Here is a 144179-nt window from a genome sequence, read left to right as displayed (position 1 = left end):
TATTGAACAAGACTGGCCCTAAAACAGAGCCCTGGGGAACACCGCTCGTGACCGGCTGCCAACTGGACTTAACACCATTTACCACAACTCTCTGGGCTCGGCCACACAACCAGGTCTTTACCCAGCGAAGAGTATGCCTGTCCAAGCCATGAGCTGCCAGCTTCCCGAGGAGGATATTATGTGAGACTGTGTCAAAAGCTTTGCTAAAGTCCAGGTAGATAACATCCACAGCCTTTCCATCATCTACCAGGTGGGTCACCAGGTCATAGAAGGAGATCAGGTTGGTCAAGCAGGACCTGCCTTTCGTGAACCCATGCTGGCTGGGTCTGATCCCCTGGTTGACCTGTACTTGCCTGTGGAGTTCACTCAAGATGAACCTCTCCATAATCTTCCCCGGCACCAAGGTCAGGCTGACAGGCCTGTAGTTCCCTGGGTCCTCCTTCCGGCCCTTCTTGTAGATGGGCGTCACATTGGCAAGCCTCCAGTCATCAGGGACCTCCCCTGTTAACTGGGACTGCTCATAGATGATGGAGAGTGGCTTGGCGAGCTCCTCTGCCAGCTCCCTCAGTACTCTCGGGTGGATCCCATCCGGCCCCATAGACTTGTGAGCGTCCAGGTGGCGTAGCAGGTCATTAACTGCTTCCTCCTGGACTATGTGGGCTCCATTCTGGTCCCCATCCCTACCCTCTAGCTCAGGGGCCTGAGTACCCTGGGGATGACTGGTCTGGCTGTTAAACACAGAGGCAAAGAATGCGTTAAGTACTTCAGCCTTTTCCTTGTCCTTGGTGACAATGTTCCCCCCCACATCCAGCAAAGAATTGAGATCCTCCTTGGTTCTCCTTTTATTGCTGATGTACTTATAAAAGCATTTTTTATTGTCTTTTACAGCACTGGCCAGATTGAGTTCTAGCTGGGCTTTTGCATGTTTATAATATTTTCTTCTTATAAAGTGCCCTGCTACTCCTCTGTTAAATGCTGCATCAACCATTTGGTGGAGAAAAGCACTGAGAATAAAGAGAACTGTCACTCAGTACCACATTTCCGAAAGCAAACCCATACATGATTGATTCTTACTTAGCACTGCCACCAGGTTTGCGTGAAAGGAGTGCCCATCCCAGGCAGAGCTTTGTGGGATGTGCCACATGAAGAGATCAAAACCCCTGAGACCCTGGGTCCTGTCACACTGCATAGAGCACTGACAGCCCTGGCAAGGATGAAGTGGGGGAGATGTCCCTCCTTGCAAAAATCATGGGAAGCCTGGGATGTTAAAGAACTCACAAAAGCATGCAGGACCAGGCCAGAAAAAGGCTGGTGTGTGAGGTTCTCCTCCAGTGAGCAGCCAGCTGGCAGGAGCAGTGGAAGTGCTCAGACACATCAGTATGCTTTGGGTACCTTGCACAAACAGCACCTTGGAGTGCATGGGCCTCACCACAGCTCGTGAATGAGCACTGTTTTTCAGAGCAGCAGTGCTATCCAGCAGGTTCGTGGGAGAGAAGCTAGAGCATTTCTTAGTGTTTACTCTGCATTCATGGACAGGGCTTGCTTTGAATGTTTCTGGCTCCCTCTGAGCACAGGCAGTGCCTCTACTCCTGCCTGCCCACCATCCCTGCATGCTGATGCTGCTTCTCCTCACCTCCACAGCCCCTCCTGCCCTGCCCACCAGGCAAGCACCAGCAATGGAAGCAGCACCTGCATGAGCACCTAGGCAGACTTCTGGTGCTCACATCAAAAAGTGCTATTTGAAAAAAAAAACCAAAACCAAAGACCCCATGAAATGGCTGCCTCATGTTGACAGCACCTAAACTCCCTGAGTGTGAGAGGAGCTGGACTGAAGCTGGGCTGAGGGGGATGCCCAGGTCCTGCAGTATGTCAGTAACATGGCATCCCTAACACCGACCCACCCAGCTCTGCAGTGAGCAGCCCACGGTGCCATGCCCATCTCCCCAGGTGAGGCAAGGGAGAAAAGCCCTGGCTGACCTGATGGGAGTGAGGGCTGGATGTCTCCAGGAGAAGCACATGTGTCCCTCAGACATTAATTAAACATCACCTCCTGTACTGTGTGCCACGGATAATTTGCCTTAATTTCACATATTTATGCAAAGTGGAAGTAATAACACCAGTGCCAGTGTTACCTGCCAAGAGCCTCATTACTGTCGCGGGATGCGGCCCCGCATGTTGATCAAGGAGCGAGGGCAGGCAACAAGGCCTGTGGTGCAGCATGGCGGTACACCCTGAAGGGCCGCCAGGGCAGGGAAGATGGCCCCTGCACTACACACCCTCCCCTTTCCCCATGGCTGTTGGGGGTCTGTGGGGACCAACCAGTGTCAAATCACCCCCACAGGGGGAGTCTGATGTCCAGCAGCCCTGGAAAGAAGGCAAAGCTTTGCCACCAGGCCTCTGCCTGGAGCCAGCAGTGCAGGAGCAGGCCATGTTTTCAGGCAGCAAGCAGAGGACTTTCTCCGAAGCATCAAAACTGAACCACCTTTGATGGTGTAGGAAAGAGTGCTGTAGGACATCCCTTCCAAGAATGCATGCCAAATGCACGGGAAAAGGGCTCCACACATTTCTTCGCAGTGCTGAAGATGTACAAGCATACACAGTGGCCTCCTTATCTCACCTGAATGCAAACACCATACAGCCATGAATCTAAGAGATTAGTACTGCTCCACACACCTTGTTTCCTCTGGGTCCAGCATAAGAGGTATAGGGTTTTACGCACCCCAGCACATATGGAGATGACAGGAATTCAGATTACCCACAGTTCTTAAGCCCTTTTCTCCATCTGTTACTCACCTTTTACACCCAACCATCTTCTCCATCCTACTAGACATTCCTGTTGATCCCTCCACAACAGCTCCATGCTCTCTTCCAATTCTTACCCCAAGTTCTTTGCCTGTTAATCTGCTTTCTGTTCCCTCACCTTCTCATCCCTGACAGTTTAGGTCATGACAGACATGAATAAAATGTGTGAACCTTGAATTATGCTCTGGCCATCAGAATGGACCAGCAAACAGGAAGCCAGAAATGTTTCACAGGTACTTTTCTCAAGCCTAGTTTCTCTGCCTAAGCTAGAACGACCAGCCATTACTATATTCCTGTCTGTCCTGAATGATATCTCCACTGAGGAGAGGCTACACACGATCACATCCTGCTTTCCTGTGACCTCAGTCTACCTAAGACTTCCCCAGCCCTTAAGAAAATGGCCTGCGCTGGAGGAAAACTACTGAGCAAGACTGAATATATGTTTCTTGATGGTGAACACTAACATCCCATAATATTTCAGCGTATGTAGAGTTCACCCAACAGCAGTGTGGATATAAACAGATGCATTTTCCTAATTTTGCTGTGAATACTGAAGGGGTTACACACACTTATTTTCCAAATTAAATTTCTGTAGTTTCACTCTTGATGACTTCATTGAACTAAATCTCCCTGGGGCTTTACAGGTCTTTTCCCTTGCTTCCTGGCTCTTACAGGACATCTACCTCTAGACTAATTAAAATAACCATACCAAAAAAAAACATAAAAACACTCTTACCATGCCCAGTTAAAGCTCTGTCTTGCCTGGTGTCCTCCTCCTACGGTATTCAATAGACAATGGTTAGGGAACGGCAAAAAACAGAGCAAGCATGCAGCAATCCTTCCCTGGAGACTGCCTTATTACCCTCTTGTCTCTGATGGCTCAGGAATTACCTGAGCCAAAGGTGGTTTCTTTGTGGTAGAACTCAGCTACCAAGGAGGTAGTTGTACTGAGTCTTGTTTCTTCCATTAATTACTCTGCACTTTGAGTAGAACAGACATTTCAGCTCCATTTTAGTTTTTTAACTGTGTTCCAAAGAATGTGTTGATTTCAGTAAGTTAACATTTTCAGAGATTTGTCCTCTTTACTTGACCTTGGTTACACTTTCAGGTATGTATCTTTTTTGGAGAAATGTAGAATCATAGAATCATTTAGGTTGGAAAAGACCTTTAAGGTCATCCAGTCCAACCATTAACCTGCCAAGTCCACCACTAAACCAATTAAGCATAGACTAATAATCTCATGTTTCCTGGCTTGGTGGCCGGATTATTTCTTAATGAAAGTAAAACTAGAATAGAATCATTAAGGTTGGAAAGGACCTCTAAGATCATCAGCCCAACCATCAACCCAACACCACCATGCCCACTAAACCATGTCCCAAAGTGCCACTTCTACACGTTTTTTGAATGCCTCCAGGGATGGTGACTCCACCACCTCTCTGGGCAGCCTGTTCCAATGCTTGACCACTCTTTCCGTGAAGAAATTTTCCCTAATATCCAATCTAAACCTCCCCTGGCACAGCTTGAGGCCATTTCTTCTCTTCCTTTTGCTAACTACTTGTGAGAAGAAACCAATACTTTTGTAGCTTTAGATCAACTGGAATATTTAGCAAATTTACATCAACTGGAGTTAACTGTTTTATCAAAACCAGTGTATAATTAATTGCTGATACAGACAGTCTCTAGGTGGGGCCTGATCTAGTTGCTCTGCAGAGCATACATAGCTCTATTGACATCATACAGCTGAGGGTATGTGAACCACACCTGAGCAGGATTAACAGGCAATAAGCAGGGGATATGGCCCTCTTCACAAGTCCTGTGGTACCTACCACCCTGCAGCACAGTCTACAGGAACCACTGTATGATGTACAGGCACACAGTCACTACTTTTGTCATATGTGAGCATTGCCAAGTGTTCGATGCTTGATATTCCTGCTCGGGAATTTAAAACAAGTAAGATTCTTTCACATTGCTAATATGCCTAACAGTATGACTGATTAAAAGAAAAGATCGGTAACAGATGGGTCAGCCTGAGTAAAGTGCTGTCATGCAGAGAATACATTTTCACTGTATTGGGTGACTCAGTTTTTCTGGTTGATCATGATCATTAGTGACATTACTCTCTGAACTTGATGTTTCCCATTCTATATAGGGAGGCATCTTTTTACAAGAGGTATATCTGTTGTTCTTTCCAATGTTAAAATAATTTTTCACCAGTTGAAAACTGTGATGTTTTGCTGCAAGCTGGCTGAAAAAGACTACTTATTGAAAGGACATGTCAAAGTTTCTATATAATTTTCAAAAAATATTTGTGTATGGTGGTGCATGCTCTGGACTTAGAGGACTTGGCAGTCATTAGGTCTTCTTATTGTTAATGTTGAGTCTGGATAAGAGCACTTCTAAGCTGTGGAGAATAGTTCTCTGCTGTCTCTGACAACCTTAAGATTATCTCTGGTAACAAGCGAATAAAGCATTATCTCATTACTTTTAGTTCAATGACTGCCACTTATTTGCTAAGGCTGTGAGAGAGTGGTCAAAGAGGTTGAAAATAAGGTGAAAGTACTCTTTAATATGATTTTTTTATTATCTTTTGTCTGAAGGTGTATCTTATTATGTGTGTTAGGAGATAATTGGGTCTTACCTCCCATGAATAACAGGACAAAAAACTCAATCACAAGGTGAAATAATGCACTGAAATTGGCAACCAGTCATATTCACTACAGAAGGGATCCCGTATTGCAATATCTGGACAAAGAATTGGGATCTTTATGTAGCCCCTGTTTACAGCTCAGCCCAACAAGTTGCTGAGATCTGTGGCTCCGATTCAGCAAAGCACATGTTTAACTCTAAGCATGTGAGTAATCCCATTCACTTCATTTGTACTACTTACACACTTCAAGATAAACAAATATTTGTGTGACTTGTTGGATGTGGCTCTTACTGAGCCAGAAGGGAAGAAAGATAGGTGATTATGCAGTTCCAGGGGGAAGAATGTTTGGAGGTTTGGGGTTTTGGGTTTTTGTTTTTTTTTTCTTGTTCCTTCCAAAGGATGCTGTATGAATGACAACCCCCAACTTAGTGTTTGTGGATACTGCCACTGAATCTCTTTTGGCTGGTAGTGACTGGAGGCTTTAGGGATTGTCTCATCTGTTTGCAGGGTTGTGTTTCGTTTAGTTTAATAGATATCAAGACTGGAAGAAGTTTTCGTGGGTGCTTTTCATGGTGCTCTGTCGCTCTTATAATTAAGCAAGCCCTTCTTATGCCTTGTAAGAGTATGCTGAGCTTGTTCTTATAAAATGAGGAATTTATTTTCCATTGATATAGGTGCCTGTGTCCACATGCAATACAGCTGTAGCTGATGTGTGTGTGTGTTTATGCACATAGGTATTTTGAGCAGGGAGAAGCCTCTGTTGACTGCACACTTAATCTCCCCACTAAAATGAATGATATGAGGTGCTGTAAGCCACATTATTCCCATTTTTGAAGCAGGGTGAGCTTGCCAACATTCACATTACAAGGAGACCACTTGACCCATCTCTACTTACAATGTGCACACAAAATACATTTCATGTTTTTACTACAGAGTATATGACTGCCTCCATGGGTCAACCTATCATCTTTCATAAATTCCAAAAAGAACAACACCTTCTGGGCAGCAGCCAAAATAAGGACTGCTGAGGAATCTGATACTTGTTTCATGTTTATATCAGGAGGAGTCAAGCAGTGATAGATCTTCTATCACTTCACTCAAGTTTCTCACTCTGGGTTATGGGATGAGATGTCAGTTGCTCCAAGCAAAACTGTGTAAACCTGTAGAAGACAGTGAAGTTAGAACATACCACAATATAAAACTATTAGAAATCTCCTCCTGCAATTGGTCTTTCTGCTTAAAGCTGAATACTCTCTCTTTTACTTATCTTTTACTTATCAAAACAAAAATATATAAACCCAGATTTTAATATTTTTGTATTCACTTCTGTGTGATAGAGTTCATTGCATAGGCTTGTTGGGAATCTCCTGACTTCTATGTTTCTTTGGGAAAGTTTCTTTACACTTCGCGATTTGCAATTTACTTTTTCTCCATAGATACACCATGTTTCAGTGTTTGCCCTAAAGACTAAGGAAGAGTGCAAGACAGCTATATCCTGATAATAGCTTTGCTATCTACTGCAGCTGCAGCTAACATAATAAGAAGTGATTTCTTTTGGACTATATAATATATTTTTTCTCCAAGAGTTCAGTGATGTACAATTAAACTCATGGTTTAATGAGACAGAGAAGGTGGTAAGAAATGTCATATCATTCCCATGAATTAAAAAGGTATAAAGCATTTCCCAATAGGCCAAGTCAAACTTATCAGATTTTAAATTAACCATCATTATACTGCAGAACTTACCATGGATTGTCCTTCCAAGACCTCTATACTAAGATTTAAAAGATTGCATAAATAATATCATGTGCAGAGTTTTAACCCCCAAATTTTAGGCCAATAGAAGGCCTCAGACGAAGTCTAATTAGGCACATGGGCCACAAGTGAAATGCAAAACCACAATCATTTTCAATGGAGCCAAAATCCCAGTTAGAAACTCTGACACTTTGGTCCTTATTACAAAATTCTCATTTCAATCACAAATTTTCTTCAATTATTCATGCTCCAGTCTAACTGGACCATATGACCTGGACAATTCTCTTACTCAAACATGTCTAATTATCTTAATCATGCCAAGTTCTCGATTCAAGGATGTCTGGTACAGTAAGTACCACAGGCCAATCATATAGTGCATGAAAAATGTTTTTACCAACTTGAAACATCTGATCAAACAAAATCTTGCTTATAAAATGTCTTCTGTGTTAATTTTAAAATGTTTGACTGTCTACATAGAAAGCATAATTGACATGCTAACTGCTAAAGTGGGTAAGAAGAATGGTCATAACAGGGGTTTTTTGTTATTTCATAGAAATTTGTTTGCATTACTCATACTTCAGCTTCCTTTTCATTTCTTCTAACAACTCTATTAATCTATCATTAGTCTTCAGATCTCTTAAACACTCTTTGTAATGCTTTTGTTCAAAGGCAGCCCTACATCAGTCAGTATAATTCAGTTCACCCTAACCATTACCAACAACTCTGTGGACAATATTCACTTTCAGGTCTTTTCATAGCTGGATAGATATTATCATCATCTTGCAGATGGAAAAAATAAGTCTGTTATTTCTCTTTGTCTGTTTTGCTTTGCTTTAATCTACTATGTTTTCACATGTACAATCTGGGTTTTAACTGCCAAAACCATAATTATTTCAGGAACAGTGAGAGTTAAATAGTGAGTACTATAAGGGGAAATTTAACATAGAGCCTTCTTCCTTGACATCCCACCAGCCTCTGCTCCTCACATGAACTGCTGCTTCTCTCCTATTATCCCATCATTACTCATGTCTGACCTGTTCCCCATCCTAGACTCCTTCAGCAAGTAGTTTCCACCACGACTTGGGCAATTTGTGGACTATGAAACCACCCCATGAAGGAGAGAGTGAGTCACCCAAGAAGTATCTCAGGGAAAATTAATTTTCAAGATATGTTACTTTTAAAAGGATAGATATGGGTTATCTGAATCATAGGTTATACATATAAAAATATGGCATCAAAGAAGCTCCCTTAACAAACATTCTCTCCACCTCTGCTTGAACCCTTTATCTGACTGAGAAGTACATCAAGTTGCAGCAGCAGGAACAAGCAGGAGAGCTGTTAGTACAACACTGAGCATCTCTGAATCATGATGAGCTGAAACCCCTGAGGACCACTGCAGTGTAAATGCTCTACAGCAACAGTAAAAATTCCAGATCAGATATGCTGTGTTTCCCCTTTCAGAGTCTACATATGAGATTGTCCTGGTTTTGGCTGGGATAGAGTTAATTTTCTTCCTAGTAGCAGGCATAGTGCTGTGTTTTGGATTTAGTAGGAGAAGAATGCTGATAACACACTGATGTTTTTAGTTGTTGCTAAGTACTGTTTATGCTAGTCAAGGACTTTTCAGCTTCCCATGCTCTGCCAGGTACACAAGAAACTGGGAGGGGGCGCAGCCAGAATAGTTGATCCAAACTGACCAAAGGGCTATACCATACCATATGACGTCATGCTCAGTATATAAACTGGGGCGGGGGGGGGGAGGGGGCGTTGGCCGGGGAGCAGCGATCGCTGCTCAGGAACTGTCTGGGTATCGGTCAGCCGGTGGTGAGCAATTGCATTGTGCATCACTTGCTCTGCATATTATTATATTGTTACTATTATCATTCCTATTTTACTTTATTTCAATTATTAAAATGTTCTTATCTCAACCCAGGAGTGCATTTTTTTCACTCTTACTCCTCCGATTCTCTCCCCCATTCCATCGGGGTAGGGGGAGTGAGCGAGTGGCTGCGTGGTGCTTAGTTGCTGGCTGGGGCTAAACCACGACAGAGATCTTCAACAGTCTCTTAAGATCTCTGGGCTAACAAATTCTCTGGACCAGATCTGTAGTCAGTGTAATGTGGATCAGCTTTCCTCATGTCAATGGAGATTAGGCACACAGGAATAATCAGGCCTCCTATGTTACTTATTCCATTTCCTTGCAATTGCTAGTAACCTTGCCATCCAATCACTGATATAAGCTTATCACAATCCATTTAAAAAGTACTTACCTCATTTGGGAGAATATACCAATACTTTAAAGAAACTGGATTTTTTTTTTTTTCTTTTCTTTTATAAATTTCCACTCTCTCAATTCTTCCCTTTTGAGAGATACCGTACATGAAGATTATGGTTTCTTAAAATGTTTTCCAACTAGTTTCCTTTTTTTTTTTTAACTTAGGAAACATTATCCTTAGCCCTTTAATTAACCACACTGCCCATCTGCTCCAAGCTCTCATCAAATAACACCATTCTCGCGGCTGTGCTCTTTGTCTAGTATTCAGAGCTATCACACTATCTGGCCTCCACGATAGCCAACCTTCTGTTCCAGGCTAAGGAATCATCTCTGCTTCCATTCCCATGACTGTGTTACTCACAGGCGCTTTGCTATTAAAAGCCTGCTTTCTATATCAAATCATTATTTTGATCATTAGCACAGTCAGGTTGCAGCCTGGTTTTGAGGACTCTCTTAAGAAGCAGGGGCAGGCAATATCAATGTAATAATTTCTGTGAGTCAGTAGATGGCTCTATTACAAGCCATTGCAACAGTTTTTGCATCTCGGGGCGGGGGGGCGGGCGCGAGATCTTGCAGTCCTGTATCTTCCTGTCTGGAAACCAGGTTCATACCCAAATCAGTTTCTCCTCTGCATGTGTTAGCTGTAGATAAACAGTCCAAAGAATAGAGCCCATCAAATCCAAAACAAATCAAATATGTCAAAACATGATAATCCCCATATACTTTTAAGTCAAATGCTAAGAGAAAGTGCTGTGCTCTGTGTGTGTGTGTGTGTGCTGTGTTCATTATTTGGTCATCAGGATGACAAGATTAAAATTAATTACCTCCATCTTCCCACAGTTTGTCCTTGCTGATGTTGCCTAGAGTTTGAAGGTGTTCAGAGAGGCCACAGTTTTTAGTATCAAACTGAAGCCACTGATTTGTCTTTGTTGCATAATAATGTTTAATTGCACTTAACCATAAGAATGGCCATACTGGATTAGATCCACAGTCCATATAGTCCAGTATACTGTTTCCAACAGTGACCAACAGTGAATGCTAAGGACTATAGGAACATGACAAGTAACTATGAAATCTCCCAGATATCCCAGCCCTCAGCCACTCACAGTTCAGGGATATTCTAAATTGAGGTAGTCTGTACATATTCAGTAATCTTCAACAGATTTCTCTTGCATGACCTTGTGCAGCTTCATCTTGCACCCATTTAAGGCTTTCACGCCAACAACATCCCATATCAAGAAGTTCCATAGCTTGTCTACACAGTCTCAGGTGTGCCTCTTCATTTGTTCAGAACCTTTCCATGCCATCTTTGTATGACATCCCTAGGTCTTGGTTTAGAAGAGTGAGTGAAGAGGAAGGCTCTGCTCCCCTTCTTTCTGTGGCTCATCATTTAAGAGACATCTGTTGCATTTTCTTCAGTCCATGTACTCTGTCCCTGTCCATGTTGCAGGTTCGGTATTATGGCTAGACATATACCCTGGCCAGGCAATTCACATTGCCATGCACCTTGCTCACTTCACGCAGCTCAGTAATCAGGATATGCTACGGATTTGCCAAGAGGCTAAAGGGAACTGTGGTGCAGTTCATGACGTCTTATGCACCCATTTCCACCAGCACTACTGCACTGTCTAGCCCTAATAATGAGGTTTTCTTATTTTCTGTCTCAAGCGCTCATTCAATTTAATTTTGGCTCATCAGCAAGAGGAGCTTTCACCGCAAGCTGGAACCAGGTCTTAGACTATATTTCTTTTTAGGCCCAAATGACATTTAATGCCATTAAAAGGAAATGGTAGTTCAGGGAGTTCCCGCTGAGTAATCACGGGCATCAGGCACTCAGCTGTCTCTTGTACCTTTGGAAATGTCTCACTAATAGTAACATGGGGAAGGAAGGGTGTTCCCTGCAGACCCTGACGCATCGCTAATTCAAGTACCATTAAGTCTGCCTGTCCATCAGAGCCTTGTTCCCTGCACTGTGCCCTTCTCACGCCTGTGGCTTTGCCTGCTCCTTTCTTTCTTCAGGTTTGTGCCTGACTCTGCTCCTGGCTATGGTTCTGAACTTTGAGACATATGCATCTTTCCTAACTCAAGCCCTCTGGATTTCTTTCCATGGTGTATTGATAAATTACCCAGCCACTATCCTAGATCTGTCTTTAGCAAGAGAAATAGTTAAGTCTCTGGAGTTAATCTTCTGCATGGTAAAGACCATATCCAGAAAGATACGGTTACTTCAAAATCACTCTGTGAAGTGGTCAAACTTAAATATCTGGAAGGAGGGTACAGTGGCACTGGGTACATTGCAGGTGTTTCAGTTCTTGTCATTGATATGGGAAACATGCAAAAGCTGGCAAGAGACCTTTATTAAAAAGTGGTTCAGCTCCTCCGGCTGTATTATTATGCGGACAGGACCTCTAAGGCTTTGTGTTGAACTGCAATAAACAGGAAGCATTAACAATAGCTCTGAGACAAGAAGGCTCCCCTGAAAGTCTGTGGCCCAGATATTTGGCTGGTGCTAATCAGAGTCATTCAACTGGATTTCAGGGAACAGTATTGATTACATCAAAACTAGTCCCAACTCACATCTTTCTCATGGAAAGAACAAGTGACAGCAATAGAAGATGGTGGGGAAGCATTTTGTGGTCCAGCCGAATGTTTCTCATAGGTGAAAAAAGAGCTCATGCTCCAATGTCTTTTCAATCGATACAATAAATATCCCCTGTTTCGTTGGCATTTTTGGATCACCCAGAGGAGATGCTAGCCTGGTGCATCCTCTGAAAGGCTGGATCACCCCAATAATCATTTCACCACAGGAAAACTATTCTCATCTGTGATAGTTCCCAAGCAATATGCAATTCATAGTCTGCAAAACAAACCAAAGTAGCCTGGTACCCATGGACAGCTTTGGACAGGAGTACGAGTGCAAAACTGCAAGGCAGAAAAAACCCTAATCACTAAAGTAAGTAAATAAATACACATTTCCACTTTGCATGTGTCACCTTGCTCAGCCCAGCCACCACTTGTCCCCACATCTTTGTTTTATCCTCCATCTACTTGTCTTAGAGGCAAGGGATTTTTTTTTTCTTTAGGTAAATGTTGGTACCTATCACAGACAGACTCAGGCTCTTGGCTGCCCTTAGGTGCCGCTAGAGCACAAATAAATACATCTGGGTTTAGCTTGGTCTCCCTCGTGTGAAACCTAGCTTTGCACAAGCTGTCTTGCATGTTAGAGTTATCGGTGAAAAGCACTGAGTTCATCACAAGTACACCAGAGTCATAAAACTCTCACAGCTCCCCACGGAACAGGCTGCTGTTTTGGGGTTCCAAACTGTTAAATTCAAGTGCCTCCATATTCCTGAGTCTGATCATTCCCAAACTATTTCTTTACTAGGTGCTTCTTCCATACTTTACAAATTTTGATCATCTCTCCTTCCTAGAAATGGGTGCTCACCATTCAGCTGTCCTGTTCCTTGTGCAGACAGCCTCATAGACATCCTGTTACTTGATAAAACACTTCCCTACCTCCAGCCTTGCAAGCGCAACTCTTCCCTACCTCCAGCTTTTCAGGTGCTGTAGATTTTAGCTTACTCCTTCAGATAAGTGCCAAAGTGCAGAATACTACAGACTTTACAAAGGGTGTTAAATGTAGTCATCCTTCACTTTCACTGGTGCAGGAAACACACTTCAAGGCAAAATGATAAAAGAGCAGTAGGGAGCTCCATGCCGAAGTTCACCATTCTTGAGCTTTCTATAGGTTTTGGTCCATGATCCCAAGATGGCCCTCACTGCAGCTCATGGCTTCTCTCACGTATCAGGGGATCTCACTTTCTCCATCCTATGCAGCCAGCTTCTCTGATCCTCAGCTGTGAAAATAGCTCCTTTGCTATAAAAGCTTGCCCTCCTGTTTCTCTCTTGTGCCCCAGTTTCCTCTCCCTCTTTACATTTTTTAAGGTGAGAACATCCTGGTTTCTTTGTTTCCCCATCTGAGGATTCTCCCTTTCTCTTCAGACCACAGAGTTTCGATTCCAGGCCAGATTCATCCTCTGAAATTCTGGCATTGAAGCAGAGCCCAAAATAACAGCTTAGTTTCCTTGCATTTCACAGTGATATGGGCAGGAAGAGTGAAAGTGTCTCAAGGATACTTCCAGGCTGCAACAGGCTCAACTGCAACATTCAGTGATGCATCAATTTCATGAAAATAACCCAAATTCACCAGTTATGCAGAGCCTCTCCACACAGCACTCCAGTGACTAAATTAATGAGGTTAAACCAGAACAAAACTCCATCCCTGGGATAGGTAGTGACTTGCCCACAGCACCGGAAAGAACAGAGCTAGATTTGTTTTGTGCCCAAGGATATACAATTTCTGCCCTTGAAATCATTTCCTAGAAGGAAAGAGATAAATTAGAGGCCCTGTTTTCCTCTCACTATGGGAAAAATTCTGTTTTGGTTGAGGCATGCTTGTGAGCTAAGGTCACAATCATTTATGTGGGCATCTCCTGCTCACCTGCAGAAGCACTCCAGATCGTAGGTGCTGCCAGCCAGGACTGGAACAGGGGACAACCTAGGCAGCAGCAGTGGCCAGGCCCAGACACATCAGTACCTAAGACCATGCCAGACATGTATGGCAGAAACTGATCCTAGGTAGTGCTTTTTTCTACGTGTTCAGGTTTTTTTCTACGTGTTTAACCCCACGCAACTGATGCCAGAAATCAGGTAATGGGACCTGTGGGTGTGGAAGGAGCCTTTCTAGGGATCCAAGTACGAAGTCTTGGTGCCTAATGTTGTGCATCCAACTCTGTAAACTGTGGCCAAAGTATTTTAACTAGGCTGGGTAAGGGCTTGCTTCTCATATTGCTTCCTGTGCTTTTGTGCATTGTTACTTCTAAAGTTATTCAAAACATCTAAAGGAGGCTGAAGCAATTACATTGCAACTAAAATAAAGTCCTAATTTTGTAATCCACTTCCCCCCTCACCCACACAGAAAAAAATCCACAATGAAATATAGTGCATGAGAAAATACAGAATATTCCACCCACCCTTCAACAGTGCATGTATGAGCACAGCCCTATCACAGCCAGCACCAGGCTAGAGTGCTTTTCATTAACTCAGAATATGTATGGGCAGAAGCTTGATAAGCAAATAGCAGTGTTCCCAGCACACCAGCCAAGCCCTATGAAAACTAAAAACAATAAATTTATTGAAAGCTTTTTTAAAATAGGAGGAAATTATTACTCATTTGAATTCTGTTCATGTTAAGGTCAATGGTCTTTTTTTCAGATTCTGATTGTTGATATTAGATGAAAGGACATTTCCTTTACATTGTATTTATGAACTCTAATGGCACAAGGAGGGTAACAGCCACATACATTGCACACCAGAAACATTTCAGAATTTTGCATTGTTTAAGAATTAGTTCATTACTCATTTTCCTTTGACCTTTAAGTTAAAGCCAGGGTTATTTAAATACCTCGGGTCTGATTTTGGTTTGGGTTGCAAAGAGAAATGATACTTTATTTTTACCTTCTAGAAGTTTGGGGGGCGGGGGGGGGGGGGGGGGGGGCGTGCAGAATACATGGTTTCTATTCAGTCAATGTGTCCTTAGACTATTCGCATGGATAAGAATACAGTTTGAAAAACATTAGTCTGAGGGGATTCAGTTCTCTCACAGTCTGTATGATGGAGACAAAATTTCCAAGAGGTTGTAGGATGGGGCCAGAGCTTCAGTATCTTCTGTTCACTTTAACAGAACAATCCCTGTTTATGCCCCTGAGGTTGAGCACCACAGCATTCAGCTGAATGTGCCTAGCTTTGCATGCTAAAAACCAGCTGCGTTACATAATTTTGTGGGTATTCAGAAGTAAATTTTTGATCGCTCAGGTGTGTGCTTTCAAAATGTTGCATGAGCGCAAAATTATGGTCTTAGATTTGCTGTGGCTTTCTGCTAACACCAAACATAATTTGACAACTGAAAGTATCCCCAGAGCCTTTTGTGTGATCTATATTATGGAGCAACTATCCACAAAACAATATACTCCTGGGTGACATTTCCATTGCCCAAGAAATTGCCACCTTTCACTCTGCTGGTGTTACTGTCATTTCATATCCTCATCAATGAGAGTCAAAAGTTTTCTGTTCTTGTGGAGGAAAAAAGAAGCAAAACCCTCAGATTTGCCTGTGTCTACATACTGGATATTGCTCAAAATCCATTATTGCACTAGGTGATTGCTAACAGGGACCAAAGGGTTTTAAATGGTCTTAAACCTTCACTCAGCTATGGAGTCATTTCAGATTTACCCTGGTGTCTGTGAGAAAAGGGCTTGGCTGTGGGTATTCCCAAATGCTCCCTCCCTTTGCACCAGCTGCCAAAGCTGTATCTTTGTCAGTGAGATAATCCAACTGTGTGCTTCGCTCCAGCATTGCCGTCAGCTCTGCGACTTCCACAAAACACCTGTGAGCTGGTAGCTTCCTACACGAGGTTGTGCCCATCTTTCCTTGGGAGTGCAGCACACCCTCTCCTCACCAGGGAACGGTAGAGTGGTGGCCAAGGCCTTGGGGCTAGCAGCCCCTGCTTCAGCCCCTCACTGGTTCTTATCTCTGCCCTCCACCCCATCCTCATGGCTGGTGCCTGACTGCAGTTGCACTGTTTGCTCCAGCAGCGGTTGTACCTCTTTGTCAGGCTGCTGAGACATTGCTCTCATTTTTCTGCTGAGAGTGATACCAGAGTATATCCTCTTCCTCCTGAAGGCACAAAAGCCTGCAAGCAGCATGGCTGCAACTCTATAAAATGGGAGTCCAACTTCTTGGCCCTCTGCCTTTGCCTTTTCTTGTAATGACAGGATAAACTGTGGCCTTCTCTTGCCAGGCAAGATACAGCCTGGCAGCACATTCTCATGTGCACACACCTCCATCAGAGCCTTTGTGCTTCTGATGAAAATGGACAGTATTTTGACATTTGTGAGTGGTTTGGAAAGATTTAAAAGTTTCAGAACCATACTCCACCATAACTGATATCAACACAGTAGCAGTTCCGCTTATATCCTCCTGCAGTACTTGTCAAAGGCTTCTAGAAAAAACATGAAATTAGTAAAGGCATTTTCTGGTTTGATTCAAAAAACTTTTCTGTTCTCAGATTCAGAGTTCAGCAATAAACTGTATGTTCAGGTATCACTGAGAAATCTTAAAATATGAAAAAATAAATTTATCAGCACTCTAACAGAATGAGACAGACAGCCTTGTCCTTTCACTTTCTAATCCCCTCTGCTCACACGTGATGTACAACAGTAAAGTCACACAGCAGTTTTTTGAACAATTCTAGTTTGTGAAGAACTCCACTAAAGTTTTATTCTCAAGTAAAGTTTTAGGACCTCATTCAGATTTCAGAGTTTTGGACTAAAGAAAACATGGGCTGATACATTATTAGTAATGATCTGGACACCCACAGCTCATTTCAAACTAGCAATACTATAGCCTTTGTGGTAAACAGTCATAGATGTTGTTTATGTTCAAATTTGCAGAAAAGGCATTGGGGGATGCTTTGCAGCCTTTTGAAACAGGGCAAACAACAGTATTTTTCCCATTAGCCTTCCAAACTCACATATCTAAGGGCAGCTTAAAGTGAAAGACATAGTGAGGGTGTCACAAGGCCGCCCCCGCTCCAAAATAATAATAATATACAAATAGTTCAGCTATTGAATAGGATTGGGTAATCCTTTGTACTTTCAGTATTTCACCATCTGCCATGTCTAAAAAGAAGTACATGTAGCCAGGAGCACTGTGAAAGATAGGCAGGCGAGGGATCATGACCCCTGCTTTTGACCTTGATGCTGAGAACTCACATCTCAAAAGAGATCTAGGACTACAAACCTGTCACTAGTCCTGCCCTTCAGAGGTACACAATTGGCAGGGCACAGATTCAACTCTGTAAAAATAGGAAACTGTTGTGGGGGGCTTAAGGGGGTGGATGAAGAACACCAGAGAACAACTACTGCATTTTGAAGTACCCAAATTATTCCTTTCAACCCTCCTATCAGCATTTCCCTTCTCTCATTTCCATACCGAAGGCAGATATAAAGCTGTGAAAGATGTTCAAGATGTGGCATCCATTTGGAAACTTCCCAGGCAGTTGTACTAACATGTTTTTAAAGACTGCCTGTAGGTCTTTCATCTGGATTAGCTGCACATTCTTTCCTTGACTCTTTTTTTTTGTACTGAAGAGCTCACTCGCTTTTATCCGCTGCAGGACAAAGTTCCCCTTAAATCCCCACCTTAGAACTAGTTAATTTACACAATAGAAGAGGCTTGCTTACCACCACTTTTGCATCTGTATTTACACACGAAGGGCACCTGGATCCAAGTGAAGCTTCTTTTGGGGATTGACTTCCCTTTGCAAACCAGGAGTACATTCCAGAGCTTCACTCACTTTAAGTTCACACCAAACATGCAAGTTCAGCTGGCTTATTCATGGGAGTAAGGCAAGCAAGAGCTGGCCTCCTACTTGACTTCACATATGAGCAAGGTCTGTCTTTTCCTTTTTCTTTTTTTTTTCTTTTCCCTTTTTAAATGCTAGAACAAGTAAGCAGAGGTTTCTGCTTTCAAAGAAAGGACTGGTGGATACATCACACCAATCTTCTTGTCCTGGGCTACTTGTCTTTCATTAGGTTGTTTTTTATTATTGAAGAGGAAAATAGCATAGATGAAAAAAATTCAGGAAGATCTATGCCAGACACATAAAGCTGAGGTGTTCGTGTTTTGCAAATTGTTTCTTCTCCTGTCTGCTTGTTGATAATGGAGTTTTTGACACTGAGCCACAGAAAAATAAAAAAAACCCTTTGCCTGCCTTGGCCAATCTATTGAAACAAATCATCTCCTCTTTCCAGTCTGTTTCCAGTCCCCTCATTAATCCTTCTTTCCTGCCCAGCTTAACTCTCCCATCCTGTTATCTTTACTCTATCATGTTTCACCGAAGACAAGGGTGATGCCTACCATAATAAATTCCTCGAACAGACCTGGCAAAAAGAGAACATGACAAGAATCTGCAGGTAGACAGAAATCTGAATGGCTGGCCTTAAGCAATATTGATATTTCTGTAGTGATATATAAAGGAACTGCAATAAAAAGTTAGATCTTTGGCTCAGTAGGGCCAGCTACTTGTTTTTAGATGTGGCTGCTAATTAGTCATTCAAAGGAAGATGAAAAGTCGCTGTAGTACACTGAGCCACAGTGTAATGCTACACAGAGGAAATTTTTCCTCAGCTTTACAAAATCAGCAAGATATGTCATGATTATTCTGGTATTGTCTTAATCCAGATACCTACAAATGTTATCAATCATCAAATAACTGAGTCCTACTCAAAATCCAGGTCAACAAATCTGTGTATGAGACTATGTAATTGTGTCATTTGTCATGATATGTTGTCCTTTAAATATTTTAATTTCCCTTCATTTTGGAAAGGTTGAAATAAATGATCTGATTGTCTTTGACCCAGCAAAGGGAAATGAAATAAGAACAGCTGGGTAGGTCAAGAAGGAGATGAGTCATGTTACAGTCAACTCATCAGGAAGGGCCAGAGATCTGGACTAGGAATTAAGACAGCTGAGTGGGAGTAAAGCAATTGCAAGTGTATTAGATGCTTATCCAAATCCCTTAAAATGGGCTTTGGTTCTCAAAAAGACAGGGCCAAATAGAAGTCAGCAGAAAACTGATAATATTTTGTTGGACATATGTGACAAAAGTGAAAAGAAATTGCTTTTAACACAATGTTCAGTGGAAAATGTCAATGCTTTATTTGAAAATACGGGCTGCTGTCTGAAAACCTGGAATGTTTTAGCAAAAGAATTGTTGCAGCAAAATCCAAACTAATTTAGGTGAAATCAACAATCTATCAGAAATCTTGTTAAAAGATTTCTTACCCTGATGTGATGCAAACTTTTTGGATTTTTTATTCCTGAAGTATATTATATAGACCTAAATCAATACACTGAAATACTGGCAAGCACTACAAACAATACATATGCTTTCACTTAACTATTAATGGTTAAGTGAAATGCTAGAAAGAGCAAACTGTGCTCTTTTACATGTATCTGATTGCTTCCACTTACAAACATGGATTTGCTTTAATAGTGATCATAGAATCACAGAATCATAGAATCGTAGAATGCTTTGGGTTGGAAGGGACCTTTAGAGGTCATCTAGCCCAGCCCCCCTGCAGTGAGCAGGGACAGCTTTAACCAGATCAGGTTGCTGAGAGCCCCATCCAACCTGACCTTGAAGGTTTCCAGGGATGGGACCTCCACTACCTGTCTGGGCAACCTGTTCCAGTGCTTCACCACCCTCACTGTAAAAAATTTCTTTCTTATGTCTAGTCTAAATCTATTCTTCTTTAGTTTAAATACATTATTCCTTGTCCTGTCACAACAGGCCTTGCTAAAAAGATTGTCCCCATCTTTCCTGTAGGTCTCCTTTAAGTACTGGAAGGTCACAATAAGGTCTCCTCGCAGCCTTCTCTTCTCTAGGCTGAACAACCCCAACTCTCTTTTAGAACAGGACACACTTTCCCCCCATTAAATCATGTGTAAACTCCTTCCCCTGGCCAAAATCATCTCTCTGTAACACTGTTCCTGATCACTTCCACCATTTCTGCTTCTTATCTACTCACTTGATGCTACAGTGTCCACAATAATGTCCTAGTGATGTCTCAAATCAAAGCAAAACAAAGCAATTGTGGATGACTGAAAAAAGCTCTGAATCCACAGGACCTCAGATAACGCTCTAAATACAAATGTGCAGCATGCCAGTGGAATAGCTGAAAACTCTCTTCAGGTCAATGAAGATCAGGTAAAATTGGAGGCAAGCAAAGGCAGGCAAAGAGTCTTTGGATTAAGCACATGGGGTTTTTTTTCTCTGTGATTTTGCCTCAGGTTCATTTTGAAGTTTATAAGGTTTTTTAATTATAGCTCTAGTGTTTGAGGTTTTATTGGGACTTTTGGGGTTTCTTTTTTTTCTGGGTAAAAAGAATATCGAAATATGATAAATGCTCAGACAAACTGGCAGGAAATATTTCCTGAAACCAAGAGAAACAAAGATGAATATGAAAGTACCAGCAACTCACATTGCCCTTACTAGTCACTCCAGTGCTGAGGGTAATTGGTTTTTCATGACGTACAAGAAGGAACGCATGTGCAACAGCAACATCTCCGAAGGACCAAGGACTAGCACTCTGTTGCCCAGTACATGAACTCCCATTATCTCACTGCTAAATAGCTGCATGGTGGGATGTATTTAAGTATCACACAGCTTCAAGAGAGCAATGAGTGCTTCAGATCATTGACTGTTGTGGAGTCTCCATCCTTGGAGATACTCCAGACTCAGCTGGATATGACCCTGAGCAACCTGATCTAACTTTGAAGTTGCATCTGACTTTGAAGTTGGCTATGCTGTGAGTGGGCGTTGGACCAGGTGACCCCGAGAGGTCCCTTCCAGCCTAAGTTGTTCCATGATTCTCTCTAAAGCTGCTCAGATTAGTTACTGTATAGCTAGAGTGACATACAGACCGTGATAATGCTTTAGTACAGGAGCTATAGGCAGCAACATGAGTAAAGTCTCTCTTTCCAAAGGTGAAGACAAGATGTGAGAGTAGCTAAAGTCATGATGATCTAACGATATAAACAAGGCAGTTGTTTGGAAGGTAAGATAGTATCTTTTTTTTAAGCCAACTGATAAGGGTGTAAAAACAAAGATAAGTTTGGGGTATGTAAGCTTTTTTCAGGTCTGCTTTTTTCATGTCAGGTCATCTTCAACTGATCTTGTAAATAATCATAATTACTGCAGTGCTAAACTATGGAGAGATGGTGACTCTATGCATATAATTACTCAAGAAAATGAAGAATGTGAGATTAAGCTTTAAAATGTGTATTAAGGAGATGTACAGCCTGAAGCAAAAGGAGCATTGAGTTTGTTTTGAAATAAAATACAGAGTAAAGGTAAATTCTACAAGTTGGATTTCAAAAGTATTTTAATTTACAGGTTTGTGTTTAATTTCCTTGGGATACTCTGGTTTTCACAGACTGTAAAACTACTGTTCAATTCACTGGAAATGGTGTCTGCTGAAGAGAAGCCCCTGTCTGGGACAGCAAAGGACATTTCAGGTCAGAAGTAACAAAGTTCCTTAGTTCTTTGCTAGCAGTGATGGCCTTCAAAGAGCTTCCTAGAGCTGTGCTTACCTTGTCCCAGCCCTGTGAGTCACTCTTTTACACAAGCAATAAATGTATCCAGATTATATATACTTAAAGCAAGAAGCCAGACTTTTTACCTTGTTTTTTTAGAGAGTCTTATTTCTTCAACTGTTCAACATGAAGACATCTCCCAAGTGCTGTGTGGCAGCTGTGTATATACTGCATTCAGAGAGCTGTCTGACCGTGTCAGGGTTGGTCTGTAGCTTGGACAAATCCTAACCTCCTATATTTTTGCCCTTAGATTACCCTCTAGATTATTTGTTAAAAAGTCCCTGCCATTCAGCAGCAGAATGAGTTGTTTAGAGTCTGAGGGGAACCCCAAAGCCTCCTTTCCTCTGTTTTCTGACTGTCTCCAACTCCACGCAGTTCAGCACTCCTCTTCTGCTGCCTCTCACTCTGCATGTATTAACTAAGGGTGAAGTTTTCTTGGTAGGGGATGTGGGGGGGGGCTCTTGGGACTTGTTTCCAAGTGCTGGTATTTTTAAAGAACCCAAGGTTATTTGAGAATTGGATTATACATGTGCAAAATAAGGTAGCAATTCTGAGAAAAGTCACAATTTGCTGGTTGGAAAAGGCACAAAGGACCCACATCCAAAGCTCACTGGATCAATGGAAGGATGTGCAACAACCTAATCTGATGAAGCATGGGGCAATGAGACGCTCAGAAACTGAAGCCTTTGATACATGAGCCCTGTAGCAAAGATTCCCTGGATGCCATAAAGGTGAACTGAGGTTAGCAGGGAGTAGATAAACACAGGAGGGTGCAGACTTCCATCCACCTGATGAGGGAGCACAGTTTGCTTTCATCTAAGTGGGGCCCCGTGTTTTCTAAACATTTCAGATGCTGCGTTCTTGTTTTGGTTTGGTTTTCTTTATTAAAAACGCAGCAAATGAAACTCCCAGAAAAGAAGCGGGAGGGAGAGCTGCTCCCACATTTTCACCTCTAGGTGGATTGCTTGACCCTGCCCACAGCCCCACCTCAAGTGACTAACAAAAACATAAATCCCTGTGGGACACGGGAAGATACTGTTTTTATGTACCAGCAGAGCATGCCTCAGGAAAAGGTATGAAATCATCACCAAGGAATCTCAGCATTTGTATGCAGCTCCAAAGTAATCACCGTCTTCTGTTTATTGCCTGGGTAAAACCCTTTATTTCTTGGGTGCTGCATATTTGAGTTCCTAGCTATCACACACAAACCAGACATTTTTCTTCTTGCAGCTGCATCCTGTATACTCAGAGGTGCCCCATGCTCTCTCAGATTTTGCCTGCTTTTCTCTTCATTGGTATCGTCTTCCTCATTGAAGAACTATAGCAACATTTTATTTGCTCAGGAAATGATGACATATACCAGAGCTACCATGAACATCCTGTTATCTGTAAGCAACACTCCTTATGCTTATTTTTCACAAAGAATATTTCAAAATTTCCAGACCAAAATGGCTTGAAAATTCATTAGTTAACGTGAGGCTGTCCAGTCTTTATCAGGCCTGATATTTCTCTAAGTATGATAGGGCTCTGAAACCCATCCTCAGTGAATTATGTCTACAGGGCATCAAGGGCCCTGCAGGGAGGGAGGCAAGTTCCCCATAACTTGCAGCTCATGATTTAGGTGCCCTGCCTGGAGAGCAGAGGCCAGTTAGGCAGCGTAAACCACTCCATTCCTTGTGTACATCTATTACATGCATAGTTTGTTTCAGTGATGCACCAGGTTCAGCACATGTTTTCTGCAAAGAAACAGCTGATGGAGAACACCCTTTTGACACCTACACAGACTCCAAATCTTCAAAAACATGGTATTTTCAGTATGAGATGAGAAACAGCATCTTAACTGATGTATGACTTGTGCCTAGTTCTTGTGACTATTAGTCCTTGGGTGCCAAGGCAAAATGCACGCAGGTTAGGAAGACATGTCCGTGTCCAGCCCCTACAGACACCCTCAGTCTGGGCAATGGCATATTAACTGAGTTGAGGACATTACAGGGAGAATATGTGTTCCTCAGAGCTACCCACGGCAGACCTGAGCAGTGATCAGCACAAAACACAGCTGACCTGAGAGGTTTACTTGAGCAACAAACCCTAGTCTTTTTTATTACAAGCAAGTTTTGCCCCAGACAGTGCTTTAAAAAAATCAGAACCATCTATGTGGTGAATGCCTCCTGAACAGCCTAGGTATAGTCCATCCACACATGGGCTTATGCACACCATTGTCATGACTCAAGCTGTCCAAGATGTCTGTCGATGAATTTCTGCATGCCAACTAATAACAAGCCACTGGCTGGGTGCAGATGATGGGTGCATTTCCTCAGACTATAGCACTCAGAGGGTGACTCAGATCACCCTTTCAGCAGTGTGCTATGATGGGAATACTGTAAAACACTTTGGCAAGTATGAGTGCACACAGTGTGAATGTTACAACTGCCAAATGTGTTCTGGGTCCCTGTGACTAGCCAGAGCTCTAAGATTTCAGCAGGGGCTGAATTTTGTAGCATGTCCCAGGGAAATGTGGGAAAGTCATCTTTGGTATAATTCCTTAGACAATGGGGAGACATGAGGCCTGTGTAAGTATTAATCCCAGGTAATTATTCTATAGGATTTTGCTAGAAGAAGGTACAAAGATTTGATACTTGAGCACTCTAGGACTAAGGAGAACTGGGTTTAATGCCCAGTCTTTCACAGCCCCTGTCTCATGGGTCACATAGACTGGCTGAGGACTGCTGGGTGACAGACACTGTCTCTTTGGTTATACCCTAGTAGACTGGCAGGAATTACATGGCATCCCCTGTCTGCTGTCCCTTTACTCTTCTCCATCCTCCACCTTTCCAGGCCAGTGCTTGCTGTCTGTAGCTGGCAGTCCCAGGAGCTGTGGCACAGCCCACATACTTTATGGCTGTACTCCTGGACATGGTCCTGCTTTTTAGGTGGCGTGACTGCAAAATGCTGCTCTACCAAATTCATGTCACTTGCAGTCTCCCTCTCTGGGTGTGCCTTTTCCAAGGCACAAAGATAGGTTTGTTAACACTGCGCTAGCTACCATGATTTTAAAAAATCACACCCTTTGCCTTGTGCTGGGAAATCTGTAGGCGTTGGAGCAAGAGAGAGAGATATATATACACACATACACACATATGTCTTTGTGTATGTATGTTATATATATTCTGCATATCTATGTATATATATACGTATCTACTTACATATATGTGTATAAGGATAGCTTAAGCCTTATCTGTAGAAGCAGGCTAATACACCCTTTTTTTTGAAAAACAAACATTTATTGCTGACTTGTCAGGCATATTCCTTTTTGTTTTGTTTTTCTTTTTTTTAACTTGGCCAGTTCTTAGAGTACAATAGTACATTGGCCATCTGTGCAGAGGAGAAGAGGGGTTTAATGAATAGACAAAGCAGGGAATGATTGACTGATTGGGACTGTTTCCCAGTCTCATTCATACCAGCCATACAATGGAATCACTCCCCATTTACACCGCCAGAAGTGAAAGGAGAATCACGTCTGTTTTGAGTTCATTCCTCAGAAGCTCAGATCATCCTCCTGGGCAAAAGACTTTAAAGCACGTGCTGCTGAAACCAGGCTATCTAGTTTATTCAGAACATGCACAAGCCTTTTATACATGCTAGTATAATTAGCTTCTCCTCGGCCCCTCTGATGGTGTCACGCAGCAGACGTGGCCTTTGTATAGGGCTAGGACAGTTTGTGTCCGGACAAACTTGTTTATGCAACCCAGTATGCCCCTTCCTTTTTTTGTCCCCATGTATAATGACAAAGTTCTAGGCACGTGGGCAGATCACTTTCTTTCCCCTTTTGTCAGAGTACAAATTTACAACAGCCTGTTTGCATACCGTGCACTGGATTTTAATCAAGTTCACTGTAAGGAGAGATAATAAAAATGAGAACCATGATTACTTCACAGTTGATTTCATTTGAATAAAGAGCCGCTCAAGGACAGATGGTTTCTAGAGCTGCTCTATATGTGAGCTGCCATGATGTTGAATAGTAAGAAGCATAAGAAAGTATGCTGCTGTGGTCTTTGGGTCCTTACTTTGTCTTATCTATATTCATGTTTTATTCAGAAAGGAAATTAGATTCCACACCATTTTTTATTCAGAAGAGAAGGTTGGAAAGGGATAATACACAGTATGCAAACCTGCCAGCTTCTCTCAGATCAGGTCCACATCCCTCTACTCTGCCAATACAACTTTAACAGTATTCTCCACCAGCAAAACGCCTTATTGTGAATGTAGCTTATACCAGGAAAGCTGTGCTTTTGGCAGTGTGACTTGTTTCACCTCCACCCTCAGCCCAGAGGCAAATGTGTTATCCCAGAAAAGCAAAGCAAGGGTTTCTTTTTGTAAGACCTGTGTGAGGAAGGGACATCTCTATGCAGTGCCTGATGCAGCTACACCAGCAACTCTTTGCAGTGCAGACATGAGCTGTGAGTCTGTTTCCGCTGTCTTTGCATTTGGTTACTTCTGTTGGTTAGTTTTGCCATATCTATATACTACAGTATTACACAAAATTGTTGAGGACTTTCTTTTCAGAGTTTTATTCTGTGGCAGCAATGTCCCTCTGGCATATATTGAGGGAGTATATGACCTGTCCAAAACAGGAAGACTGATGTTTGCAAACTCTTCCTTACCTGCAAAACCAGCAGTCTGCTGGCCACAACTATCATTTCTTACCTCATCTTGCAACATCTTGGTGACATATTCTTGTTGAAATGAGTGGGTTTTCATCAGCAACCTAGAGTAATTTTTTTCTTCTTAAACAGAGTATTGTTTGTCCTCCCCCACCTTTTCTGATCTCTCCCTGATTGCACGGTTACCTGATCCCAGCTGCATTATTCTGATTGACTCTCTTCTGAGCTGGAATAGAAAATCATTGATTTGATGAGTTAAAATGCTAGGCTTGCTTTGCATTTGGAACAGGTTTACCAGAAAAGGAGAAAAACTGCAATTTCTGAACATCCAATTAATAGTTAGGAAGGTCAAAATTTGTAGGGAAAGGGAACAGCTTTTATTAGACCAGCTATTGTTCTTGGAAGGGTTACACAAGTTTTTAAGCACACCACCGAACTTCAGTTCAGAAAGTACCAATCTTCAAAACTAGGAACATGTTGGAAACTATTGCTTTGAGTTCAATTAATCATCAGGAAGCAATATTGCTTGAGATGAAAAGTAGATGGTGCCTGTGGCTTGTTGGTGTCAGAAGGGATTGCTAGTAAAAATGGAGTCCAGAAGGGCATTAGTCCATGCGGTTCAGAGGGAAAGAGACAGGCAATTTATCACCTGAGGAACACAGAGGTATTTGCTGAAAATAGTTAATGAGGGATTAGAACGTGCCATAAAACCACTATCTTTATTGCATCCACAAATTTTGTATCCAATAATGATTAAAACCAAGAGGTAAATACTTCAGCTCCTCAGGCCTCATTAATGGGAGTCTTCCCAATAGCTTTAAAATGCTTTGAATCGTGCTCGCATAGAGTACATTCATCTTGTAATCTTTTGGACTAAACTTTTTTGGCTGTTGAATCATGGGTTCAGCTAGTGACCACCTGTGACTCTTGAGAGCACTGTGATTATTAGCTTAGGCAAATGCTCTTGTCTTCCATTCCTCCTTCCTGTCTCCGTTTATCCTACCAGGGTATTCACCTGTTGTGTATTGTCTAAATCCTTGATTAGGAGGTCTCCAGGTCAGGGCTTTCTTTGTGTCCTTTGTTAGATCTCTTCAATATCAATCCCTTTCACATTGGCAGTATATGAAAGGTGGATTCCTCACAAATTCTTATTAAGTACCCAATTAATAACAGCAAGAGCGTGTTAAGAGCACAGCACAGAGACAATGCTCCATTCAGATGCTGCATAAAATCTTGATGCTGATACTGTCATTTGAGTGACGTCTGTCTAGGGCTGGGGATGAATCCCATTATGAGCACTAGGAGAGGATTATTATAGAAACATAGAATCATAGAATTGTTTAGGTTGGAAAAGACCTTTAAGATCATCCGGTCCAACCCTTAGCCTAACACTACCAAGTCCCCCACTAAACCAATTAAGGGTAGAGTAAAAATTAATTTCATGATTCCTGGCTTGGTGGCTGCATTATTTTTAAATGAAAGTAAAACTAGAATAGAATCATTAAGGTTGGAAAGGTTCTCTAAGATCATCAGCCCAACCATCAACCCAACACCACCATGCCCACTAAACCATGTCCCAAAGTGCCATGTCTACACTTTTTTTTAACTCCTCCAGGGATGGTGACTCCCCCACCTCTCTGGGCAGCCTGTTCCAATGCTTGACCACCCCTTCCGTGAAGAAATTTCTCCTAATATCCAATCTAAACCTCCCCTGGCACAGCTTGAGCCCATTTCCTCTCATCCTATCACTTGTTACTTGGGAGAAGAGACCAACACCCACCTCGCTACAACCTCCTTCCAGGTAGTTGTAGAGAGCGATAAGGTCTCCCCTCAGCCTTCTCTTCTCCAGACTAAACAATCCCAGTTCCCTCAGCCACTCCTCGTAAGACTTGTTCTCTAGACCCTTCAACAGCTTCATTGCCCTTCTTTGGACATGGTCCGGCAACTAACAGAGCAATTAACAGAGTTGGACATTCTTTATTTATTTATTTATTTATTTGGAATTCAGTGTATATATGATGAAATAAAAGTAACAAGTGATCCCTTTGTTTTCAACTGTGCACCATTTATACAGATTTTATTTTAGAAATTCAGACATAACTTGATCCTGGGAAAAAAAGATAAATTGCCCTAACCATTAGCCCCCAAACCTGAGCATAATCAGGGGCTTCATTCTGCTTTACACCTTCTCTAGAAGCATACCACAACACAGAGCATTTTATGGCCATTTGGAGGAACAAGTACATCTAGCATCCTCTCCTGGGGTATCTCTGTCTTTCTAAGGGACTCATCAGTTCCCATGTGCCAAAGGATTAATGAAGTTCAGACAATGTCAGACCCAAAATCTGAGTAGACCAGAATGCCTCAGAGCATCAGCAAGGAACCTTGTGACAGATAGGCACTGAATAAAAAGTGGGTTGTATTAGACTGAGAGGAGGTTTGGGAGTGAGATGACTCTTTGGTATCAGTGACAAGGGATTGGCAAAGGCCAGCTGACTACAAGGGCAAGCAAGATGAAGGGAAAGGTTCTGGCAGGCCTCCCTGGGGCTGCAGGTTGAGAGAAAACCCTGAGGTTTACCTGAAACATCAAACTATATAAGGTGCCAAGCTACAATATTCGCTTTTAGAATAGGTGGCTCCAAATTTGTGGAAGAAGGCTCACATCTGAGGTTTCCAGTGTGTCCATACTGAGAGGTCTCAAGCTGTGAAGCCTGGTTCTGCTTCCAGGCTCCTTCCCCTTGCAGGAGTTCAGACTTCTTTCTTCCCTCACTCAAGTCCCCTCAAATATGAATGTCAGAAAGCACAGGCGTGTATGGAGCGCCTTGAGTTTCTGACTCTACCATAGCAATGCCTCGAAAAAATATTCCCACGGTGCACCTCCAGCTGTGGATGAGAGGTGATAAAGGCAGGCCTCTGTGCACTCCCAAAGATTCTGGGTGCTCGTTTTGCCATTCATTGCCCTATAGAGCAGCCTTTAGGCTGCTCTGAATGGTAACAGGTGCTTCTGGCCCCATTGTGCCGTCCCAGCTGTCAAGGATTTCTGGGGAGTGAGATTGTGTAGGAGTTGCTTTAGTGGCTCTTTGCCATTCAGGAATTCTTTTGCGCCAAGGGAATCCTCCAACAGCTGTTTGGGCTGGCTTGGTGACAGCTTTGTGCTGCCGGAACTGGGCAAAGCAGCCCCAGCTGGGCCAAGGATCTGGCTTCTTGCATGTAACTTGCTTATTTAGGCCTGCCGCCCTGTTTTGTAGGTAATCTCTGCTACTGTTAGTGAATGCAGCAAGCTGCTGAAGTTGGTGGCCTTTGCCAAAGAGCAAAATACCGACTGATGTAATTGGAATGTGAGATCTGCAACGCTTGAAAATTCTGCCAGAAACTAGTTAAATGGAGATGGCATCTCATTAAAGGGAAGAATGGGGTCTCTGTGCATGTTTTCTGTCCTTAGTCTGGGCAATGGATCTCCAGCAAGTTTCCTCTGCAAAAGATAAGCATTTGAAAGACAGGATGTAGAAAAGCTGGATCTGTGGGTGAAACATGTAGGTGCAGGCCTACTGTATTCAAGGATGCGGCCTCCAGGTGCAACAAATGAAGATGTGGCTGAAGGCTACATGTCCCTCATAAAGAAAGATACCCTTTGCCATGCCATACTTTTGGTTTGTGCATGTGCCCTGAATGTCTTTCCTCATCCCTTTGTGCTATTGCCTATTCAATAGCCACGAGGAGCATATCATAAGGCCAGCTAGCGACAGTGTCTCCATATCTACTGAGTCACGACTGGCAATGCACGCTTCGAGGATCAGCTGTTTGATTATCCAGAGAGCGTGTGGCTTTACTCAGCTGCTCCAAGCAAAAAAAGCCAAGAAGGACAACTGACTGATTGTCGAGAAGCATGGACAATGAGGCAGGAGGGGGAATCCATGTGACTGTTTTCTGAGTATGGTCCTTTAGTATCCAGTCAAAATAGAATTGGCTTGAGCTATCCGATGACCTGCATATGTAAAAATATTTGTCCTTATTCAGAAGGGAGTGGGACACCATATACTGTGAATGGAACAATGCATGCAAGCATTTGGAAATCCAAGATGTGCCTTGTAGCTAAGTCATGAAATGACATATCTCCCCCAGTGCATTGTTGATGGGCAGTCAGGGCCCAACAATGCTGTGAGGAAAATAAAAGTGGCACAAAACAAACTCCTTGCTAGTGAACAGGCCCATTATTTGTCTGCTGCTAAATATGTATATACTGAAACAGGTTAAGCAACTGTAGCTTAGAAAGAGACATTTTTCTGTTCTTTTTCCTGTATTTTGTAGCCTAATGGATTAAAATGCAAAGCTGACAGGCCTGCTTTAAAGAGATGTTCCTTGTGGGTCACTAAAAAGTCTTCATACATGTCGTGGTTTAGCCCCAGCCAGCAACTCAGCACCACGCAGCCACTCGCTCACTCCCCCTGCCCCGGTGGGATAGGGGAGAGAATCAGAGGAGTAAGAGTGAGAAACACTCCTGGGTTGAGATAAGAACAGTTTAATAATTGAAATAAAGTAAAACAGTAATGATAATAATAACAACATAATAATGATAATAATAATAATAATAACATACAAAGCAAGTGATGCACAATGCAATTGCTCACCACCCACCGACCGATACCCAGACAGTTCCCGAGCAGCAATCGCTGCTCCCCGGCCAACCCCCCCCCAGTTTATATACTGGGCATGACGTCATATGGTATGGAATAGCCCTTTGGTCAGTTTGGATCAACTATTCTGGCTGTGCCCCCTCCCAGTTTCTTGTGCGCCTGGCAGAAGCTGCAAAGTCCTTGACTAGCATAAGCAGTACTTAGCAACAACTAAAAACATCAGCATGTTATCAACATTCTTCTCCTACTAAATCCAAAACACAGCACTATGCCTGCTACTAGGAAGAAAATTAACTCTATCCCAGCCAAAACCAGGACAATACACTACCCTAGACAAAACAGACCACCACCTCACTGTCTTTGCTCTGAGCAAAAATGGGGATGCTTTTTATGTTCAGTGCTACTAAAGGATGTGCTTTTTTCTGGTAACTGGACAGAGGAAGGATACGCAAAGAGATAGACATCATCTAGAAATTACAGTATTTGCCATTCTTTGAAATACATCTCCCTCGGGAGGATGGTAAAGGCATTCACTTTCCTCACCTCTGTTACAAACATGGGTACAGAATTATGTGGCCTGGATTCATCCACGAAAGTAATGTCTGGAAGGGACCTTCCCAAGGGAAGAGAGGTAAATGTGAACCCATTTCCCAACTATTTCCTTCTGGACCTTAGAGAAGACATTGCCTGAAGATGGTGCCCTGATGGGATGCCAGGCTGGACTGGCCAAGGCAAGGCCACTGAGCAGCTCTGTCCCCAGGACAGCCTCTCAAAAGCCAGAAAAGACTGGAGCCCCACCACATCTCCTGTGTTGTCTCCAGGCTGTCTGCTGGGGAGCAGCAAGGAGGCATGGGGTGTCCAGCCCCTGTGGATGGGCTTGACTTTCCATGGATACCTTATGATTTGTGATATCCCTGGAAACCTCTCGGATGTGAACCACCCACCTCGTCTTCCTCCAGCCCCAGTAGTGAGACTTCACCACATTGACCACATCATGTATGGGGACCTGGGCTTGGATGATGGGCACCCTCCAGATATTCCCTCACCCGGGGGCTTTGGCATCCCTCTTTCCACTGTGGGGGAAGCCAATGCCCACATCCAGGGAGCCAAACTGGGGGGCAGTTTCCCACAGGAGGCAAGGAAGGATGGGTTTGGAGCCAGGTCTTGCAGCTATTTGAATTCAGAGGTAAACTTCATCTGCACCCAGAGCCAGCGTGTGTAGGGGTTGGAGGGAGGGAGGGATGGACTCTCCCTGAGGTGATATCCTCACTGCAAGGGACGCTCCAGGGGCTTTAAGTGTAGGCTGCAGAAATCTTTTTGATTCATAGATACATGTTGCTTTTCTTTGAAAGAAAACAATCCCCCCCTTTTTTTCCCCCCTCCCTGGACTACTTTAAAATCCCATGAGGTCTTTATCCAAAGAGAGAAGACTCCTCATAGTATTAAAGAGAGGCCTGCTAGGTGTGAACCACTGCACCAAATTCAAAATAAACCTGGAAAATATTTCCAATAATAATAAAAAAGAGCCTGTGTGGTGTGAGAAAACATTTTGCGAGCAAATTAAAATAAGAAAGCAAGGGGGAGCTTTCCTGAAGGGGAGCCCAGATGATCTCTTAGGCCAAAGCCTGAGCATTGCTGACCCAGCTTCTGCCCCTCCACTCCTGCTCCCGTGCTACACAGAGTCCTCCCAGGTGTCCTGGTTCTTTCCCATCACACATGGTGCCTTCTTTGCCATATGAACCAGTGTGCCAGATCCATCCCATTGCCCACATTGCCCCACAGCAGAAAATGTGACAGCTCTGTGCATGAAGCTTGGTGCAGATATATCCGGCTTCAAAGTTAGAGCATGGTATAAATTAGGAAGAAAAGCTCCACGCTCTTCTGAAAGTCTAAGTTTCTGTCATTGCAACCTGCTAATACAGGAAGAAGGCCAGCTATTATCTTTTCATGCAGTGCTTTTTGTCATCTTGAGCATAAGTAATGTCAGCTCACTGACATTTTTTTATGCTTTAATAAAATGCAACCAACACTTTGGGAACAGCATGCATTTACATTTTCTCCCTCAGTCTCAACCACCTTAAAAATCAGCAGTACCAAATGCTAGGCAGTTACCACGACCAACTTACAGTCACTGGTGATGATGGACCAGATAGGAGAGAGAATATTGTTTTCTCAACTCTACTTTTATCTCATACTTTAAACCCCCATCAAAGAATTTCATACATATTTCTTTACATATTGCAACTTGTTGTAGGGGCTGGACTTGGATTGTCTTTTTAGTTAATTGCTGCTTCACTTTATATTTTATTTAAAATACACCAGTTCTAAGAAGCTCTGCTAGGAGGTCCTTGTCTCAGGTACTGTGTAAATGTCAGCTAAGCTTTCATTTGCTCCTTTATTTTCTTTTTTTTTTGTTAGGATGTTCCTTCAGGCCATTGCCCCTTGAGGTTCAGAGTCCTTGAGTCTCTGTTACAGCTCCTTCACTTTCCAGCTGAGCATCCTACTATTGTTAGTGATATAGTTCCAAAATGCACACATTTCTTACAGCTGATATAAGAATCTTTGGGGTTTTCTTTGGGTAGTGTCTCTTCCTTCAGCCTCATGTAAAACTGTTGTCATTCACAGGCAACAAATCTGCACCACTTTGACTCACAAATTCATCTCCCCTGTCCTTGTGGACCTAATCCTGTAATTGGATCCAGACACAGAAGCTACACACACACTGCTAAATTAAACATGCCCAGCAGTGTTCCTGGGCACTGAGGCCAGTTGGCATGGAAAAGGCAGTGTCTGTACTAGTGAACTGTCTAGTTAAAAGTGTTCGCATGGTAGTCACTTACTGGAAATGGTCCCTGGACTGGTCTAAGTACTGCGCTCAGGAACAGAGTTAGAATGGGCCAAATTCATGTCAGGGATGTTCTAACAGTCTGCTAGTGCAGGCGGCCACAGCCCAGCACCTCGGGATGCTACTGCCATACCTGAATTTACTAGCATAGCCATTGCTGCCTGAGTATCCTGCTACAAAGAGAGTGCTGTACTACAGACAGTGGGAGCAGGCCATAAGGATCAGCCCACTGCTTTATCTGGGCAAGCCGCTAGTACCACGGTGTAATCCACTTCTGCTGTATATGATAGCATACCACTGGTGGCTCAATTGCACGTCAAGGTACATTTGTCTTAAATACTGTAAGATACACCATGAAGCTTAAGCCATTGCTAAATGACACATATTATCTGGATACATAGGTAGATAGGTAGGTAGGTACATAGGTAGATAGGTCAATCGATCAATCAGGATTTTTTATCCTTTGGCTCTTCTCCAATGTCTAATTAGAGAAGATGAGGTAGAAGGGACCTCAAAGGGATCTCAACCCTCACTACAGAGCATCGACATAAAAATTGTTACACAAGGTCACCCATGAGTCCAATTACCCCAGGACACTGTCTCTGACAGTGACCTGCAGTAGGTTTGTAGAGAGTCCAAAGCAGGGCATGATACAGTAATCCTCCTGTGAGCATAGCCTCCTCCCACCTTTTGGCAATCAACAACTTCCTAAGCCTTTGCATTCAATAGACACCAAAGGAATTTTTCATCATGACTGTTTCTATTCCTTTTCTGAAACCAGTTATACTCTTGGACTCCATAATACCCTGGGCAAGGAGTTCCACAAATCCATTAGATGTGGTATGAGGCAGTATTTCTTCTTGGTTTAGTTTGCTGCTTGATCATTTCTTTGCATATCTCTGAGTTCTATTGTAAGAACAGCTGTCTTTATTTACCTTTTCAATGCCATTTGGGATTTAAAACATTTTTCTCAGATGTTGCCTTTCATCATCGCTTTTTTCCATAACGAAGATTCCAGTCTACTTGTTCAGTCTTTGCATAGAAGTTATTCCTCCATAGCTATCATACCATACTCTATCACAGTTACAGATCCAGTCTAGTTCTGCTCTGTGCTTCTGAGATGGGGGGACCAGACCCGTTTGAATGTACTTGAATTTAAGTAATGGCTTAATAATATTTTCTGTTTTTTCTGTATTGTTTTCCCAGTAATTACTAACATCCTATTTGCCTTTTGGACCTCCACTGAGCACTGGTGTGATAGTATCATAGGACTGTCCCCAGTGGCTCCAGTTTCCCTTTCCTAATTGTCAATAGCTATATTAGAAGCCATCATTACATATGTAATATTTGGATTGTTTTTCTCCAAAGTGCATTACATTGCACTGTCCAACACTGAATTCAATTTGTGGTTTTATCATCCAGTCACTCAGTAATGCCAACTTCTTCTGCAATGCTTTGCTGTCAGCTGTAGTTTTGACAGCCAGGTCCTACCGGATTCGGTGGAAACCCCCATGCTGACTCGTTATTCTACCTTTGATTCCTCTCTTTTAAGGAAAGTCAATTCACAGAGGAGCCCATCCATCCCTTTGCAGACTCTGCAACCTATATGCTATTGCTGTCATTCAAACAGAAATCTTGTCATAGACCTGCCATTCTTCTCCAATTGATGTTAAACTAATGAATTAAATCTCTTATGCATGTTGCTGGGAATAAGATTGGACTTCTCCTACTCTATAAGTGACATACTGTGGTCCATTGGCCCCCTGCGGCAGTTTTCATCTCCACATATCAAAGTACTTGCAAAGATGGGGCAGTATCAATGTCTCCAGGTGACAGCCAGGGAAACTGATACCCCTTTTAGCAGTAACAGTATGCAGTGTTCTAGAGTGGCCTGAATGCTATTTGTTGAATAAATTAGTTAATGAGTAACAGCAATAGTTGCTAATTAACATACTCAATGAATATTTATGATGGCATCCCGCCAGTTGTACATCTTATACAATGTGTCTTTCACTCTCACTTTCCCCTTATTTATTTCATACCATGAGCTCCCATCGGAAATGACCTATCCTGGCTCTGCCTCCACAGCATCTGTCACAAGGAAAGCCGACTTCTTCTTCCCACCCTGCAACAGCCAATCACAATCAAATGTAAACCTCAAAAATCATCCCCAGACTCACTGTGTCCCTATTTCCCAATGTAGCAGTTGGTCAGTGGGCCCTCCACAGCACCCCTAGGATTTACAGAGTGAAACTGTTAGAGGAAAGAAGATCCCAGCTTATGGGATGAGACAGAACCAACAAGTAACCTGTGGGATTCCAGGTTATACCTGCACATTTTTTGCCACTGTCACAGACCAGCATCAGAAGAGGTGTGCCTTTAAAACATGTGTCCTGTATATTGAAACCTTATAAAGAAAATCCATAGCTTAATTTCAACCTGGAATTCAGTCTGCAGCCCCCATATCTCCAGGCCCATCACTGTACCCCACAGCCTGGATTAGCCCCAAGCGCGTGCATTGCACACATCTCACTGATCAGGCATTTCAACTCTGTACTCCCTGTACAACAATGAGGTAAGAATTGGTGTTTGTAATTCAAGAATTGAGGGAGTCTGTTGATGTCATCTTTCCTTTTGAGATGTCCAACACATCTTTGGTCCAGAGAAGAGCACCGTACAGGCACAAAACCCAAAGCTTGATGGCTTGTGTCCAATATCACCCTTAAAGATGGACCTCTAAGCATTAGCCCTGTATTAATCTTACCTAGGTTAGTAAAAAGATAATGCTAACTGTGACCAGTAGAACAACTAATGCTGGTTGTGAAGAGTCACAGAAAATCTCACTCCAGCAGCGACCATGATCTCACATTACCAAATGATAAAATAACAAATAAAAATTTCATGATAACAAATGCAAATTCATGCTTACAGGGAAAAAACCCAACCCTAACAATGTCTATACAGTTATGGAAATTACATTAGCTATTACGACTCAGGAAAGACATCCTGCAATCACTGTGGATAGTGCTGTTAGGTACATAACTCAGGGTCCAGCAGCACTCAGAAATTGAAATGGAACATCAGGAACTATTAGGAAAGAAACTGAGAAGACAAAAAGATGCTTGTCCCTATCCCTGTGCTACTGTGTACACTGATGGTGTGTGCCCTCTTCACCACTGCAGGCAGGGCTGCTTGCTGTGCCTAGGAAAAACAGAGTAGGACCAGAAATGTTCACAGGAGATCATCAGGGATGATCAAAGCTACGGAAAGCCTTCAAAATAAAGAAGTATCATATGGGCTGGGACTGTTCAGCTGGAAAAGAGACCACTGGGACAGCAGATGAGAGGGGTATGTGAAATCCGGAATGACCTGAAGAATGTGATAAAAACATGTATCTCACAGTGCAAGGACTGGGGAGCCTTTACATGATTGTCATGTTTAAAGCAAACACACCCAATGCATAACCACATTGTGACACCCGTTGCTGCAGGATGTCGTGGAGGCCAAAAGTATAAATGGGTTCAAAAAGCAATTAGAAAATTCTTGAAAGAAAAGTCCATCAAAGGCTCCTAGACTGCAGAGATGAAGATACAGCCCTGGCTCAGGAAGTCCCTAGACTCCAGATTGCCAGAAACTGGAAGGATGAAGTGGAGGAAATATCACTGTACTTGCCCTGCGCTTGTGCTCTTTTGCTGAGCATCCGCTACGGGCTGGTCAGAGACAGGATATGGTCTAGGTGACCTCTTAGTCTGACTCAGCACTGCTGTTCCTGCAGCCTGGCTCTTTTCCAGCTGGGCTAATTCATGTGATATCTGCTTGGAGGCTGTATTTCTTCACATTCCGCTGTCATGTGTTATTCAGGTTATCCAGAAGAGAGAATTGTCTCTGCCAGTGAGAGTAGACCCTTGCTGGGATCAAGTCAAAGGGGCATAAGTTTTCAGACACAATGACCAGAGCTGAGGAACTTGGTACTTATGAGGTCAAGGGTCCTGACATGTAGCTGCAAAGGAAAAGTGATGACAAGGACAAGAGCTAAAATGGACCCTGGGTCTGCCATGGCCAGACCAGCACTGGCTACCACATCGCTCTGGCAGGACCTCATTGGGGTGCAGGAAATCACACTCAGATCTATTTCTTCTGAGACAGGCCCCATCTCCAACCTGTGCCACACAGGGTAGGAATAGGGGTGTGTAAGGGACTTTGGATCTACGCCATGCCTAGCACTTGAACACTTTCTGCTGACTTTGTCTTCTACCAGGGCATAACAGCTCTGGGCTTTGCACTGCAGTTCCTCACTAAACAAAAGAGGGGGCAAGTGTTTCTCTGAGCTCCTGCCAGGCTCTTCTCGGAGACTTCCCTGCCTTCCCATGGCAGATGCACAGAGCTGCAGGAGGTTCAGATAAGGCCTCATTCCAAAAAACCAAAAAAACCCAAACCACCTGAGCACCCAGGTAATGAGCAGCACCTGTGTACCTCTAGGCACATGGCACTTCCCAGCGGAGCCCATGGAGCTGTTTCATGTGCTGGAAATTATGCCTGTACTTCAGCATTTTGCTGTATCAGGGTGTAAAATTGAGAAGAAAAGCCCTCCGTTGCCTCACTTTGCAAAGCTACAGTATTTGTGAAAGTCTTGTTGTAGCTAAGTAGTTTAAATGCATTGTAGCAGTGCGGCTGTTTTTGAATTACTAAAATCCCAGCACTACAAGCTTTGTCTGTGATAAGCCTAATCTCCTCTTCTCATCATTATCATCCTAGAAATCACGCTGGAGGCCTCTACAATCTGACTTCATTTTGCATTAACCATAATTGTGAGAACTTGCTTTCTGCATGCGTGTTTGGGCAGAGATTGTTTGCCAGTGACTTTATACAATTATTTTACTCCCAGAAGTATGCCAGAATTAATATATTTTGCTTGATTTAAAAAATAAAAAAGGAATTATCCCAGGGGAAAAAGAAAAGAGGAAGAAAAGAAAGTCCCTCTTGTACTGCATGACTCTTAAGCGTACAGTAATAGCCTTAGTGGCACAAATTACAAAGTTAGAGATAATGAATAACCAGGCTTCACCAGTCAGGTTGGTGTTCGTTGCTTCAGTGAACATTGCTGTGACAGATGAAGTCCCAATACACCAGCTCTCAGTAGGGGAAATACATAATGACATGTATTGCAGATGTATCTTCACCTTTGCTACTCTCTAATTAATACAGATGCAGTGTTGGTTTTGGACATCCTTTTTTTTTCTCCCACTTTTACCAAAATCCACACTGCCTGTTCACTTACTACTTTTTCCTTTTCTTTGCAGACTGTCAGGAGTTTTCCTTATGTCTAGGGACTAATCCTATTCATATTAAACCAACAAGACACCTCACATGAGGTGTGGGACAGGGGCAGGAGGTGGGATGGGAGCTGCAGAGGAAGCTCTGCACTGCAGAGGGTGTGGAGACTGAGCACAGGCTAATGGCTTTCCAGTCAGTCAGGAGCTACAGGGTTCAAAGACCAGAGCCAATATTTGCAGCTGCAAAGCAGACCTGATGCTGATCCCAACCCTTTTAGATCCCAGTCTGATACGAGAAAAAAATATTTCACAGTCTTTCCATTAAACAGCTTATCAGCAACGTTAAAGCATCTGGAGTGACTGAGTGCTAAGGAGGAGACACTCATCATGAGAGAGGTTTATAAAGAGGAACACCTAAGAACATGAAACCAAAGATATTATTATGGCTAATGAAACAAAGGCATTTGATTAATTACTGACATTGCAGAAGTACATTTTTTAAAGTGATTACTATAACTAGAGATGTCGAACGTGATAATATGCACTAAACAACGTACAATAGGGCTGGAGAAGATTTATGAGATTCCCCTGCACCTTGGCTGCAACAGGGTAAGTTCACTGAGTCCCAGGAGTTCACAGGAAGAGACCTGAACTGCTGTGAGTCTTCTCCAAATCCCTGGAGAGCCACATTAACTAACCGAGACTGTCAGTGATACAGATAACATACCATGAGTCACCTAGGAGGGGGAGAAAAACACAAAGCTGTTGGGCTGCTGGCCTGTTCCCAGTACAGGGGGTACAGTGGCTTGACCCTGACCAGAATGTCCAGGGAATTGTCTAATGGGAGGTACATGGGGCAATCGTGGTGCTCATGCTTCCATGTGCCACTTCTTCCCAGCAGTCCCCACGGAGCAGTTTGGAGGTGGGGGGGTGTTCTGCCATGGAGAGGCAAAACTGAGTTTTCCTGAAGGGCTTCACCATGTTAAGACCTCCAGCACACAGGAACCTAGCTGTCTGCTGGTGTTTTCTACCACCCTGGCCGAGGCATGGTGGAGTCATATGTTGCCTTCCAGCACTTGGCCCTGCACAGTTTGCTTGGGGAACACCATTACACATGAGCCTCATCCGCTGCAGGGGAGGGAATGCATCTGGCTTCCATTTGCTGGTGCAACCCCAAAGAAATGGTGAAAAACTGGCCCAGGGAGGGGAAGCCCTCTGAAGAAGGGCTCTTGCAGCCTCCTGCTTCTAGATGAGGATGTCTCCAAAAGCTGAGGGCTGTCACTTGCATTATAGATACAAGTGTTGGAAAATGAGTAATTTTTCATCAACATTTTATACATTACCCGTTGCCTCACCTGAGTCAGTTAGTGGCTGGTGGCTAGCAGAGCATTCTGGAGAAATACCACTATCTGCTACCCTGTTATTATCCTCTTTCACAGGCACCAGTCCCTGGCTGCTCTCAGAGAGCACCAACACATAGCCAAAACTCAGGTTACATGTTGCATGTTAATTTGTAAGCTAATTTTGCTCTTTGCTCTGTTTATGCTATGGCTCTGAGTTCCCATTCATAGTTAGAACTAGCCACGCATATTTAGACAGTGACGGTAAGAAGGGGAGAGCTCAGGACAGGCAGGCAGCTGAGTCTTTAACATTTCCACCTTCATTCAAGTTGAGGACAGTATCTAGAAACATTGCTCCTCTCTGCATTCTGCACAGAAATACAACTTTATTGACTACAGGTAGGGCTGCAAACAAAGCATTTCTGAAATGGCAAAAAAAAAAATGGTGATCATAGAAAGAAAAACAAGTTATAAAAAAAAAGAATCAGATATAAGAAGGCAAGTTGCAACAGTGAACACTGGGGATTTGTCTAAAGGCCAAAAACTAACCCAGTGGTGGTAGATGCTCTTGGACAACTGCAATGTAAAGATTTGGAGCCAGATTCTCCGTCAGGGTAAGCAAGCAATGAAGTAAATTGCACTAATCTGATTTATAGCAACAGAGACTCTCTGCCATTAAAAGCATAGATCCCTACAGAAGAGCAAGGGGCATCTTTTATGAGTCGCTGCATGACAGCAATTCCTTACACACTGGAGAAATATCTCAATGATTTCATTGGCAGACATATGCCCATAGGGATGTTTCAAAAGGTGAAAAAAATAACAATATCCTTAAGCTACCTGTAACAATTACTAATTTCCAGCTACCTGCTTTTTTAATCATCGAGACGGGCGTATGTTGACATTCCTTTATCTTTGCTATTAATCAGATTTGACTATCTCTGTTTAACTACCACCTTCATATGCCCCATGGCATTTTTTCATATTTGTATGACAGCTCCATAACCTTAACTGTGTTGCCCTGTGCTAATGACACCGAGTGTAATGTGATAGGTTCAGATAAAGACGCTAGTAAAATATGTTTGCAGATGCCCTTAACATAGTGGTGTTGAAGGAAGTTTATAGGTCCTGCCCTTGCCAGCAGAGGTCACTGCAGAATGGATGTGTCAACATTCACCTAGAAACCATTTTAAGTCAAATACGCAAAGTGAGTTTCTTCCTTCTCAGACTCACGTGTGTGAACTCACACACATTAAGTCTTTTTTTTAAATTTTACACTTGTGGAGATCTGAATCCAAACAGTGCCAAAGCCTCCAGGAAGCACAGTGGATCTCCCCAGTGCTCAGGTGACCAGACACAATATATTTCTAATGCTCACTTCTCCCAGTAGGCCGGATCACACAGGTTTAGGTGAGGGTACCCACTATAACCAAAAGCAATACATTTTCTCAAAATAGCAATATATTTTAATGTCATTGCTAGGAGAACAGTTACTTTTGATAGCGGATCTATTGTGTAAAAAAAAGGGGGGGGCTATTTTTTTATTATTGTTGTTCTTTATCTCAGTTTCTGAGGCCCTGATGTTGAATGCTGTAATCTCAGTGAGATTTCATTCTGATTACCCAGTATGGAAACATTTCTCTCATTCATCTCTCTGGGGCATATAAACACAATGTGAATATGGACCATATGGATTTCCCAGTGCACCCAGGGTCACACAAGGGTTGTCAGAGTAAGGACGAAAGGGGATTGGCATGGAAGATTAACTCTGCTGGACATTCAGTTTTGTCATGGGAGCTTTTATGATGACCATCTGACCTGCTGTATAACCCTGATATAAAATCACCTCCCATGAGCTCTTCTCCATCTTCAGAGGTTGCAGAGGAGATTTCAGGAAGCTATCTGCCCTTGATTTAAAGAGAAACTGAGAATCCAACTTTACTCTAGTAAGTAGTGGTTAATTACCTTCAATTTTTTTACTTGACTTCTGTTCTGGATGTGTCTAGCATCAACAACCAACCACTGGATTTTATTATGGGTTTATTTTCTGCTTGAAACATCTGTTGCATTTTCCCCATGCTCATACTTGTAGACCGCAAGCAAGTCACCCCTTAGCCTTCTTTCAAACAGATAAATTCCACCGAGTTCTTAGTCTCCTACCATAAAGTTTTCCAGATCTCAGATTGCTCATGTACCTTTCCCTGACGTCTTTCCAACCTGTCAACATCTTTTTTGAAGTGTGGATTTGAAAACAGGACAGACCGTTCCCATGGTAGCCCCTTGCTTTTGTGCACAGAAATAAATCCAGGTCATGGCTCCTCCTGTGTGTGTGTGTGTGTGTGTGTGTGTGTGTGTGTGTGTGTGTTCAGGATTTTCTGCACAGCAGCACCACACGAGGAGCTGACATTTATCTGGTTATTTCCCATCACCCCTACATCTTTACAGCTCCCCTATGGTACAAAGAATGGAGTCTTCTTCTTTTCAGAGTGCTCTTTGATACCCAGTCCCCCCAGCTCCATACACTGTAACGAAAGGCTGGCCCTGAGCTCAGGAAAGAAAATGGCTCCCCTGATCCTTGGACCATTTGGCTTAGGACCAACCCCAGGTTTAAGTTAGAGCCTCAAGGGAGACTCCCCAGCTGCAGCAGCACAAAAAGGATGGAGCTGGGAGCAAGGGTGGAGCCTGCATTCCTCAATCTAAAAGGAGACTTTTAGTCTCTTCCTAGCCTCCCTTTCTTTGAAATGTCTCTCAAGAGATGGTTAGAGAACAAAGGCGAGGAATGAATAAAACACACATTATCAGCACTTTGCATGAGTCCTGCAGGGAAAGGTGGCAAGCTCTCTCTTTTTCTCCTCCCTTTCTTGTTCCTCCCTTGCCATAGTGACTCTCCCAGCTCCAGCTGGCTTGGCATCCTTCTTGCAATTCTTTGCAGAGCTCCCCTTGGAGTCACAGGAGATGCTAGCTTCTCTGTGAACCTCACAGCTTTGCTGCTGCTTATTAGCATCCCAGTTAAAAATGCCTCAGTTGGAATGACACAAATGGCAGTAGCAGAGGGAAACACACAAGAATGGGAACAAAATGCTGCACAACGACAAATGAAAAACCGTAACTGTTGGGGGTTGCACACTGATGACTCACCAGGGAGCAAAGCAGAGCCATATCACTCCTCGCCATCAGGAAAATCTGTCAGGACTAATGTTACATCCTAGAACAATGACATTTTAAAAATGAACATATTCTTTCTTTTCTGTCTCTTGAAGCATACCTTTGAAAATGACATATGTCCAGTGCTGCACCATACTTCTTTTTTTAAACATAGGATTTTAATGGAATTGCTTCCTTTCCATAGAGCTTCACACACAGTTTCTCCAAGTGTAACTCCATTAGTGCCATGCAATGGAAAACCAAGCCCTACATCTTGTCCTAATTGGTCAGTGATTTGTATAGGCCAGAAAATCTTTTGAATGCATTCTTTTATTAGCTATTAACAGGTTTGTGCCTTTTCCAAACCAGTTTTGCAGAAGACGAGCATTTGCTAGCCTGGAATATGTCAGCATAGCTCCATGAATGATGTAAAGCCAAATCTGAACAATGCCATTGGTATTAATTTGCATGACCGCTTAATATAATCACAGAAAAGGTGGATAGGGGTGGATTGTCCATTGTTTTTTGCTGTACATGAACTGGGTTCAAAACAAACAAGTAGCAGTAGTTTTGCATGCAATAGATAGTAGATTCATGGAATTGCTTGCCAAAGGATGTTGTGGATGATAAAAGTTTATAAGGGTTCAAGCAGTGACTGGACAAGTTCATGGTAGAGAAATGCACTGAGGTTACTAAACATACAGAAACCACACCTAGCTCAGGGAGTCCCTGAACTGAGAATAGTTGGATGCTGGAAGAGTATCAGGGGAACATATCTTATAGGTTTGCCCTTTCCTTACTCTTCCCAAGGCATCTGTTTATGATTACAGTCCAAAACTGGATGCTGGTCTAGAGGGACCTTGGCGTGACCTGGTATGGCTACTCTTCTGTTTTTATGTTTGTGGTACAGATAGTGGTGATAAGGAGGCTGTAGTTGTGCTTGTATTTCCTGAAGTGTTTAGTTCTTATGAGAAAAATGACCTAGATATTTGTATTTATTTCCACCATTATGGTATTTTTTGGGTTATGCGTGGCTTTCAAGAAGCAGTGTTGGATAGTGGCAATATTACTTATAGTTTCTGTGGATGAGTTGTGTCTTCTTTATTCACAATCTCACAAGAAAATCAGGACAGTTAAAAAAAAAAGGGAAAAATAAAAACAAAGAAATAGAGTACACGTGCAATTTTGACCCAAAACAAGTCCATGACAGCTTAGTACACACAGACATTTCAACAGGCATATTGGCTTTATAATCCATTTTTTGGCATCAGCATAAGTGATGAAAGGTAGCCATGTGTGCAGATAACTCCATATGAGCGATTAGAAAACCTGGTCATTTTTCCCATGGCACAGGCCCCTACCTGCCTTTTTAAAGACAGACTTCTTCCAAGATGCTTAATGAATGCCAGCTTGTTGTGGTATTATCAGTATTGTCATATACCTGTGAACATGCAGCCCAGCCCTGCAAGAAGCAAGTGCCAGGGAAGAGGATGAAAAGCAGCCTCTAAAAGCTTGAATACTCCAGATGGGCAGACTGTCCCCAGGGAAGAGCTCTCCTCTTGTTTCTATCAGCAAGCAGAGGGAAACAGTTAAAAAAGACAGGCCGTGTTTGCATTAATATTTATAGTGTTTTGGCCAAAACGTAGCTAAATAATGAATCTGAAGGTACTAAACACTGTTGTGTGAAGCTGGAGCTCAGACCAAACAGAGGGAGAGAGGTGGCAGGAAGGCATCCTGGGGAAGCAGAGACTCTGCTTGGCCCTGTATGCCATCAAGGTCTCTCTGAAGGACTCCACAGAGCACAGACTGTGAGACCATGATGAACCTCACAGCAACCTCAGGAGGAAACACTGATGCCAAATTAATGGCCAGTGGAGAGCTTTTATTGAAGCAGCTAAGGACTGCAGCGTAGCTGAGAAAATCCAGTGAGGGCTTATCTATCCAGCAAGCCAGAATCACATTGGCTAAATTAACCAGTGAAAGCAGGAGAGGCATCGCTTCCCTGAAGGGTTGGCGATTACCTGAACTTCCCCAATGCCAGTCAACAGGAGCGGCAAAGGAGGAACAGGCACTGAATGAACACCATCGTATAGGATGTATGTACAGGTGGAGAACCGAGCTCAAAAACTACTGCCAAGATGCTGCTGGGGGTGGGAAACAGTGAATCTCACTTAGCAGCCATAGATTAGATCTAGATGCAGACACAGATATTGTTGGTTTATTAATGTGCCTATTCTCAAACTGGGTGGCATGTCCCCCCAGGGGGCTGGAATGCATAGGGTTGAATAGTTTACTTCTGCAAGGGAGAAAGCAAGTCTGAAGCAAATCCCCTGCACCGCTTCCCTCCGTGTTACTGATCAGATCAACCAGACTTTCTCTTCCAGGACGCCAAGACCCACAGGCCACATCCGACATCTTCATGGAGCCCCCGCCTCTGCGTCGCCTGTCCTCCCCCGGCCAGGGATGTGCCCAGCTGCTCTCAGCATGGCCTGGCCACTGGCCTGGCCGTGTTCCCAACCCTGTACCAAGCAGTCCCCAGTGATTCCTCCTGCTCCTTCAAATTAGGATATTTTCCCTGGGGACTGCTGTCTGAGTCTCATTTTTTCCAAGTTGAAGCTATGCCAGCTTTTCATTTCCTTTTCTTTCCTCATACACTAAGTCAAGCTTTGTCTGTGGGAAGCTTTGTCTCGTAAAAGCACCTGATGAAGACACTAGTTTTCCTAGGCCTTCAGGCTAGGGCTCAGGCTGGTGGTAGCCATCACACCTGATGAAATAATGAAGTATTTAAACCCATTTCTGCTGCTGCAGTGGCAGGTGACAGGGGGGTTGCAATATCAGGGTATACAATAGCAATTTGTAACAAATGAATAATGCCTGATGCACATAGTTGGTTCCACTGCTGAGAAAGGCAGTTTACACTGACCAGAAATCCTGACCTTTTCTATTCACTGCCACCGATTTTACTTCTGGTCATGAAAGTATTTGAGTTAATTCCTCTGCTTCTCACACTGTGGTGCAAGAGGTTGTTCCTGGCTCTTGCTCAGGAGGGTGTGCTGCCACAGCGGTCTCCTCATCTTTGCCCAGGGTAGAGCCAAAGAGCTAGTCTTCACCACCTGGGCACTTCAGTCCTGTGTGAAGAGCATGGACCATGCTGCTTTGGTGTTCAAAACCCTTCTTCAGTTCCTGGATCATCTGGGAGCAGTGTCAATGCAGAAGAGGTCTGAGGGTGGGTCAGAAGAAAGTTCTTTGGTTTCCACTAACTTGATGCTGGCTGAGGTCCTGTCAGAGCCCATGGGTCTTTCACCGCAGCCTAATGGTAGCGCAGAAGCTGCCATTGGGATTGTCTGATGGGAAACTGAGGCCAGAGGTGTGTTTAGTGACTAAGGACCAGATCAACTCACCAGGGCCACAGTAGTAGAACCGCGTTAAGTCATATAATAAGAAAGATCACCCAATAGTGGAAGAAAGGGAGGAAGATATTCTGCCTTGGCCACTCCTGAGGATCACCACAAGTTTAACTCCTTAGTGTAGGTTCAAGACGGCTCTTAAATTTGTGATGAGAAATGCAGAGATTTGATTTGATGCTGGAGAGCTCAACACTGGAGAGCTGATGACTTTCAATAAACACCCCCTATCAGCAGAGCCTGACACAGCTTCACAAAGAGCTGAATTTCATTCTAAGCAGATATATTTGTTTTGGAAAGGTGTCTGTAAAGCTGGACGTGGTGTAAGTATGCTGCTGGCGGTGAATTTTCTGGCAGAGTCCCTCCTGGCATGCAGCAAAGTTACTAGTCCAGTCCCGTCGTTCATGCTGGGCCTGAATCACCAGCGTGTTGCTGCAGCTTTGTGTTGGTACTGTTCCAGAGAAATGAGTGAGAGGCTCCAGAGAGCCCCTGAGCTGTGCCTGCCTGCATAGCAAGGACAATGGCAAAGCTGCCCGCCAGCGGCTGGCTCTGTGCAGGAATGCCCCTCCGGCCATGTCAGGATCCTCTTGGTGTCTTTTGCCATCTGCCTATCTGTGCCTCATTTTCTCTCCTGTTCCTACATCAGGACAGGCTGGGTGGGCAGGGAGCAGCCCAGTGAGAGGGATAAGTGGCTGCTGTGCCTCCTGCAAACAGCAAGAACTGTGTCCCAGCTGTGTTGCAGAATGATGATGACAGGGATGCTATAGTGGAAATTGAGGGGAGAGGCGCAAAATCCCGGTGAGGTTTGCCTCTGACCCACACTCAAGCTGAGTAGCTTTGCTTTAATGGAGGAAAAAGTCAAGTGGCTTAGAGTCAGATGTATGCCTTGTACATACAGGCAAAGAATTATTTTGAAGCTAAGACCCTCAAAAAGGACTTGAAATAATAGGATTTAGTTCTCACCACTGTCACGACTCTCATGTGTCACCAAACAATGTTATTTCTCCTGGTTTCAGTTCCTTCCCTGTGGAATGGGGAATTTCATCTTCCTTCTCCCATCCTTTGCTGCTCCTGCTTATTTAAACTGCAAGTTGTTTAGGCCAAGTGTTGTTTCTCATAAGGTGTCTGTACAGTGCATACACCTAGGAATAAAAATGGAAACTTAGGACTCCTGTAAAACTGTCAAGTCCTGATAAGGAACATGTTCACCCTGCGGGCTGTGTCTACCAAGTGGCAGCATATGTGGTCAGTGCTTTGAGAGGTATTAATCTGATGTTTCCTCGTACCCTCAGTCTCTTTGACCCCGTGTGCTGCCAGACATCCATGGCTACAGCAAGTCTCCCTAATGACTAGCTGCTGGCAAATACACAGTCAGTCACCAGCCACTTTTGAAGCGTGCCAGACATGCAGTGGAATATGTGCTCCTCTCAACCCATCTGCACAACAGGCTACAGATGCCAGCTGCTTTCCTTGGAGTGACATGGACGAGAGAGAAAGAAGCTAAAAGGAGAAAACAGAGTAACTGAAAACCATATTCTCCATGCTTCTTTTAACTCATTTCCTCTTGCCTGTATACTATTGTCTTGCTGTTGCCCCAATTTTTCTCTCCTTTTCATTTTTCCATTGACTAATTAGGCTATCATTGAGTTAATGAGATTAGTGAGTTTTTATCGCATGACAATAAAATATGAGATGTTCCTAAAGTTCCTATTCAACATGTCCCCTTCTCGATGGTTTAGATCATTTGAATACACTGACAAGAGCAGCCAGGTCTGAGAACCCCTCAGCATAATTCACCCTTCCTTCACAAAGAAAACTGACACCACAGTTTTCCTTGGGAATATTCCTGATTTAAAAAAGGGTAAGATACAAAAGAGCACTAGCGATAATAAACCTAACCTTGTTCTCCCTTATACTTTCTCGACACTGCTCTGACTCCACTGACCATGATGCAAGTACTCACGGTTGGTGCTGGCCAGCAGCAGTTGAAATGGAAGCTGGGCAGTCTGAAATGAAATCTATCTGGTCTACAGCAAGTACATGTGAAAATGTGAATGTGCAAGTTCTGAGCCGTGCTGGTATGGCAAACTCTTGTGAACAAGGATACTAGGTAAGCAGCTGGTCATCATGTTGCAACAATATTAACAGGGTAATGATGTCACCATGACTTTTGTGCAGGATCATACATATTTCGTGCCGATATTCTAAGACGAAAATTTACTTCTTAAAATGTTTATCCTCCTGGTGCAAATCTACATGCAAATCCTCTTCTTTTAAAATAAATGTCACTGGGTATGATTTTGCACACGAAGGCACATGAGCACAGCTGTATCACCTGAATAAATTCCAGTTCAATTGGGTTGAACTAGTAATACAAAACAAAGTGCATTGGACATAGGAAAAAAGAAGAAAGAGATCCTCACTGTTTGCAACTTTTCCTTTTGAAAACAAAATGAATGAAAGCAAGCAAAGGTTAATCATTCCATGTGCCCTCAGACAAAAGGTGGTTGATGAAGATGAGAAGTCATTCTGGGAGTTTGATTTTTTTTAGCACAAAAATTTTTGTGAAATTCTGAATGCAGTTAGCATCTACCACATCAAGCTCCCCAGCTTATCTGGGAGCCCTACAGACCCTCCCCGCATGTGTAATGAATAAATAAAGATTGTGAACAGCAGAAGCCACATTTCTTCTGAGTGAAGTCTGTCTGCACAGACACACCATATGAATGAAACCATTTTCAATTCACAACTCTTATTAATTTGGTGACAGAGGGGGAGAACACAAGACTAGTGGGTACAATGAGCTAATTGGATAAAAGGCATGTAAAAACACTATACCTATAATGTACCTTGTTAGCATATGCAAATGAGATCATTATACAAGCTGATAGCAGTTAGGCACAGTAATACATAGTCCGTGTGAACTGTCCACAAATACTTTTGAGATCAAGAAATGAAAGTAAATTCTTTAAACATCCTAATTGGATGCCAAAAGGAAATTCATTCCAGCTAGAACTTAATTCAGTGTAAAGTAACGTAACTCATTTGATCTCAATGAAGATCAAAAAAACACAACTATATCCAGACAATCTTGGATTAGGATGCATTGTTTGTATATACTTACTACATAAAGTTATTATGCAAAAACAACCTAAATGAGACGAAGGCTCTGTGAAATCATTCATTACTATTTCTCATGTGTTATTAGTGAGCTGAACACTGTCCTGTTCATGCAAGGAGACACGAGAGCTTCCTAAAATCTGGGTTTGCATACAGGATTTCTACAAGTCAAATGGATAGTCAGATGTTTCTCATTCCCTCAATTGCACTCAGTGATTTTGCACTTCAAATTTAGGCCAGCCTCTCACCTTTCAAACTATTAATGTGCCTCAGAGACATTTTCTAGTGAATTATTCAGGTAGACAACATTTTTTCTACTTGATTTGCTATGAAATGACAAGCACTGTTAAACCAAAGGTTAATCATTGATTAAGTTTAATGACACTAAAAGAAACAGGTCATGTGAGAAAGCAATTGCACTTTCATTTTTGCTGTCACAGGTCATTTATAGCTTTTGATTCAAATTCCACCCCACGCAAAGAGTTGCTAACAACATCCTACTTCAAATTCTAATGTACTACAAGTGCAGAGCAAGCATGTGAGCTGGCAGTAATCAGGCCATTTGCAAAGCATACACAGTTTCTTTCATTCATCCTGGCCATTAAACTGTTTGAAAAGATTATTTTATTGTTCCACATTAAGAGGCAGTGCTATTGACAACTTGTTTTACAGAGAAGTGCCCCATTTTATTTGTACACAAGACTGTTCTGCCATTTTCATGCATTTAAGAACATCAAACTCATCATCACCTGCAGTTCTTCCCACTTTGGTATGGACTTAAAACAAAAAGCAACAAAATAAAAGGAAACCAGCTTGAAAAGGGAGCATTTATTTGCTCTGTGACCAATAGCTCTTGTGCCTTAAAATATATGAGGAGCTGAAAAGTCAACTTCAAGTCTCTATGATTCTTTCAAGGATGGCTACATCAGCAGGGAGCTGCTCATAGCAGTAATAGAGCTTGCTTCTGATCTCATCTTCCTCTGTACCATGGCGTATCCATTTGGTTCCAGGATGTGACTCCTCCTTTACACCAGCATCAAGAAGATCAGAATCAAATCTTCCACCTGCTGAGGGAGAGTTAATGGGCATTGTTAATCCAATATGCATCTATGCTTTGGCCTACTAGCCAAAATAATTAGCCCTCTAACAAAGAAAGGACCCTTTGAAAACTTAGACATGGGCAGGAAATAAGCAATAGAAGTAGATCATGGGGCTTATAAGGCTATATAAAGCCCCTGTAAGCTTTCTTTTCTTCCTTTTCATCCATGAAAAAGAAGGGCCTACTGCTCTAAGCTTTTGGGCACTCATATCAGGACCCACATATTTTATGCATAAATCTCAAAGAATTTTCAAAACTGACCTTCTTTGAATGAAAAAAACATAAAGACAGTGATATTGGCTTGACTTGAAAAGTCAGGGTTTCTGTTACAAAGAGCACTTTTAGGCAAAGGGGAACTGTGCTTTCAAAAAACAAATGGTGGGACAAAAGAGATGAGATTGCCTTTACACGCATGTACATTGTACATGAGTTCAGGGTTGAATCTGGCTCTTTGGAACCAGACCATTGCCAGATGCAAAGCTGCAGAGAACAGCTTGTCTCTGAAGCATAGCACTGAATCTTCATGCAATGGGCAAACCAGGTGTGATTTGATGAAAATGAGTTGTTGATATAGATCAATTCCAGAGTATCACCAGAGCTGATATCAAGAAATTGGCTTTAAAATGGTACTAGAACTGACTCAACAAAAGGACTGCCATGAAGCATTAAGATATTTCTCTTTTCAAATAAAGCAGCGAGCATTGTTCAAATATATAGAACATGAAGAGACCTCTAGTTCTGCAATATTGATATGATTTTTTTTTCCTTTAAATCTAGTTCAGGAATGATCATAAAAAGGTCTGCATTAAAAATTCTCATTTTCAGTGCTGCAGCATTGGAGCATTGCCATGGGCTTTTTGAAGAGTCTCTCCACATCCACATCTATTTTCACCCTTTCAACCCAATTCTATATTGTTACTGCTGAGTGGTGGAGCTGCTTTTGAAAACATACAAAGCAGGTGATTTTCAATTGTGTAAAGCCATGTTTGGCTTTAGGCATTTGAGTTCATGGGAATAGCCTTTCAAAGTGCCTAGTCCAAAGCATAGTGAAGTCAATGGAAAATCTCCAGGTGACTTCACTGGGCCTTGGATCCAGTCCAAACTTTGGAGCCTCAAAGTCTGGAAGTCTCAACTGGGCTTGAAGTTAGTCCTAATTGTTCAAAAACAGAATAAGAATTTTGCAAGGTCAACCTCCTCCACACATTCTGTGTCCTATTTTGCAATGACCTGAGAGTCTCCTCGAAGGCTGCAGGCATTCAGCACCTCGCAAAATGAACTCCTATCTTAGGGTAAACCTTCTTACAAAAGTCACAGCAGTAGATGTGCAGTAGATGCATTACGTTGCCTCAATCCTTCTCTGCCAAAATTCGTCCAGCTGTGCAGTTTAGTCATCTTTAGCCACAAGTTGTGGTTGCGGCTCATCTGCTTAACTTAGAAAGCCACATGGAAATTCACCTCTAGGAGACTATTCCCTCCAGGAATCAGTTAAGAAAAATAAATAAATAAAAACAAAAATACAAAAATTTAAATTAAAAGTGTGATCTGATCTCTGAAACAATCCTTTACCCATAAAGTTCCCACCCAAGGAACCAGTTATATGCATGTTTCAAGGAACTATATTGTTTAAAGAAACTGTAAATGTCACACAGTTAAAAGACAGAGATGCAGCTAGATTTAGTTAAACAATTGACTAATAACTCAGTCAACAATATTCTTATCCTAGGTAGTAGTTATCAGCTTAGACAGCTGTTACAATCTTTCACTGTAATACTTAAAAGGCAAACCACCGAATTCAATACCATATTGTTTGTGTAGTAGCGTTTGTTTAAAGGTAAATCACTCATAAAAGTGTAATTTCCTGCTGATACATAATGGCGGATAGTAGCAGGAAGCTGGTCTGAGCAGACTGAGACTCTGAGATATGCAGCGCTAAATCGCCAGCAGTACTTTACCCCAGCTCTAAAATGATCGTGTTTTTACACCCAGTCACACCTAAATTAGCACCAGCATATTAGGCCTTCTTGCAGACCCCTCTTTCTCTTTGTGCAACAGCACAAGATAAGAAAAAGTGCTACAATCAACACAATGAAGTCGTGTTTCTCCAAATAAAGATTCCCTTCCTGCCGGGGAGACCCTGCTGAGCAAAATTCCCTCCCCATTCTGTTTTTCTTATTGATTTGTTACAGAATCATACTTATATTTTGGGTTTCCTTCTGCTTGCTTTCAGCTGACACGCTACCTCATAGGATTTCATCATTTTTGAAACTGCTAACTGAAGCTCCCAAATTCAGTCTTTCATTCACTGCTGAGTGTCAGCAGCATAGACAGAGAGCAACTGCTGTCGGCTTTGCAAGAGCTGCTCTAGATTCATGTCAGTGTAACCAAAACCCCAGTTAACTTGTAAGCAGGTACTAACTCTTCACCCAGTGACCCCTCAACCTATATAGGGGCTGGCAGTATGAAAGCAATAGGGATGCTCCCAGGGATTAAGCCTGAGACACTGACACTATATCAAGCATAAGATGAAACATGCCCCAAGAGGTATCACCTATTGCTCCCACCTTGGTCCTTTGAGCTGAATGCTTTTTGCCCAACTTTATCTGCCTAAATCCCAGGTTGCTGAGTCCAAGCCAGCTCTCTATGTGATATATTTTAAATTATAATCAATGAAAAGAGAGGCAGAAGGCAATTCATGCTGTGCACTCTGTGTACCTTTTTTCAGCAGAATGAATCAGCATCCATCTCTCCGATGGTCCCTAGCGCCCAGGGCAGGTGGATATGTATGTTATTTACCTGCATTTCTCTAAAGGGATATCCCAGGATGCCATCAATATGCTTTGATGGCCTGATGCCAGAGCGCTCCCTGTGTGCCACACGAATGCATTGGATAAAATCTTACAGCCTATAGCTCAAGCCCACACAGAGTGGGAGGAAAGGACTCGCACTGCATCTCTCGCCCTTTCTCTGCCAAGAGCCTAATTGCTTAGCCAGCTTGAGAGAGGAACAACTTGTGTCCTCTCCCCTCTCTTACCCTTCTGTACCTGAAAAGCTGGACCCAGCCAGACCTGGATCTAAGCCACGGTGTTCAGAGGAAGTTTTGACAGAGTGAGGATGTTGAGCCTCATTTGGTCTACCAAGGGCAGTTGCTGTGGAATTTGTACTGGGACTCTCTTGTTCTTTTGGACAGGAGAGACTTCTGATATGTGTATATGTAGATATTTTTTACAGAATTCCCTTTAGCAGTCCACAGAAAGCAAATAGGAGTCCTGCAAAGATCACTGAAAAGTGAACTACTCTGCTAAATTTAAAATCATAAAACGTTAATAGAAACCTAAATTGGAAATCAGTTCCACCTTCCTCCATCTGCCAAGCTCTGCTTTCTCAGCAGCAAAGCACATAGCTCAGGGAAATTCTCCTATCTCTCTCCATTAGGGTTTGATGTTATCAGCTTTTTCCTGTCACATACAAAAAAATACCTTTAATTAGCTCAGTTTACAGCTATACTACCCAGCCTTGGAAACTTGTTTGGGTATATGAGGAACCAGTTGTCTTCTCAAATGTCTTATGAATCATCAGCAGCAATAAATACATCAAAGTCCTGCAGCTCAGGAGGGCTGTCTGGCATAACTGAGGCCAATACATAGTCCTGGAGATGGAGCTCCACTGAACATGCCATTCCTTGTGCACAGTCACACATCCAGTCCAGTTCAACCACCACTGCCCTTAGGCTATCTCGGCACTGAGAGGAACAAGACCAAAAAGCTACCTTGCTTTCCTATGTCAGCAAGTGTATCCCAAATTTTGACCTAGATAGAAGACTTGCTTGCCTAAACTTGCTTTTTTTTCCCCCAATTGTTGTTTTTTGTTGTTTTTTTTTTTTTAAACACAAATGCATTTAGGAACATGCATTTCCAGTGCAGTGTGAGCTACTCACATTCTCTGAAGTTCATGTTGTTAGAAATGAAGGGGGATTCATTTCCTAATAAGTTGGATGAAATCCTTTTGCAGGTTACATAGTTCACAACTAAATATAGCATTTGTCAATGCTTTCCTCACCTGTAAGAAGAAAAGATTGTCTATTGGTTTTCTTTTCATTAAATAGTTGCTAAAACAAAATGTCTTTGTTTAATTGAATGCCTCTGCATACTTAGTCAGGTGCAATTCGTATTTCTTCAAACAAAAGCATAACAAAGGAAACATGCAACTGCCATATACCCTTGTCATTTGCCTTGAGGAGAGGAAGAGTTACACACCAGTCATATGTTTCCCTCAGTGCTTCAAGGACAGAAGGAACAGCTGTCAGTCTGGGGGCAGCAGGATGGAGGAGGATCACACATTATGTAAAAGCAGCATAGGATTTGGAGTTAAATTGCAATCAGCAGGGGAATGGTTTGGAAAAGAGTATGAGGGACACAGTTTTGTCATGGCAATTCTCTCTGCTGGACCATCAGGTTTCTCCTGTGGCAGGTGGTTCCTCACCCAAAAAGTTCTCTTGAAGCCAACTGAGATTTTACAATGACCCTGATGTGAGTGAAGATGCCGTAATTCGGCATCAGTTGTGCAAAATGGACCTCTTTGGTTTGAGGATTGAGTTACTGGCCTGAGTCAAGGATTGGATAAATGTCTGCCCTTTTTTAAATAAATATTTTTTCTTATTATTGTTTGCACTGTAACCCTGACTGAGAACAAGACCTCTTCATACTTACAGAGGTAGAACCTGCCCCTCCAGACTTGCATTTGAAATCAACAAGAGAGATGTGGTATGGCAAAGATAACAGAAATGGAAAGGAAAAGAATGAATTAGGTTGTCAGAAATCACACAAGAGGTTAGTGGCACTGTCTGAATGCTGATTTTAGGATGCTAACGATAGGAGGTAGGAATATGGGGAAGTAATTAAGGAAATCTCCCAGGAGTTCATCACTTAGTTGATGATAAATTTCAGGGTTTCTGAATAACACTCTGTCTTATTCATAATAACAGAATTCAGAATAACACACTCTGTCAAGAACATACATAAACCCATGTTTTTGCAGTCTGTACTCCAAAAAAGCATGGGAATCTTGGGCTTTTCTTGTCTGAATTCATCAGGTCTGGATTTGTTCTCCCTTCAGTCACAGCAGGGGTCACTTTGTGGAAAACCACTGAGTTATACCAGAATGGAATTCAGCAGAGAGCAGAAAAACAGCAAGTCACCTGCCTTGCAGTCGCAGTGAGACTCTGCCTGCACTGCTGTTGTAAGATACGTTTGCTAGCCTGTAAACTACTTCCATGTGAACCTGAATCTGTCCCCTCTTCCCTTCCTCCCTATCTTAAATGGTATAGCACAGGCAAAGCCTCATGCTGATCTCTGGCTGTGGCAGCCTGTGCATTCATAGCTCCCCAGGCCTGAATGCCTTCTCTAGCAGTAGAAGAATAAATCTGGACAATGATTGCAATTCACAGATTTGTAATCATACAGGTTTTAAGGCCAGAGAGGCTGTCATGATCTCATGATCTGATAGTCTGACCCAGGGCAGAGAAAGTCACGTAGAAGCTCCTGCACAACCCTGTGGTCTCAAATTCTGGTTGTTGGTGGTTTAGAAACTATGGCTTGCTCCAGTCTCCAGATGATGGAGAATCACCACATCCCTGGTCAGGTATCGCAGTGGTTTGCTGCACTCAGTGAGTCACCTTAACACAAATCCTCTTAAGCCTCACAGGCCTCCTATATGCTTGCAAACCTGGAAACCAAGTCATTTTGCAGATTCTGTTTCAGTACAATACACATAAAAATCTTTTGTTTGGTCTATTTCTTAGCCTAAGCATCCAACAGAAATCAGAGCTGGTGCTCAGAATATATGGATATTCTCTATAAAGTGTCACTGAAGAGAGGAAAACCTACTTTCTACCTACATCACAAATTTACAAGCTGGTGTATTATCCAACCCAGACATTGTTATCTAAGCCAGTCTTGGCCTCAGAGAGAAGGTCTGACTTTGCCAAGAGGTTCCTAAGGACATTGAAACTGAATTTCTCTTCCTATTTGAAAACATCTCTTGCTGAAACACTCTTTGAGGGAAATCACAAATGCAGGAAACAGCAGCTACAGTGCCGCATGTTTGTCCGTATAGAAGGAATGTGATGATATCATTTTGGAATGTGCTTTCTTTCTCAGGTTTTTGTTTTGGTGGTAGGAATGTCACTTTCTTAAAAAGTAAAGCACATTCTTGGCCATTGTCTCCTTCCCCCTCCTTCCAAATTTTGCCTACAAATCAATATTCCCATCTCCTGCCATGTGTTTTTCCCAACCTGTCAGATACCATTCTCATGTTACTAGTACAACCATCAGATGTCAGGTATCCCAACAGGCAATTATAAATAGTCATTTACTATTAGCTAGAGGGCTTATTTCTATAGATATAAGTTTCAAGATGTTCTTTGCTATTTTAAATTGAAAACGTTATTTATTTGCGTTTCGCATAGAGGATTTGACCATTTAAAACATGTCCATTTCCATCATGCTGTGGTAAAAATGCAAGTGAAACCTTAGCCCTCTGAAATGAACCATAAATACCTCATGTTATCCATTTTCAGAGGAACCCAAAGAAACATGATGTCCTGTTCTCCACAAATCTGACTGGGCATCTGTCATGGTTTAGCCCCAGCCAGCAACTCAGCACCACACAGCCGCTCGCTCACTCCCCCTGCCCCAGTGGGATGGCGGAGAGAATCAGAGGAGAAAGAGTGAGAAAACTCCTGGGTTGAGATAAGAACAGTTTAATAATTGAAATAAAGTAAAATAGCAATGATGATAATAACATATAATAATGATAATAATATACAAAGCAAGCAATGCACAATGCAATTTCTCACCACCCGCCGACTAATACCCAGACAGTTCCCAAGCAGTGATTGCTCCCCCTGGACAACTCCCCCCAGTTTCTATACTGAGCATGACATCGTGCCAAGGATGCACGGAGCGTCTGGGCCAGTCACAATGGGGTGCTTCTGCCACTCAGTCCCAGTTAGGCTCACTTTGGCCTCCAGTACAGTGAGCTGTTGGGATCCCCCTGTCACTTCAGAAACACAGATGGGTTCTGCCCCTCTGTAGCTTGATGCCATTAGGGTACACTGTGCACCGGTGTCCATTAGAGCCTTATACTCCTGTGGGTCTGATGTGCCAGGCCATCAAATCCACACAGTCCAGTAAACCTGATTGCCTCTTTCCTCCACTTGGCTGGAGGCAGGGCCCCTCTAACACTGGTCATAGTATTTGTTGTTCACTTCTTGTAAATGTGAATAAAGAGTCCCTTGATTAAGATCGGAAGTAAAATTAGCCCTTTTACTCTGTCTGGGGAACTGCTCACTGGAAACTGGAGCTGCAATTTTCCTGGGAGAACCGCCTTTTGTACTAGTTTTTCCTTGCAATTCACACACCTGTGCCTCTAGGGTTGAAGTATATTTTCCATCCCACTTCCTCATGTCCTCTCCATGGTCATGCAGGTAAAACCACAGGGTGCTCCGTGGTGTATATCCTCTATATCCTCTCTCTTGAGCAGAAGAACATTGACTCCTAATGGCCGAGATACTGGTCTGTACAGGTGGGGAGTAGGACATATCCTCTCTGAATTGTTGGAACTCTCGGGACAGTTTTTCAGACAGTATTTCCACAGCCGAGACACAGGCCCGTAGGGAGGAAGAGATACTTTCTTTATATTCCCAGAGTTGGCTAGCCACTTCATCCACCGTTGGTGCCTTGTCATCTTTCCAGGCCAGTATTGCCAACGAGTTGGTATACGATGCTGGTGAGCTCTGTACCACCTTCCGCCACATGGGTCGTGTGCACCTGACTTCATCTGGATCTTTGGGTAACTGCTCATCGTTCAGGTCACTATAAATCACCTCCAGCACACCTAATTCCCTCAGGTACTGGATACCCTTCTCTACGGTGGTCCATTTGCCTGGGCAGTATGTAACATCCTCCTTGAAGGAATACCTTTCCTTCACGCTTAATAGAAATTGCCTCCAGAGGCTGAGGCTTTTTGGCCCTTTCCCAATTGCTTTGTCAGTCCCCCCTTCCCTAGAAATGGATCTCAGCTGCTTGGCTTCCTTACCCTCTAATTCCAGGCTACTGGCCCCGTTATCCCAGCATTGGAGCAGCCAGGTGATGATGTGCTCGCCTGGATGATGACTGAAATCTTTTTGCGTATCTCACACCTCACTCAGGGATAGGGATCGGGTGGTTACCACCTCATTTATGAGTTCTGCCTCTTCCTCCTCTGTTTCTCATGATGGCCCTGGTTCATCCTCATCCCTTACTAAACGAGCTGATTTTCTTGTGTATTTTTTCTTTTGTATAGGGGCAACTGATACTGGCATAGGCTGGTTCTCCGGTTTAGCCACGGTGCCTGTCACTTGGGTTGGAGTGGCTGCTGTGCCTGTGGTGGGGGTTGGAGGGGCCGCAGTGCCTGTGGCTGTGGTTGGAGTGGCTGCAGTGCCTGCGGTGGGGGTTGGAGTAGCTGCAGTGCCTGTCGTTTTGTCATCAGATCCAGAGACCTTCTCTTTCCCTTGAGGGTACTGAATAGTGTTGACCACGGCTCAATAGGCATGGGCCAGCCCCCAGCATGTTGCAATGATTTGTGTCTCTCTGGAGTTGCCAGGGTGACAACATACTTTTTCCAAATACTTTACTAGTTCTTCAGGATTCTGCACTTGTTCAGGGGTGAAGTTCCAAAACACTGGAGATGCCCACTGCCCTAGTACTTGCCTATACTACCCCACACACCCTGCCACTCATAACTATCCAGCCTTGGGGCAGATCTCTGGATGATATTCTTAAATTGCTTACTAACCTTCATCAAAACCAAAACAGTATTCCCAAGAAATAGCAATAGATGTATCTTAACTACCCAAGGATGTTCAAGATACTGAAAAGTTATTGTAATGAAGGAGGAAACATCATAGAAGAAGGTAGTGAAGGTATTATTCTGTATTTGCTCCACAAAAAACCTCTCAGAGGAAGAGGTATAATTGCTAATTTTCTCCATGAGGTGGTACCCGAAGTACAGTAATGGCATCAGCACAAACCCCAGACACCAAATAATGCTCAAGGTCAGTGTTTTAATAACAAATATCCCAGGCAAAACATCACTAATCACTGCAGAGCACAGTAAACTGCTAAAACCAACAGCAATCTTTAACATGTACAGCAAAAAAAGAAGCATGGTGCAGATCAGATGAACTAATATTGTGACCGGCAACTGTTAACAGATTCCTTAATACACTCTGGTTAATCTGTTATTATCTCAAACCCTTCAAGCCCCATGATGGGCGCCAAAAAGGACTGTCATGGTTTAGCCCCAGCCAGCAACTCAGCACCACGCAGCCACTCGCTCACTCCCCCTGCCCCAGCGGGATAGGGGAGAGAATCAGAGGAGTAAGAGTGAGAAAACTCCTGGGTTGAGATAAGAACAGTTTAATAATTGAAATAAAGTAAAATAGTAATGATAATAATAACAACATAATAATGATAATAATATACAAAGCAAGTAACGCACAATGCAATTGCTCACCACCTGCCGACCGATACCCAGACAGTTCCCAAGCAGTGATCGCTCCCCCTGGACAACTCCCCCCAGCTTATATATTGAGCATGACGCCATATGGTATGGAATAGCCCTTTGGTCAGTTTGGATCAACTATTCTGGCTGTGCCCCTCCCAGTTTTCTTGTGTACCTGGCAGAGCATGGGAAGCTGCAAAGTCCTTGACTAGCATAAGCAGTACTTAGCAACAACTAAAACATCAGTGTGTTATCAACATTCTTCTCCTACTAAATCCAAAACACAGCACTATGCCTGCTACTAGGAAGAAAATTAACTCTATCCCAGCCAAAACCAGGACAGCACCTCTCTTTTACAGTCCTGCCTGAGATTTCCCAGCAGACATATCTTTATAGTCAGATAACATTTGTCAGTGCTGATGAAGCTGACCAAGACATGAAGATCTCCTTTGCCATGCTTTTCTGTGGAACTGTCACTTTTTTCCCCATTTAAACCTAATCCATATGTTCTGCACTTCTACTACATCCCCTATTACATTATGCTTTTATGCTTCTACTTCCAATTGTTCTTAAGACTAACTTAAGGTTAAGTGATATCCTAAACCAGTCCATCAAGGCCCCCAAGGACTAAAGTCCCAAGGGGACTGAGATGCTGGAGAATGCAGCTGCACTTCCAAGAGGCAAACCTTGTCTCATCATGCCACATTGTTGTCTCTGGGAGCACCTTCCATCTCCTGGAGGAATGAAAATTCAAAATTGTTCAGGGAACAAACCTTCAGACAGAAGATTCTGAGAGTTTAATACTATTTTTCTTATCTGAAGTGGCCTCCCACTGTGGATCTTTGTGTGTTTTGTAGATGATCAGGACAGAGATGATCCTTCCAGGAAACAGCACAGGGGAAATTCTACATGGCTGGAAGGTTCCCTTGTCCCCCTGGGGAAGACGAGTGTGGCTTTCCCAAAAGACAATACTGGTGCCTCAGGAGCTTGTCCTGCAGCAGTCTGGGACCTCTTCAAATGGCAAGTGGATCTCTGCTGGCTGGAAGGACAAAATGAGCTTCTTGTCCGCCCTAACAGCCAGACTCATGGTGTTTAAATTTAGATATTGAGAAGGGCAATGTGTATCAAAACAGTGATTTACAAAAATCCTACTGATCCCTAAACCCAACATGTTTTCTGAAGTGTGTGCTTCAGCAATGAACATCTGGTAAAGAACACAGTAGAAGAACAGCAGGGCATTGCTAACATGGAAGTCAATCAAATGCAAAAATGTTGATTCCTGTGTAAATTAAAGCTGACTCCAGAAACCTGAGTCTTAAAGTCTTCTTGTCCTAGTATATCTCATGTCTCAGAGATGACATGGTGTGTTTCCTAGGTCTTTATTCTCAGAAAACAGCAACATTAACATCAATCAAACTGCAATTTCTGATCAGGATCATCATGTCTATGGTAATAAACGCAGCGCTAGTGAAACCCAATTCACTGTCCTCGATCTAATGTTCTGTCTGATCTCCAGGGTCATTTCCAATGAACATTACTGCATTTTTTTATCATAAAAGTCTTTCCCGTTATTGGAGAATGTTTGACAAAATGCTAAGGATCTGTAGTTGGACAGAGAATCAAAATTATTTAATATAATCAAGGACACTCCAAGATCAAATATTGACTTTGCACTAGCAAAGCTGTCACTACAAAAGAATTAAGAAGCCTGGCTGGGCAGATGTTATCCTGCAAGCATCAGCTAATACATTTTCTTAAGTCTTCTGTATTGGCTACAAAATGATCATGCAAAAACAGAGGCTTCCTACTGACTTAAATCAGTATTGTGTGTGGGTGTAAGGGTGTGCCTTCACTGGAGCAGTATATATGGCAGGGGCCAGAAACCCAACTCAACAAGTCTCTGTATTCTTTAACAATTAAATAAACCAGTAATTAGTTCATAATTGCAATTCCAGAAGGTAATTTCATGTGCCTGGGAGATGACAATATGCATACAATTAAAAGAAGAAAGCTTTTCATCCCTGCAAACTATATTCCTGAATACTCTGGTCTTTTCTATTTGCAGCACACAAGCAGGAGGGAGGGCGGGCATGGGTCACCCTGAGCAGCGTGGAGGTACCAAGAGGGGAAGAGGGAAACCTCAAGGCTGTAAATTCACTGAGTTCAGTTCAACAGAAAATATGGAAACACAGCTCTCTGATATGCTACCTCTTCTTAGCAATTTTCAGCTTTTTGGTTGTATGCAAGAGGAAATGTCTTGGGATAAGGTTCCTTAGATCTAGTATAACAAATAGGGTATGGAAAATCCTTTTTACTGACCATCTTTGAAATAACAAAGCAGCTCAATTTCTGAATTATTATATTTAAGCTGTCTTTCAACTTTCCTTTTTCCCCTGACAGCTTTAAATCTCTCTGTGGGTGGAGGTCTAATGTTGGCACATGCAATTCTATACTTTAATCATTTTTTAACTACAAGATCAAAGCAAGTAGGTTTTTATTACTCCAGTGTTCAATACTTCATAACTTAACTATTGAATGTCAGGCAACAGTCCTTCTCAATGCACTGCATTAAAATAAATCTTTCCAGCTACACTCCCCTTCCACCAAGAAATGTATTAAAGAAAAAAAAGAAGAATATTTTATTAACCATATGAAAATTAGTAGCAGTACAAATAAAATATAACAAACTTGTTTCTACATTTACTCTGGGGCTGTGCAAGCAATATACTCCCTAAGAATCATAGAATCATAGAATCGTTTAGGTTGGAAAAGACTTTTAAGATCATCCAATCCAACCAACCCTGTGGCAGATATCGTTAACATCTTCATCTTATTTTAATTTCTAACACTTTTCTTCACTTTCCCTGCTCCCACACAGGAGCCCAGAGAAATTAATACCCAGTCCATAGACAGACTGTCTGGGTGAGCAGTCCCCTGGGATATTATTCCTCTAGCCACAGCAGTGCAGAGCCATCGAACCAGAAGAATGAAGGCATCTTTTACCCCTCTGGTGTCAATCCCTCCCTAATTGTGCCTGAATCCTGTCTGTGTTGCTGTTCTCTCTCCACCGCCCTATCTATGAGAATTCCTCCCATCCACTTGCTAGTGTCTCACTCTCATGGCTGGGCATCATGGGAATAAAGTTTTCCACACTGGCCGTGTACTTGTTCGCTCTTTTGTTGACAGCACTGGCTTTGGGTTTGGGGCAATAACTGCAAGACAGGGCAAAATTTTGATCACTCATTTATACTACTGGAGAAAAGATTTCGCTTACAATTATAAATGACTTGTTAATATGTTCACTACTGCTCACAGGGAAGTGACGTACTCTATAGTTTAGTAGTTCAGAGGAATCTTAACAGTGTCTTATTGTGACTACAGTATAAGCTCTGAGCTAACTTTTCTCCACGTGAATCACTTTGGGCACCTGGGCAGTCCCACTGACCTTTGCCATTCAGCTGCTCGGCGTACATGTGGATTTTCCGGGCAGCATTTCCAACTGAGCAGAGCACGCAAAATGCTTGCACTTTGTTGTCAGGTTGAAATCCTCCCAAATGCTTCTCTGTCACAAGCTGTTCCAATTAAGAAGGCATGCAATAATATCCCTAATTACATTTTATTTTGATGAGAGATCTAGGTAGTTTTTAAAAATGCATGTTGTATAGGGTTAGGAGAATCTTCATTTCAATTCTTTGCATATTTTGGCACAAGCTGTGTCTCCGCCCTTCGGCAGGCTCCAGGCCCTGCAGAGGCACAAGCGTCTCTTCTGCTACGGCACCCTAGGCTCTGGATGCCAGATGCCAGCAGAGCAATACAGGGTTATTTTTTGCTGACTCACCCCAGTGCTAAATCTGCGAGCTCTGACAGCTCCAATGCAAGAAGAAAAAAGACCCTGAGCAGTCTGGGGGCTCAGATGGAGGGGTCCTGCTGTAAAATGCTTCCTCAGAGCTGTCAGGTTCAAGCAAGCATTTAGAATGAGATTTATATTTTGTTGATTACAATGGTAATAAGCCACAAACACAAATTCAAAGAGTAAGAGTCAACCAAACCCATGTTCTCTTTGAGTGAGATAAAATCTCTACCTTTTACATGCCTATCTATTGATGTGTTCCTGGATAAAATATGTAATTTTAATTAAATGAAAGTACCTGCCTTTTATATTGAACTTGGTGCTAAAACCCAAGAAAATCACAGAGCAAAAATGCTGTGTTGGCCGAGTGCATCTTTCTTTTGTGCTGAGAAATTGGTATGTACACTGCTTACATCTCAATCAATACACGAGTGTGTAATTGGTGACAATAAAAATATCCACATCACTTTGCTAATTCTCTTGCCAAACAGGCACAAGCACTTATATGTTAAGCTTCTCTGATGCAGGTTCCACAGATACATTTCTTTCTATTAGTGAAGCAGCTATGGGGAATGCAATTAATAATTGGATAAAATAAGGAAGGAAAAGAAGAAAACCTAAAAACAAATGTATCAATACAGAACTAAAGTTAAGCACAAGGAAATTAGATTCTTCACTGTAATTGTTTAATACTATTCTAGTACAAAATATTTGTCTTATTTAAACTATTATGTCAAAACCATCTCCATTTAACACACATATATGTGAGTACTGATGGAGGTATACATACTATATTTATCTATGTATATCTCAAGAATGCTGTGTTTTTGTTGAGTCGCTCAGGATTATTTGGTCAGTACAGCTCCCTTGATCATACTAAAGAAGAATTTTAGGTCAGGAATTTATATTTACACTGAACCAAAAATCTGAGCAAATGGGTATTTCATTAGAGCTAACTTTTAATCTCCACCCAGACCCAGGTCTCAAACACTCCTTCCTGTATATCCTCTGTTGTCTCTGCCCAAGGGTTTTGCCATCTCACTCTTTCTTTCGACACCACCCTGTTGTTTGGCCAGCGACACATGTTGCTTCTCTGACTAGATCAGGGATTTTGCCAAGTCCTGTTGCTTCCACTTCTGTAGCATATTTAGAATTCCTCCAGCCCTCTCTATCTTGAAATTCTTGGCCCTGCACAACTGTTTTATTTTGGCTGCTAGAAGCCCGCACTAACCTAACCAGATTTTGGCTGGCAACACAGATCTTTTTAACCATGTCTGTTTTTCCCTGGGCACATCTTTGTTTACCAAGTCTGGTGGTGGTGGAACCAGTACAGTAAAACTCAGCATATAAAGACACCGAGGAAAATCCACGCTCAGTCTTTAAAACAAATAAAAGTTCCACAAAACAGAGCTGAGGACATGGCTTACCTAAGACTCAGATTTTCTTTGGTTTGGTTTTTTTTGAGGATACCTGTATCTGTCTACTGACTACAGCTTCTTTTTAATGTTTCCAAAATGTAAGCATATGATGCACGATTTTAATTTTTGCTGCCCAGTTTGCACACAGGTGAATGCCCACAAGCAACTGTCTCTGGGTAATGGCAAACATAATGCAGAGACCTTGCAATTCTCCCATTAAAGCTGATTGAATTGGGCTAGTACAGCTAATAATGTCTGTTAATATATTAGTGGATTGCTGGTTTAATGTACACTGGTAGATAAATGTAGATGTTGGTATTGGTGATGGCAGTGATAAAAATATAACAGTACAAACAGACTGTCTTCTACTGCAAATTATTTCTTCCTCTGTTTCCTTCCCCAGTGTTTGAAGTAAAATTCAGCTTCAATTTTAGTAGCAAACCCTTAAGCAAAGCTCAGATAACATTTATCCATGACCATTTTTATCAGTATTATCTTTCTCCTCTGGTAGGTTAAATAGAGCACTAACTTCAATAGTTTTCCTATATACAAGACGCAAAAGATTGCTTTCGTTTAAGAGTTGCCTCAGTGGTTTACTAAAAGACAAAGTTCATCTTTCTTTTTTTTTAAAGAGCTTTTTATAACACCCATTTTGGCTGAACTTGGAAAATGTGACTATACAATGGGAAAGGGCAGGCCCTTCTTTTTTTTTTTTGTCTGAACACAATGGCAGGATAAGGGAGGCACCACTCATTACAAGGAATACACTTTAATCAAGTTACCCAGCACCAAGTATTTGTCTTCCACCACTCTAGATGCCAATGTTTGTCTTCTGTCAGAAAAGAAACAGACAACACTTTTCATTTTAATAAAAATCTTGCAGAATGACGCAAACGGATGACCTAATTTGGATGATCTACTTCTTTACTTGTTTTGCAAGTGACTTAGGAGGTAAAGATGATTGGAGGTCTCCCACTACAGCACTGCTGGAGGAGATTTAACACTTTCCTGGTCAGTTTGCTAGCTGAGAAGCATGAGATCGATTGTGATGGTGTTCGATTCAACTCTCATTGCTTCAACAACATTGCCATTACTATCACATACAGCTTGGCTTGAGTGGGAACTGCAAAATATGCTGCTATGACTAAAACTGCAGTTGGAAAGGTGGAAATGTGGTTTTATTAAACACATGTGGGTGCCTGTTAAAATCACTTCTGCAACTAAACCAGGACTTCATTTTCAGTCTCACAACAGTCCCGTTCTCTGGTATGCTAGCATCCAGTGTTGCCAGTTTTAAGGATATCATCGCAAGTCTTCTGATGTTTCTTTATCCTACAGTACTAGATGTCTAAGTATAGGAAGACAAGAAATCATAATCATAAGAAACACTCATCTTTCACCTAAATAACTCATTTCAAGCCTCCAAGTCTGTGCAGAAAAACACAAGAGCCTTAAAGACTCATACTGCAGGAAAACTGATGTGCTTATTTATTTTGAATCCTCATTATATCATGGCCAATCTCCAGGACTTTGGGGCTCGAATGCTACATTTTTTATGTTGTTGGCTGACAGCAGACACTAACAACACCTGAGGGCTTCAAGCATCTTGTCCTGTCTGGATGTAGCATCTGATAACAGCAGAGACTTACTTTACTATCTGTGACCAGGTAGAAATAACAGCCAAAGACTCCTGTTCTGTTCTAGGATTAAACTCCTCTAAAACCAGATCTTGCACCCTTTTCTCCCAGCAGCATTTAACTCCCCAAAATCAAGGGAGGAAAGGGTCAGAGGAAGGGTGAAGAGGCAGAAACATGAAACTTAAGTCCTCTTTCCCCTACATCACCTCGCATACTGAGCTGCAGGCACAAAAGACACCAGCGCTGCAGGTTGTCCTCCTGAGACTCTCTGCTGGCAACACAGGAAGGACACCAGGGAAGAGGAGACAGGAGGCAGTGGAGAACTGGAACCAACATGTTTTCTGCCATGCACTTCTCCCCAGATAAATCCCTACTTGTCTTGCGTCATACAGCCTGTAACACCCGAAACTTAGCAGAATTTGTCAACTTGTCTACCAACTACCAAAAAATAACGTATTAACTATCAGCCAGCATGAGACGGTTTCCCTTGGAACTTGTGCTCCACTAGTGAATGATCCCCACTGTTGGAAACACACGTCTTATTTCTCATTTAAACTTGCCTCACTGTAGCTTCCTACTGCTAATTCTTGCTATCGCAATCCCATACAGCATCTCCCTGCAAGGGTGAATTAGGCAAAAACGAGGCATACAAAAAGACTGCAATTTTTTTTGTGGGGCCTGCTCTTCTGCCTGCCTGCACTAGAAAATACAGCAGGTATTACTGACAGCATGGAGCTGCTTTTGAGGCCCAGGCAATTTTGTGCAATTTAGCTAATGTACAAAAATAAATGGTCTGTTGTAACGATCTTGCAGTAGTATCTGGCAAAACATATAGTGGACGCTGTACACCTTGAAGGGGGCATTGACTGGTGACAAGCATGGGATTCAGTCTTTGTCCCAGAGCCATCCATGAATGGATCAATCCTCATTTTCATAAAATCCTTGTTTATTCTACTGGCCCACTAATTATTATTAAAATATTATTAAAATAACTATTAAAGCAAATGCTACCATGTATGGTCTTGCACGTGCATTGTTAAGAATATCAACAACCTAGAGCTGCCAGGCACCTAGGTGTGTTGAAAGGTGCTGTGTGCAAGCATCTATACTCATCAGATGGGCATTTCTTTGATTACCACTCTGTTTTACCTTCGTAATCTCTTAGGGCAGTTCCCCTCTGTGGGTACTGTCCATAGATATCAGCTGCCTACCTGGTTTAGCCATCAGCTGCTACCAGCTCTGCGCTATTCATTTGGCAGAACTCTCACTCCCGAGCAGGTTGTTATGGTTATGGGCATTTTCCTGTGTTGGAGGGACCAGGAGTGAAGGTGCTTTCACGTGTTTTTGGCCCACATCACCTCTGTGGCCCATGGAATATCCAAATCCCTTAAATCTCATCCCCTGTTCACTGTTGACATGGGAAAATCATCTGGATTTGAAGGTACGAGATGTCATCTAATATGTACTTTTCCTCCCAAACACTGTAAACGACCTTGGGACTTTTTTTATCATTTCAGAGGTGACATCCAGGAGGATGTAGGATTAATTTTCCTCTACCAAAACCATCAACACTATGTCAGCAGAGAGTTTGTCCCATAAGCTGGATTGGAGCTGGACATGCAGCACTCCTGGTGACATGAACAAAGGATTATTCTGTAGAAATCCTGCTAAATCTCACCCAGACAGAGGTGTCAGAGAACCCAAGCTGGGGCAAAGGAGTAACCCACTGGCACCCAGAAGGACAGATTCCTGAAGACATCGCTACACACAAAGCAGCCACTAAGCTTATCAAATCCAACACAAGAGTTTAATTTAGATCAAAACAGTCTAAATCAAACATCTCATCATTCATTAGTCATGTTCTTTTTTTTTCTTGTTGTGAGAAAATGTTTTTCTTCCACCCAGAGCTTTTAAAACAGTTCTCATTTAGCAGTTTGTTGTCCCTGCTGGGGAAATGCATAAAACAAGTGGAGAAATATAACTTTATTTTCTATAGATTGGAAATCTTTTTTTCCGGTCAGCTCCGTTACTGAGTCAGCTATCTGTGTACACTGCCAAAGGAAGTAATGGAAGTTGTCTGTACAAAACAGAGGGAGCACAAATCAACAGGAGACAAAATTTGGTTTCTCTTGAGCCACTGGCAAAAACAAGCCTATCAACAATGTAAAATGAGACAGGGCTCACTGCGGACTTGCAGATTCCCTGTACCATATTGATGATATCTAAGTTGTATGACTGCTTCACAGCTCTTTTTCCTTTAATCCAAGTAGTATCAGCCTTCAGACTGCTTCTCAGCATATCTGTCTGCTTGCAGACACTACTGCATTGATTTCCATCTGGTGCATGTTTTAAAAAGTTTTCCTCACAACCTTAAGGATTAACTGCCCTTTTTTTTTTACAGAAGTTTAGATTCTGAAGCATGCTGAAGAAAACAATCATAGCAAAGAAGCACCAAATCTCTTGCAAACTCTCCCCTGATCATTAGGCATTCAAAGATCTACCAGCAGCTGTTAATGTAACGTTATGGATGTTTAGCAGGACTTCCTGTATCTAATGAACATAGCTCTTTCAGTGAGGAGACAAAGTGCAATGCTGTCCCAGGAAAATGAAAACGATGTAACATTCAGTCAGGAATGCACTTACTACATGGCCAGGAATGGTGAATTGATCTCATGCTTCTGTAACAAAGATTTCATCTGTAGTCCTCATGCACTGCAGGCACTGGCATGGCTTCAGAACGAGTGCGATGATCCTGCTCCCAAAAGGAACTGATTAGGAGGGATGTTCCAGGAGCTATATGATACAGGCAGCGCAATCCAGAATGCCACTTATATAGTTAAAAAAAAAATACAGCAATCTTAAATATTTTTATGTCTAAGAATGCCAACAGCATCATATAACTTACAGTGAAAATAAAGGCTTTTTAAGCACTCCTATAAATGTGGTGTTCCTGGATTTGAAGTAGGCAAAGTGTATGGACAGATGTTTTGGTGCGAGCATGGCACATAAGAGAAAAAGGTTCAGTTTGGTTTTTGCTGCATTCCTCTTGATTTTAACAGGAATTATACGTGTAGATCCATTTAAAATCCTACTGCTCATTTCTCTATGCCTTGTTGCACACAGAATGTATCCAGGGATATGTGAAGCAAAATGTAAAGTTGCGAGGCGACCCGGCGGTGTTGGAAACAAGGACGATCTAAGTAACACAGGCAACTTGTAAGAAAGGCTTTCAGTATCTTTTGCCAAATACCCAACTTGTGGCAACAGTGCAAGCAAGGCAGTGAGAATGTACTAGGAGTTTTGCTTCGTCAATACTATAAAATAAACCCAAGTTAAAATGGGTGTTGCCCAATCCAATTGTCAAACATCACTGCCGCAATACAAAGACAAATGTTTATTGGCTTAACTTTGAAACTGCAGTAAATGGTCTTCTATTCAATTAGATAAACAAATACAGTACTGAGTATATAATAGGGTCCTTTCAAGTAAATTATGCTTCCTAACTCATGTGTAAAAGAAAAATGACTTTAATGTTTATATTCCTGTAAAATAAGAAACCATCAAGGCTCTCCTTCTGTTATATTCCAAATATAAAAAAAAAGAAGGTTTAAATTATGTCCATTTTATGACTATGTGAGCAAAGCAAAGAAGTAAAGCTAGTGTGACATTCCAGCTTTTCTTCTCACTATTACGAGAGAGAGAAAAAAAAGTTTCTCTGTTCTGTTCTCATTTACAGTAGCACAAATCCCCAGGAACTGCACTGACTTCAGTTGGTTATTTTGGATTTACAGCAGACTGAAAGAGATTAGAATTTGGTCACACATGAACGAAGAACAGAACATCCACATTCACTCTAAATATATTTTCCTTTCTTATGTACACAAAACAGAAATGCTGTCCTTAGCAATGACAGATTATGTGCTATTGGTTTACCTGATTGCCTAGAGATATTTACACAGGTACCAAGCAGGATGCCTTAGTGAAGGAAGTACTTAGTTACCTTCTCTAGCAAATGCATCCACATCCATGTCCAGAAAGAACTGCATTCTGTACAGGATCAGGGAGTTAGGCAAAAGGCTAAAATGCATACATACAGCATTATGCATCCAGTGATGAAAACCACCTGTTTGTAAGTCTGTTCTATTGTTTCTGCCAAAGATTGGCTCTAATTCATGACAACCTCTCATGCAGATATATTAGCATACATGGGTTGTATATCTTTAAAATACCAAGCAAAAAACTGTAGTAGTTATTGTAGAGCACTATGGTTAAAACAATAATAATTCCTGATCTTGATGAAGGAGGGCATTTTCTTCATACAGCCTGCTTAGTTATGAGAATCTCAGATCCAGTCTCAATACAGTGAATAACTCCCTATCGATTCAAAAGCAATGATACCCCTTGCAGAGCACAAACTAACTTCCAATCCTACATGCCTTGTCCGTCTCGTTCAGCTGAGATGCAACATCCTTACACACAAGCAGATAGCCAAACCAAGAGTGTCTTTCCTTTGATTGTGACACCTATCAGCATTAACTACATGTGTCTCCTCCATCCTGCAGGCTTTCTAATGAAGTGGCTGCAGGCAAGGAAGAGGCATTAAGAGAGGGAGCATTGCAAAATTAAAGTGAAAATAGGCTGCTCCAGGAGATCGACAGAGATTAGGGTTGGATATCCCTGGGCTCAGTTTTACTGTGAGCATACTAATGCCCAAATCTCCAATTGAAATGCTCTGTAAACCTTGTCTGCAGCCTCCAAGAACACAGTGCAAAACAATAAATCCAGCAAAATGGTTCACAAATAGGAGAGGGGGGAAAGGATTGCCTTTTGTGGGTTTTTTCTTTTTTCCTGAACTATAACCAAAGAATTGAAAATGTCTAAACACACAGAACATTTATTTAAAAAAAAAAAAAAAAAAAAAAAAAGGTCAAGGTTTCAAAGTCAAGCACTCAAAAGTTAGGAAACATCAATGCCAACAGTTTTGAGAGTCCAATGTAAGATACCTAGGATTTTTTTTTCAGAGCCTTGATTCTTATGGAGACCCAATCTCTTAAAGACCCAGTCTCTAATTTTCCAGTGAGCTCTCAACAACAGATCAGCTGAACTACTTGCAAGTTACTTGCTAAATCACCTCAACGCAATCTGTCCAACCCTTATATTGCTTCCTGACTTCAATTCTCCTATACTGAAATCCTGCTGCCCTGTATCTACAGCCCACATTCTGCACTGCTGTAGCACTCTCAGGCTCCGTTCTCCATGCTGTCCTTCAATCACACATGCTCTTTGATGAAACTTACACCTCCTGGAATTAGGTTGTGGAGAGCTTACCCTGTCCTTCCTCAGAGCTCTCCTCCAACTCACATCTAACCACAAGAATCTCACAAAAGCACTTAGGCTGTTTTGTTCTGTGTTTTGATACTGATGAGCACAATAAAGTTCTAGATTCCTAAGCACTGATGCAATACAAATAAATACAAAAATAATACAGCATGCCTAATGAAGAAGAGGCAGGAAAATGGCCAGTTGTGTCTCCTTACCTTTCTATCTCATACATCACATATACATGTATTTATATTTAAATATGTCAAAATAGAAGCCAGGTACCTGCTCCCTACATCTGGTGGAAAAAAAACCCTCCGACTATTTTTTTTTCTTTGGAATGTCTCAATTTACTGAACAGGAACATTTCATGCAGACAAGTATTCAATTAAATTCCTTTGGAAAACAGGCAAGCTTCCACTGGATCTCTGCCAGCCCTGGCTCCTGAGCAGCCCAGCTGGTAGTCTCCTGAGGACCAGGGCTTCCAGCTCCCACAGCTTCAACAAATCTTGCTAGGCAAACTGCCTGAAGATTAAGGACCCTTGGGCTTATAATGCCTGCAGTCCAGGGCAGGCTACTAGGCATAGCACAGTGTCATGGCGATTGGAGAGCTCAGAGATACCAGGGTCATGACTAGAGCCATGGCCAACATTCAAGTATCCAACAACTCAGGCTCCAATCCTTTTTACAGACAATTTCAAACTATTGGAACATCAAGATTCCCTGAGAAATCAAAATACTTTTCTTCTTCCAGCTCTATTGCATACATATAGGGCAAACAAAAGCAGATTCTTCTTATTCCTTTACTCTCCTTCAGCTGTTCTTTATTACCATACGTTAGTCTTGTTTGTTCCTTTGTATGAATTACTTTGCAGCTCTTTGGGGAAAGACACCATTTTTCTACCTGTATTTGAACAGTTTCTAGCATAATGAGACCCAGATTGTAGCTGTACATGGTATTGTAATACAAACAACAAGGTGTTATCTTTTTCTTTTTTCCCTCATTAGAGAGGAGCTTATTGAAAAATCAAAGTCTTCCCTCTAATCATTTTCACTCTGTTAGCTGCAGGCAACATTTGTTGGATAGTAATTAAAATAATTCAAAAGTATCTAAATTTTGCATGCATATTGTTTCTTATTTTTTCACAGACTATGTGTTTGTTCTTCCCCTAGCTGAAAAGCTAGAAATCAGAATTTACTTCCCATGTTCTCACCTCCCTCTCTCTACTTTTATGCCATATTGCAACTTGTCATATTATATTATATCTTATGAACTAATTGACATATTAGTTACATATTTATGTTGAAGAGCTTTTTTCCTCTGCTATTTTTAGAGAGATCAATTTTACATGTCATGATATCCATATCTATATTTATACTGAATATAGTTCAATTATTTTTTTCTTACCATATTTAGTTCAAGGATTTTAATGATGACATGCACTGCAAAAAGAGCTTTGTATCAGCCCTTCATTCCATAAGGCAGATGGATAAATTTCAGTTCTTCTGGGAAATCGCACTATTCTGCTAGACACAGGTGAGTTTTCCACTACAGCCATGACACAGTACTTGACTTTGCAAAGTAAAGACCAAGGTGGTCCTTTCTCATTAAAAGATACACACTTCAGTTTTCTGATAACAAGGAGGAGCTAACGAAAACATCTAAGGGAAACAAACTGAAATATTCCTCTAACTTGGAGTCATGCACATCAGCAATACCACACACCATTCCCGTCTTGCTCATGCTGTCAGTCCTTATGTACCAAATTCTGCAACCCATATATGAATAACTACTCTGAGTTCTTCAGACTGAGGCTATTCATGTGATGAAAGCAGCTCTGAACCAACTCATGGTGAATAAAATTGTTGGAACATAGTGTTATGTACTGCAGTGCGGACCTCCAATTTTATATTTTGTAATAGAAATGTAAATTATTTAAAAAAAAAAAAGTCATCTCAGAAATGTTACTACTAAAATAAAAACAAATTTCTCTAGGGCTTTATTTACAATGCCAGAAGAATTGCATAAGCACGATTCCTGACTTTCATGAATGTAACCAGGGTGGTTATGCTCCAGAACTGAATAATAATTAAAAGCTAGATATTGGCAGCTTCAGGCTTGCTTTTCCACAGGAGCCTAAGGGGTAAACTTTAGAACGCAAACTTCACAACAGCCACTTCATTATGGAAAGAACCTGCATCTGATGCCCAGAAAGGCACTCAAAACTAATGTCTTTGTGGCAATGCAAGGATGGCCCACATGAAGAGGACAAGCTTTCATGCTGCTAGCCGTAAGAATTCCAAACCTGGTATTACAAAATATACTGGATTTTTGACATTTTCATCCATCTATCTCGCTAAGCCTGTACAGCAAAGGTGTCCGACCTTCCTGATACCCTTATGTGTCCTTAACAAAAACTGCACATGGGCAGGGGAGCTGAGGAGGAGGAGGAGGAAGTTCTGGGAGTAGTTCCCAGGCAGAAGGCAATGGATCTGCAGGCGTCCTAGCCGTCTGCTGCTGGATGGGGCTGAACCAGCCATGCAGCTGGATCCTGGGTCAGCCAGCACCCGTTGGCTTCAGCAGCCTCTGATGGGTTTCTTCTGCCCAGAGCTGGGGATTCATGTTATCTGTCACCCCAACATCAAAGCCTTTCTACCATATATGTGGCATCGCCTTGGTACAGAACCTGTGCTTAACAGCTCACAAAACATAGGTTTGCCATAGTTTACATTTCCTAGCTTTTTTTCTGCAACCATGAGGGTTAGAAATCATTTTTTAAAAATGAAAGCTGAGAATTGCAAGTCAGCATGCCTCTAGTTGCTGAGCCTTTCATACTCACGGTATCTTAGTAACTACAGTACTCACAAATATCAAAAGAAATGTAAGAAAGTAATGATACTCTGCAATATACTAAGGAGCACTCTGGAGATATGAAAGACTCAGGCCTTGATGACTTTTCTTCACGAGCAATGGCACGTCAAAGAGCAAAGCGAGCCTGGTAAGGATTGACGGAATTTAAAAACACATGCAAAAATGCACACACACAAAAATCACAATGGAAAATGTGCTGCCTAGCTGTGCATGAATGAACCCAGCAGCTCAGGCACTTTGCTAAGTTCCAGCAGGAAGAGGGAAGTACCGCAAGGGACATTCCTGGGTGCCCACCCATGGTAAACAGTGGGGCTGCTGCCTGAACAGATGGGCCGGGGCAGGTGGCAGAGGACTGTCCTGACTCCCTGCATACTCATACCTGTGCACGCAGGTGGAGGCGAGAGGCAGTGCTTGGCTCCCAGAGCCACCATGAGCAGGAGAAGGGCAGTAGTGCCAAGCTTGCATGGGAAACATTCCCCGTTGTGTCCCAAAGCAAACAGCAATAAAACAAACTGCTAATGAGGATGCAACCTGACCCTCTGCAAAGTACATGCCCAAGGACTGTGTGTCTGCCTATGTGTAAGGGGAAGGGAAGGACCGTGCTGGCGGAAACTTCAAGCTCAAGGAGATTTTTTTAAAAGAACAACAAAAAAAAGTTGTTTGGATATTTTGCTGGTAATAAAAGTTACTCACAAAGTAACAGAGCGCAAACACTTCTTTGGAGGAAAAAGAAGTCTGTTAAACAAAGAACCTTACCCTGAGGAAAGAATTCCTTTTTAACGCTGATGTTAACATGTCATTTTTTATAAGAAATCCCAGTGAATCTTCCCTTAAGACTCTTCAGCTCCAGACAGAACACTTTTTTGCTCTCTGGGTGTTGACCTACTCTGCTGATCCTTCTTTCCAGGAAAGAAACAACCTTTTACTCTAGTTTTTTGCTTTTCTTTATTAGGCTGTTTATCACACTGTTACACAAACCGTTCTCAGACCCATTAGAGCCTGTGCAGGCAAAACATCTAGATTTTAGTATTTTACAACAGGAGACCAGCAGCTCCAGGAAACTAAAGAACCGATGAGGAAACTACTCATGACAACATTCACAGCCTTATATCTGTTATTTTAAAAGGCAAGAAAACAACATATAATACAGAAGCCACTCTTAAGGAAGATAAAGGAACGTATTTAATGTAGTGAAAGGCAACCTGTCATTCTGACACCTTCCTGGTTTTGAGGGAGTCAAATTAACAATAACACTTAGCAAGGAAGATGTGATGGCACAAGGCAGTTGGGTTATTGAAGCATATCTTTGGCAGCTATTTCAATTAGGAACGTAATGGTAAACGTGGATAGTGTTCTGCAAAGAAACTGTGATGGCGGAGAGTAAACTAGGATGTGAGAAGTTTGAAAACAGATGATCTAAGGACAATATTATAGAAACGTAAATGATACTGTATGTAGTAGTGCTAATCAAAACCAAAAGATTTTGCAAGCAGTTAAACATGGGCTTAAGTATCGGAACCATTTCACTGAGGCTAATAGACATGAAGACAGTACTCGAACACCTTGGAATTATGAATGTCTGTTTTCACAAGTTTCTGGAGAAACATCACCACTAGTACTTCTGCTTTAAAAAAGAAGCAGACACACAGGGATGTCAAGTAACACACAACAGAGTAGTTCAGATCTGCAAGCTGATCATTATCTGAGGTTATAAATCCATATGGGGCAGCACTGCCTGAGCAAACACACCTGGTCTCTCAACATCCTTTGGAATTGAGTTACTCCAGCAAAAGTGGTGAGCACATGGTGGGCCCATCTGCCCTGGTGGGACTTAATGTGTGAACAGAGCTCTCCTGACCTCCGAGCCAAGTAGCATCTCTGCATTGTATCCTCTCGTGCTCCTTGCTTGTGAAGCCAGTGTATTTAGAGCCAGCTCAGAGTCACTGCGCCGGTCAGCATAGACAAGCTACAAAAGTAGTGCAAGGGAACAGGAAAGCAGGAGTGCACCTCACCCATTCAAAAGTTATTCCCCTTCGTTATTGTCCATTGGAGTAAGCGGGAACTGAGGGCATTTCCTTCCCAGGAGTGTTCCTGGACTAGCAAAGGCAAAGCCACTTGCTGCACGAGGTATGTAGGCCTTAATGAAAAATCGTAATGAAATTCAGGTCCAGCTGCTCAACGCTAGTCCCACTGTGCAGGATGTATTTTTCCTATTTATTTTCTCACTCAGGTTTCACCTGTAAAATGGTAACACAAAGGCAGCTCCTCAATCTCAGCCTGTTAAATCCTTAGTTCAGCTAGCATATTCACAAAGATATTGTGATATTCATATTCACATATTCACATTTTCCAATAAGGAAGTCTACAACTTTCAATTGCAATTGTAACACTAGAGCACCCTGAAATGTGTTTTCCTGCAACACTGTACTCAACTGTTCCAGGTACATTAGCGAGATCATGTCTGTGAGACATCACAACCCCAAAAGCTTCCTACCTAAGACTAAGAATGGAATAAGCAATCCATCACACGCTATGACATGTTCCCCAAAACACACACACTCTCAAAATCTTAAAGTGGTGTCAGAATGTTTATTGAAGAGGGCAATCTAACTGGCTGAACCGACCTGGGTACAGGGTAACTTTTAACATAAGCAAACAAGAGATACTGTAAACTTGCTGTGCATGGAAACTGTGTTTATACTTAAATTGGACTTGGAAGACTGAAATAATTTAATAGAAAAATATAGCTTAAGTTCCCAGGAGCTTTGGATGACCTCAAGATCATTCTGAAAAATCAGAAATATAGGGACATCTCCAATGATGCAAGTAGTTACACAAGTATTTTCAAAGTCAGCTAATAAAATACATTTAGTTGCCTATTTGTTATGATAGCTTTGCAAATACACTTTTAAAAACACTTTTCAGTCCCACAAAATATTTGTCACTTGCATTATCAGAACTGACGGTTAAGTGCTCTGCAACGTAAGTGCTGCCTCATTTACTTCTTAGTGAGTTTTGTAATTGCTGGATCTGTTCTTTTTAGCCATACTGCTAAGATTCTTACCACCACATGACAAGATAATAAACTCTTAGTGATGCAATGGATGTAGACTAGAAGAGAAAAAAAGAAAGAGATGCAAGAAGTTTCAGATTATTCTCAGCATGGTCAATATATTGACAAAATAATTTGATTTATATAGCAACTAAAATAGCTGTACACTGGAACATCTGCATGGAAAGTGAACACAAATCAGAGGGATGATGACCATGACAAATTGTGAGCTCTGTTGTTCATGAATCTAGAAAAACATTATTAGGAATATTGAAACACCAAGGGGACTCTAACCTAATGTTGCATAACGATGATTAAACTCCTATGAAAATTAGGAAATCATTAAATCTAATAGTGATTTATTTTAAAAAATGAAGTAAAAGGGGAGAGTGTAATTATTTTGTAACTGTTGCTGAAAACAGCCAGATGAGCCTAATTAAGCTGCATTTGTTCTTCTGCCACGGGCTGGGTGCATGGCTGCGACTGGAAGCTAGCCCTGAGAGGCTACTTCCCTGAGAGGGAAAGTTTGAGATGCACCGAATGACACCTTGCAGTTCCCAATCAATCTGCATTCATACCTGCATTTTCCATGCCACTCACACAACTCCCGCTCTGACGTGGAAATGCCAGGCAGGCAGACATAAGGGATTGTGCTTTTAACAGCAAGGTCTTCATCCTGCAACACCTTACACACGTCCAGGATCGGGACGACCTGTGGCAGAATCCAGCACTTAGGTGTTTTTGCGGAGTAAAGGTGGCAAGGCCCCTCTGTGCTGCTGCCGCGCCCTGGTTCTGGGGGTGAAACCCAGCATTTCGGCTCTTCTCAGAGGGAAGGGGACAGGAGGGCGCCGCAGCTTCGTCCCGCCACCGCTCCGCGGGCCGGCCGGCCAGGGAGGGAGCTACCGGGCTCCGTACGGCGCCGAGGGCCCGGCCCCGCGCTGCAGCAGCAGCCGCCGCCGCAGCAGCCGCCAGCCGCCCGCCCGGCCGTAGGCACCGCCGCGGGCTCTGCGAGCACCGGGGCCGCGCCGCGCCCTGCCCGGCTCGGCCCTGCCCGGCTGGGCTCGGCCCTGCCCGGCTCGGCCCTGCCCGGCTGGGCTCGGCCCTGCCCGCCGCCCTCGGCCCGGCCGCCAGCGGCTGCGCGCGCCTCTCCCCTTCTCCTCCTCCTCCTCCCGGCGGCCGCTGCCCCCGGCAGGGATGGAGGCCATCGAGGAGCTGGCGCTCAAACCCTGCACCTCCTCCCTCTACCTACGGCCTTTCCGCCTCTGCTACCGGCAGGTGAGTGGCGCCGGCGGCTCGCCCCTCGGCGCCCGCCCAGCCCCAGCCCTCCCGGCCGGGCCGAGCCGAGCCGGCCCCCGGCCCCTTCCCTCCGCCGCGGCCGGGCGGCGGGGCCTCTCCCGGCTCGGCGCGGCGCGGAGGGGCAGGAGGCCGAAGGAGAAAGGCTGGCCGGCCCGCGGGCCCCTCTGGTGTCCTGTCACCCCCCGGCCTCCGCCATTTTGGGACACTGGCGGAGTCACCGGAGGAGCTTGCTCCTCAGCGTCATGGCGCGCTCCCGCCCCGCCCGGAACCGCCCCTCAGGCGGCTGCTCTGCTGCTGCCCGCCCGCCGCAGCTCTCCCTGGCCGGCGGGAAGGCGGGGCTCTAGGTGGACAGTGAAGGTGGCCCGAAAGAGGGGTGTCCGTGGAGGGCAGCGCCTTGGGGTGCGCCACCAACTCCAATGGGTGCGCCTAGCCCCGGGGTGGCCGGTACCTCACTGGGGTCTGGGGCTGTCTCCTTAACCCTCTTCTGGTTTTTTGGTTCACCTTTGAGCGGGACACCTCTTGATTTGGGCTTTGCTTTGGTGCCGATGGTTTGCACATGAAGCCTGTTGCCGGCCAGCCCTCAGCACGGCAGGTTGTTACATCGCCAAGTTACGCCGCTGGTCTGCAGGCCAGCCTCAGCGCCGGCACGTGGGAGGCCGGGAAGGAAATCCCTTTCCTTGTCATGTTTCTAGCAATGTGAGTCACCTCTCACAGGATCCCCGAGAACTGGTACCTCCAACAGTGGCAGGAATGCAAGGTGTGAAAGGAAAGTCGCTTCTCACAGCATAAAGTGCTGAATGTTCCTCGGACGTTTTCTGCGAGTGAGGACGTGCACAAAACCGGTTGTTGCCCTAGCTGACGATGCAGGGTTGGCTGGTCCAGGGTGAGCTTTTGCCCAGGTAGAGGGGTGGAAGTGGAAATGCAGGAGAATTTGGACAGCCCTAGAAATGCACACTGCAGAGCATGTCTTCTCTTATTCCTTCTTTGCTTCGTTTCTAAAGACATCAGTTGAAAAGGCAGAAGAGGGAATGTATATAGAGGATGTGTGTTTGAGTCCAACAGTGAGATAAGATACAGAAAAGGAAAAGCAAGGGTTCAAATAGCTTGCAGTATGAACAGATGAACTGATCTTTTTACCTTTTCTAAAATACATTTTGTACATGATTTTCCTAAAGAAAGCTCTCTTTTCATTGGTTGGGATAAGTAAAACATTTTGATTTGTGAAGAGCTGAAAGCTTTACAGTGAAATAATTATTTCTTATTAGGTATCAGAAGAAAACCTGAAGAACATTCTTTCACGTTCTGAATTTTTGCTGGCTTAGTTTATAACTGACAAGTCTTCTTAATTTCATTTTCATTTCTGAGTCATGCTCTATTTACATGAAAAATGCGATTTAATTAAAATGTGCAAAGCAGTATTACAAAATTACATTTAATTGAATACAAGTGCCTTAAGTGTGATGAGTATGGTAAAGAAGAAATAAGGATGTGTTTGGTCACGTGCTGTGATTTGACAGAGACCAGCATTGCCACCAAAAGTAGACTTGCCCTTTCTGCATGTGTTGCTACTTCCTCTCCTTGCACAAGTGTTTGTGCAGCAACATAGTGAGCTGGATCAGGGATCTGGTCCAGGTCAAACCTAACCTGGCCAAAAAAATAAGTTAGTTTTAACCTAAACAAGGTCTCTGATTCAATTCAAACGTGTATGTTGGCAGAGGGGAGGTGGTAATGTGGTGGTTAGGGATGAGTGTTTGGGGGCTGGTTGAGGGCAGAGATTGTTTCTCTTGGCTGCAGCACTGTCCTAAAATGAACGTGAAAGTGTAGTTTATATGGCATCTGTACAGAAGCTGGCTTTGGTCCAGCCTCCTGAGAGCATAAGCTCAATGGGTGCACAACTGTCTGCACCTGACCTGGGAGACAGGCCCTACATTTATTAAAAACACATTTTGCATTTAAAAATTGACTTATTAACCAGAGGAAATGCTAAATATTTTTAGTCATTTGACTAATTGTTTCAAAGGCATTTAGGCCTGCTGAAAACCCCATTAAATACCTAAGCAGTTAAGTGTCTTAAATCTAAGGGAGTTAGGTGCCTGATCTGCTTAAGAATTTTTTAAAATTCCATCATTCATCTAAAACTGAAAATGATTTCCAAAATCTAGTCCTTGATCTTAATGGTTTTATGCTGAGTAGATCTTCCCATTGTCCAAGTTTTTTTTATTCACTAGCTAGAAAAAGAAAATAAACTTTTCTTCTTCTAATTGATGCTTTATCTTAGAGTAAAATTAGTTCCCCCCTCCATGAATTCCCTGCACCTGCTTGATGAACTTAACCCAAGTCTAATAAAAAAGTCTCTCTGAATAACAGAACAATTTAAATGAGGAAAATTTCAATAATGGCAGGTGTTGCACTATGAAAACTGAAACTAATTTGGATATTTACTTTGTGCAATATGTGGCATCGTGTTGTAACTGGAAGGTTTGAGGCAATCTTACAGGTACTTTTTGTGAGCTATAACATGTCCCCTATAACTCGTTGTAATCTGGAGAAGATTAATTGATTCATATTTTTGTGTTATATAATATTGATTAAGGATAATTTAGGCTTTGAAGACTGAGATTTTGAAATCTATTTTCAAACAGATACGTTCCTAAGATAGCCACTGATATTTCAACATAACTTCTCTGTCCAAGGATGTATATAGAATGAGAGGTTTTTTATTTTACTAGTTTGTTTTTTTACAGCTACTACTTTTCTGTACAAACAGGAAATTGAAAGAATGTTTACATACATGTGATTTTAACATTATTTCTAAGCATTCATGAACACTTATATTAGAGCATTGGTTTGCAGACATTTCATCATGAACGCGTATGTTACAGCATCGTTTCTAAGATATTTCATGTAAAAATTACAGTACTTTTGTGGAGGTAATTTTGATCCCATCACTGTAGCTAAAACAGTTACATTTTCAACAGTTAAACATAAATTTAGATATAGGTGATTTATATCACAGTTTACCCTGCAAATCTGGTTTTATCTGTTCAACCCGCACCCCACTGAGTTGTAAACCACAGTTGCTCTAGCAGGTTTGCAGACCACTAGAAACGCACAAGACATCAGAAGGGGATCCTGGAGTGGGGTGAAATCTAAACAAAATGCTGACGAAATAACTGTTGTAAGCCCACACAAGTTATGCATCTGAAGAAGATGGTGGTCACACCTGGTCAAGAGTAGAGTCAGAGACTCAGAGGGTCATCTACCTGTTCATCAGAGGCACTTGACACATTCAAAATTGTAGGCCAAAAGATTGGATTAGTGTTTTGGCCAGCTGAGTATTTTCCTTGGGTATTTGGATGTTGAGACAAGGAGCTGTGGACACAGACGGGAACAGAGTTGTATGTACTTGAAATCAAGTCAGGCAGTTACTATCATGTTAGACAAAACTCCAGCAGTGTCCTTCTAGGTTTGTGCTCGAGTCCTAAGTTCCCCTTGTTCCAAGACCTTGAGTTGTCCTTTGGATTGGACATGTTACATTTGTTTACGTATAGAAATAGTCTTCCAAAAGATCAGGAGAAAAAAATGTAGGTTTCGGGCTATTTAACTCTAGTGAGGATTGTTATAATTCTTAGGAGTCCCTGAAGTTACAGAAATTTATGCCCATGGTGGATTGGCCTTTCTAATGGAGAGGGTCATGAGATCTTTTCATCTGAGGTCTTTCATCTTTCTCTTCCTCTGCCCACCCATATTGTTTTAAATAGAAGTAATGAGCACTACATTTTTCTTATAAAGCATAAAAGTGAGTGTGCACCCTTCTGAAAGAATTCTAGGTTTAGAACCTTGTGGATGGAGGCAACATGCAGCTTGGTGTTAGGCATCCAACTTACGGCGAGTAGCCTGGCTCTCCAGACAAATCACTGTACCAACCACTTTTTAAAATTATTGTTCTGTCTTTGTATAGTGCAAAGGTAGAAACAGAAGTGCAGTAAAGGAGTCATGGAATTCAGTAAGCTGTAGGCAGATTTGGTTAGGGCGAATACGGACAAGAAGGTAGAGTGTAAAACTATGTTCTTCAAAATAGACATCTAACAGCTCCTCAAAATGGTCCTCACTTTCTACTTGGGATTTTCAGCTGTCAACCCATTCTTCAAGATAGGGCCCTCAGTCAAGTAAGCTATGATATTTTAAATGAGGTGGCCTGAGGGTGAGGGATGGACAAGGTACTTCATGTAGCCTGATGAGTATCCTGTTCATTTTGTCAGTAGGAATCCTGTTTATGTATTTTTGTCCTGCTTGGTACTGAAAGAAGAGAATTCATTTAACTTGCATATAGGATAGCATCTGGCTAGTTTTAATATGTACTTGCCCCCAAAGTGCAAACTGATTTGTTGCCTAAAGTGGCTTTTTTTTAAAAAAACACATATCCTGAAGAATTTGTTTTTCTACCAGAACTCCATGGTAAATCTCTTTTCACTTTTTCCTATTGAAGTTTTTCTGCTTTTCATAAATAATTTATTCAAGAGACTAGAGGGATGGCTAATGAGAGATTAACTCAATGCCCAAGGGCTAGGGCATTTCCCTGGGATGTGGTAGAGTCAGGCTGCAAGATCTTGCTTCAATTAATATTGCTTCCCACATCACTGGAGAGTGTGCTCACTGCTGGGAAACACATTTATGTGTAAATCTTCAGCTCTCTTTTGTGTGTGTTAGCCAGGCACTGGCCTATGTATTAGACAGACAAAAAAAATACTAGGTTTAAGAATTCTGCTGAGACTAAGTCATGAAGTAGACTCTGAGTAGTAACAGTTGAGCAGACTTGTTAAGATTTTGGGCAGCATTAAGCATCCAAACGGGAATCGGGATTCAATGTAGTCTTCTTAAGCAGCACCTGAGCAGGGATTTCAGTGGTTCTGCATGTTGGATTTGGACCCTAACACTGGGCTTTGACCAGACATCACTCTGGTGAATCTTACTGTAGTAATTTAAGAAGTTACTGCATACAACTGTTTGTCCCCATGCTAGTGGTTATTACCCTCAGATAATCAGCAGAAAGGAAAGTAGTTTTGCTCCAGCTCTTACTCTGCTATTCCAGTTCAAACCCACCTCCATCAGCCCTTTAAGCTAAATTACTGAGCTTTGCATAGAGCTCCATAAAGTGCCTTTGCATATTGTTTTTGATGACCTCTGTGCTGGGGACAGTATCCTTCAAGGGGAGGCAAAGCATCAGCTGGGGCGAAGCATCTAGCTAGGGGAACAGTATCTTGAGCTGTTACAGAAACTTCTGCCCAGAGCTCACATATCAAAGCCTTTGTGGATTTAGCCCAGACTCCTATAGCTTTGGTTTTGAAGGTTGTTCTGGCAAGGGAGCTCTTGCCACTGTTTCCTTGCATTGTGTAAACATACATGTGCATTCTGCCCAGGAACTTTTAGAGGTTTGCTACTAGACTATATCAACTGTCAGTAATTTTGCCAGTATGTACATAAGTGAGTTTGTATTTCAAATCTGTGGAATGGTGAATGGGCATCTGTTTCAATGATGTGGGATAAACCTCAAAAACTCTGTGCGTATCGACTGAATCATACAGTCAGGAGTGGTAAATTGGAACTATTTGCTCTTTTGTGAGCTTCACACTTCAGAGGAGTCCAGTGCCTGATCATCACATTTCCTCTACTGAATCATTCATTTTGAAGTTAAACATGAAAAATGTTCCCTTCAATTTCATTTTAATGCATGATGTTTTCATTCAGTGTTAAGGGAATTAAATTCTAATTCTTTGAGTTTTACAGTCGTGCTAAAGTAATTTTCAAGACTATTGTAGATTTTAACACATCATGAACTTTATAATGGGTAGAAAATGTACTTCAGGAGTAGTGCGCAATTCATCAGTGAAGAAGGAATTTCTTATTTCTAATCTTAGATTTGCTACTGCTTTCTTTGTGACCATGAGCAACCACTCTGTTTCTGTGCCTTACATTTTAACTGTCTTGGAGATATCATGAAGATTAAAACCCTCATTCTATATATACATGCAGAGGGGAGTGAGGCCTGTATCATTAATGTCATGAAAACTTCGAAGATGAAAAAAGCAAAGTGGTGCAGTGTTACAATAATATTAACAATCTGATTTTACATTCAAAAAAATTTTTAGCATGGTAATAGCAACATGAATGTGCCCAACTGCCTGAAATATTCTCTAGAACTTCCGTCTGCTTTTTTATAAACAGAAAACATTCTTTTCTATTTTGACAGTTAAAAATGATGCTGTTGAGGGAGTAAACAGATTTTTAAGTTACCTGTTCAAACAAGTAAGTCTTCTGTTCAATCTTCAAAAGGCTGCAGTAGTAGGAAATATGCTACCGGGTAATACATTTATTTGCAGTTCATTTTTTCAAAGCAGTAGTGCAATAAAAGGAGATGCCATTTTCACTGCAAAATTTGTCTCATTTTCTTCAGCTTGTGTCAAGTCTGTCAGTATATAGTATTAATCTTAAATGCAAGCATACCGCTTCTAGCTACTGAGCTGCAAATTGCAGGAAGCTAAGAGTATTTAAACAATATATTTTTCCTTAGGCATCTTGGCTTCTGTCAGAGGTAGAATCCTGGACGAGTCAGATTTCTGATCGGACTGATCTGACTGCTGCTGTGTTAACTAGGAATTATGGTTGAAGTGCAGTACCAGTCTTACATGGGTGAAAGAAAAGAAATGTGAAGTTTTTGCAATGACAGCATTAGGGAGTTAAATACTGAGGGAACATAATTTCCTTTGAGAGAAATAGTGTTCTTTGCCATTAGAACACAGGTTTAAGAAAAGGAATTAAGGAATCTAGGTGTATCTGCTTCTGGCTCTGCCACATACCTTGAATTAAACTCTGGAAATTTATATGAGTTATTTTTGTATGAGATGTTTATGAATTACTAAAGGGGGAAATGAGAAGAATTCGTTAATAAGAGTAATAGTTGAAAAGAACACTAGTACTTGTTTTTGTTTCAGTGAAAATTATGTTGTATTAGTCTTAATTTCTTTATCCAGCATGCTTTCACAAGTGAACATAGGGTTCTTTGAAGTAAATACATGAAAAGTAGTTGGCAGTGACAAAACATCACATTTTTAGGCCAGTCATATCATGATTTAACAAACTTAGGACAGCAAATGTCACTTATTGGAAAGAATAAGGCTCTGTCGGGCATTTTTTGTAGCATCCTTACACAGGGCTGAAATGTGCCTACACTTGCAAAAATTAACATTAAAATCTCATTTAATGTCATCAATAGCTAGACTACTTGGGTTACTGTGCAAGAGTTATGAAGTTAAGACTGAGTATTAGGGGAGGGAAGTAAATTGTAGTTAGCTTAAACCAGTATTTTTCAAGTTCTGTTATGTAGCTCAGAGGGCCATTGGCCTACTTGTAGGTCATCCACATGAGTCAACTAAGAAAAGCAGATCAATTATCAGCATGTTTTAATGTGCTACCAAGGTCTGCAGCTTCACTGGAAGATGTTTCCAGCTCTGCAGATGAAGAGGTTGAAAACCATTGGCTTTGACAATACCACTCCAGTAGCCTCATCTGCAAGGGCTTGTCTACACAGGACTTTCCTGATTAATTCCATGTCTCATTCTACAACAAAGAGTCTGGTTCTGTTTACCTTAAACCATTTTCAAAGTACGATTGCACTTTGAATTTATACCCTACCTTAATCCATGTTAACTTTCCAGTGCATGCCCTAAGGGAGCAGTAAACTAAACTGAATGACTGTGTCCACACGGGGGTTTAATGGAGTTTAACTAGCAGAATTCAAGTTCATCAAGGTACTTATTTCAGATTCATTTTCTTGATGTCCTGGTATAGACAAGCCCTAAGAATGAAAGTGGTTTAGTTCTAAGTGAATGAACCATGTTATAAAATCCATCACTGAGATTCTATTATATTCTTTGTGTGTGAAATGTGACTACTGTAGGGTATAAAGTAGGCTTTTTTGACTTGTTTGGTGCTGTCTCTTTTGTAATAATTGCAGTTAGATCTGAGAAACAAAATAGTATTCGTGTTCTCCAACAATTAAATACTTTATTTGTTTTTTAGTTTGGATCAACATATGTATGTTTTCTTAAAAAGCAGAAACTTCTTTTTCCCAGTACAAAAAATCTGTCATCTCTAATCATAATTTCAGCTATGGCATTATGTGTCTTTGTATGTTTTAAAGCAGATGAACACTGTAACATTTTAAGTGTTTATAGCAAATCTGAATATTATGGAAATTAGACATTTTCCGTAAATGGGAATATTCTTTAAAATGTATAGTTTTGATGGTCTGTGTGGGATGAAACTATACTTTATTATATTCCTGAAAATACAAGCATGTTTAAAATAACAATTTTACCTCAACTGCTGCCATATTTAAAATACATTTGTATTTTCAGCTGTAACTCATAAAAGGTCAGCTTCCGTGCTTTGAAAACTTTACACAAGTTGACGTTGCATAAATAAGCATGCTTTACACAGCAGGCGTATAAAGTTAACTGCCCCTCTGACTTGCATTCCGATTAATTTTTCTTCATAATTTTTAGCTAAAACAAGTTAAGGAACTTAGTTTTTTGGTACCGTCCCTCAGACATTGATCAAAATCTTGTTAATACAGTAACACTAAAGTTCACTGAAGTTTAAACAAAGTAAAGCTCAGTTTTTCTTAGTGGCCAGCTCATGTCACACTAAACCCCTGATCACTGATCAAAACAGCATTAATTATTTGTTTCACATTGCGGTTGCTGTGTCAAAATCCCTTAAATACCTCTTGGAGCTGAGAGGGAATCTTACGGCCTGTGACAGAGCAGCTGGTCTGGACATGGGCTGATGCCCCAGTTGACAGGTTGTTGGATTAGAAAGAATATCAAAGGCAGTGAGTAAGATTAGGGATAAGTGAACATCTGACAGCAGTTTGCAGCAGGGGAGAACAGATGATAAACAATGGGAGCGGGGTGCGTGGGGGGGGTGAGAGGTGAGAAGGCCATGGGAAAAGTGTGGCGGCAATCACTAAAGCTCCAGGTTGCTGAGCCTCATGAATAGAACAGGAAATGGGATTTGCTGGGACAGATGTGCTGAGCGGTGATGAATACATTATAGGGAAATGAGGCTAAACTCCTAAAGGTGAGAGATGTTCTTTCTCTGAAAATAGAAAATACGGGGGGGGAAAAAGTTTACCCTTCTGGAGAAGTAAGCATTAATACTTGAAAACACACAAAAAGAAGTAATGCTAATGGTAATTTTAATTAAATGCTTATTCCGCAGTAGTATTCATGACGGACTCTAGGTCATGTACTTCCAGCATAACAATCTTACAGTGCTATTACATATACAGTATTGCAAGTATTTACTTTAAACCTAAAATGGCACAAATGGTAGAACAGTTTGAATGATGGAACAGCCTGAATGGAGGCTCCAACTGGATAATGCTCAGATGCATATTCTGTATCTGGCATGTATTATATAGCACTCACATAACATATGTTTGATCCTGCCACCATTAAAAGAGAGTTGCACTGAGTGATCCTGTGAGGTCCTTCCAGCCTTACTTCTTTTCAATTCTGTAAAGTGATTGTATGCTTGTAGAAAATTATACATAACTGTTCCTGTTCCTTAGGATATTGTTTCTGTACTTCTCAAACTACTTTGGTTTATTTTCTTGATGGATCCTTTTCCAATTTTTATAATACAATTATCTCAGCCAACAGAAACTTTTTGTGTGTTTACTGACAGGACTGTATGTCAGTTCACTGACTTAGAATTTCTTCTGTGTTTTTTTTTTTTTTTTCTAATTTTTAAAGAAAATCTCATTAAAAAACAGATCTCACATTAACATTTTAAAAATATATTGCTTTAGCAGAAGGGGGAGATGCAGAAAGTATGATTGTTGACGTTGCTCTAAGAAAGAATCTGTAAGATTTGTTCTCAGACATCTAGAAGTTTATTCCACAATGTATTCTCCCAGTTTGTTTTACAAATACGAGCTTGCTAAAATAAAGTAGAAACACAAACTGTGGGAGTCACCAACTGGAAAACATAAAGCTCAGTGGTGTAAGGACAAGAGGTGACTTAGCTGTAACGGGAATGGCCGCCATCTGTCTTTCCTGACCTCAAATCTCTCCTGTGTGCTGCCCCTGTCCTCAAGATGAGGAGACATGTATCTGGCCTCCTTTAGTCCCTGTTTGCTCCTAGCCACATGTACTGTAACTGTAGCTCTAGTTTTTAAAAGAGCAAGGGATTGTAACTAGAATCTGGGATGAATAGATACATCGCACAGCCCTGCTTCACGGAAGTAGGTGTTCATGTTGCAGAAATGCCATGCGTGGTATTTTGACCGCAGTGGCATCACTTGAATACAGCAATTGAAGAGTTCCAGAAGTTCCCCAATATTAGTGATCCACAAAGATTGTACTTCAAGTGGCCATAATAAAGAAACAAAATGGTGGTGAGCACAGCAAAACATAGATAAAAAAGTATGCTTTACTGATTCTGATCAGCGTAAGTACTATCCTAACAGTTCTGTTTTCCATAAAACTTTGATTTCTACATTTGCACAAAACTTTAACTAAAGTACTTACCATTCGTTACAGGCAGTTCCCGTTTTTAAAGAGTGGTTGGAGATTATTTGCAGCTGGCTTTAGTTTATATCCCAAGGTTTAAACTGTTACAGGGTCACTGTCATTGCGAAGGTTTCAGAAATACTGCAGTAAACCACAGAACTGTATATAAATCACTAATCAATTAATCATTAATTAATTCAATTAATTGAATGCCAGTTGTATATGACCTTTATGCAACAGGTACATTTCTCTCTGCCAGTGCTCTTCAGAATACATGACAGATTAGATGTTTCCAAGTTACTTCTGGAATCTTTCTGTATGTTATTTTTTCCCAATGGGAATATATGAGGAGGTGACCACTGCTATGGGAATCAGATTTCCGTTGAGTCTATCAAAATGGAGAGGTAACAGTGAAATTAAGAAAATTGCAAAACCTGGAGCTAGTTGCATCTGTCACTTTGAACTGATTTTTTTTTTGGGGGGGGGGGGGGGGCTAGGAGAGGATGAAAAGCTCTGAGGATCTTTGTGAGGAGGGTCTGTGAGAAAGTCTTAGGAGAAAAATCTAAAGATTGTTACTAAGCCTTGGTTTCTATTAGCCCCCTGCTGCTGCTCTTCATCAAGTTGTTTTAATGGCTTTCAAAGCAAGTGAGTGGAAAATGGTTTCTCTGGAACTTTAAGAAGACTGAACTGAAAACTGTCATTGCTTTGTAAGTAAAACACATCAAAGATTGATGGAAGAATTGCTTGTTAAACACATTGTAGATTTTAATTAAAAAATGGGAGATATCATAAAAGAGACATCAGATCATCATAACTACCTAAAGGTGAAAGTTTAATGGCTTGTCATCTACTCAGGAACCTGTGTTAAGTATCTCTTTCATAGCTTTTGTGACCCTCTGTGTGTGTGCGCATGTATCCAAGATTTTTTTTTTCTAAGAGGGGTTTTTTCCCTAATGTATAGAGGAAGAAGTACACAAGCGTAAAAATGTAGGTGGTGGTTACTGTGCTTTTTAGTTTCCTTTCCCCTGTTTAGGGATCCCTTCTTCGGGTATTTTTAACTACCTAGTGCTTCAAATTCTTATGTATTTCTGAAATAGTTATTTTTCTTTGTGTTGCAGTGTAGAAGATATGTTCTATGTGTTCGGTCTGTTCAAAGTGCATTTGTATCATCTAGTAAGTGCGTGACTGTTTCTTCTGGAACCTGGTCCTCTCACTTTCCTCATCTCTCTGTACCTTCTTCTCCCTCCGCAGTCCTCCCTGGCAGTAAATACTGTGGTTTTTAGAGTTGTTCAGTAGATCTAATTAAAGAGAAGGTGGGGGGGGGGGGGGGGGAAAGTGTGCGTAGAAAACAACATTTCCACTGAGATTTTGAGTTCATTCTTTTAAGACAAATGCTTGTTCTGGTATGTCATGCTGCATATGATCAATTGATTTTGAGAAATTTGAGAAATACTTCAAAAGCAAATATTCCAACAGTTATTCCAACAGATCAAAAAGAAAGTAACGAGAGAAAAAGAAGTACTACAGACAATTATACACCTTCCCTTGTAAGAGCAAGACACGCTTACTCAAATTGAGTAAGCAGATACAAACAATTGTTTTAAAAGACTAGAAGAATTCCTCAGCTAGCTGATAAAGCACACCATGCATTATTCACTATCCATCTTAAGGTTTCAGAAATTTTCAATGTTGTAGTTTCAGTTTTAATTCATGAGTTCTTTCTGGAATTAAACAGCTACATTAGTGCATGATTCTGACTCTAGATCTGTTTCTCAATGTAGAAAAATGTTTTTCACAAGAGTCTAATATCTGATGACTGTAACTACTGTTTTTTCTGCACGATATGCTTAGAAAAGGTATATATCATCAAAAAGCATAACATTATTTGAGTGATGCTGTAAGATTTTCATGACGTACAAGATCATTTAAATTAGGAATAAGAACATTATGCAATCAACTACATAGCATTTGATAACTTGGTGTTATTAAGGATTATTTTCAATGATATTTGTGATTTTAGCTGATGTTTTAGTTAGCTATAATAGTTATTTGTGAACTTGGAATGGATGTAGCATTTTGTTTTGCTGCATAAAATTGTTCTAGACTATAAATGGGTCTGGACTATGAAAGGCCAGACACTAAGATCCTTAGCATTTATTTTTATAAACTTTTGAAATTCCAACCTTGCTGAATGCAATGGTATTTTTGCTCCTCTCATTGGTTAAGCCAGGTCTTCACTTGCATTGTTTCTACTTAATCCTAGTTTAGGCAAAGTCTAAAGCAATTTGACTAACAGATTTTTTTTTTTACTTAGAAATTAAGGTGATTGGAGTTGCAGCAGTTCAGTGCTTTTTGACCAGAAATTACATGTTCTGGAAGTCAAGATGTGGAAAAAATAGGGGAAACAGGTAAATTTGTATGTTGAGTATAATATTGTAAATAATTTAAAAATTTATTTAGAATATGAACATATATAGCTGTTGTATATATTCTTATATTGAACTGCTGAAATAAGCTATCCCTGTTGACTTAATTCAGTTTTGTTTTGGCTTTAAGACATACCTTTGTTATTATTTGGTCACTTAAGCTTTTTGAGCTTTTGAAGCAGCAGGATTAGAAGAAAAGTTGCCTATCAAGTCTTTTGGCAAGTCTGTCTTAGAATTTCATATGTATGTCTGCACTTAGCACCCTGCTTTCAGCATTGTAACATTTCTGACACTTTAAAATACTGTATGTACATAGGTAGGCAGTTTCTGGCTTACTTTGTCTGCAAGGCTTGTGTTGCTCTTTAGAGTGACATTTCCATTGCAATGCGGTTTGTATGGCCTAAAATTTGATCTGTAAGATAAGTTAAAGAATAACATGAGATTATTAGCCTCCTATTCAGTGAAACCAGACAGTAATAATTAGTACAGAAATGACTACTATAGTACTTTACGGGATAGTTCCATCAAATTTGAAACCTGATTGTCTCCCTGATTGTTTCTGTAAACCATCCTTTTTTCTTGTTGAGAGATGGTTGACCTGTCAGTCTGGAGAACCTTGTTTCTTTTTCTCTCGTTACTTTCTTTTTGATCTGTTGGAATAACTGTTGGAATATTTGCTTTTGAAGTATTTCTCAAAAAACCCCAGATGAATGCCAGTTGGCATTGTGTCTTCCCTCCCCTCTGTCTGTACATTCTTCTGCAGCCCTTATGATAGAGCAGTGGCATGCCTTCTAGTAGTGCATTAAGTGGGATGACAAACCACACCTAACAGTTGTGCCTTGGGGAGAGGATGAAAGAGAAAAGAAACAACTTTCTGCAGTGCTATGTTTTGTATACTTTTTGGTCAGAAAAGTGTGTCTTGCTCTTGCAAGGGAAGGTGTATAATTGTCTGTAGTACTTATGGACATTAATTCTTCATTCTCAGACCAGCCCAGCTGAATCTGTGGAGTGAATTTGTGACCTTCATTCTTTGCCTAAGATTTTAGGCTCTTCTGTATATGCTGGGTTCATGCCATTGCATGCTCAGGATGAAGTCTTAGAGCTTGAGGTGTCTTGGTATTCTGTTGAAGGAGCCAACAGAAACAGCAATAAATAGTTGTAATGTGCTCACAGTATTCAGTACTGCTGAGGAGACATGCTAAAAATCCCGATACCTCGTCTATGAAAACACTTGCCATTAAGTGGTAACCTTGAGTTCCTATGAGACTTGGTGTCTAGGAGGTGTCCTTCCCTGCTCTCACTTCACCATGGAGACACAGCAGTGCTGCACCTGGATTTGTTGCCAGCTTGTTGAAACTTAGGATCTCCCAAGTGCTGCTTGCTAGCCTTGGTCAACCTTGTTAATGCTGGTTCTTTGTTGGCATGTACCAGACTGGTGTGTGATGCAAGGCGTACAGTTCATTGGCCTGTATTGTTCCTGCATTGATTTGACTTCTGCATCAGAAATCTTTTGTCTTTTGTAAGTTATAAATAAATGAATAGATTTGTTAATTACTTTTTAAAACCATACTTAAGTGATCCACACTATTGCCTTACAGGTGCATTTCAAACGCAAGTAACTTTGAAGTTATGCATGACATGGTTTTCTGTGTTGTTTTTTTTTTAATGCAATTTTAATGATACAACAATCTATACACAGGCTTTTTCTTGCCAGTGTTCTGCTTCCAGTGACATAGTCGGTAGTTTTTGTTTCTGAAATTAGAACAGCATTTGTCAACTGCATAGTTTTTAAATGCAGCTTTATTATCTATCTAAAACCAGAGTGGTCCAGTACTGTGGTAGAAGAGGGATAGGTTTCATTTCTGCTGGCTTCTTGTCAACCAGAGAAGATTTTAATCAGACCCTGTATAAGTTGCAGTGGAATTTGTTAGAATGACTAAAGAGGTAATGAGAAATATTAGACAATTGATGGTGGTGATTAGCATTTAACTGAAATACCAGTGGCAACTTACACTGTGGTTTTATGGTGTTGCCAGTGTTGTTTTCCTGAATGGCATAGCAAAATTAATGATGAAAGGACAGTTTCTTTCCTTCTTCTTTTGGATGAGGGTCATGACCTAGGGTAGCAAAGAAGAAGAAATTATGCTTGTAGGCGTAGCGGTTGCCTTGGGACTGATGATTTTAAGATTCATTTTCTCCTTCTACTTGCTATACTTGTGTTTGCTTCTCTCCCTGCTGTGCCTGCAGAGATGAGGTGAGAGCCCTAAATCCTGGCAAAGTCAGTGGGGTGGATACCTCTCTGAATCAGAGATTCTACATGAGGTTGTCTTCAGTAGTCCCAAATTCTTTGGGGTGCTATACCAGTAAGTGGTCAGGGGAATCATGAGTTGTGGGAATGTGATTTGGATTAAAGCAGTGTTTGTCCAGTATGTATCATTTGGAGAGTCCTCTTCCTAAGGGGTTGAAATGGTATTTTGACTAATGAATCATAGAATCATAGAATTGTTTAGGTTGGAAAAGACCTTTAAGATCATCCAGTCCAACCATTAACCTAACATTACCAAGTCCATCACTAACCCAATTAATGAACACAGAGGATGAGTACAGGAAGGAGTTAAAAAATATCAAGTGAGATTTCTCATCTACTGTGGGGTCTCGGACTTGCAATGGGTACTTCATACTGAATCTTGAAACAGCTACTACTGATCTAGGTATGTTATTAGGAGTGCAGAATTATTCCCCCTGCCTGTCATTAAACATCACTAGTCTGAAATTTCACAGTCAGGCCCTTTATCTTGGTAACTCTGTGGTCAAATGAAGCAGCTGCCAATGGATGAGAAAAGATTAAAACAGGTTTCCTGGAGATGTTTTTCATTCTTTAAAAAAAAATTAAAACAAAGTTTATTTTTCTTATTGTTAGCTGTGTCTTAGTAAAATTTAGCAGTTTGGAAAATGTTGTCATTAGTGACTTAGGAGTGTGCCATTTTCCAAAGGAATTTGTAGGAATCGGTCTCACTGAATTTCACTAAGGCGTCATCATGTAGCAGAGCAGAAGTAGTTTTATAATCTTAGGACAAATATTGCAATTTAAATCCCACAGAATATGACATTATTCAATAAAGGTGTTTAGATGTTATTTGGGGGTTCTGACAGTGGCTCAGAGTAAAGTCTAAATTCTGATCTTCCATCTTTTCAGTGAGTGCCTTAAAAGTGAAGTTTATTGAATGCTACAAAGTGCTTTCCTAAATCTCGTCTTTTGGAGTTGTTCATGAATTATTATAAATTGGAGGAGGGATATGAGCCAATGTCTCTTGTTCCCCAGATTCGTTTATTACTGAACTACAAAGGCCATGTTTGTTTGTTTGTTTCTAACTCAATGAATATGTAACAATTTATACAAATAAGGAAAACTCCAGAAAAAGAAATGAAACACAGAACATCTAGCAGTTCTCAGCAGCTCTCTGATTGAGGTATTTCCCTGGCTTTTATCGTCTGAGCTGGAGCCAGCAGATGTGCATCCTAGATCTATGTTTCTCAGGCTCTTAAGTTGTTCAGGGAATTTTATTTTTCATTTCCCGTAATGTTCACTGGATGTGTAATGTGTACAATAAACTAAAAAAAAAAAAAAAAACCTCCATGCTCCTTTTCCACAGGGATGTGCTTTTAATGTTAGTATCACTTTTGCTTGCACTGATACAGAATTCAGAAGACAAAAGGTTACAATTTCTGATCATGATTTACCCAGGACAGTTGTCTCAATTGCTTCGAGCTTCTGGTCCTCTTCAAAGATATGTGTATTAATCCCATTGAACATCATCAAGTCTAGTATGTCCTTAATTATTTGGCAGGTCAGAATTGTAGAATGTCAGACATGAAATTACAGGTACAGTCATCCCCTCTTTTGTGTGGCACGTGCCTTTATGCAGTGGCAACATGACTAGCAATGGAGAAGCTTTTTTGTGCTGAGTTGGTTTAACCAGGCAACATCTTCAGTGTGGCTCAGCACATGGTTGCAGAAATGTTTGTGCTGCTTGCACGCAGGAGACTGTGCAGAAAGAAGGGAAAGGGAGGGTGATACTATTTTGATGGAAGTGCCGATTTAGGTCCAATTACGCAGTAAGTATAGTGAAAGAAATCTCAGTGGTTTAAATTTCCTGAGTTTTTGTCCCTTTGATAGTAATTTTGCAAATAAATTGTTATCGCAAATTGTGTGGCATTTTTTTCTTTTAACAATAATAGAAAAAGATAGGGAAAAGATTACAAGAATGGCCTTTGCTGTGCAGGTTTTCAGCAAGCATGGAAATAAGTGGCTGATACACAAGATATAAGATAGAAGATACGTGTAATACATCTGTTTGAAAGTACAGTACTTATTTACAGAAAAGTATTTTGCTGTCATGTCAGCTGAATGCACAGTTTGCAAATTATATTATCTCTGTTAAGTTATCTTTCAGTATTAGGAATATATTCCTTAACTATGTCCAGTCGAAGTTTCAGATTTTGTATTTTACTATAACTTTGTGAAAAAAGTAGTGCTAGTAATCTTGTAAATATGGAAAGTGTACGTTCTTTTTATCCCTGCAAAATAAGAAAGTGTGTCACAGACTTCAAAGGGAAAACATGGTTTAGTGAAAATGGGAAAACACATGCAGGAAAATTTAATAATATGACAGGAATTTAAGTAAAACACAGAGCAGTTGAATACTTGCTTTAAATTTTGTCATTTATACACAGTAACACTAGAGTCTGAAAAGTCTACCTATTAGCAATTGGTTCCTTTCTATAGAATTGGATTTAACTTAGTACTAGGAAAGCCCCATCTGTATCTCAACCTATAACCTTAAATTATATGCTGACCTGGCAGTAAAATGATGTGAGAAAAGTCATAAATTTGACCTTTGTGCATATCAAGTTTCTTTATGCAAGCACCATATCCTTATTCTTCGTAGTATAGATTTCAGTATGCTGGTACATATTTGCCAGGGAATAAAGCATGTTTGGTATGTATATGCAATTGTTCTTAATAGTAATGTATATTAAAAACAGAAAACCAAGGAGATTTGACTTAATTTAGTGTACTTATATATGCTTAATTCTCATGTTTTATAAATTTCATTCAAAGGTAAGTGATCGTACTGATAGCTGGATGCCAAGCTAAACTGCAACAACTCCATTGTTGAAAAGTACACACAAAAACCAAACTGTGACCTGAAAAGTAAACTTCCAGAGGATTATACGAGAAAGTTTACTTACACATCAAGTATCTTAGTTGTAATTGTTCTGGCAGTTGATGTACATAAAATGAACAAAGTGGCTTGGCCCAGTATTGCATTAACAGTTGAATAAATTAATGCGTTCTCCATTGTTTATTTTACCTCCTAAAGTGTGAAAAAATTGCACCTTTGAACAGTAAACTCTATTGCCATAACCATCTGTTTGCAGTTTCATTACAAACTCCTACCAGAATAACCCTCACTTTGAAGAGAAAATTGATATGGGTTGTAAAAATTACAGTCTATGACCTTAGGTTTTATGTCTCTTGAGGTATCCCTGGTGTGGTCTCCACTGGTATACATTATGATTTCTTCAAGACGTACCTTTATGTCTTCCAGCTAATTTCAAATAAGAAGTCAAGTCCATGCCTCAAAGAGTTTGCTATCACATAGAGTTGAGCACCTCTGTCTCTTGTTCAAGATCCTTATACATAAAATGAGCATAGTGGAGACCACGGCAGCTTTGCCCTGCCCTGCCCAGAACTGCTGTGTCAGCTGGAGCTGGTACCTTGTTCTTTAGTGTATAGGATGATTTGTCCCCATGAACTTTGCTAGCTTAGTCTTACTTACGAAATTGTTACTATTGCTAATTCAAGCCAGTTAGCAGCAGTAGTGTTTGTGCTTTAGATAGAACGTTCATTTTTAATGTTGTTGAAAAGTCATCAGTTTGTGTATTTTTGGATGCAGATTCCACAAAGGCAGTAAAAACAGTCATTTCTAACTGAAACACTTGAATATGGGTTAGTTAAAAAGTGCAAAACACCATTATTTCTCATCATGATGCTTTTAAAATAAACATTCTGGATAATTTAGTAATGAAATCTTATAAGCTTTGTTTAAAAAACAAACACCCCTCCCCTTCCTCTTGAGCTTAAACAGTGGCTTGTTTAAAAAACAGTAAAATTCCATAACACTTAAACTCTTTTGAAGTAGTTCTTCAACATCAGCAAGTAATTCTGCAAATTGCTTTTGAAGATGAGGCTTCATTTACTCCAGCGTGTGCAGTCTGATGGAGTGAATTAGTGGGTGTGGACTGAAATTGTAATTTAGGCTTTTTTGCGTGCATGTGTCTTTCTCTAGAACACTCCTTACCAGATACATCTCTATCCTCTTGGAGTAATTTTCAATAGACCAAGGCTGTTCTGTTTAATAGTCATTAGTGAAAACTTGGTATGTATATAACAGCATTACGTTCACGTTAACTACTAAAAATCAATTTTTTTCATGAGGTTTTATAGTAGAGCACTTTTTTTTTTATCAGATCAGTTCCCAGAACCAGCTTGCTGCGTGGTTACACAAATGCCAATGATGGAGTAGGGATAGAGCAGAGATGTGCAGCTGGGGTAGAAAAAGGGGCAGCCTGGGTTTCAACTGACTTACAGTGTTATGGGACTGCACCCTAGGACTGAGTGAGTTTAATAGCAACGCTTTACATTTAAATTACTAGTTCTGTAATATGATAGCCAAGCATAAGACAGTTCCCTAATACTGATGTGTACATTCAAAAGGAAAGAAAGAGGGCCAGGCACTCAACTAATGCAAATTAGAATGGTTTTATTGATTTTATTATTTTTTTAATTGAGGTGCATGGTTTTATGTCAGCTGAAAGTGCTTCCTTTCATTTTGAAAGATATGTAATACTTTCTATGAAATCTGTAATTATATAAAGACAGCTTTCTCCCTGCTTATCACAAATCAAACCTTTAAAGTAGACAAAAAAACTGTGATAAGTCATTATTTCAAACAGATTTCATATGCAAAATAGTCTGTTCAGGACAGGTTTTTTCTTTTAGATGAAAATGTTGAATATTAATTGTCCTTGATTTTTTGACTGTTCCTTTGCATTGTTTTGTGGATGAAGAAGATTTTTAGATACAGGATGGCAGCTCTCCACCTTCTATAAACAAAAAAACCACCCCACTAATATATTAATCCTATAAAAATACTCAACTGGAAGCAATGAAACTTTTGAGGCGTATGGAACTGGTATTTTATTTTATTTTTATTTGGAAAAATTGACAAGTCTAAACTTGCTTTAGCTGTCTTTCTCTGTTTGATTTCTGTTCTTCATACAGGTTTCCAAGTATCATGTTGACTGCTAATACTTTATTTCTTTAAAAGAATCCCAAACGATGGATTTGGGGGGGTCAAAGCTGGTGCTTTATTTTTTTATTTATTTACATAATTTTTGTATGTGGCACCATTGAAAATACTATGAAAAATTTTCAGACAGTGCAAGGTAACTTGGTCACAAATTGTATGACGGGAAAGTGAAAAGCAAAAAGTATTCAGTCTTGAGTTTGGCCTGGAAGTACAGCTTCTGCGGGCACATCATTGTGGACACTGGAAACATATTGATTATATATAACAAAGAGTTACAGCATTAATAATTCAGCTGGCAAAGAATGGTTTATATTAGATTATAAATCGTCATATGTTTCCACTGAAAACTGCTACAGATGTGACATCAGATGCCATTAAGCTGAAAGAAGAAATGTAACAAGGAAATGCCAGCTGATAGGAGCACTTCTTCCGTAGCGGGTGGAGAAGGGAAGGGAAGGGAAGGGAAAGGTTGATTTACAGAGGGATGAGGGCTTCACTTTTAGCATGCGGTATCTCCTATCTTGCTGGGTTTACCGTAGGGGAAGTCCACTCTGTTTAGCCCAAGAACTGTGACTCAAGGAGAAGCAGCAGCTAATGCACATCTTCAGGGCATATTTTCCCATTGTAGGAGCATATATTTTATAAAACAAAAAGTAATGAATTACTGAGTTGTTATTATTGCAAATTTACCTCTTGGCAGATTTTATTGGTCATAAAAAGGTGAATGTGACTGAAAAGCATTAAGCTAAGACCACTTACGTAAATAAAGGTGGAAGGGGGCTGCAAGGAGCTGGCTGCGTTGGTGCAGATTTTTGTCTGTCTTAATGAGTTATTTAATTCTCCAGGCATGCTGCTCATCTGGATTAACCTGACAAAAACCCATCTAATAAAGTGACAAGTTTGGTGTTCTCCTGCCATGTGGTTCTAGGCAGCACGTAGGTACCCGAACAAGAGAATGCATAGTGAATTTCCAGATAGATGCATTGCTGTGCACATTGATATGAATCTGTGTAGGTAAATTTATAGAAGATGGGTTGAATGTGAAAATGAGTGCAATAGGAAAACAAGTTTTACATGTTTTTAAAGAAAAAAATACCCTCATACCTTAAAAAAAAATTTGAGAACAGAAAAAAGCAAAATCTGATTATTCCTCTAGAGTTTTACTGCTTTGTTACGTGTAAATCATTAAACAGGGACCACACACTTGCTTGGCTGCTGACTGTGGTTTAAGACCGTTATTTGCCAATTAATTCTCTTACCTGTTTTTCTTTACCCATAGTGGTGTTATTTTCTTGGATGAAGAATAGTCATAATCCCTTTGCATTAAGGACATTAACTGCTTTTGTGTCTTAGGAGTGTGGAAACAGGGTAAATGGAGCGGTGAGGACAGAGTTATTTTTGTGTTATAATTTCTTAGACTTCTCGAGTTGGATTTTTTCACAAACATTTACTCCTTGGATGACTGCTTTAAACCCAGTCCAACTGGTAGAGGCTAGGGGATCATGACTGTTGTTTGTCATTTTAACCCTCATAACTTGTGCATGTTGCTTATCTATAGCATAATGTATTTGTCATTTTTCCTTAACTGCCTCTGTCTGTTTACACCAACTTTTGTCTGGGCTGTAACTGAATTGTAAGATCATTGAACAGGAACTGTTCCCACTACATATGTTTAGTGCCTATCACAATGGGTCGCCAAACGTCGTGTTGTCTCTCCTGTAATGTAAACAGTAAGAAGTTAATCATTGTCACAGACAGACTTTTTTTCTCTTTCAGTGACATATGTGAAGCTGGTTTGCTTATTTTGGACATAGGTCTCCAACATTTTAAGTGATCTGCCTGCATGGCAGTCTCCTCAAAAATCTGTAATACAAGGTATGAACCCTTTTTACTGAGGTGGTTTTGGCGTGACTTTACAGTTCTTGGCAACTTTAGCTTTGTCTGTCCAAGCACAAGTTTTCTGTGGATAAACATGGGAGATGACATAGGGCAGTGCCTTTAATTCAGTTGCTTTTTAAATTATTAAATACTTAAATAAGGCAAATAAGATAGGAGAAGCTTTAAGCAGATTTTGGGTAAAGAGTGTTTCTGCTTCAGTTACGTGTTGTCTGTCCAGAGCTCATTATAAGAAGTCATTTAAATCAGTGCAAATCCAACATAAATTTTGATTTGTTGACTAGTCCGAACTCCCAAGAGAGTAACTACAGGAACTCTGTTACTGTAAACCTGTGTGTTGAGGATTTATTTTAGACACCCTTGTGTGATGTTGTGAAACAATTATTACATAGAGTTAAAGGAAGCATTTAAAGAGGTTTTGTGAGTGTTCTTGCACCTGTTACACTAACATGTTTTCAGTTTACTCTTCAGAATAAAGCTTTTAATAAAATCTACAAAGTACAAACCTTTAATTATGCATGTTTAAAACATATGTAATACAATAGGTGTTTCAGAAGCTATCAGTTAATTGTTTTATATGTAAAACAAGCAAGGCAAACTTCCCTGTGCAGCTGCTGGACTTTAGCACTGGTTCCTTGAAAGGAGACAGTTCAGTGCCCAGATAAGCCTTAGCCTTTATCCTCAGGTAGCCAGCTATGACATAGCGCTTCTATATTATGAGAAATAGTGAATAGTTGTTTCACACTCACCATTTCCATGTCATTCATGATTTCACAGACTTCTGGCATGTCAGCCCTTAGTGTGGCACTGTACCTAGGTTACCTTTAGCTGCATGGCATAGCCTGCTGCACCACTATCCCTTTCTGTTCCTCATCTGGAAACTCAGTAGCATTGGAAAGGTGCAGGTCATCTTATTCATAACTGGGCACCACAGCTCTAATTCACTTCCATTATTTATAAACAGATCCCATTCTTTGTGAAGGTTCTTGGAGATGGTCCTTGAGGAAGGGCCTCCATCTGTCTCTAAAATTGTGTTTAAGTGCTTATTCCCTCCATTTTAAAAAGTTGCATCTACAGAGAAATTGTTGTGAGTCCCAGCAGGGGTGTACACAACAGTAGAAACCAAAGCCAAACTGAGGGGCGTTCGGTTTGTTTCATTTGGGGTTTTTTTGATACCAGGATGGTATCAGTGTAACACTGAGCTGAGTATTGTTATGTGTGGAGATACATTTGCCTGAGGTATGAGATGGTTCAAGAGCTTCTCCAGTGGCAGATGCTGTATGGGTGCTGCCTTCAGGGAAAAGAGGGAGGAAGGCATTCAAGCTGCCCCAAATGAAAAGTAGAGGGAAACTCCCAGATGACTTGTTCCAGAGCACGTCCAGGGTCTGTCCCATGTGGAGCACGCTCCGTATCACTGTAAGATCAGTGCCAGTGAATGTTTCTTCCTACATCATTAGCATAGCATGTCCTTTTTATTTTCTTTATTGGCTAACCTGGGCTAAGTCTTAGGCAAGTTTCTCTAGTAAGTAAAAGTTATCCTTTGCGTAGATATCCTGACAGCAATTTGACCATGTTGTTCAGACATTATATTGCCTAAGGTAGTGGAGGAAAGCAGAGAACAGAGATATCCCTGGTGCAGTGATTCTTAAGGCATTTTAGCCAGAGAGAGCGAGCGCGTAGGTAGGAAAAAAGAATGGTATTTTGATTATAGGCTGCAGGCAAGTCCAACTTATCCGTAACAGACGGTGTGAACAGGCTCCTGCCTGTAATTATGGCAATGAGCAGGTGCAGGAAGAGTCTTAGGAGAATGATTTCGAGGCTGGAAGGAGGACAGAGAATGTAGAGATCAAGTATGGGTGGCATCATAAACAGGTCTCCACTGGTAGGAGTCACATCTGCTGAACTTGCGTCCGCTGTCAACAGTTGTCTAGCAGAGCGCTCTTTGCAGTGCATGGTTGTCCTGGAATCACTTGAACCAAAAGGAATTGGGTTCTCCTTGTGCAGACTGTCAAGCTGGTAGCATACTGTTGTAAATTGTCAATGCCATTATCAAGTCAGTCTTACAGACAAGATGAGCAGGACTTGTGACACACTATTGCACATTCACATAGTATAGAAATGGCTATTTGTGCACACTTTTAGGGGTTGGGGGAGGACTGTGTTTAATTTGGATGCCTTTTTGAGGGATCGTCTTTTGACACCCTTCAGCTGCCTTTTGTCAAAGGCTTGGAAGAGTGTTCTAGGGAAGCACTGCTGTATGCTTCCTCTGTTCTTAAATTTTCTGTTCACTGTAAGAGGCAAGATGGACATCTCATCTGACCTGATATGGCTTTCTTATACAAATTGTGCTTATGTAAGTAATCTGTCTTCTGTGTAATATGAAATGAAGTCGTCTTATATGCTGCCTCTCTTGGAATACAGCTTTATTAATTTACACATGCTATATGCACTAGTTCAGCATTGCAACATCACATAACCTGATCACTGAGCACAGCACTAGTGTGTGATTACTTTGTGATTAAAGATTTACCAAATCAAATATGAGTTATACAAGGTTGTTGCAGTATCAGAACTGCTATTCTGAACAGATAAGAACTCATATAAAATACTTTTGACATATTTGTATTTATAAAACATCACAGGACACATTTCCTATTTGAAGAATAAGTTTTTAAATCTTTCTCAAATGTAGTAATATACTCCTTTCTCTTTCCCATCATCAGTGTTTAGATCTCCCAGCAATCAACAATCCTTACTTCTCTCACTTCATTGAGAGGTACTTTGATTGTTCCTTATTAGACATTGGAGAATGGACTATTTTAAAATAATGCAAATATATATGTTTATTAAAATGAAGAGCGTTAAGGGTTTGAGAGAGGTTTTGTATTTCACAAAGTTACTTCTCTTTTTTGGGAGTGGTGTTCACCATTGATACCTTTAATTCTTTCCAACTATCTGTAACTGTGGTGATAGGAGAGCATTGTGAAAGACCAGGATATATAGAATGGAACAGTAATCATGGCTACTTGGCTTTTAAAAGCATGAATCTTGATCAGTTTCAGCAATTAGTATTTTTGTCTTAAAGATAAGATAGAGATATTACATACAGCTTGATATACTTGGTCAGAAACTGGTTAGAATTAATGTTCTGTAAAGTATGTAAAGCAGCATAAGAACCATTGGTAACTGTTTACATGCTATTAATAATTAGCAACCTTCATACTAGTCTGTTAGGAAAGAACCACGCATTGGGTACAATAGAAACTCAACTCCATACGGTTGGGTTCAAATTACATTTGACTTGGACAATAGGGCATGAATGGGGCTCATTTGAGTTTCTGCCACTGTAAACAATGAGATGGTGGAATGTTTTATTTGTTGATTGATTTATTAATTTGGACAGCTGCAGGTTGATCATATGAAATAATTTTTTATTCAAATATAGGCAGAAAATAGCTTAACAAACATTGTCCAGTCAGAGTGCATGATGATAACCAACATCTTGAATGGACAGACTCAAATTAATTTAGCCTGTGGCTGGCTTTGAATTTGGGTCTTAAACTAATCAAATCATGTTCTAGAGAAAGTGCTTTATGTGCTGTCCAGCCACATATGAAATAGAAAACATAGATTTTATTTTCTGATTAATTTCTTTTTAGGTACTAAGTTCCTTCTTTTACTTTCTGTTAAAAATTATGTGCATTCTGTGAGGTAGATTCTCTTAATGCCTATGGGGCTTATCCTTGAGAAGAGGTCATTCAAATCTGATGGATCCCATCTGGATGAGGATCATTCTCTAGGGTGTCATTTTCTTCAGCTATTTGAAACCCTTTTCCAAGTGCTCCAAAGCAATCAGGTTCTATAATTTGCAACACGATGGCATGAGGAAAGAGCCAGGAAATTGTTGCTGGGATCATACGTTATGAAGTAGTATCACAGGACTCATAGCCTAAATTAGTGCAAAGAGAGCCTTGATTCAGGCTTTTTTGTCTTCTCCATCAGCTGGACATCTGCATTTCTCCCAAGTGGACACTACAAAGGGAGAATGGATGATGGTAGCACATCTTACCATTTGGGGTAGGGAAAGATTGAAACTGGAGTATCAGTATGAAAGTACATGCAGAAGACATCATCCTTGGTCCACAGTTTCCCAGCTCACGTCACGTAGAAAATGGCACAGCAATCTTCAAACGAGAGAAAATCCCACAAATACGTGTCTTATAGGTATAAATAAACCTACAGAAGGATTGAGTGGACCTTACACATTTAATACCTTAAACTATCTTAACCATAGAACATAGCCTATGCTATTAAGTTCAAGTGTTGCAACTATGTGTTGTGTCACAGTCCTTTCAAAGTTGTTCCTCTATCTCTCACCAGGTGGAACGGATTGGATGTACACCCAGCTTGATAAACAACTGCTTTAATATTTCAGTTCACACTGAGAATTTGCTGTCTTTATTTCTCTTTCAACATTATATTGCATTTAAACAATGACAGGGCTTCTCTTCTAATGCACGTATTTGATTCCTGTCAATGCTAACAGAAGGTATGTGCAGACACCAATGGAAGAGTAGACTAGAGTTTCTCTTGAGGTGAACAACTGTTCATAATTAGAGTTGTGGGAATGAAGGAAAACCCAGCTAGCAAGCAAACAGTCACTCTTCCAAAAAGCTTGGTAAACTCATAAAGCTCGGGAGCTTAATCTCTGAACCAGAGTGCTTGTTACCTAATCCCCACCAGCTGTTGTGTACTTGGTAGCCATGACATCTGTAATAGAGCTGAAGGGCCTGTCTATATTGGTTGGCACCTTTACCCACCAACTGAACTTGATTCTTCTTTCATTGCTCTCATTTACCTGCTTTAAATCATTAACCAGTTGCTTGGGGTTTGATCATCCATTTAACCATACTTCATAATAGAGAGCTTGTGCTGCTTTTCACATTAAGCATATTTTAGGTGTGTAGATTTTCAGCAGGTCTGTTTTTTGCCTTGCTAATAAGAGAAAGGAATCAACCAAAAGAATTTCCTCTGGTTGCATACTGATTCCTTATATAGACTTAAAACTGACCTAGGAGTGAAATCTCTTGAGATGTATTTCAGCTGAAAAATACCATCATGCTTCTAATGTGTTAGGTTAATGGTTGGACTTGATGATCTTAAAGGTCTTTTCCAACCTAAACGATTCTATGATTCTATGATTCTAAGCAGGGTAAAGAATTATATACATGTCTCTGTTAACTGGTGTGTATGAATTGATATAGGTGATTATAGAAGACAGAATATAAACGTAAGCAAGTGTGTGCGTGTTCATTATAACTGTGAAAGAATACTTGTTTTCAGGGATTAGTTACAGCTGTGCTGTAGTGGGTGTCATTCTTTTAAGATGGCAGAGGACAGAAATTGTCCCAACTTGATAAAAGAATCCAGTTTAAGTCTCCCAGTTCTTGGGTGAGTGCTGTGACTTCAAGCCTACTGTTTGGCAGTATCGCCACCACCACAAGCAGTGCAGAGTAACAGCTGTTTGGGCCTTGTAAGGGGTTAGAGGGAAGGATGTCTTGTTCCTGGATCCCAAATGAGTTTAGTTAGGAGGTAAGCACTGAGCTGTCCTCCTAAGAAAGACCATTTCTGGACATTGGTTATTTTACTGGTTAAAACTTAGCTGCTTATAGCTTCCTAGTACCTGAATTACTAGATTGGGCATCTGAAGTTGATATTGTGGCCAAAATTGGGCCTGAAGACTACCGCAGTCTTAAGTAAGCTGTCAGCATAATATTGTGGATCTAAGTTTTTGAACTGTCCTAAGACAATTCTCAGCATCTATAATACTTACTGTCAAAATCCAGAATAATGGTCTCATAAATAACACCAGCTATACCAAGTTTTCAAGGAAATGCCTGTTAAAATTCTGTTAAATTTCATTATAGTCAGTTTTCACTTGGAATTAATGTTACTGATGGATTTTTTCTTCTTTCCCCCCCTCAGAATGGCACTAAGAAGTTCTGGGATTTTATGAGGACACATGACAGGTAATAGATGGAATCACGTTATTTCCTTTTGTCTTTATGTTGTTTTTCATACTGTATTCTCTTCCATTGATCAAATCCTGTTGATGTGGAGTCACATCTTTCTACTCCAACTTCCTCTTCAATTCTCACTTATTGTGTAATAATTGCAGATAGTTCTCTACTATTCTAGATAGAATTAGCAGAAATTTTAAAAGCTCCTCATGTTTTATTATGTTTTCAGTAAGTTTAGTCTGTGCTTGACTTTTCAAATATTAGAGTTTTGGCACATGATTTATTGTACAGTTTAATGATTACATAAAAGATGGAACTGAAAGTTTGGACTGTATGAAATTTTCTTTTTTGAGTGTGAATGTATCACCTGAAGGAAGGACTCTGCCCCCCACATACTTAACCCTGTTGTTATTTGTGCCGTTAAGTTGTCTAGTCCTAAGTATGTGACCATACTCTCTCACCTGTGAATATACAATCCCACGAATTGTCCTAATATAAAGAGTGTTAAAAAGCAATCTAAAGTTATGGTCATACTATTTGATTTTTTTCACTGGCAGTTACACGGAATAAGGTAGAGATTCTGGTTTATGTTTGAGTAAATCCTAGTATTATGCTAACTTTTTTATTTTAATCCTCTCCATCACTGCTGTATAAGGACTTTTTAGGCAAAGCCTAATTCAAGTAACTTTACAAATGCCTGAAACCTTTCAGGCCCTCCATTCTCTACACCAAAACCCTCTCCTGAGCACATGGGAAGAAATGGATGGCCAGCAACTTAGTTCTGTCTTTCCAATTGTATTTCTTCTATCAAGGAAGAAAAGTAGTTACCTCCTGACTTCAAAGATCCGTTCATGCAAAATTATAACAAATAGGGTATATATGAAACAGACCCAGTCTCAGAGTTATTAAATACTAAAATATTGATATGTCTTTTTTTAAAGTATAAATATTTAATCTATTCACTGAAAATTCAGGTACTAGAAGGTAAAAATAAAAAGCAACGGTAATAACGTTTCCCTAGGAAAAGCTTTTCTAAATCTATTAAATGTAAAAAAATGAGGCAAAGCACTAATGTAAAAAGAAATTGTGACTTATAACCAGAACCGTGTTGAGAGATGTATTCTTCTTGTGTGTGAAATAAGTAGGTAAAATCAATTTCATTTTTGGAAATTCTTCTCTGTTGGAACCCTCTAAATACTTACAGTGAGTCTTTTTTGTGTGTAGGTACCTGGGATGGACATAAAGCAATAGCAAGACTTTTTATCAATATAAAGATTATGAATGTAAAAGTTCCAGGAAGACTGGGAAAAAATTAGATAGATTAAAAATGCCTGTACTGCTTGAGAATGAGGACAGAAAAGGGAGTGATGTTTTGATACTGAACTTCACACTTGCTTTTGGAATTTTTCTGGAAGACAGTTCTGTCTTTGCACTTTGTCTATCCATATGGGCATATGCCTGGATTTGTGATCACAGATACAAAGGCTGAAATGATAATTGATTGCTGGAAATGTAATATATGCCCTGTACTTTCAAGCAAGTGAATCCAGCCTCAAGTCACAGTGCTGAGAACGACTTCCAGATTAATAATTTGTATTATTATTTTTGTTTAAACTTTAGATTGTTGCTCTGCGATAATGTGTGAATATATGCAACTAACTGAGTGGGGTAAATATTAAAGGATCAGTTTTCCATGAACTTCTTGAGTACAGGAATTCTGAAGGACTTTTGTGGACATTTCTAAAATAGTTGGGAACATAACTGTATAAAAAGGCTACAGCCACATGTCATGCCAGTCATCTCTGGTCACATAACATTTGTTAGCTTCAGATGTACAACAGCTGCCATCCTAACTTATTAGTGACTACTGTTGAGCTGTAGAATGTCTAACACTCTATCACAAGTAAATTCAATGCAACTTCTGACACCAAAGGTAATAATGTGAACTTTCTGTATATGAAATCCATAGTTTTACATAAATTCTATTTGTGAATATGAAGCCAATTATTATCAGATAGATCAGTCAGGTTCAAAATTCCTTATAATGCATTAAAGCCCTACATTTTACTGTATTTTAATAGGACAGCAGTGATGCTAGTTGTATGGAAAAGTCACCTTGTCTAGTTGCTGAAGAGTATAGATGACTTCATACTTAGAGGGCTCTTAGAGGTTCATTACTCTTAATGAGGGATAAAACCTTGAGAAGAGGAGGGGTTTCCAGAATACTTGTCCTGTTGGTCAGTATTTCCTAGTGCGTATGTCTTCTTCAGGAAGATTGTAGGTGTTTTCCATAATTAAGATCACTTTTCTATAATTAAGACCCCTTTTTCAAAAGTACTCAAAACTTATCTTACTTCTGAAAATGCTGTAACAATGTAAATACTCCATATTTTTTTCAAAAGGGCTGTTTACCCAAATTGAACATATACATTGGAATGCCAGATCTGTAAAGTACACATACATGTATTATATATTTACATATAATTGGTATGTATAATGAATCTAATGATACTGAATACACAAAAAAATACTGTGCTAATTATATAAAAACAGTCATTGAACCTAACTCATGTCTTTACCTGTCGTCCTCTTTCATCAGCATAAGTAAGCATTTGCTTAAGACTGACTTCCTTGCTGTATGACAGTTACCTGAGAGCTTGTGTGCTGGGTTCCTTTGGGGCCCCAGTGTTCTTTCTCGTTTCAAATGAGGTCAACATAAGCCAATATTCAGCAGATATTCAGAATATAGACTTAATACAGGAAAAGACTTAGCAAGAGAGATTAAATTATTTTTTTATAAATTTATCCTTTCCAACTGTTCAGATGAACAGCTGATTAAATTATACAAAGACAAAAACATGAGGACTGCAGTAGTCATTTCATTTGCCTTAAGTGTGAGTCACCTCCTTTTAAAATCTCACAATATATTGCAGTAGGACAAGATCATTCAACCATACACAAGCTGGGGTGACACTAGCACAAGCTGAAATAGCAGATTTTTTAGTAGATATTCCTTTTTTTTTCCTCTTTCTTTAATTCTTAGTTATTGCAGATCTGGGCTTGAGTCTACAGTGTGTGACTCCTGAGCTTTCTTAAGATCAAGACTGTTCAGAACTAGGGTATCAGTCCTGGAGTCACCTCTGGCTTTATTCAGTTTGTAATTTCTGCTGAACGTATAATTTCTTGCTCTCAATACCTCTATGCCAATTAAAGAAAAAAAAAATGCTTTTTGCAAAATTATTACTGGCCACACAATAAACTGTTACCAAGACAAACCTTCAAAACCTGCATTGTCAATAGTCAATTGAGTGTCAGTATAGACAAAAGCAGCAGCATTTCCTATCATATTTAGGTTTAAGTTGTAACAGAAGGAAGACCCAGGACACAATGACATACCCACAGAGAGTAGTTAAGTGCTGGAACACTTTGCTCAGACAGGTTGAGGAACCTCCATCCTTGGAGAAATTCAAGCCTTGACTGGACAAGAAATCAGACCTAACTTAGAAGTTAGTCTTATTTTGAGCAGGAGGTTGGATCAGATGATCTCCAAAAGTTTTTTACAACCTGAAGGTTTCTATGATTTTATAAGTAGATTAAATACTTAATGAATGTTACAGTTCCCATCTGACAACTGTCAAACGTTTGTAAACTTGTCAATAACTCTGTCAAATTATAAGCCATTTTTCTATTGAAAAATAATTGTGTTTACTATCATTCTTGTCCTGTGGATTTACATTTAAGTTAATCATAGAATCACAGAATCATTTAGGTTGGAAAAGACCTTTAAGATCATCAAGTCCAACCATGAACCTAACACTACCAAGTCCACCACTAAACCAATTAAGGGTAGAGTAAAAATTAATTTCATATTTCCTGGCTTGGTGGCTGGATTATTTCTAAATGAAAGTAAAACTACAATAGAATCATTAAGGTTGGAAAGGTTCTCTAAGGTCATCAGCCCAACCATCAACCCAACACCACCATGCCCACTAAACCGTGTCCCAAAGTGCCATGTCTACACGTTTTTTGAACACCTCCAGGGATGGTGACTCCACCACCTCTCTGGGCAGCCTGTTCCAATGCTTGACTGCTCTTTCAGTAAAGAACTTTCTCCTAATATCCAATCTAAACCTCCCCTGACACAGCTTGAGCCCATTTCCTCTCATCCTGTCACTTGTTACTTGGGAGACGAGACCAACATCCACCTCACTACAGCCTCCTTCCAGGTAGTTGTAGAGAGCGATAAGGTCTCCCCTCAGCCTCCTCTTCTCCAGACTAAACAATCTCAGTTCCCTCAGCCACTCCTTGTAAGACTTGTTCTCTAGACCCTTCACCAGCTTTGTTGCCCTTCTCTGGACACGCTCCAGCACCTCAATGTCCTTCTTGTACTGAGGGGCCCAAAACTGAATGTAGTATTTGAGGTGTGGCCTCACCAGTGCCGAGTACAGGGAGACAATCACCTCCCTGCTGCTGCTGGCTACATTATTCCTGATGCAAGCCAGGATGCTGTTGGCCTTCTTGGCCACCTAGGCACACTGCTGGCTCATGTTCGGCTGGCTGTCGACCAACACCCCCAGGTCCTTTTCCGCTGGGCAGCTTTCCATCCACTCTTCCCCAAGCCTGTAGCGTTGCATGGGGTTGTTGTGACCGAAGTGCAGGACCAGCACTTGGCCTTGTTGAATCTCATACAGTTGGCTTCAACCTATCGGTCCAGCGTGTCCAGATCCCTCTGTAGACCCTTCCTTACCCTTGAGCAGGTGGACACTCCCACCTAATTTGGTGTCATCTGCAAACTCACTGAGGGTGCACTCAATCCCCTCATCCAGATCATTGATAAAGATATTAAACAAGACTGGCCCCAAAACTGAGCCCTGGGGAACACCGCTTGTGACCGGCCACCAAGTGGACTTAACTCCATTTACCACTACTCTCTGGGCTCGGCCACCCAGCCAGTTTTTTACCCAGCGAAGACTATGCCTGTCCAAGCCGTGAGCCACCAGCTTCCCAAGGAGAATATTATGGGAGACGGTGTCAAAGGCTTTACTAAAGTCCAGGTAGATGACATCCACAGCCTTTCCTTCATCCACTAGGTGGGTCACCAGGTCATAGAAGGAGATCAGGTTGGTCAAGCAGGACCTGCCTTTCATGAACCCATGCTGGCTGGGCCCAATCCCCTGGTTGACCTGCACATTCCTGTTGAGCGCACTCAAGATGAACCTCTCCATAATCTTCACTGGTACCAAGGTCAGGCTGACAGGCCTGTAGTTCCCTGGGTCCTCCTCTGGCCCTTCCCATAGATGGGCGTCACATTGGCAAGCCTCCAGTCATCAGGGACCTCCCCTGTTAACCAGGACTGCTGATCGATGATGAAGAGTGGCTTGTCAAGCTCCTCTGCCAGCTCCCTCAGTACTCTTGGGTGGATCCCATCTGGCCCCATAGACTTGTGAGCATCCAGGTGGCGTAGCAGGTCATTAACTGTTTCCTCCTTCAAATCTTTCTTTGAAATGTGCGGATTAACATTATCAGAGCTCATTTCAAGGTTTTATTATGTTGTTAGAAACAACTGAAGATTACTAAAAATAAATGAAGAAATATAAAAATCTTTGATTACCTGTTTTCAATTATAATTATTCAATAAGTTTACTGAGGTGGTGCTCATACTGTTACGTAGTTCTGGCCTGTTGTGTTAGGCAGTGACACAGCAAAAGATGCTTTCTGCAGTTGTTTTATGTACTGTTTGCTTTTCTAATTAAGTTTACTTTTCCTCTGAATACTCAGCTGATGTGTTTGCTCATTATTAAATGTATCCTTAAGACAATCAAGTGGAGTGCAAGACATGAAAATTTAAATGCAAGGTGTATTTCAAGATGCTTCTTAGACTTGGGTCTATCAGAACTAGTTAGCAATTTGTGGTGGTATGACTTGCAGGGGGAGGAGTTGTGAATTTTTTTTAAAGGTCACTGCTTTTAAAAATAAAAAACCTGATAAGGAAGACATTTTCCTTCTGCAAATTTATGGTGATTTTCTGTCAGAAATGGAAACGTACCAAATATTACCAAATAATCATTGATGCCTGTAACAAAAAATTATTCTCTAAAACCAGACTCACATTCCAGTTATATTCTCCCTCATCCTAATTTTGCTATATTTAGTACAGTAAGAGCCTGAAATGTAATACTTAAGTTTTACATTCATCTACTTTGTAAAGCAATAGACGAAGTTCGTTTCGGGTTTCAGTAAGTCCCCTTAAACAGATTCAGGGCTTTTAAAAGACATAATTTGGGAACAGATGAAGGTCAGTGTACAGTCATGTGCTCTCTTTTGTGCTTTGAGTAATAACGTTCGAGAACAGGAACATAACCATGCCTTTTGCTAGTTGACAAATAGAAGGACAGCTTTCAAATTGCATTGTGAATGGATACAAAGCAAAATTATGGCTACTTCTCTATTTAAAAGTATGAAACATTCACTGTAAGGTACACTACATTTGAAAGAAAAAAATTTGAGGAGACTGAATTGCATGCAAGATTGTTAATGTGAGTTCCTCTTAACCCTGAAAATGTCATGTGACAAAGAAAAGGCATTAGGACCAAAAAACTTACAAGTCTGCATGTGCGTTGTACCCTTGTTATGCTGTGTTTTTAACCACAAAAACATGTCACAGTGGCTCAGTAATAGTTTCTAACTTAAAAATTCTTAATGGAAAAAACTTTAAGTCTTTTCTTACCTCTCTAAAAGGAGGAAGAAATACTATTCCTGCCTTACAAGCCTGGCTTCTTTTAAGTAATGAGATTAATTTATTTCACATTTAAAACAAATTAGGAATTAATTTAATTTAACTGTTTGCTCAGAAAACAGGCATTATACTTCTTCTATTACAAAGAAAACTGAAAAGTATAGTTTTCCATCAGGAGGGAGTTTGCAGGGTGAAGGAAACCAAGGCAGTCTGCACCTCGACATGTTGTCTGCTGCAGGTACCAGCTCTGGGGCTAAACAGAAGGAGGTTCTTGAGGCAAGTTAAAAATGAACATAACTCAGAATGGGAAGATGAGTATACTCTACTGGTCACTCTGTGCTCTGAAGGTACCTGGCTGAGTGCTGGCATCTGCATGCTGCTGAAGTTGGGGAGCACGGCTGCACAGGGGGGAGCGAGGAATGCTGCCGCCGAACAGCTGCGCCGGGAGCCTGCCACATCCCCAGCCCTGGCCACAAGAGCCGGCCAAGTGATGGGTCGTCAGAGCCACACGAGTGGCCTGGAGGAGCTGGGGTTGCTATTCTGGCTCCGTGGCTGTAGCAGGCAGCTATGGAGACAGGGTGGAAGTCATGTGCCCTGACCACATTATAGGAGTGGATTAAATTCCTTCTCCTATTTCATATGCCAGATCATTTGGGCTTTATGGAAACTTCATCCTGTATGTATTTTTCTGGTTTATGTGCTAGTGTATTATAAGACACCATGAAATTTAACTCACATGCTTCCTTTGTGCAAGAATGATCACAGTAACTTTAAAATAGGTAAAAACCAGCTTTTTAACATCTTTATAGGTAAAAAAAAAAAATCTTTCTTGGGTGGCGTGTGCCGTTTATGCGCAATGATGTGTTGTGCTGGAAATCTTGTCTATCTTTGTAATGTCTCCTCCAGGGTGTCAATGGTGCGGAATTTTCATTATTATCTTCAAAGATAGCGCAGAAGATAATGCACTGTTTAAAATAAACTGGATGTAGTTCAACAAACAACAAAAATGATGAAAAGTTTAGGGAAATAATAGCTGAGAGAAGGTAATGATGGCTGGGCATGTTCATGCAAAGGATAACACAACTGAAGAGAAAAATTACTACTTATCACAAAAATGTAAATGAATGTTATATAGTAGGCCAGAATCACTTTAATTTCATCAGTAATCAATGACAGAACAAGCAATAGTGTCTCGTGTAGAAAGTATTTTTTAAATTAAACACTAAGAAACTGTTTTTACCAATAGGCAATAAGACAATCTAGGAAGGCATGGTTTGTAATCTGTCATTGAAAACACTCAGGTCTAGACTTGATAACTGTCTGTCAAGGGTACTATCAGGGTAATGATATTTTTCCTGCCATTAGAAGGAAAAAACATAGTAGCCCATTAGTTACAATCAATCCAAGTAATTACATGATTTGTTTGCATGTGATATTTGCAAATAAAATGCACTTAATGCTTATGGTTTTGGGGGGTTTTGAGGGGTTTTTTGGTAGGTTTGGTTTTTTTTTTTTTTTTTTAAAGCAAAGACTTGACAGATCCTCTGCTTACATGCCAGGAATTCTGCAGGTGTATTTACTGTCTTTTAAGATGTCTTACCATGTTGTTACCTTAGGATCCGATCTAAATAAAATCATAGCAACAAGGCAAAAATAAATGTATTTGATGCTGTAAAGTTATCTGAGAAAAACACAAAATCAAAGGCCAAATTTTCAGATTCTCATTTCACCTTTTAAAATATGTGATACGAAACCACCATATAGCATATAAACTCTTCTCTGCTGTGTCACTGGAATAGAGTAAAATGGAAAAAAAAAAATGGGAAAAAAAAATCTTTATCGAGGGCAGTGCTTCATTGGGAGGTTAAATGTTTGCCTAATTTTAAGAACAGAATCCATAAAAATTCTTAAAACTAAGCAGGTACACAGGAGTTTTGGCTGATTAGTCATAAATTTCTAAATACAGGTTTCTGGTAGCCAGATTAGAGGCATCTTGTTTTTACAACTTTAGGAATTTCATTTTTTTGTATTTGCAGTAATATGCAAAATAAGTGAGTATTTTTGTTCTCTTACAGTCACTGAAATCAGTAAGAGTCTTCCCTCTGCTTCCAGGTGGTTTTGAATTAAACCTGTTCTGTCTGAAGAGTGCCAAAGTTTTACATGATATAGAGAGAGTAGCATGGTCATGGCCTGCATTTGGGATTGGTCAAAATAATCTTATGAAAGCTAGGAAATGTTCTATAATCTGACTGCCTGTATTTTTAGAATTTTATCTGAAAACATCTCTTGGAAAAGAGGAAACTATTGAAACTATTATTCTCAAAGTGGGGAAATTAGATAAATTGTGAACAACTGACTTGCTTAGTCTATGTTTCTCAGTAATGGTGGTGAGACTATACGTTTATACCTGGCAAAAGATTGTGTTCTTTACTTCGTATTTGGGTTTTGGTAGGTAAGAAACAAAGTTGCTCGTTTGTCCTTTATGTTAGCTAGGGCAGAACACTTGAGCTTTTTATTTTGTGAACTGTCCTTGAAACCTGATACTGTTCTAAAACTTTGATTTTTGCCATTTCAGAATGGAGTCATACTTATGCCTTTTAGATGGATTATTTATTGGTTTTATTATATGATAGCGTTCATAAATGGCAATTTCACAAATAATTAGAATTGGAACAAAAGCCCATCAGGCTCTGACATCTGTTGCACATAATGCCCACAGACCTTTATTTAATCAAGTAAGTTAGAATAAAACCTGATTTTATTTATTAAAATATTTTGTTGAAAGAATCCCATTGAGATGCAATGTGTAATTTCCAAGGGTATCCTGGGATACAGGCCAAGATATGACACTTAAAGAATGTTATTGAGAGCAACGTGCTTTGATGTCTCATTTATTTTGCAGTTGAATTTACTTTCTATTTTTTTCTTTGTTATATGAAAACAGGGTGCTGGGAGGATTGTTTATTCCAAATAAATCGTCCTGCATCATATTCTCTGGTTGGGTACAAATTACTACTTTACAAGTAGAAAGAGATTATGTTTTAAAAATGCGTGTATATGGATTTGTTAGCACTTCTTAATTCATTCTTCCACCAGTCTGATGATGAACCAAACATATGCTTCCTGCTTTGTGGTGTCATGAACAACTTCCTACTGCAGTTTGGTTTACTGAAACCAGTCTTCCTTTTGATTTTTTCCAAAGCAGTATTTATTTTCTTAAGTATAGGTGTCTTACCACTTTATTCCAGTTTTACTTAGTATTAAATATTTAAGTTGTATTGGCAAAAGCATTCAAATTTCATCAGAATACAGAAGTCTTCTAGACGTCTCTAATTATCTTTTGCCAAATCCACTTTATCTGTGATTAGTATGAAAGGCTGAATGTTTTTGTCAGGAGCTTATAGCTTTGCTTTTGTAATAGGCTGCATTTTAAGCAGCCAATTGGATTGGTGTTGGCCTTTGAAAATTGTAAAATGCTTTGAAGGAAGACTTAAATGAACCAGTAAAGATTGTGCAAGCGCACACATTTAATCTCAGGACTATCTGCATTATAGTTAAAGCTCTGGGAAACTAAAGAAATTGCACTGGAAAATAATCAAAGGGTACAGCTTTATTACATGTCTGTTCTGAAAATGAAGGGACTGTTTTCTCTGACTTAAAATACTAGGTGCTGCTCTGATAAAAGGAAGAAGACAGCACTTTAGATACCACATTAAAAGTTTTCAGGGACCTGTCCAACTGTGAAATTGATGGTTAATTTGAATATAGATGTAACACAGGGGCTACATGCAATTCTTTCTCATGGTCACCAAAAATAATTTTGAAATAACTTAAGATGAAGTAGGCCCTCCTGAAGGGTGAATCCTCCCAAAGAATTACTTTTGATCGTTAGCTCTCAAACAAGTTCGGGGTTTTTTTGATTATCACTTTAAAACTGAAAGTGCAGTCATTTCTGATTTGAACAAGAAAAGGACACTTGTTCACTAACATGCTTTACTCCTGATCTAGAGTCTTTCTCAAACATAATCTTTTAAAAAGACTAGATGGAATTATATAGTCTTGACATAGAAAACAATATGAAAGATCAATTTGTCAATACTGTATGAACAAAAAAAGCCAAATTCATATAACTTCAAGAAGGAAAATAAATTTATACTCTAAAGATAAAATAATTATAGGACTTCTAAATGATTTATTTATTTTCTTACTGACTTTCCTTCTAGTATGATTCATAAGTCTTGACATTTTCTCCCTTATGAGCCATATAGGCAAAAATATTACAGGTATGTTTTATATTCACATGCTCTCCAGCTGAAATTAGTACATCTCTAAATACCTCTGTGGTTGCACACTACATTTGATTATTTTCTTCTGATTGTATCAAAGGGATTTTTAATACCAAATATGTGTTGAAAGTCAAGGGGACTGATTAAATCAATTACTTACTTTTAGTCCTGCCTGCCATTTTTGTGTTTCTTTTTTCATTGTCTTCTTTGAGAATGGTAAATGAATTACCACAGGCTCCAATAGTGGATAGTGTTGCGGGGGTTTTGGTGTTTTGTTTTCGTTTGTTTGTTGCATTTTTTATAAAATCAAACAACATTACTTCCTAAAGTCTCCACTATGGAGCTGAGACTATTGTTTGTAAGCAGCACAAACAATATTACAGACTTTCAACTCATTTTGAGATAATTTTTAGCCTTTAAAAGTAAGTGGAAGGGGCTGAGGTTAATAGCTAGGAAGCCCTGGCTTTCAATGTTAACGTCAGTCTTTTTTTTGGGGCTTTGTCTTCCATTATTGAATTCTGATCACAATTTGTGTGTGACACACACATACCCATGCTAAACACAAGGAGATCCCGAGTTGCTCTTACAATGATTAAAGAAAGGTCGGTTTCTTTGCCTGTATTACCTCATCAATTACTTAGCATACTATAGTATTAGTACAAGATTATCTTTAAAAATCCTCATCTCCAGCCTTGAGAGTCTTAGAAACACAAGAGGATCTTGTGCTTTCTTTGCTATTACTATACTGTGATTTTTTTTAAATTATTTTTTAGTTTTGCAAATTCACATTTGTAAAGTATACGTTAAGGTCACATCTAAGAATAATGAAAGGTTGAATCAATCTTTATCTATTAAAGGATTTTAAAAGTTTGTATCATGAAAAGCAATTAGTAAGTGTTAGCAGTTGCTTGTGGATTAACTGTAGCCCAGGTCAACAACTGACAAATCATCAAAATAGAAGACTACCAAAGTGATGACTACAAGGTGAAATTACATTTCTACCTAAAAAAACCCGACAACAAAAAGAAAAAAAAACCTAATGCAGAAAAAAAACCACAAAAAGACCCCCAAGCCCCTAACACTCATCCCCCAAAACCTTCAAGTATTGGAGCTCTAGAAGTACATGTTCTTGTAGCTTTGGCAAAGCTCATTTGTTGATCTTAATTGCTAGGATGTGTTTCAAAAGAATTAACTTTCCGTCCATCCATACGTGTGTGCACATTTTAACAGGATGTCAGTTTTCATCTGTCCCTTACCTCGTAACTGCTGTGGTCAAATACAGCATTTTTTGCATTGCTCCTAGAAACACCACCTTCCTTTCTCAGGTTTGAGTGTGTGAAGTTGTAGTAGTATTTGTATATAAATGTCTGCTCTGCTGGAATGTCATAAAGCATCAGTTACCATGAGTTCAATAAATACAGATCTGTACTATGTTGGGGGAGGAAAAAATTTGGAAGTAGTTTTCTAGGCCAATGGCACACAATGGAGTCATTTTCTAAACTCTTGTAAGAGGGGTTATTAACTGTAAAGGTTGTATTCAGGTGGCTGTCTTCTCTTTCAATGAGAGTCTTAAAGGTGCAGAATTAAGATTCTGGACTCCTGTGTTGCAGATGTCCACAGGTCAGTTGTATGTAATTTCTGCACATTGACTTAGACATTTAGGGAAGCCATTAGAGAATCCTAATACTTATGTATTTCAGTCAGGGTTTTCTTTGAAGTTTAAATGGTTACATGCTACATGAGGTTCTTGACTGAATAGTTGGAATCCCTTTAAGAAAACATTGTGTTAGATACCAAGACCAGGCACACTTTAACTGCAAACTTGAGTACAATAGAAACTCAAGTACAGGTTAGATGGTCTGTGTAGGTGTGTCTCGCTGACATTTTAGGTACATCTTTCTTAAAATATTTTAAGGCTACCCTATATATAGTTGTTCCTATATTTATAGAAAGAACAGTATCCTACATTATTGCACAGTAACCTGTTTACATGCATGCTTTCTTTGGGAAAAAGTCTCCTGTAATTGGAGTAGTGATTTATTGTATGTATAAGGTGAGCAGGAGCTACTGCAGGGGGAAGTTGAGGAAGGGTTGGGCTGAAAGCTGAGCAGCGCTGTGGTCTTCACCAGCCCTAGAAGACACTGTACAAACCTTTGTCACCTCTTAGTACATTGTCTTTCTGTTTGATTGTAGTTCCTAAAGCAGCCACCAACAGATGCAGTGTGAAGGAGCCAAGTCTCCTTCATTGGTCCGAGGTGATCTGTGTCTTACAGAAGCAAATTATAGCTCCTGAATGACACATAGAGCACGTTTCAAAGAGTTTTCTTTTCAGCCACGTCTTGCCTACGGAGGTGGCATGCCTACTGGCAGTGGCAGGTACTGAATGTGATAACTGTGCAACAGTTGTGCTGGGTGCTCATTGAATCCCAGTATAGGTCTGTGGCTCAGTGGCATTGCGTTTGCATTACTGACCTCTCCTTTTACACCAGCAATTTCCCTGAGTGTCAGCTGCTGGAGGAAATAGCCAGCAAAGATATAAAACTGTGGAATACAGTAAAAGGTAATAATGTGCCACCCAAAATGAAAAGGTTGGCAGGTCTAAGCTGAGACAGTGTTTCATTTGTTCAGATGTGTTATAGCTTGTTTTTAAGGTATGGAGGCAAGTTTTGGATCCATCATGATCCAAAATACATCTAAGTATTCTTTTCCTTCATAAAAACTAACAAAAAAGTGGTCTTGTGCTCCTCCTTGGGACTTGGGCACATGAGCCTGTTGCTAGGTTAGGACCTTTGATGTCCATTTCAGATTAAATTCTTGTCTGGGATTCCTGCCTTTTTTAGGAAATGTGCTTGGGCTTTTTTTTTTCTGTTCTAGTGGTTCTGTGTGATTTTTCTCTGATAACATACAGCTTGGGCTTTGTTTATCTTCTGTATCTTTCATTTGTGTGGAGGTGTTCCCAAAAGTCATTGTGAACATTTTAAGTTTTTATTTTACATGTTTATTCTTTATTGATCACTTTAAAGCTTATAGATGCATATATAATATTCTAAAATAGGATTGGTTGTGATATTTTAAAGGGAATTGCCTTGAATCATCAAATACACTTGCAATACCTTGTGGTATGATACCGCTGAAAGATGTATTTGCAACTCTGCTTTTGTAGTAGTCCTTTTTGGTAGCCTGTGTCAACTGTAAAAATAGTAATCTCAAAATAATTTTGTAGTGAATTCTTTGTATCGTGACTTAAAACTATAGAAGATAAATACTTTCCCTATCTTACAGGCCAGACCAAACAGCTGAACCCACATATTTGGGCTGTTGCAGCACTAAGGAAACCCATTGAAAGCAGTGGCTCAGGAGATCCTCCACTTAGATCAATTGAAGAGTCTTGCCCTAGCTTTCTATAATACTCAAGTAACTGTCCTGAATGAGGCTTCAGATGGGTTTTCAGAAGTCAAGACCTAGTGATCTGTGGAAATATTTAATGTTATATTGTTTCTTGTGGAATAAGAAATACCAAATTGCATTCGTAATGTCACACTCCTCCTAAGAAGGTATAATTCTGAACTTTCTCCTCCATGATTCTCCAACTCTGACAAGAAATACTGGAACTTGTGTGTTGTGGTTTGTTAAAAAATGTAAATTTATGTTCAAAATTGTTTGTCAGTCTCTCAGAAAATTAGAAGTAATTAAATAGAAAGTTCTACAGATTTGTGCCATTTCTGTACCCTCTCATCTCAAGATGGTGTGAGAAGCAGACAATTGTAATAACTTGCTGCTACTCCTTTCCAGCTTAATTTGATCTTGTTCCTTAATTCTGACAGATTGTTTTTAATTTTCCCATCTGTTCCATAAAAATCTCCAGTGATTGACTCTTAGGAAAAAATAATGTCTAATAGCTGAGCCATTTTTAATGAGTTGGTATGAGTTATTTAATGAGACGTGCTGAAGAAGGCAAGCCAAGTGAAAGATTGGGCCTGTGGTGGTGGTTGTAAAGAAAGGTAAAGGGCAACGTTATACTTCAGGAAATCTCTTCTCTTTATCCTCAGCTGTTGTCTGCAATTTGAGGCAGTGCATATCCTTAGACACATAGACAAAAAACAAAGGTTCAGTAGCAGTAATTCCTTTTCCCCTTTTATTTAGTGCAATGTCTACCCTCAGACAGTGCTGCTTTGGGGAGAGGAACAGTCATGCAAGGGGGAAAAAAAAAGATCAAAGAATAATACTTAAGTAAACTTAAAAACATTGTACGCTGTGGTTTAACTTCATCTCTTCTAGCAACCTGTACTGTAACTCCCAGTTATTCTCGTGTTAGGTCAGAAAGGACCCCTGTGCCAGTAAACAGAGTGAATGTTCTCCTCCAGCCTCTCTGAAGGCAAAAACCCTTTGCTTTAAAATTGCCTGCAGATGACATCTCCTGGGGCAGGAAGCCATCAATATGCAGTACGGGTCTTAAGAATAGCAAGCATGAATATAAATGTTAACATCTGGACTTCCCCCTTCTGTTTTGCTTTTAATATATTATTATAATAAACATTAACATTATTTTTAATAATCATCAAATAGCAGTTTCTCTGGCAGCCTGAGACTTCATTATTAAATCAAATGGTGAAAATAAATATACAGCTCTTTTACAAGGAAAGTTGAAAGTTTGACTCAACTCTGCAAATATGCCATTGTTAGTCTAATCTATTGTAGAATTCATAGAATAATGAATTAGCTTTCCAATTGCATACAGTGAGGCATAACAAATGAGAGAATGCTACCATGGTAATGAGCAAAATATACACTTGTTTTTGCAGGTTTTAACGGGCTACCAACTAAGGAGAGAGGCTTTTGTCTGCATTTTTTTTTAAATAATAAAATCTGAGAATAATTGAAGTGAAAAAGAGAGTAGGGAACATCCTCCACACTTTTAGAGCACCTCCAAATATTCAGCCTGCCCGGTTTCCCTATGACATGTATTTCAAACAACCAAAGAGGACAGGGGAAAGAATAAAATGTGACTGTTAAAGCACTGAATGTGGTAACAGTTAAAACTGCTTCTGGTTTAAATTTGTACAAAATTGGACTTGAGTGGTGTCTGTTTAATGCCCAGGCTCAGCAAGCATCCACAGACAGGAGATGCTCTGTGCTTATACAGAAGTCTCTGGCTCTGAGTGAGACTAGACTGTGCCGAAGAGTTAGACTATCCTAATCTGGGACTGATAAAAGGGAATATTTTTTTTTTTATTTTTAAGGATATTTTTCATGTTATTACTATCTAGTAGCAATGTTCCTAGAGTTGGACCTTTTTTTTTTTTTTTTGTCTGTTGGGGAGAAGGAATTGATTGGCTGCTTACTTTGTGTGCATGGCAGGAGACAAAAGTGACTTAACTTGGGGTAAATTCTCATGGGCTTTGGGAACAGGACCCATTATCTATCCCTCTTGATCGATGTTGGACAAGGATCTTGTTGTATTGTGGCTTTAGTAATAAATCTTCTATGTATTTATGTAGTTACAATTAAATACACAAGATGTAAGTTTAATAGTTCATCCTTCATAAAGTATTGATCTTTTGTTTTTTATCTTCCTCCTTAGTGTGTCAATCCTGATCTTTAATACTTCTCGGCAGTGCTTTGTTGTGGTGAAGCAGTTCCGCCCAGGTAATCCTCTTTTTTTAGATTTACTTTTGCTCTCTAGTGAAGCAAGCTTTTAGGGGTTTAGCAGTTAAAAGTTGGTGCATCTGTGGTGTTAAAATCTTTGTTCTATATTCTGTTTCTTTGTATGATAGCCCACTCTTGTCAGTTGGTCAGAATTTCTAACTGGGAAATTTCCATTACAGATGAATGAAATTATCAGGGTAGCCTTACATTCTGCTTTTGGACTAGTCATTGTCCTCTCTTGGATGAAATTACAACAGTTCTACAATGATCATGTAATAGATTGCTTTTATTTGAAGTTCCTTCTTGACCTATCTAGTATTCAGTAGGTTGCTTCTGTGCAGAAACACAATATTCCTTTTTTTTAAATGTGTTATTGTGTGTTGTATACTTGGGGATTTAAAATGAGGGAAATTTAGGACTGTATGCTTTTTCAGCAATGCATGGACAGCTTCATTTTACCAGTTGTTATTATGAATTTAGGTTAATATACTTCTTTTTCTCCTGAGTTTTTGTATCAGTTATTTTAATTCAAAGCAATATTTACTTTTTGGAAGGTAAAAAGTAAATGCATATTCTCTGCATGTTAATTAAAAAAAATCACAAGATATTTCACTGACTGTTGCTAAGAGACCATTTCAAGACTGTTCCTGGTAGACTTTATAGGAAACTTTAAAGGGTGGTGTCATGCTGTCCTTTCTTACTGACAGTGATTGACAGGCTCTTCAGTGTTGTGTAGCAGTGTTATACTGACAGTGCATACTTCTCATGAAGTACTATATTGACTATTACAAAGATAAAGTGTTTGTTTATTTGTTTATCAATAATCCAAAGTCTTTTATTTGCCAGCTGAATAAAATGGCTCATATAGCTATTGCTCTCTTTGAGGCAATCTTAGGCAGAAGCCTTTGTGTGTGTGTATGTATATATATATATATATATGTACTGAACAGTGACATGTTCATTACATCATCCCTATGGAAGTGTCAAATCTGCCTCAAAAGATTGGACTGTTCTTGGAGTTAAACTGTTCCAGAGGCTGGAGCTGCTCAGAAACCTGGCCTTAGGGACAGTGGTCAGTCAGACACTCCACAGCAGTTCAGTGATCACAACTATGCCCTGACACTACTCACATCACTATAATTATATTTCCATTCCACAGTTATTGTCTGCCTTGGTGCCTGTTCCACAAGCAAAAATTAGGGCTGAAACTTTTCTTATTGCTAGCTCCTGTCAGGGTGCCACTAGGAAGGTGATAGCTTGTTACTTGTGAGCTGCCGCTCACTCACCAGGCACATCCCTTGCACCTGTGCTGGTTGGCAAATGTGCTTGCCTTTCCTTAGGGCGCAGTGTCATGATCAGGTTTTCTCACTGAAGTCTGTGCTGCTTATAAAGGCAGTTATCCCTCCCTGTGTGTACATTCCCACCACATTCCCTTTGGCAGTACCAGCCCTTATGCACACAGAGCAGACATCTTCTATGGCTGCAAACAGATAATTTTGAGGATTAGACAGCTTATCTGACTGGCCTGGAAGAGTTCATGCTGTCTTGAGGGGTGGCAGGAGCACACAACCGGGGTGAGGCAGACAGGATCATATTTTTCAGTGTACTGTGGACTTAGATCATCTTGAATATATCATTTGGAAAGAGCAGAGAGAAAAAAGTTACATATATATCTTAGTAGTTTCCATATTAGTTACATGCATGACAGATTGGCCAAGGTCTTGAGCAATGCTCATTTTGGTAGTCAATTGACTACATGTTTTCAAATATAGTAAAATAGTATGTTCCTGAGAAAGGCTAGGGTTGGTACCCATGAGCATGTGCCCTGTTTTTTTCACTGTAAGTATAATGACCTTTCAGTGGATTGTGGTGTTTATTTTTGCATTGACTTAAAAGAAGCAGTATCAAAGATCTGAATCAAAAGCCATGTTCAGGGGGTACAAAACACCAGTGCAATCAAAGAGAAATCAGAAGTTTAAAGGAAAGCTACCACGTTCCCCAGTCAGCTAAACCCCACTAACCCCTCAGTCTGTATTGTTGTTTTCTTCTCTTTATTAGCAACAAGTCCCTGTATATAAGTCATCTAACAGTGCTGCTTTGAATAACAGTTATGATCTTAATTGTTGAGTTTGGTTAAGCCATCTATCCTTTGTCCCAGCTTTGCAGAAAGGAAGGCAAGTACATCAATTCCACTGGAGTTTCCACTGTGAGACTTAATAATTAGTAATGATGTTTAATGAGCACTAGGTGGTTGTTTGAGTCCTCACTGTCTTGCTTCTTATTGCATGTGTCCATCTGATGATGCAGGAGACTGCCCGGTGATGATGAAGTGGCAGTTTCTGACCAAAGTAGCATAAGCCATCACAAGACAAGAGGCAGACACAGGACTAGTGTGGGTGGGTGACTGAGCTGAGTTCTTGCTTCTCGTTTCTGCTCTCCGAACTCTCTGTGCATTTGCCATAAGCTGACAATCTGTGATGAGGAAGAGGAGAGTCACAGGTTTCCCTCCAAAGAGTATGCCCTAGCGAACAGACCACAGACTGCTTTTCCATCTGGTACTTTGTCTCCCTTGGTGCATCACTTGTGCAGTCAGTTTTGCACCTTCAGGAGAGGTATGGGGGACTCCTAGGTTTCCTGATATTAGCAGGCAGCTTGGTTTTCTAGGCTTTCCTTATCTATGAGAGATGAATCAAGTTTGAACTTTTCTGAGCCTGCTGATAATGAATTCATACTGTGATTCTTGGTGAATGCTCAAATTTTTGGATTCTTACAGAAGTGGCTGGTACCGCTTCTTTTCTTCCTTGTCTGCAGAGAAAAGCTGTTAGTGTGCTTTGAATGTTGGCTTTGCTCTGAAGAGGACTGCTGGATTGGGTCCTTTTGGGAATGTAGGTTTTGATCTACATGGAGCCCAGTTGTGCTGAGGGAGAAGAAGAACGGCAGGTGCTTGCCAGAAGAGCAGGGTGGGCTTCAGGGATTCAAGAGACGTGTAACAGAGTTACTTTAATCACAGTTTCCTATTTCTGTATCCACACTCTTACCTGCATCCTGTTTTGGTGCCCAAGTCCTTTACTGGGATATATGTGTTGTTCCTTTTTGTATTTACTGTTACAGATAAGTCAGTACTGAAAAAGCAGTACAATCTTAAGAGTATTTGGCTCATCTCAGAGAGATCCTGGAGGTAGTTGTCATTTATGATAATTGCCATAGCTTTTAGAAGTTTTTGGAATAATGACAATAGACACCCTTCAGGGATCTGTCCTTCAGACTCTGTATGGAATATTTTTTTTTTTGCCACCTTCTTGCTGCATTTTAAAAAGAAAACTGAGCTCTAGTCATGTTTTTCAGTTAAGAAATGGAAGCTCCTTTCCTTAAATGTTTGAATCTCAAACACCTAGATGTACCTACTGCAAACACCTTTGGAAGTTTTAAATTCTGGAGAAAGATTAATTTTGGGGCAAACTTCTGCACTTTGCCTTTCTTTTTAGGCTGATGTAGACATCTCCCGTTCAGGTGCTGATCTTGCCATACTACACTTATGAGGCAATATCATTATAGAAGGAGCCTAGGCACAAACTTCTGGGGTGTAGACTCTTCCCCAGAGACCAAGTGGTTGAGAAGTCACTGTGGCACTTTTATGCAATAACATTTCTTTAGGGACCTTGTTGTATATCACAATTTTAAGAAATAATAAGCTAAATCCAGTAACTGGAAGAACAAAAAGTTATCCATTAAACTTGAGCTTTTTTACATACCAGTTCTGTAAGATTTAGAATGGGAAAGAAAAGATAAGCTTATTTGAAAACCACATTATATGTATATGAAATATGCATGTAAAATATTTTAATGGAATTAAAATAATTTCAAATTCTAGAATAGTTTTATTCAGGGTGCTTTATAACACCCTTATGGTAACCTTTCATGAAAAGCAAAGGGATGGACATGAGGAAATTTCAAAGAAGAAACAAGTGGGATTACAACTGTAAGCTAAAGTTACAATGATTGCAATTGTCAGTAGTGATTTTTTGTGTGTTAACATACAGTCCTGCAGTTCTCACTCAGGAAGAGTTTCTGTTGACATCAGGGAGAGGTTTTGCTTAAATAAAGACTAAAATCTGGCATTTGCACTTTCTTTAGGAGTGCATTACAGTGGCAGCTGTTTGTAGATTAATTCAAGAAGTCTTTTCCAGACTCCACACAGGAATCTGTGCAAGGAACTATATGTTCAAAAGAAGTTGGGTGGGTTTTTTTTCAAACAAACATACATGCTTTTCATACCCTTTCTAAATAACAGCTGAGTTGACAGGCTGAAAGACTCATCATTGTGCACATGGTACATAATGTGCAACCCAACTTTCCTGCAAGATAAGCGCATAGTTTAAATTAAATCCTGATATCTGCATTGCCCAACAAATGGAAGTGGTATGGCGCTTCTGGGACCTGGACTTCTTGAATGACTAGCTTCCTTTTTTTATTTTTATTTATTTTAAGGTGTGCATGAATTCGTTCCAAATGATGTAAGCACAAATAGAGTTTAAAGAATAATTTTACGGAAATGGCAAGAGTACCTTTGATCTCTAAAATTCCAATTTCAGTATGTCATAATTTTAACAGATAACACAACTGAATTCCTTGTTACTCTCAAGTACTCTGATGGTTATAAATTTCCAGGCAAAATTTGTGTATCATTTTTTTTTCTTTTTAATATAAATAAACTAACATCCCCGCCACCTGTTTCTTTTTCTTTGTTTTTTTTTTTTTTAAGCTGTTTACATGTGTGAAGTAGAAAGGCACCATCCTCAAGTCTTTCAGCATCAGGACAAGGAGAGCTTCTCTCGTGTAGAGGATCCCTTACCTGCTGTGGTAGGAGTGACCTACGAACTCTGTGCTGGCATTGTAGACAAACCAGACCTTTCTTTAGAAGAAATTGCATGTGGGGAAGTCTTAGAAGAGTGTGGCTATCGTGTTCCCATTAAAGACCTAAGAAGGATCACTTCTTACAGGTAAATAGCAATAAGTTAAAGCACTTTGCATTTTGTTGTTTCACAGCTTGCTGGAGTGGCTTGAATGTAAATTAATGTTCCCTGTTCCCTCATTTAAGTGGTGTGTTGGGGGAACATGGACACCTGAAAGTACATGAAAGGTGTAATTTTCAGCAAGTGAGAAGAGTATTTACAGAGACTTAAGGAATTATAAACTCATAATTATGGGATTGAATTCCCAGTGAGAATGATACTATTGTGTTTTATTCCAAAGACTATTAGAACTGGGAAAAGTTACATTGAGCTCCTCAGAGCAGTTTGTTACAGCACTAGAAAACAGCCGGTCTTAATTGTGTCAGGTGTTTTCCATCTCTGATTCTTATTATTCTGATAAACAATAGAAGCTGACCAAGATGGACTCTGATTTACCATTAACACCATTTTGCAGAAGCATGAGAACTTGTACCATCAGATCTCTTCATAATATTTGGGCTGTAATTAAGCCTTCTTTGAATTGGACAATAATTAATGTTATGTATGAAGATTTTGCTGATTTGACTGTGAAAATTTTTACATTCTATTTTTTGCAGGGTTTTAAATAGTTATTGAAATAGTAAAATCTATTTCATGTTTTAAAACATACTTCAGGAGTAAGAGGAAAACTTAATATGTAAGAGGAAAAATACAAAATGTGAGTTGTTGGAGGGGAAAAAAACACAAAAAACCCTCAGGAGAAACTTTGTACACAGCTTTAATCCCATTATATCTCCTTCTCAGCTTTTAGTATTGTTATCCAAAATGTATGTGTGTTTGTATTTTACAGAGAAAGCAGCAGGTTTTTTACTTTCTTTATTTTGCTTGACATCTCCATTGAACTAGGCCCTGTCATTGGTTTTTAATTTGGGAATTGAATACAAATCCACAGCTGTCAATCCTGGCAAATGTTATTTCCTGCTGGATTAACAAGCGGTGCTTCTGTTGAGGGGAGGGGATGAATCACAGGAGCTGTCTTTTACAACTTCTTGAAACTAGATTAAGGGTTTGTTCTACTGAAAGAAAAAGTGCCTGCTAGATTTATGAGCAAAAGCTGTCTATAGAATTTCATAGGTTGGGTGACAGGCCACAGCATGCATACATATACATATGTATATGTATGTATGTACGTACATGTGTACAAACACAAAATAGGAAAAGTCGAATATAATTTCTGTAGCTGTAGAAGTTTGTAGCTTCACTGTAGAAGTTTGACTCAACATTAACGCTTTACATCCGGCTAAAACACTGTATGTTTTTTGTTTGATACATGGCTTTGTATCTTACAGGTGGTTGTTCTTTCAGTTGCTTTTTTTTTTTTTTTAAATTGCACTGACTTGCAAAGAGAGTATACAATTGGAGTTTTCTCGGTGAGACCCATGCAAAGGACACTTAATATGTTAATCCTCCAGTCTTGCTTTGTCTACATGGACACAGCTTTCTGCCTATGGAGAACCGTGCTGAAGTCAGAAGGACCTGAATAGTATTTATTTTTTTAGATTAATATGAAAGGTTGAAGCCTCAAAGATTATATTTTACAGTTTCTTTTGTTGGACTTCCTGTGTTCCGTATTAGAACTGTATACTAACGTTACAGTCTTCCTATTAGGAGTGTCCTGTTCTTCTTCCTTCAGCCAAAGACTGGCATATCTGTCTGATCCTTGAGGAGATGATGCAAAGACAGGAAGTAATTGGTTCCCCTATGGTCTGCTAAGGACGTTTGTTTCCATAATGGCTATATTACATATAAGAATTTCAGGGCTTTTTCTAAGTGTAACAGGTTTTTCTATATGGTTTATGCTGTTTCATGCTGTGACTGTCAATACAAAGCATTGACATAAAGCATTACATTAATGCGTATGCATTCCATTAATAATGACAATACATCATGCACTTCTATTATTATATGTCATCTCAGTGATCCATGTAATAGTTGCTCTATATTATTTATTGTTCCAGTGCATCTGATCAGAGAGAAGCCTTAGAAAACAGAATTGGAAGGAATTTTGGGAGGATCTCACCTAGACGGCTCCTCTTCCAAAGATCAGGCTCAGCTGAATTTAAATCACTTTTGACAAATGTGCATTTGTGTTTTCTCTAAAATCTGATCATTTCATAGCCTCTCCGAGCATTCTGTCTGAAGTGTCTAACTATCCGTACCATGAGCAAGTTCTTCCTCATGTCTTGCCCAAACTCCCCTTTCTTCACTTCAAGCCTGTGACTTACTACCCTGTTCCCAGTGGACATGAAGTACTTCTGCACCTTCCACGTATTTGTTTGAACAAATCTCCCCTTTATTGGTTTTTTTTTGCCTATGCAAAACTATCTTATTTAAGCTTTCTCTTTAGACCATGTTTTCTAGATGTCTGATCATTTCTTCTGCTGTTCTCTGCCTTCTCTCCATCTGGTCTGCGTACTTCTTAAGAACATGGTGCCCAAAGTGGAGCACAGTATTTTAGTGGGGGCTTTACCAGTGTCAGATAGAGTGGAAGCATTATTTCCCTAGTCTTACAGATTATTTTGTTTATATGCTGTAGTATGATGTTTGCCTTTTTTGCAGTGGCATTATGTGTTAACTTAGGGTCTGCAATGCGTCCCTTATCTCAAAACTATTTTCTGCAGCAGTACTGCACTGTCATTCACCTCCTGTCTGTATTTGTGCTGTTCATTATTGCTGCCTGAACACAGAGCCTTGAACTTGCCTTTACTGAATTGCATCCTATTTTTTCAGACCATTTCTCCAAGTTGTTGGGATGATTTTGAATTCTAATATTCATCTCTAGCTTCTTGTAAGTAATCTATCTCAGCTTTGCTACCTGCAGTCTGTATTTCAACATACAAGTCCTAAAACAAAATATGGAATCCTATTTAGTTTGTATTTCCAATTTGTCAGTGATATCCATTCCATGAGTACCATTCTCATACTAGTTTTGCACCTATTTCACAGTTTCTTCGATTTCTAAGTATATCATGATCTCCTAACTTCTTAATGAAACTGTCACATTAGATAGCGTTCAAAGCCTTGATAAACTGAAGTTTCATTGTTTGTGTTGCTGCCCCATCCACAAGACCTGTTATCCTATTAGAGCTGATACTTGTTTGATTGCACTTGATAGATTCCTGACAAATCTGTTAGCTGTTGTTCCTTTCTTGATGCAAATAAAAATGCATTCTTACTGCAGGGGGGGTTGGGCTCGATGATCTCTCAAGGTCCCTTCCAACCCAAAGCATTCTATGATTCTATGATTTAGATAACTATAATTAATAATTACTGAGTTAAGTCTATTAGACTGAGGGCATGGACAATGCGTAGGGACAACTTAGACTAGGGGGAAAAATGGAATAGAAAATCCTTGAATGGAGAAAGAGGAAGAAGAGATGAAGGACCAATGCAGAGAAAAAACATGGGCGGAGGACAGAGTGGACTTGGGGAAAGTACATTCATTGTGGTGGAGAAGAATTCTCTTTGATGAAATGAAGAAAGTACTTAGACTGTGTTTGGGGGAATTTTTTTTTTTTATGTTCTCAGCTAACCAGAAAAGCTTAACTACAATACTGCTACAGATATTTCAAAAGCACATAAAGATAAGTTGTTGGATCCCATTCTTAAGCTCAGTCCAAAGCTCCTGTGACATGATACCCATCAGATAGAAGTCAGGCACTGAATTAAGTGAACTCAGACTTAATTACCTTGAATGATCCACAGAGTAGCTGTGGAGTCAATGAGAAATCAGGAAAGAAGCCAGGAGCTGGGGAATTTACACTAGTTGAGCAAGAGTCTTAGGAACAAGTTGTTCCAGCAACAGGAGGGCAGTATGGCATGGGTCAATGAAGGAGATTGGATTGGGGGCAGGTAACGAGAAAGACAAACATATTAAGAGGGACTTGACTGGAGGAGGTCAGAGGAATCACACTTTGAAGAATCAGAAATATCTGTTCCTATTATAGAAAAATGCCTGCCAGAAGGTGAATTTAAATGCAAATGGTTCATTTTGCAGTGTAGATGGAGGCAGGCATCATTCTGGAAACAGTCTGTATTCTTTGCAACCTGTGTGGTGAGTTTCCTCTTCTCATCATGGCTACACAAATTGCTACTTTTGTGCTTGACATACAATAAGTAACCTCATTTTGGTATTACAGAAAGTTTGTTTTCTGTTCTGGGAGCAGCTTTTGGAGGCTTCCTGAAAGTTTTGACACCTACTGATGTGTTGAGTTCTTATCAACTATATGTATGGCCTCAGTCAAAAATGGCAAAGATGGTAGATGCAATGCATGCAAAAGAACCATTTAGCTCAATAATAAAATGAAGCTAATACTATAGTAGTATAATTGTAAACTGAGGCTTCATGAAAATGGTTGCCAGTTAAATTGTTCACTTTTAAAAGCTTTAAAAGAAATCTGTGAGTTTCCATAATTTTTTTTTTCCTAAAGGGAATATTTTGTAAGTGAACTACTTTGGACTTATTTATAGATCAGATGTAATAAATTTTCTATCTGTCATGGTATCCCAGCAGTTTTCAGTTTGAATCCTGTGTGAAATTCAGCTGTGAGTTAGTTTCTTAGGTTGAAGTACTTCCAGCTATCTTCCTTGGGACTTATTTCCTTACAAGACAGGGGGAGGTAAATATGTTGCTGTTGTTAAAGATGTTATTATTGCCATTGCAGCTTACAGTATTTTCTTATAGTTCTTGAAATGTTTGGTCTTCTTGAAGAATATTTATAAAATTATTTGGACTTAAATAACACCTTAGAGCATCAGGATAAAGTTGAACCAGAGCTTCTTGTTCAACTTCCTTTTCCCTTCATTCTATCTTTATTTTCTCCCAGAAGTTGTAATAAACTCTTGTCTATGAATTGGATACAATAGGAGCTGCATGTTCTCAGCCCCGCTGCAAAAAAATCAGATGGATTAGTTTAAGGGCCTAACTATATTAATATAGGTACTTACTTTAATCTTCCTACATTTGATTTTTTTCCAAAAGTATACAACAAAGAAGAGCATTCAGAGAATTAATATTGGATGTTCCAATTACTGTGCTATGGCTATTAGCCCCTGTGCAATGAGGTAAAAATGGTTTGTATTCACAGGTTATTATGTAGAAAGAATAATAGCCTTGAAAATGTTGGAGTGCATTATAATTAGAAAGATCACCTGCTAGTACACCTGTTGGGTGATGGCATAATGTAATATAATTTTATGTTAATTACCTCTCTGCTTTTTTCCTGCACCTGCTGCTTTTAATGTCAGAACTGTACAAAGGTCCTAAGACGTGACAATAGGAGCTGCATGTCACTGTTCATCAGTTTACATGTTGCATGCCTAAATAGATCTTGATTTCAGCATGAATAACAGAGATTTGTGTCACATTTATTTGTAAACATGAATTATGTATTCATTATATATCCAAATTCTGCATCCAAATGCCTTACATCTTGTAAAAGGATATATTGCATTTAAGAATTTTCACATTAACTATGACAGATTAAAACCAGAAAATTTATTTCTGTGTTGATAGGAACAGGTAAATGTTGATTGTTTAGAGATTTTATATTTGTTAAATATTAAGAAATTATGAGAAATTTAGCTTTTAATTGCTGTCTATCATAAATCTGAATTAAACTAATAAGTCTTCACAACGATAAGTCAATTTATTTGTTCCCCACATTGCAGCAGAGGAGTAGAATATAAGATATTTTTTATTTTCTCATACAAGTTTGTTCCTTCAAATTAAAAATGTAATATTTATGAATGTAATAATTATGACTGTAATAACTGGTTGGTATAGATGAGCAACCAGACATGAGAAGGAGGCAAAGCTAATCTTGAGTACATGCTTTGAATTTCGACCCTGTTACAAACGTGCATGTGCGCATGCATGCACGCGTATGCGCACACACACTCAGTTTGAAGAAACTCACTCAGCATCAGCAAACGTACAAGGTGGACTCAATCTTCACTTGTGGTTTTTAGGCACTACTAAACTTTTCTTTTAAAGCAAAAAGATACTGTTACCTATTTGTGATAAAAAAATACATATGTAATGTATCTTTATGCTTATGAACTTAGATCTGACAAGTGAAAAGTCCCATTTTGTGAACTCTATTTCATGTGCTACATATTTCCTCATGCATTTAATAAAAGGGAAGAGCTAAACAAAGACTGTGAGAGTTGCTATTGCTGTTTCAAAAACAGACTGGAGTGACAATCTGTCTCTTGTGTTTTCCCTGGTCTAAGAAGGAAGTAGATAGAAAATACTCTAGTTGCAGCCTCATTCTGCCAGCCAGTCCCACCCCTGGGCAGGAGGTAAGGAGAAACACTTTGCAGTCATTCTGCAGAAACTGTTTCTCCGCTGTGCTGTTGCCTACAAGTGTGTTGCCCACAGTTTTGAAAGCCATAGCATGATTTAATCACAGTGTTTGAATGTTTTATTTAAAATTAAGCGTGGGAATGCAGCATACAGATCTTGTTTTGATGTGTTAAATTTGCATTTAAGTTACTAATGTGATGAAAACCATACCACTTTGGTATCCTTACTTTGACATGCTTACAATCTTAGATTTGCTGTTGTCAAAGGTAATGGAGGTTTCTAATTGTCTCTGAAGCAACACTAAAAATTTAGTGCTAATAGACTTTTGGTTTTAAAAATCTCTCTCTGTTGGGGTTACAGGGTTTATGAGCTTAAGCCCTTACGATTTGACAAAAGAGTATTTGTCAGCCATGTAGCTGTTAATTGAAACTATAAACTTCTCATAGGAAACTGATCATCATGATAAAGAGATGAGGAACACAGAGCTGTGTTTTGTATAGATCATTTGCATTTGTCTTACAGTGGTAAATAAGAGTCAAGCACTGTACAGACACATCAAAATACATCTGGAACAATCAGCTAGGTCAAGCCAGGCTTAGTAGGTCTGGGTCAGTATGAGCCATGACGTGCCTGGTCTGGGCAACATGGTGCTAAACCTGTGGAGTGAGACTGAGGCCCGAAGTCTCACCCTGAGCCGGTGCTGTGAGTTCAGACCCTGCTTGCCCTCCCCCAAACCAAGCATCTCGTATACTGGGAAGGGGAGACACCTTTATCAGGAAGGGGGTTTTCCCAGGGTGAAACTCATCACTTGCAGTTCGGGTGTGCTGACCTCTGTGATTTCCACAGATGCAAAGCTAATGAATATAGCTGTAATCTGTTAATAGGTGACTCATTTCAGACCATGGCAAAAGGATTTTATTTGTAATGTGAAATACTAGGGCAAGGAAAAGCATATGTCACAGACTTGGGATAGCGGAAGAAGGTAGCAAAAAAAGGAACATAACCATGAATAAAGGCACATCAAAATTCCTTAAACTTCGTAATCGGAAAGTGCAAGTAAGCGTGCAAAAGCATAGGAAGATCCTAGTGACAGGTAAACCTGAAAGCATACTGAAAACGTAATAGCAGCCCATTGCCTCTTTACCAGCCAGACCTACCTTCTTCCTCTCCTTCCTCCTCTGGCCCCAAATACCCAAAACCGCTGAAATGTATACATGTTTTCCAAGGGTATTTGTTAAAACACTTCATTACTTCAAGCAGATGGAGGCTCAGAACAGCTTCGAAGCAACAAACCTGCTAACTTTTGATTTCTATAAAAACCAAAGGTACTAAGACAAATGAAATGTCAATAGCATTGATTTTTGGACAATTTTCTAAGGACAGGCAGGACATATTAACATCTAAGAGTCTGGAAATGTTGCAAAAGACAGCAGTAGGCAATATTGGAGAATATTTAATTTAGTAAAGGGCATTCCACATGGATCCATGTAAAAATGATCAACTGGCAGAGTAAGCCAGAGCATTTAGAGAAAGAAATACCAAATAAAAAAAAGGTAAGCAATATGCCTTTTTTATTAATTGAACTATTTTTCTGTATCTTTTGACCTCTTTCTGAAACCATTGAAATAGGCATGTAGTTAGACAATAAAAGCCGTGAATATGTACATAGATAATGTCATGCAATAGCTTCCAAAGTCATCCATCTAAATATTGAGGGGATTCTAAGTAGTCTTAGAAATGCTAAATTTGCTGGTTTGGGCAGGGAAGAGTGGAACAGAATAACGTGAGTATTAATACCAGCACTCTTTGATTTTATTTATAGCTCATTTGGAAGTTTTTATTAGTTTTTAATGAATAACTCATGGCAAATTTACACCAGAGCAAGATAAGTTAAGTAATCAATTAAGAAAGAATGAACATGTGGGTATGTCCTCCCTTGAATATGTATTGTTGCAAATTTTTCATTGGTTTCTGTGGCATATGATAGGCCAGTATACATGAAGAAATGCCATAACTTTGGGCATATAACAAAGACATTGGTGTCCAGTGCTTTCCTCTTTTAAAGTATATTCAGTGTAGTAGCCACTCTTGATGTATTTAGTTCATAAGAAAAGAAGCACTGATTTAATAGAAGTATCATATGAGTGAATACAATGAAATAATGGCATACTAAAATCACTCCGTGCTACTTGAGCTACAGTGGCAAGAAACTGAATCTTATGGTGTAGCACCTCAGGAAGCAGTTTTCCTTTACTTTAAAGAAAAGATGTGTGGGAAGTGAACTCCTGTGATTTCCACAGCTGCGGCTATTTCATAAGTAAATGGTCACAGGTGGCATAGAAGGAGATTACGCTGTAAATAATCAAGCCAGAAAGTTCTTCTAGAAGGGCTTCTTTAAATAAAGTCTCTATGTTTTTTAATATAATGTTTACATAATATCAGGTGGACAGGGGTATACTCAATTTACAAGCATTTTAATTCCTCAGGTGGGGCACACCAGATGAAGCTCAGATTTAACACTCATCAGAAATAACACAACATTAAATATGTCATGCATAGTCCTGTGTTTTTTCATAGTACCTGTGGAGACTAGCAAGCTGCATTCTTTGTCTAGCAAAATTTTACAGTATAAATTAACATGTGTTTTTTATTCTTATTATCAGTTACCAAAAAACAATCTCTGGACAATCTCAGGTTTCTTATGTTGATTTAATTTCTAAAAATGCAATTCTTGCAGAAACAATTGAAGAATGAGTAATCTCTTTATATATAGAAAAACAGATCTGGATCTCTAGTTGATTAAAAAATTTCTGCCTCCTCACACAAGAAAATAATGAGGAAAAGGGGGAACAAAAAAACTGAACAAACAATCTACTGTTCTATCACAAATATGTTCTCTCAGTGAGGCTCTTTCCAATGGACGTAGCTATGATAGTGAGGAGTGGGTAGCACACGGGTCAGCGGTCAGTGACGGATATCAAGGTGACTAAGCTGGGGGAGGCTGTTCACTGAATGACCAGAGCTTAAATAGCCAGCCGTGATGGATTGTGAAATAGATCTGTTTGCTCTTAATCAGTATTTCATTTCCAGTGTTGCTTTTTAACATATATTATTGCTTGATAATACCAAGAAATATATTGTATTTTAACACAAAGGGAATCTAGTAAAGTGTGCCATTACTTCATGGCAAAAGGGCGCTGTCAGTGCATATTAGCATACAAAATGAAAGAAATCCCATAGCAGCCTTCAAAGTTTCTGGAAGTGCCAAAGATCCTGAAGTTTCTCGAGCACTTCGTGGAGATACAGGAATGATCCTGGGGTTGTGAAATGTCTTTCCAAAAGTCACAGAATGTACCTTAAGAAAAGAATTCACTGGTTCACTCCCTATTCTGTGTTTAAAAAAAGGGTGTCTACTGATGTAAGAAACCAACTTCAATAATCGCTATTCATTCTCCAAACAAAATAAAAGCCAGTGTTCTTGGAAAACTGAGAGACAAATGAATAATTCCTGCTATGGGGTGTGATCTATGCTGGATTAACTGAAAGATTTAGTTGACTAATGGTTGGGTAAGTATCGATACACACTCTAAGATCATAACACTGCTACAAATCTTAGAATCCTCTGTATGTATAATAATATGGAAGGTAATTCTTCAGCTTGCCCTAATGCCTCATTCATAGTTTCAGTGAACTTTGGATCCAGATTCAATGTGAAAAGTTGCTTGTAATCGTGTGAAATGAAGAAGTTGCGATTACGATGTGAATATTTTCTTGGACTAAATGAGTGGATTATGTACTTATCCCTTATTTAATAATACCTAAATGAAATAGTCCTAAGGAAATAGAGGATTAACAAATAAGAGGAATAATACACAGCAAGCAGTCTAGCTGAAGAAAGACTACATAATCTAAAATATCTTCAACTAAATCCACTGCAGCAAATTTAGCAGGGAGACTGAATTACTTCAGATTCATGCATGCTTACAGTGGTCCATTTGGGTCAAGGCTAAAGTTCAGGAAGGATAGAGAAAGACTGTCAGGCTGCCTTTCTATTCTTGTACTGACCCAGTCCATGAGTAGAGAACTGCAGCTGTGAATGGACATAATCTTCTTAAAAGTAAAAAATCTAAATATTTGTGTAAAAACAAGCAAAAATGTAGCATGATAGCACACAGATACACTGAGGAGCTTCATTCTGTTGTTTGTAAATCTCTGAGTCATTGTGCAGTCCAGCTTTCACTAAGGTCAGTTGAAAAAACTTCTGTTGACTTCAGTACATGTAGAACAACAGTTCACGAATTCAAAACCTTTTTTTTTATTTTCTCCCAAACTAATATTTTTCCAAAGTTGCAGAACATATTTGAAGATAGATCCATTTCATATGCAACTGTATTCAAAAGTGTTGATATTTCTGCATGCAAGTTGCAATCAATTTCTGTATTAATGAAACTGCATTTATAGGTTCTAAATGACATTAATAGAGGGTAAGGACTTGCATTTTGATATTGCTTATTGACACAAATTAAGGACCCAAGTTTCCATTCCTAGTTCCTAGCTACCTTCTTTTTATCTAAAACAGTTTCCTCTCTGCTTTTTTCCAGGTCTGGAGTTGGTGTGACAGGTTCTAGGCAGACATTATTTTATGCAGAAGTAACAGACCAGATGAGAACTGGTGAAGGAGGTGGCCAGCCTGAAGAAGGAGAGCTGATTGAAGTTGTAGAAGTACCTTTAGAAGACTCCATGAAGTTTGCTTACGATGAGACTCTCCCAAAGACGATGGGTGTCATCTTCAGCTTCATGTGGTTCCAAAACAACATAGCACCCAAGCTATCAAAAAAGTAAAATCAAAACACCATGATTTTAAGAAAAGCTGTCCTGCTGGTTCTGTGGATACAGAAAACTGCCTGCCTCGATCAACTCATCACAGAGCAAATCTTTATTGAAATAAATTTGGAAGTAAAATCTGAATTAAAATCCTGACCCAATTTCCATCATTAGCAAAACACTTGCTGGCTTCACTGGGGCCAGGATTTGCCTCTGAGAAGCAAATGTTGATTTTTGCATAAAGGCTAAGTAAATGTGTCCAGTTCTCTTTTTTTTAATGGCACTGCTCTACCACTGTTCTGAAGGGTCACTCAGGACCTCAGTGCAGCTGCTATACCAGCCTGTCACTGTGGTCTGTACATACTGGCAGCTGTGTATTCGCTGTAGTTCCTGATATTTTGGGGGGGGAGGCAGCCAACCTTAATAGACACGTATCCTAACTACATTCCTGAGTTCTGCACAGCTTTCAGGAAGCAGCTTTCTCTGTGGTGTGTAGCTCTTGTACAGAGAAAACGTTTGCATTTCTGAACATGCAAACCTTTATTTCATAAGCAAACATGTCTGTAAATCCTTCTGCTAATGTGTCATTTTGACAATAGACCAGCTGTAAGAGTATGTGCTTCTGTTTGTTCCCGCTATAATGCTGAGCAGCCGGAATGGAGGGATGAACGGTGGGGGCTTCTACTGGAACACATGCTTCTTTGTTTGTTTGATGGGTAATATTTGATTAATTAGATCAAACTTTGTCCTCTAGAGCAGGACTCGAGAGGCCAAATTCTTTTAATTTGACTCTGAGGTGACTAATACAAGTGATTTCTCTGAGGTGTTCTGTGATCTCAATTCCCTTATTGCCCAAATGGGAAGAACGGGACTTGCCCCTCAGATAACGCTCCTTGAATCTAATGATTGGAAGTGCTTTATTGAGAAATTTTATTATCATTTGTGCAGTTTACCTTGAAGCCCGTACAACCTGCACAGACATACTGAGCAACACAATTTGATTTAATAAAGTGGTCTAATTAGCATGTGTATTATTTGTTCTATCAGCGTAGTTTGGATGTGGACTGTTTGTCATGTGAAACTGTTAAGAGCATGAATGAAAGAGAATCAAGTCTGGAAATTTAATGATGTAGTGGTTTATGTTATTCACTGAGTTAATGTTAATTAACATGACTGCATTATATGTGTTTCTAGGATTACTGAGGTACTGAGTATGTTCAGAAGATGAGTACTGCGAATATGCAAGCTTTCATATAGCAACTGGAATAAATGCAGTACAGATGCCTGATGGTATCCAGTGGCTGATTCAGAATCACTGCATATCTAAATAGGTGTATAAGTAATTTTTTTTTTTTAAATGCTGCTAGAAGTGGTACTTGCTGGTTCTCCTACTGACAGGGAGGAAAGGCCCATGGAAAGCCACTGGAGAAAGAGCAGCCTTAGTCTGTGGGAGTCAGACACCTTTTGTGAAAGTTCAGACACATTTGCATTGAACTGTGCCTGGTCTGTGTTGAGTCAAGGGCTGAGCTATCGTGAAAAGTAAATAAATGCTGTCTGTCTGATGTATTTACACTGGAAGGTGTTTTAGGGCGGGGTCTCCACTGCTCTGTGTCTTTACGGTGTGGAGTACAATGTGTCCTGATTGCTGCTGAGGCCTTTACGAACTACTACAATATGTATAATAAATAACGCCTTTTATTCCAGGCTGTAGTTACCAAAGTGTCAATTTTGATTCCGCTAAAATTGTTGATCTGTTTAGTGTCAAGCTAATAAGTGTGTGCGTATACACGTCAAAAGCCTTTTTTGCTGCACAATGCAGTAATTTGGAAAAATAAATCCGTGTAGTGGAGAGGTGTCAGAGATTGAAACTTTTCAAAGCAGCATTTATGTATTTATACCATTTGCCCCAGAATTACAAATGGACAACACTCCACCTCTAATGAGGTTCTTTGTGCAATGCTGAGAGCTTTCCCCGCGTCAGACATTCCCTCCCCTACCACATCCAGGACCTGGAATCGGTGCTTCACAAGGTGCACTCACATTGCATTAACAACCTTGGTGAGAGCCCAAGGCTTTGACCCACCTGTGTGGCTGACAAGCATTCAAGGTGTGATTCATCAGATTAAATGCACATTTCACTGATTAGTCTGTCTAGAAGTACCTTCAAATCTTGGCACCTGCATTCAATTTGGACTCATCAGACCGCCCCAGAGGAGGCAGGTCAGACAGTGCTGGATCTGTTGTGCCACCATGCAACATGCACATCATGAACTGTGGGCCATCAGAGAGAACACAGGGCCATATCCAGCACAGGGGAGGGTGAAGGTCCTAAAATCTCTGTGTGCATCACACAGCTGGTGCCAGCCAGTTGTGCCTTGGCCGTACGTCTTGGAGCTGGACACTTTGGAATGCACACATATCTTGCCCACTCCAAGGCGCTGTGGCTGTCCCTCTAACGTACTGTCCCTCCCCAAGAGTGTGTGTGTTGGGGGAGCACCAAGGGCAGTGCCTGACTTGCCAAAATCTGGCCCAAACTACTGCTGCTGGTCAGCAGAAGGCTGTTGCCCATCACTCAGACAGCAGGGCAGAGGGCTTGCGAGGTGTAGGTGCCTGAAGCCTGTCTGCTTCACAGCCCAGCCCTGGCGCCATGCAGGGTGGTACAGAGGAGCTACCACCACCAGAGCAGCAGCAGGGGTCTCCCAGGCATGGGATGAGAGTGGGAAGTCACTGAGTGGGAAGAGGGGGAGCGTGGTGCAGCAGTATGGAGCGGCGTGCGGGGAGAGAAGCTGCAGCTCTCCTGAAGGCACAGGCACAGCCACGCAACACCGGCCCCCCGCTGTGCTCCAAGGCGACCTTGCCAATGCAAGCTAT

The 144179-nt window shown here is 40.5% G+C and overlaps 1 protein-coding gene across 1 annotated transcript; it reads left to right on the top strand.

Moving 5' to 3' along the window:
* Positions 1-80100: 80100 nt before the first annotated feature.
* NUDT14 (nudix hydrolase 14) lies at positions 80101-141326 on the top strand. The gene is made up of 5 exons (XM_075713140.1): positions 80101-80181; positions 108463-108506; positions 125101-125165; positions 129928-130165; positions 141086-141326. The coding sequence occupies exons 1-5, from the start codon at positions 80101-80103 to the stop codon at positions 141324-141326; spliced, it is 669 nt and encodes a 222-aa protein (XP_075569255.1).
* The last annotated feature ends 2853 nt before the right edge of the window (positions 141327-144179 follow it).

Source organism: Pelecanus crispus, chromosome 6, assembly GCF_030463565.1.
Source record: "Pelecanus crispus isolate bPelCri1 chromosome 6, bPelCri1.pri, whole genome shotgun sequence".
Classification (NCBI taxonomy): Eukaryota; Metazoa; Chordata; class Aves; order Pelecaniformes; family Pelecanidae; genus Pelecanus; species Pelecanus crispus.
This window is presented reverse-complemented; position numbering and strand designations above follow the sequence as displayed.

Coding starts and splice junctions, on each gene's coding strand:
- NUDT14 (XM_075713140.1), top strand. CDS start 80,101: ATGGAGGCCATCGAGGAGCTGGCGCTCAAACCCTGCACCTCCTCCCTC. Junction 108,507..125,100: donor TTTATGAGGACACATGACAG/GTAATAGATGGA, acceptor CTTCCTCCTTAG/TGTGTCAATCCTGATCTTTA. Junction 130,166..141,085: donor AGAAGGATCACTTCTTACAG/GTAAATAGCAAT, acceptor GCTTTTTTCCAG/GTCTGGAGTTGGTGTGACAG.